At 43.3% G+C, this 144,179-nt stretch overlaps 2 protein-coding genes and 1 long non-coding RNA gene across 4 annotated transcripts in view; all 3 read right to left on the reverse strand.

Moving 5' to 3' along the window:
- Window positions 1-15,887: 15,887 nt before the first annotated feature.
- LOC125461700 (uncharacterized) lies at window positions 15,888-28,834 on the reverse strand. The gene is made up of 4 exons (XR_007249537.2): window positions 28,748-28,834; window positions 24,544-24,668; window positions 17,960-18,159; window positions 15,888-16,985 (listed from the first exon to the last, which is right to left on the reverse strand). It is a non-coding gene; the product is annotated as an uncharacterized LOC125461700 (long non-coding RNA).
- Window positions 28,835-39,341: 10,507 nt separating this feature from the next.
- Window positions 39,342-96,754, reverse strand: pdcd4b (programmed cell death 4b). Its single transcript, XM_048550888.2, has 11 exons — window positions 96,066-96,754; window positions 88,110-88,406; window positions 84,634-84,728; window positions 83,370-83,483; window positions 64,518-64,739; window positions 60,670-60,767; window positions 59,914-60,028; window positions 53,983-54,090; window positions 46,242-46,352; window positions 43,088-43,227; window positions 39,342-40,013 (listed from the first exon to the last, which is right to left on the reverse strand). The coding sequence occupies exons 1-11, from the start codon at window positions 96,106-96,108 to the stop codon at window positions 39,965-39,967; spliced, it is 1,392 nt and encodes a 463-aa protein (XP_048406845.1). The 5' UTR covers window positions 96,109-96,754; the 3' UTR covers window positions 39,342-39,964.
- Window positions 96,755-115,005: 18,251 nt separating this feature from the next.
- The window catches only part of rbm20 (RNA binding motif protein 20), a 242,159-nt gene continuing 212,985 nt past the window's right edge, over window positions 115,006-144,179 (reverse strand). Inside the window, exons 12-14 of one of the 2 annotated variants that reach the window (XM_059652899.1) lie at window positions 141,123-141,248; window positions 139,882-140,003; window positions 115,006-115,486 (exon numbers count right to left, since the gene is read on the reverse strand). In XM_059652899.1, coding sequence (XP_059508882.1) covers window positions 115,364-115,486; window positions 139,882-140,003; window positions 141,123-141,248 — 371 coding nt within the window. In that variant the 3' untranslated portion in view covers window positions 115,006-115,363. Of the gene's footprint in view, window positions 115,487-139,881; window positions 140,004-141,122; window positions 141,261-144,179 lie in introns of both variants that reach the window. The other variant, XM_059652898.1, reaches the window with a different exon arrangement.

Here is a 144,179-nt window from a genome sequence, read left to right on the forward strand (position 1 = left end):
GTGCTGGGCTCTTCTATCATTGAGGATGGGGATTTTTGTGGAGCCTCCTCCTACAGAGAGTTGTCTAATTGTCCACCACCATTCACAACTGGATTTGGCAGGACTGCAGAGCTTAGATCTGATCCGTTGGTTGTGGGATCACTTAGCTCTACATATCACTTAATGCTTTCGCTGTTTGGCATGCAAGTAGTCCTGTTGATATCTTCACCAGGTTGATACCCCATCTTCAGATATGCCTGGTGCTGCTCCTGGCATGCCTTCCTGCACTCCCCATTAAACCAGGGTTGATCCCCTGGCTTGACAATAATGGTTGAGTGGGGGATATGACAGACCATGAGGTTACAGATTGTACTGGAGTGTAAATCCACTGCTGTTGATGACCCACAGTGCCTCATGGATACCCTGCCCTGAGTTGCTAGATCTGTTTGAAGTCTGTCCCATTGAGCACAGTGGTAGTGCCACACAACACGATGGAGGTGGTTCTCAATGTGAAGGTGGGACTTCGTTTCCACAAGCACTGTGCGGTGGTCAGTCTTACTGATACTGTCATGGACAGATGCAACTGCAGCTGACAGATTGGTAAGGATGTGGTCAAGTATGTTTTTCCCTCTCATTGGTTCCCTCACCACCTGCTGTAGACCCAGTCTAGCAGCTATGTCCTTCAGAACCCGACCAGCTCGATCAGTCGTACTGCTGCCGAGTCACTCTTGGTGGTGGACATTGAAATCCCCCACCCAGAGTACATTTTGTGCCCCTGCCAGCCTCAGTGTTTCCTCCAAGCCATGAGGCTTCATAGGGTCTGGAGTCAATGCTGAGGACTCCCACAGCAACTCCCTCCTGACTGTATCCCACTGTGCCGTCCCCTTTGCTGGGTCTGTCCTGCTGGTGGGACAGGATATATCCAGGGATGGTGATGGTGGTGTCAGGGACATCGTCTGTAAGGTATGATTCTGTGAGCGTGACTATGTCAGGCCAGGCAGCATCAAAGCAGCAGGAAAGCTGACTTTTTGGGTCAGGACAGGTCAAGGTGGCGGGGATGAGTGGGGGTGTGAGTCTTGGGATGAGGTTGGGGGTGGGGAGATTTTGAAACATAAAGTCTACATTGAGACCATTGGGTTGTGTTTCTCCAGCTCAACACCTTGTTGTCTCAGACTCCAGCATCAGCAGTTCTTACTATCACTAATGTCAGGCTGTTGCTTGACTAGTCTGTGAGACAGCTCTTCCAATGTTGGCACTAGCCCCCAGATGTTAGTGAGGAGGACTTTGCAGGGCCAACGGGGCTGTTTTTGCCGTTGTCTTTTCCGGTGCCTAGGTCAATGCCAGGTGATCCATCCGGTTTCATTTCGTTGTGCAGACTTCATAGCGATTGGCAAAACTGAGTGGCTTGCTCAGCCATTTCTGAGGGCAATTGAGTGTCAACCACATTGCTGTGGGTCTGGAGTCACAGGTAGGCCAGACCAGGTGAGGGTGGCTGATATCCTTCCCTGAAGGACATTAGTGAACCAGATGGGTTTTTCCACCAATCGGCAATGATTTCATGGTGATCAGTAGATTGTTAATTCCACACATTTTTCTTGTTTATTGAACTCCGGTTCCACCATCTGCCGTGGTGGAGTTCAAACTCGGGTCCCCAGAACATTAGCTGGGTTTCTGCATTAATACTCTAGCAGTAATACCACGAGGTCATCATCTATTCCCAATGCATGAAAAAGTTGTACCCTTAGGTCCCATTTAAATCTTACCTCTTTCACTTTAAACCTATGGCCTCTATAGTTTTGGAGTTACTCACCACAGGGAAAAGACCTTGTCTATTTACCCTAACTATGTCCCTCATGATTGTATAAACCACTATAAGGTCACCCCTCAGCCTCTGACACTCCAGGGAAAATAGCCCAGCCTCTCAGCATCTTCAGTCTCTCCCTATAGTTCAAACCTCTCAACCCTGGCAACATCCTTGTAAATCTTTTCTGAACCCTTCCAAGTTTCACAACATTCTTCCTGTAGCAGGGACACCAGAACGGCATGCAGTATTCCTAAAGTGGCCGATCCAATGTCCTGTACAGCCACAACATGACCTCCCAACTCCTATACTCAATGCAGACCAATAAAGGCAAGCATACCAAACACCTTCCTCACTATCTTACCTACCTGCGGCTCCACTTTCAAAGTGCTATGAGCTTGCACTTAATTGCACACTCCCCAAATACAATAACAAGGAGGTAATGTTGAACTTGTATAAGACACTTATCAGACCTCAGCTGGAGTACTGTGAACACTTGTGAGTGCCACATTAAAGGAATGATGTGTACGCATTGGAGGGAGAGCAGAAGCGGTTTACAAGAATGATTTCAGTGATGAGGAAAGATTGATGAAGTCAAGGCCATTCTCCTTGGAGAGAAAGTGGCTGGGAGGAGATTTGACACAGCTTTTCAAAATCATGAGCAGGCTAATTGGATAGATAGGGAGAAGCTGTTCCCACTCATAAAAACAACAAGAGAGGTGTAGATTTAAAGTTATGAGAAAAAGAAGCAAGTGTGATGTGAGGAAAAAAAAACATTTTTCACACATAATCTAGTCAGAACATGGAATATACTGTGTGGAAATATGGTGAAGATTGGTTCAAGTGAAGCATTCAAGAGGGTACTGGTTAATAACTTGGATAGAAATATTGAGTGAGCAGATTGGCAGTAGCAAGTGATATTTGTTTGAATAGTCAGAGCAGTCACATTGGGCCAAATGATCTCCTTCTGCATTGAAACAATTCTGTGATTCTGTAACAGATTTTTACAGCTTTTTCCAAAATATCGTTGCTTTATATTTTTCTTTTTTACATTCATATTATAAGAAAATATTGTTCTGACATGGCCTCATGGTCATACAGAAATAAGGAAAGAACAGCTTTTCTCGCCAATCTTATTGCTAGCATCAGTAAATAGCCTATCAGTGAAATAATGGATGAATGAATAAAATTTTAAACAAAACACTGGTGATAAGAACAGCATTAATAACTTACAATCCTGCAATCCTGTAAATATCCAGTTTGTTTTACTATAAAATAGCAAGACAGTGAAATTCCTGGTGTCTTTCACAATCCTTGGGTTATTATTTGGCAGATTTTGTTGCTTTCCCTTCTCCTTATGCTTGGCAGGGTCCTGTATAGTTGACTTGCCCAGACACGCAGCGAACTGTGAGTACAGAGGAGGCAGGAATATTTACTTCTATGTGCTCAGAGACATCTGTTGTTAAGAATATAAAGAAACCTAGTGAAAGCAGTCAGTGGAGGCTTCACATTAAAAAGTCTGCTTAAAAAAATTGAACACTTCAGCAAATAATTCTGAACAGTCATGCTTTAATCATCAGTTCTAAAATTTTGTGCTTAAAAATGCGGCTTTTTATGAAAATACATTAATTCTGAATAATACAAACTGGAGAGATACCTTGGACTCATAAATACTAAACTAGACAGTGGGCAAAAGGTGCTCAACAGCCTTAAAACAATTTTTAAGGTTTTAGCAAAGATTTATAGCTTGGGTTGTGGGTGAGGTTGTTGACTTGGTCACTGAGCTGACTTGTTTTCATTCAGATGTTTCATCACCATGCTTGGTAACATTGTCAGTGAGGCCTCCGAAGAAGCAATGTTGTTCTACTCCACTTGGAATTTATACTGTCTGGTCTGTTATGGTGGGTAGAGTCATATCAGGTTTTATTCTGTATGAGTTATATGGGGTCCAATTCTATATGTTTGTTGATTGCATTATGGGTGGAGAACCATGCCTCTAGGAATTCCCATGCATGTCCATGTTTGGCTTGGGCTACTATAATTACATTATCCCAGTTAAACTGATGGCCTTCACTGTCTGAGGGTACCGATATTAAGGGAAGTTCATTGTGTCATTTTGCTGCTAGCTGATGTTTGTGTAAAAATGAGACTTCAGATAGACAGTGAGGAAACTAGCCATCAGAATATATGAACATCAGCTTGCAGCAAAACAACACAACAAACTTTCTTTAATATCAGTACACTCACTCAATGAAGGTCATCAGTTTAACTGAGAGAAGGTAACCTTAGTAGCCCAAGGCAAACACAGAAATGCACTGGAATCCCTACAGGCATCATTCTCAACCCATAATGCAATCAGCAAATATACAGAATTAGACCCCCATATACAACCCACACAGAACAAAACTTGAAATGACACTACTCACCATAACGGATGGGACGGTTTAAATTCCAAGCGGAGTAAAACAACATCGCTTCATTGGAGACCTCACTGACAATATTACCAAGCATTGTGACAAAATATCTGAATGTAAACAAACCAGCTTGGTGAGCAAGTCAGCAATCTCGCCTTAAAACAATGTCAAGGCTCAAAAAAATTGTAGCATAAGCTGCAGGCAGGACATGCTGGCATTTCTGTTCAAGAAAAAAAAACATAAGTGCACAAAAGGCTGAAGGATGAAGTCCAAATGTTGAAGACACGGAACTGGTGGCGTATTACTAGTAGGATCCTGAGATATCTCCAAAGATATCGAGTATTTTCAACATTAAAACATTTTCTCTAAATCTAAGCACCTTATTGCTCTTGTCATTTTGTTTTTAATCTTAGATACAAAGTGACATGAGAATTTTCAGCAAATCAATTAGACCATCAATGGTCACATTCTCATTCAACACTGCTCCATCTCCCCACCCTTTAATTCACAAATTCTTACCGTCCTGTGTCACAAAGGCACAGTGTTATCATTTCAAATGGATTTACCCTTCCCTCCTTTCGCTCTTCAATTCAACCCATATCACTGCAGCTGGCAATCTACCCAGTCCATCTCCCACCATTAAATCAAACCTCCACTCTGAGGTTCTTTGAACCAACATGCCCCAATTCAACAAGATGCCCCTTCCAGCACTACTCACTAGTAAACGCGCTCCACCCCCAACATTCAGCATTTACCCTTCCTTGTTATTTGAGACTCTCCTTATCCTGCTGCAAAAGCACCTCTCCAGCTCCGCTCTTCTTCCTCACGAAAGCACTCCTTTATCCTGCATTTTCTCTTATTTTTCCCCTTTTTTCTCACTTTCATACTCATTTAGTTCCTCCAGTTCTTTCTATTATTCTGATTCCCCACTTTGGTTCTCTCTTCATTTTCACTCATTCCACCTCATTACCATGAATTTTTCTGCCACCTGCTTCCCTCCAAGTTGGCTCTACCCCTACAAGTCCTGCTGCTGATTGATGTAGTCAACAGATATACAATAAAAGGGTAACAAAATGTGAAGCTGGATGAACACAGCAGGCCCAGCAGCATCTCTGCATCTGCAGTTCCCATTATTTCTGATACAATAAAAGGGAACTGCTGTGCATCAACTATTTGTGATTTGCTTCTTCCTGACCGCTCCTCAGCTAATACTGGCACTTCAAGATAAGTCACAATGAGAGAATGGGCATTGGTCCACATACATACACACTTCTGTTCGGAAATGGCAACAAATCAACCAAGCGTCAAAAATAATGATTGTCAACATAAAGTACAAATTGTTGGTATATACTTGGATTATACAAAATTATTTGATCTCAAGCCACAGTGTTGAAAGAAGTTTAACAATTGACCTTCGGCTGAGAAAAACAAAAAATTTCAGGCACAGCACAATGCAGACATTTGATAAGGAAAAGTGGAGGTGGTTACAAATAGGGAGTAGACAACAGCACTGTCCCACCAGAATGCCTCTCACATTATTTTATTTGAAGTTTTTGAAGGGAGTAATCAGTGTAAAGTACACCAATACAACATTATGAAATGCAAGATAATAAAATGTGAGGCTGGATGAACACAGCAGGCCAAGCAGCATCTCAGGAGCACAAAAGCTGACGTTTCGGGCCTAGACCCTTCATCAGGGTCTAGGCCCGAAACGTCAGCTTTTGTGCTCCTGAGATGCTGCTTGGCCTGCTGTGTTCATCCAGCCTCACATTTTATTATCTTGGAATTCTCCAGCATCTGCAGTTCCCATTATCTCTAACATTATGAAATGCATTTGGGTTGAAAAACATTCCACATACTTTTATTTACTATTGTGCAGAAAATACAAAAAAGTTTGATCAAGATGGAAAAATATATTACACTTGTAAAATTCCATGGAACATAAAAAAATCATAAAAGCTTCTCTAAATAAGTGAAGAGGAAAATATTAGTAAACACAAATATAGGCTCCTTAAAGTCAGATGCTGGAAAAATTATGAAGTAAATGGCAGAAGAATTGAACCGAAACATTGGTTCTATCTTTACAATAATACAAATAACTTCCCAGAAATTTCAGGGAACCAAGTTTATAATGAGAGGACAGAACTGAAAGAAATCAATACTAGTAAGAAGATGGTACGAGGGAAATTAATTGAGTTAAAGACTTGCAAATCGCCAAGCCCTATAATCTATATCCAGAGTTCTTTGAGAAGGTGACCAAACAGGTAGATGAGAGTAAACCGGTTGATGTGGTGTATATGGATTTCAGCAAGGCGTTTGATAAGGTTCCCCACAATAGGCTACTGTACAAAATGCGGAGGAATGGAATTGTGGGAGATATAGCAGTTTGGATCGGAAGTTGGCTTGCTGAAAGAAGACAGAGGGTTGTAGTTGATGGGAAATGTTCATCCTGGAGACCAGTTACTAGTGGTGTACCGCAACGGTCGGTGTTGGGTCCACTGCTGTTTGTCATTTTTAGAAATGACCTGGATGAGGGCGTAGAAGGATGGGTTAGTAAATTTGCAGACAACACTAAGGTTGGTGGAGTTGTGGATAGTGACGAAGGATGCTGTAGGTTGCAGAGAGACACAGATAAGCTGCAGAGCTGGGCTGAGAGGTGGCAAATGGAGTTTAATGCAGACAAGTGTGAGGTGATGCACTTTGGTAGGAGTAACCGGAAGGCAAAGTACTAGGCTAATGGCAAGATTCTTAGCAGTGTAGATGAGCAGAGAGATCTCGGTGTCCATGTACACAGATCCTTGAAAGTTGCCACCCAGGTTGACAGGGCTGTTAAGAAGGCATACAGTGTTTTAGCTTTTATTAATAGAGGGATCGAGTTCCGGAACCAAGAGGTTATGCTGCAGCTGTACAAAACTCTGGTGCGGCCGCACTTGGAATATTGCGTACAGTTCTGGTCACCGCATTATAAGAAGGATGTGGAAGCTTTGGAAAGGGTGCAGAGGAGATTTACTAGGATGTTGCCTGGTATGGAGGGAAGGTCTTATGAGGAAAGGCTGAGGGACTTGAGGCTGTTTTCATTAGAGAGAAGAAGGTTGAGAGGTGACTTAATTGAAACGCATAAAATAATCAGAGGGTTAGATAGGGTGGATAGGGAGAGCCTTTTACCTAGGATGGTGACAGCGATCATGAGGGGGCATAGCTTTAAATTGAGGGGTGAAAGATATAGGACAGATGTCAGAGGTAGTTTCTTTACTCAGAGAGTAGTAAGGGAATGGAACGCTTTGCCTGCAACGGTAGTAGATTCGCCAACTTTAGGTACGTTTAAGTCGTCATTGGATAAGCATATGGACGGACATGGAATAGTGTAGGTTAGATGGGCTTGAGATCGGTATGATAGGTTGGCACAATATTGAGGGCTGAAGGGCCTGTACTGTGCTGTAATGTTCTATGTTCTATGTTCTAAAGTGAATGGCTCCAGAAAAATTGGATGCATTGGTGGACATCTTCCAAAATTCTAAAGATGCAGGAGCAGTTCCTACAGATTAGAGGGTGGAAAATGTAACTTCACCATTTCAAAAAGGAAGGGAGAAAAAAAAGAGATTTGCAGTCCAGTTAGCCCAACATCAGTAATGGAGAAAATGCTGGACTCCATTATAAAACACATGACAACAGAACGTCTGGAAAACATTAAGAAATTGGTCAAAACCAGCATGAGTTTATGAAAGGAGCAAGCAATTAGACCATAAGACACAAGAGTGGAAGTAAGGCCATTTGGCCCATCAAGTCCACTCCGCCATTTAAATCATGGCTGATGGGCATTTCAACACAAACGTCCCTGCACTCTCCCTGTAGCCCTTGATATCTTGTGAGATCAAGGATTTGTCGATCTCTGCCTTGAAGGCATCCAATGTCCCGGCCTCCACTGCATTCCGTGGCAATGCATTCCACAAGCCCACCACTCTCTGGCTGAAGAAATGTCATCTCATTTCAGTTTTAAATTTACCCCCTCTAATTTTAAGGCTGTGCCCACGGGTCCTAGTCTCCTCGCCTAACGGAAACAACTTCCCAGCGTCCACCCCTTCTAAGCCATACATTATCTTGTAAGTTTCTATTAGATCTCCCCTCAACCTTCTAAACTCTAATGAGTACAATCCCAGGATCCTTATCCGTTCATCATACATTAAACCTACCATTCCAGGGATCATCCGTGTGAATCTCCGCTGGACATGCTCCAGGGCTAGTATGTTCTTCCCAAGATGTGGGGCCCAAAATTGCACACAGTATTCTAAATGGGGCCTAACTAGAGCCTTATAAAGTCTCAGAAGCACATTGCTGCTTTTATATTCCAACCCTCTTGAGATAAAATTGGCAGAATAGAAAAGGGAGAACCAGTAGATGTGGTATATTTGGATTTTCAAAAGGCTTTTGATAAAGTCTTCACTAAGGTTGGGCAAGAATCAAAGCAAATGGGATAGGGAGTGATCTATTAGCTTGACTGAGAATTGGATGATAGGGAGAGAACAGACAGTGGGGAATTAATGGGTCTTTTGCTGAATAGAAGGTAGTGATTTGTGGGATACTAGAAGGATCAGTGTTTGGACTTCAGCTGTTCACAATATATACAAATGACCTGGATGAGGGAATCAAGTCCAACATTTTCAAGTTTGCTGATGACAGAAAACTGGGAGGAAATGTGAGTTGTGAGAAGGATGTATGAAGTCTTCAAGGCAATTTAAACACGTTGAGCAAATGGGCAAACCCATGGCTACATTATTTTTTATTCTTTCACAGGATGTGGGCGTCACTGACTAGGCAGCATTTATTGCCCAGAGGGCGGTTAAGAGTCAACCACTTTGCCGAGGGTCTGGAGTCACAGGTAGGCTAGACCACGTTAAGATGATAGTTTCCTTCTCCTGAAGGACATGAATGAAGCAGATGGGTTTCTCCAACAATCGGCAATGGCTTCATGGTCATCATTAGATTTTTAATTCTGGATATTTATTGAATTCAAATTCTACTATCTGCTGTGGCAGGATTCAAACCTGGGTCCCCAGGACATTACCTGGTCTCCAGATTACCAGTCCAGCGATAATACCACTGGGCCAATGCCTCTCCAAATGTAAAGTTATTAACTTCAGTGTGAAAAATAGAAAGGAAGACTATAAAGTTAAATAGTGTTATAGAGGGAAATGTGGATGTACAAAGGAACCTGGGTGTCCTTATACACCAGTCCACGAAAGCAGACAGGCAGATGCGGCAAGCAATTAGGAAGACAAATGGTATATTGACCTTCATTACAGGAAGATTTGAATTCAGAAGTAGGGATATTTTACTACAGTTGTACAATTCCTTGGGGTGAGAGTGCCTGAAGTATTGTGTGCAGTTTTGCTGTCCATCCCTATGACAGGATGTCCTTGCCATTGAGGGAGTGCAGCGGCCGTTCACTAGGCTGGTAGTGGGAATGGCAAGGTTGTCCTACAAGGAGAGATTGGTTCAAATAAGTCTGTATTCATTAGAGTATTGAAGGAAGAAAAAGGGTCTGATGGAATGTATAAAATTCTAACAGGGCTGGACAGACTAGATGCAGGGAGGATGGTTCCCTGGTGGGGAAGGGATTCTAGAACCAGGGGACACAGTCTCAGGATACAAGACAGATCATTTAGGACTGAGATTAGGAAACATTTCTTCACTCAAACGGTATTGAACCTGTGGAATTATCTACCACAGAAGGATGTGGAGGGCAAGTTGCTGAATATATTCAAGAAAAATATAGATACATTTTTAGACTTTAAAGATGTCAAGTCGATGGGGAAAAGTAGGAATATGACATTGATTCAGAGGAATAACTATGATCGTACTGAATGGCAAAGTAGGCTCAAAGAACCAAATGGCCCACTCCTGCTCTTAGTTTCTACATTTTTAGTGTGAAAGATAAAGCATAAACAAAAACAAAAATTTCTGGAAAAGCTCTGTGAACAGAAATCAGAGCTAACATTTCGAGTCTGGTGGTCCTTTCTCAGAATTGACGGTGGCCAGGAAAATTTTGTTTTTTATGAAGAAGGTAGGGTAGGGGGAGGGGTAAGGAATAAATGACGGTTGGGAATAGAGTCCATAGAGAGAGAGGAACATTTGGACAGACAAAGGAGTGGATAATGATCTGGCTAGGAGGTTGAGTAGCTGTTAATGGAACAAAAACAAAGTTGCTAAAAAAACCAAGATAACAAAGCGTGGAGCTGGATGAACACAGCAGGCCAGGCAGCATCTTAGGAGCAGGAAAGCTAATGGTTTGGGCCTAGAAGGGTCGAGGCCCGAAACCTCAGCTTTCCTGCTCCTAAGATTTTTTTTAAGATTAGATTAGATTCCCTACAGTGTGGAAACAGGCCCTTCGGCCCAACAAGTCCACACCGCCCCTTGAAGCATCCCACCCAGACCCATCCCCCTATAACCCACACACCCCTGAATACTATGGGCAATTTAGCATAGCTGATCCACCTAGCCTGCACATCTTTGGACTGTCGGAGGAAACCGGAGCACCCGGAGGAAACCCATGCAGACACAGGGAGAATGTGCAAACTCCACACAGACAGTCGCCCGAGGCTGGAATCGAACCCGGGTCCCTGGCGCTGTGAGGCTGCAGTGCTAACCACTGAGCCACCATGCCCGCTTGGCCTGCGGTGTTCATCCAGATCCACACCTTGTTATCTTGGATTTTCCAGCATCTGCAGTTCTAGCATCTCTGCTGGGAAAACCCAGCAGGTCTGGCAGCATCTGTGAAGGAAAAAAACAGACTTAACATTTCGGGTCTGGATCATTTAAGGCTTTATTTACTGAAGTTTAGAAGAATGCAGTGGGATCTCATAGAAACATATAAAATGGGATACAAATAGTGGTACATTTCTAGTCAAATCTAATAAACGCTTGCCATGATCCAGTAGTAGATCAGTGTTTTTGTTATTATTTTCCTAGCTACCATCAGTTCTGAGGAAGGGTCACTGGACCTAGAATTTAACTCTGATTTCTCCTTACAAATGCTATCAGACCTGCTGAGCTTTTCCAGCAACTTCTGTTTTTGTTTCTGATTTACAACATCTGTAGTTCCTTCAATTTTTATGAAGGATACAGCATACCTGTATGAAAGGAGCAGGAACCTAAACAGGTTTGAACAGAGTCTGCATGAATTTATGAAGGGGAAATCATGCTGGCCAAATCTATTGGAATTTTTTGATGATGTGATTCAGGGCAACCCAGTGGATGTGGTTTACTTGGACTTGCGTTAGGTTTTTGATAAGATCCCACATCAGAGCTTAGAGTGTAAAATTAACGTGCATGGGATTGGGGTAGTGTACTGACATGGATGGAGAACTGGCTGGTACACAGGAAACCAACAGTAGGAATAAATACACCTCCTCCCACCCACCCTCCTGCAAAAATTCCATCCCCTATTCCCAATTCCTCCGCCTCCGCCGCATCTGCTCCCACGATAAGACATTCCACTCCCGCACATCCCAGATGTCCAAGTTCTTCAAGGACCGCAACTTTCCCCCCACAGTGGTCGAGAGCGCCCTTGACCGCGTCTCCCGCATTTCCAGTAACACATCCCTCACACCCCGCCCCCGCCACAACCGCCCTAAGAGGATCCCCCTCGTTCTCACACACCACCCTACCAACCTCCGGATACAACGCATCATCCTCCGACACTTCCGCCATCTACAATCCGACCCCACCACCCAAGACATTTTTCCATCCCCACCCTTGTCTGCTTTCCGGAGAGACCACTCTCTCCGTGACTCCCTTGTTCGCTCCACACTGCCCTCCAACCCCACCACACCCGGCACCTTCCCCTGCAACCGCAGGAAATGCTACACTTGTCCCCACACCTCCTCCCTCACCCCTATCCCAGGCCCCAAGATGACATTCCACATTAAGCAGAGGTTCACCTGCACATCTGCCAATGTGGTATACTGCATCCACTGTACCCGGTGCGGCTTCCTCTACATTGGGGAAACCCAGCGGAGGCTTGGGGACCGCTTTGTAGAACACCTCCACTCGGTTCGCAATAAACAACTGCACCTCCCAGTCGCAAACCATTTCCACTCCCCCTCCCATTCTTTAGATGACATGTCCATCATGGGCCTCCTGCACTGCCACAATGATGCCACCCGAAGGTTGCAGGAACAGCACCTCATATTCCGCTTGGGAACCCTGCAGCCCAATGGTATCAATGTGGACTTCACCATCTTCAAAATCTCTCCTTCCCCCACCGCATCCCAAAACCAGCCCAGTTCGTCCCCTCCCCCCACTGCACCACACAACCAGCCCAGCTCTTCCCCTCCACCCACTGCATCCCAAAACCAGTCCAACATATCTCTGCCTCCCTAACCTGTTCTTCCTCTCACCCATCCCTTCCTCCCACCCCAAGCCGCACCTCCATCTCCTACCTACTAACCTCATCCCGCCTCCTTGACCTGTCCGTCTTCCCTGGACTGACCTATCCCCTCCCTACCTCCCCACCTGTACTCTCCTCTCCACCTATCTTCTTTTCTCTCCATCTTCGGTCCACCTCCCCCTCTCTCCCTATTTATTCCAGAACCCTCACCCCATCCCCCTCTCTGATGAAGGGTCTAGGCCCGAAACATCAGCTTTTGTGCTCCTGAGATGCTGCTGGGCCTGCTGTGTTCATCCAGCCTCACATTTTATTAACTAGGAATAAACAGATCATTTTCTCAGTGGCAGCCAATGACTAGTGGAGTACCACAAGGAGCAGTGATTGGACCTCAGCAATTCACAATACTTATTAATTACTTAGATGAGGAACTAAATAGACCCAAGTTTGCAGATGACACAAAACTGAATGAAAGGGTGAATTGAGGGGATGCAGAGACACTGTATTTTAATTAGGACAAGTTGAGTGAGTAGGGAAACGTATAGCAGATGAGGCATAACACAGGAGCAAAAACAGGAAGGCAGATTATTATCTGACTGGCTACAGACTACGAAAAGAGGACACCTGCATGTCCTTGTACATCAGTAGCTGAAAGCAAGCATGTAGGTGCAGCAAGCAGTGAAGAAGGCAAATGGAATGCTGGTCTTCATTGTGAGAGGATTTGATTTGTTTGTTCACACACCACGGAACAACTGGCTCACCAAACTAACGAACAACTGTATCCATTACCAAAGCGATAAATTTTCGCTATGAGGGTTTGAGTACCGGTGTAGAAATGTCAGGCTGGAATTGTACAAGGTCTTAGTAAGACTGCACCTGGTGTTTTGCATGTAGTTTTGAACTCCTTATCCAAGGAAGGATGTTGTGGCTGTGCAAGGAGTGCAACAAATGTTTACCAGGCTGATTCCTGGGATAGCAGGACTTATGTTTGAAGATCAGCTCATTTAGGGCTATACTGACTGAAGTTTAGAAGAATGCAATGGGATCTCATAGAAACATATAAAATGGGATACAAGTAGTGGTACATTTTCAGTCAAATCTAATAAACGTTTGCCATGATCCAGAAGTAGATTGCAATCGTGAAAAATCCAGTCTGGCTGTCTTGATCAACAGAAAACAACAAATAAGCTACACTGACAAAGCACTGCAGAGGCACAATAGTAATGCTTCCTGCAGGCAAACAGTGAAGATAATTGTAAAGAAAGATGCAAACAAAATCAAGCAATGCAAATGATCCTTGTACTCAGTGATGCATGATACAGGCAGCAGGTACAAAATCCCTACAGCGTGGAAACAGGCCAGTTGACCCAACAAGTCCATATCGACTCTCCAAAGAGTATCCCCCGAGACTTACACTACCCACCTCTACCCTATCCCTGTAACCCTCCATTTCCCATGGCTAACCCATCTAATGTACACATCCATGGACACAATGGGAAATTTACCATGGCCAATCCATTTAACCTGCACATCTTTGGACTGTGGGAGGAAACTGGAGCCTCCGGAGGAAACCCACACAGACGCTGGGAGAATGTACAAACTCCACACAGATTTTTCACAGATAAACCCAATGCGAGAATTACTATTTATGACATAATTAAAGAAATTAAAAAGGTAACATGATTGCATCCATTGAATTACTAATTTTAATCATGTTTTTCATAGTTACTAACTCATAAAGGCTTGTTATATTTGTTTACTTTAGATGCAGTCATGCGTAATCACAGAATCAAAGGCAATATTTTAGCTATTACACATTCTTTGATTACTGATATATAGGTATTGCAATGATCATAATTCTTCATCTGCAATTTGTCAATTATCTCTCCTTCTTCACTCCCCACCTTGGCGATTAGTGTGAGACATGAAACTGAAGAAATGCCTTTCTGTATCTTTCAGTGTCTTGAAACTTTGACTAGACGTAATCCTACACCCTTGTTCCTCCAATGAGGTGACATAGAGTGACAGATCAACAACAACGTATCCTGGTCTACAGCAAGGGCCCATTAGGAGTCCATAAGAAGATCAAGGAGTGTACCAAAAACAGGATTTGAGCTGAGACGTCTCCTTGCCCTGCAAAAGTGCTTATCATTGATTGCCATCAAAACCGTTTGTGCACTTGGGTGGGAATTCAGTTAATCAAAACCAATGAAGATTGAAGACGAGGTGTAAAGATCCTGTCAGAAGTTAGAAGTATCTCAGCTTCCTACAATGCAGCCCAAGCACCAGCGAGTGCTGGCCTCAAAACTGTCATCAAATGTTTGTAGGGTTGCACCAAATGGCAGAATCTCTCTTTCTGATCAAGGTGGGTGAAGAGCTAGCACAGTCTCTTCACATTAGAGTCAAAAATACTGGTATAGATATGTGGGGTAAACCGCTGACCTAGATGCAAATTGAAATTGAAAGCAGTTTACAGGAACCAATACACAAACCAGACTGTGAAACAAGGTGAATATGTGAAAAGTGCCTCATCCAACTATACGAAATGAATAATACTGATGGGACAGGGAAAGCCCACCGTAAGGCTTACCTCAAAAATCAGACTATATGTGTCATTTCTGTATAATTTCAGCTTCTGTTGACATGAAAACTCGATTTCAATGTAATAAGTATTCAAATGGATATTGAATAACTCCTGTAATATTTAAGTGACAGTTGTGCAGGCTACAAAAACAGAAGTTGCTGAAAGCTCAGCAGGTCTGGCAGCATCTGTGAAGAAATTATCAGAGTTAACATTTCAGTTCCAGTGACCCTTCCTCCATTCTGAGGAAGGGTCAGCAGACCCGAAACATTAACTCCAAATTTTTCTTCACAGATGCTGCCAGACCTCCTGAGCTTCCAGCAACTTCTGTTTTTGTTCTTTATTTACAGCATACACAGTTCTTTCGGCTTTCATTTAGCTGTGTAGGCTAGGTGGACTAGGCTTGAGAAATGCAGGGTTACAGGGATAGGGTAAGGAGGTCGGTCTTGGTGGGATACTTTTCGGAAGGTCAATGTAGACTCAATGGGCTGAATGGCCTGATTCTACACTGTAGGAATTCTATAATTCTATTCTATGAACAAACAAAAAGGTTCAGTGTAGAGGTGCTGTAGATGGAAACAGCGCCAGCATTTTCAGCTAAACAAATAGGAGAAACGTAGACTGTCCTCTAGACTCTACGCTTCAACGTTATCAATTTAACTTCTGTAACCTAAACTTGTAATTTTTAAATGATTCCCATTTATTTTTACAAAGAAGGAAATCCCCTACTATACGATCAATGCACATTAAAAAGAACTCAAGAACTCCCTCTGCAGGATTGATAACTTGCTTCACAATGTGTCACCTAGAAGAATTTTAGCGCTGCAGAAGTTGAGTTTCAGTTCCTATGTTTTATTTTCTCCTAAAATTAGCAATGCAATTGTCTCTCAGCATACATAAAATAATTACCACAAAGAAAAATTTTACCTCTCAATGAAAGCAAACAATGCTTGATAACTCAACCATACATCATTTCAAAACTTGAGTATCTTCACAATGGCAATTAGCTTGTAGGCTAGGAAAGCTTTGAAAAAGCTATGAATCAGCACTAACCTCACCAATCACTTTCATGTTTATACAATCTATAACATCAGAAAATATATCAAGACAAAACTTGTAACTATAGTGCCCTTGAGGAATTTCAAGACACTTCACAGTCAATAAAATAGTCACTGTTGTGTAGGCAAAAATTTATAAATAGCAAGGTCCTAAGAGGCAATGAAGTAGCAGACCAGATGATCTGTCTTACGTTGGCGTCACAGGCAAACATTGAGCCAAACACTGGGAAAATTCTTTGCTCTTATTTGCGTATTTCAACATAATCTTATAATAAGCATCTCAGCAAGCAGCTTTTTAAATGTCTCATCCGTAGCCACGCACAGTTGACAATGTAGTACTCCCTTATTAATGCACTGAGATTTCAGCCTAAATTAAACATTCAAGACCTAGAAGTGTATGGCTTAGATGTTGAAAACTCTGTTACCACGTAGACAAGGAGATGTAATGAGTAAATGAGACACGGCTCTACATAAGAGCAAAATAATGCTGCAAAACCCAACAGAATCATGCAGCAGAGGGTTGGGAAGGAGATAGAAGCGGGTGGTGCAGGGTTGGGGATCACTGGGGTTGAAAGCTGTGGGAGGGAGGTCACCTGAGGTGATGAGGTTGTGAATGGTTTGAGAGATGATGTTTTGGTCCTCTGGGGTTGGGTCATGATCGAGGAGGCAGTAGGGGAACTCGAAACGTCAAATTTCCTTCTTGGATGTTGCCTGGCCTCCTGTGTTTTTTCAGCTCCACATTGTGTTATCTCAGCACCCTGCAGCATTTCTTGGAGAGAAACAAAGTTAACATTTCAGGTCAATGAGCTTTCATCAGAACTGAACGGAAATGGAGATTAAAGAGTTCTATAGTAAGTGCTGTGCGGGGCTGGGGTGGGTAAGGAAGAAGACAGAAGATATGTGGGACAGGGGAGATTAAATAACAAATGATATTAATGATGCAACAACCAAAATGAGTGGGAATGGGTATCATGAGGAAACAAAGGTTGTGTCCAAATGAGGTGAAAATTGTTACAGAAACCATCTAAGTGAAACAAGAGGAGTAAAGGAACACAAAGAAGATCAGCCCTGCAAAGCACAGAGGAAGAATGAAACCTGCATTAAGCAAGATGGAAAAGATGCTGCTTGGCCTGCTGTGTTCATCCAGCTTCACACTTTGTTCTCTTGGAAACAATGCTGATTGCAGTATATGGGTCTGAATATGTTAACACTTAACTGGCAAGCTCAACGCACTGCGATGATGTTGCAGATACTTGGTTAGGGTACAGAAGGAATTTGTATGAAAGAGACATAAATCTAAACTAAAACTGAACTGCGCATTCTGAAGATCTGAAAAAACCCAGAAATTTCTGGAAAAATTCACCAAGTCTGACATCATCTGTAGACAGAAAAACAGAGTTAATGTTTCAAGTCCAGCAGTCCTTCTTCAGGATGAATTCTGCGGAAGAGTCACCAGACGTGAAATGTTAACTGTGACTATTCTTCTCACATGTTGCCAGACCTGCTGAGCTTTTCCAGCAACATCCTTTTTTGATCCTTCTTCAGAACTCTTCTGAACTGAGCTCCACATAAGGTTCTGAAGAAGGGTCACTGGGTTTAAAACGTTAGCTCTGTTTTTCTCTCCCCACAGCCCATGCCAGACCTGCTAAGTTTCTTCAATTTGTTTCAGTTTCAGATTTCCAACATGTGCAGTTCTTTGTTCTATTTCTTACCCTGGTTGGACAAAAATAAATACACATTTACCTTTGGAAGAGTTCTCCATTTGAAGTTCCAGGCCAGCAGCTTCCAGGTTTAAGTAATCAAGTATCAGACAGAAATCCATACAACGGGCATGAGAGTGGATCAGTGTTGAAACCAGACCGCTTTTTATTGACACTAACTGCCACATTCCAAGATCTAAAAATCCTGAATCCACTTTATAGGCGCTGAGATAAAGCATGTGTCTAAAGGTAAGAGGGAGAGAGATTAGGTGAGAGATTTAGCACAAGTGGTTTGGTATACAGATGCCAGATGAGTGACAGGCTCATGTACCAAGTGAGTCCGGTTACAATGTCTGGTAAATGACAGCTCACAGATTTAGATAGGTAAATACTTGGTCCCACAAGGTGCAATGACAGTGGACAGTAAAGTGGAGATGAGGCAGAAGATCCTGATTGTGTTTAATGTTACAGCAGGCTAGTGGCCATATGGTCAATACCTGCTCTTATTTATCTTGCTCTTAAAACAAAATTAGATTTCTAGATTAGATTCCCTACAGTGCAGAAACAGGCCCTTCGGCCCAACAGGTCTGCACCGCCCCTTGAAGCATCCCACCCAGGCCCATCCCCCTATAAACCACACACCCTTGAACACTACAGGCAATTTAGCATGGCCAATCCACCTAACCTGCACATCTTTGGACTGTGGGAGGAAACCGGAGCACCTGGAGGAAACCCACGCAGTCATGGGGAGAATGTACAAACTCCACACAGACAGTTACCCGTGGCTGGATTCAAACCCGGGTCCCTGGCACTGTGAGGCTGCAGTGCTAACCACTGAGCCACCGTTGAAATCTATATGATTCGGTAGATTTTTCTATTTATGGACTAAAGATAAGGCTGTGATTTGTAATATTAAGAAAGCACAAACCTAAATCAGGCCATCAGAAGCTGAGAAGGTGACCTTATAGAGATTTATGAAATCACGAGGGGCATAAATAGGGTGAATAGCCGAGGTATTTTTCCTACGATGGAGGAGTTCAAAACTAGACGGCATAGGTTTAAGGTGAGAGGGGCAAGATTTAAAAAGGACCTGAGAGGTAACATTTTCCAGTGAGAAGGTGGTGTGTGTACAGAACAAGCTGCAGAGGAACTGGTGCAGGCTGGTACAATTACAATACTAAAAAGGCATCTGGCTGGGTATATGAATAAGAAGGGTTTAGAGGAATAGGGGCTAAATGCTGGCAAATTAAACTCAGTCAGATTGGAACGTCCCGTCAGCACAGACGAGTTGAACCAAAGGTAACAAAGTGTTGAGCTGGATGAACACAGCAGGCCAAGCAGCATCTTAGGAGCACAAAAGCTGACGTTTCGGGCCTAGACCCTTCATCAGAAAAGGGGGATGAGGAGAGGGTTCTGAAATAGATTGGGAGAGAGGGGGAGGCGGACCGAAGATGAATAGAGGAGAAGATAGGTGGAGAGGAGTGTATAGGTGGGGAGGTAGGGAGGGGATAGGCCAGCCCGGGGAGGACGGACAGGTCAAGGGGGCGGAATAAGGTTAGTAGGTAGGAAATGGAGGTGCAGCTTGAGGTGGGAATAGGTGAGAGGAAGAACAGATGAGAGGAAGACCAGGTAAGGGAGGAGGGACGAGCTGGGCTGGTTTAGGGATGCAGTGGGGGGAGGGGAGATTTTGAAGCGTGTGGAATCCACATTGATACCATTGGGCTGCAGGGTTCCCAAGTGGAACAATTTGAGCTCCTCTTGGCAGCACGAGGCGTTGCCGATACAGTCCTCAATGTAATGGAGGAAGAGGTGGGATTTAGGGCCAGTGCAGGTACGGAAGATGGACTGTTCCATAGCTTGGGCCCATGCGGGTACCCAAGGCCAACCCTTTGTCTGTAGGAAGTGGGAGGAATCAAAAGAGAAGTTGTTGAGGGTGAGGACGAGTTCGGCTAGGTGGATGAGGGTGTCGGTGGAGGGAGACTGGTTGGGCCTGCGGGACAGGAAGAAGCGGAGGGCCTTTAGGCCATCTGTATGGGGAATGCAGGTGTATAGGGACTGGGCATCCATGGTGAAAATGAGGTGTTGGGGACTGGGAAATTGGAAGTTCTGGAGGAGGTGGAGGGCGTGGGCGGTGTCATGGATGTAGGTGGGGAGTTCCTGGACCAAGGGGGAGAAAATGGAGTCCAGATAGGTGGAAATGAGATCGGTGGGGCAGGAGCAGGGGGAGACAATGGGTCGACCAGGGCAGGTGAGTTTGTGGATTTTGGGAAGGAGATAGAAGAGGGCCATGCGGGTTTGGGGAACAATAAGATTGGAGGCTGTAGGTGGGAGGTCACCTGAGGAGATGAGATTGTGAATGGTTTGGGAGATGATGGTTTGGTGCTCAGGGGTGGGGTCATGATCCAGGGGGTGGTAGGAGGAGGTGTCAGAGAGTTTGCGTCTGGCCTCGGCGATGTAGAGGTCAGTGCGCCATACTACCACTGCGCCACCCTTGTCTGCGGGTTTGATGGTGAGGTTGGGGTTGGAGCGGAGGGCTGCCTGTTCTGCGGGGGAGAGGTTGGAGTGGATGAGAGGGGGGGAGAGGTTGAGGCGGTTGATGTCTCGATGGCAGTTGGAGATGAAGAGGTCGAGGGAGGGTAGGAGGCCTGGGGGTGGTGTCCAGGAGGAGGACTTGTGTTGGAAGAGGGTGAAGGGGTCTGTGGAGGGAGGGTTAGGCTCCCGGTTGAAGAAGTAGGCGTGGAGGCGAAGGCGGCGGAAAAACTGCTCTATGTCCAATCGTGACTGGTATTGGTTGATGTGTGGTTGTAGGGGGACAAAGGTGAGCCCCTTACTAAGGACTGGCTGTTCGTCCTCAGTCAGTGGGAGGTCTGGGGGGATGGTGAACACGCGGCAGGGCTCAGTGTGGCTGTCTCCTCTGGGGTTGCTGGCTGTGGGCGGAGCGATGTCGGCAGTGGGTGTGGGCGGGGTGCCGTCAACGTTGGGTGTGGGCGGGGTGCCATCGACAGTGGGCACAGATCTGTCAGCATCGGCTGTGGGCAGAGTTGTGTTGGCGTCAGCGGTGGGCGATGCGGCATTGGCAGTGGACTGCGTGGGGTGGGCAGCAGCAGCAGCGGTGACGGTGATGTTTGTGGTGTTTGTTGAAGAAATGGAGGCGGTGGCTGCAGCAGCGGTCACGTTTGCGATCCCGGAAGTGGTGTACCCGGCAGTGACGGTGTGACATCATCGTCGGGTTCACCGCCTGTGGCCTCATGGCCAATGGCAACAGGTACATTGTGGGGCTAGGGATTTGGGAGGTGGAGGAATCCTGTTTAAGGTGGCAGGACTGCTATGCCTGCCTCTTTGTAGGTTATGTGGAACAGTCCCTCTTCCGCACCTACACTGGCCCCAAACCCCAGCTCTTCCTCTGGTACATTGATGACTGTATCGGCGCCAGCTCGTGTTCCCAAGAGGAGCTCGAACAGTTCATCCATTTCACCAACACCTTCCACCCCAACCTTCAGTTCACCTGGGCCATCTCCAGCACATCCCTCACCTTCCTGGACCTCTCAGTCTCCATCTCAGGCAACCACCTAGAATCCAATGTCCATTTCAAGCTCACCAACTCCCACAGCTACCTAGAGCACACCTCCTCCCATCCACCTTCCTGCATAAACACCATCCCCTATTCCCAATTCCATTGCATCCGCCACATCTGCTCCCACGATGAGGCATTCCACTCCCGCACATCCCAGATATACTTGTTCTTCAGGGACCACAACCTCTCCCCCACGGTGGTCGAGAACGCCCTTGGCCGGGTCTCCAGCATTTTCGCAACAAATCCCTCATACCCCGCCCTCGCAATAACCGCCAAAAGAGAATCCCCTGTCCTCACACACCACCCCACCAACCTCTGGATATAACATATCATCCTCCAACACTTCCACCATCTACAATCCGACCCCACCACCAAAGACATTTTTCCAACCCCATCCTTGTCTGCCTTCCGGAGAGACCACTCTCTCCACGACTCCCTTGTCCGCTCCACACTCACCTCCAACCCCACCTATGGCACTTTCCCCTACAACCGCAGGAAGTGCTACACCTGCCCCCACACCTCCTCCCTCACCCCCATCCCAGGCCCCAAGATGACTTTCCATATTAAGCAGTTGTTCACCTGCACATCTGCCAATGTAGTATACTGTGTCCACCGTACCCGGTGTGGCTTCCTCTACATTGGGGAGGCCAAGTGGAGGCTTGGCGACCGCTTTGTAGAACACCTACGCTTGGTTCGCAATAAACAACTGCACCTCCATTTTAACTCCCCCTCCCATTCCTTAGACGACATGTCCGTCCAAGGCCTCCTGCAGTGCCACAACGATGCCACCCGAAGGTTGCAGGAACAGCAACTCATATTCCACTTGGGAACCCTGCAGCCCAATGGTGCCAATGTGGATTTCACCAGTTTCAAAATCTCCCCTTCCCTCCATTGCATTACAAAACCAGCCCAGCTCGTCCATGCCTCCCTAACCTGTTCTTCCTCTCAGCTATTCCCCGCTCCCCCCCCACCTCAAGCCGCACCTCCATTTCCTACCTACTAACCTCATCCCACCCCTTGACCTGTCCGTCCTCCCCGGACTGACCTATCCACTCCCCATCTATTCTCTCCTCTCCACCTATGTTCTCCTCTATCCATCTTTGGTCCGCCTCCCCCTCTCTCCCTATTTATTTCAGAACCCTCTCCCTATTCCCCCTTTCCTGATGAAGGGTCTAGGCCCAAAACGTCAGCTTTTGTGCTCCAAAGACGCTGCTTGGCCTGCTGTGTTCATCCAGCTCCACACTTTGTTATCTCGGATTCTCCAGCATCTGCAGTTCCCATTATCTCAGAGTTGAACCAAAGGGTCTGTTTTCATGCTGTATGAGTCAATGACTCCATCAATTTCTATAAGCATTTAAATATTTAACACTGGAATTGCAAAGCAAGATCTTTTTTCTCTGTAAATCTAAACTGAAACATGCTGGCAACAATAACCATAGATTTAATGGCCTAAATTAATGCGAAAATCATCCAGCAATTTATGCATAGAAATGTTGCAGATTACCAGAAATTGATGGTTGTCTCAGAAAACACGTTTAAGCTTATGAATTTCAAGAAATGGCAGCATTTTTGAAATAATTGTGAATCAACTTCATAGAAGGTTTGGACTGCAACTTAAGGGTGTATTTACATTTTAATTATAAGATTTATATTCCTTTAATGCCGTTCAACATCTGAAGCTGAGAAAAGGAACGACTAAAACTGTTGAACCTTATTTCAGCAAATAGTAATCTCTTCAATTACTTTAAAATTTAAAACATGAAATCTATTTCAGTTTTTTTAAACTTTTCCTTCCTCTTTTCATTTACATTCCTAATCTAATTTTTCTTTCTCTCTTTATTTGTCTTTCTGTGCTGAATTTGACTGTATTTGACCGGATTTTCTTCTCCATTACTCTTTTATTTCTTTCTCAATCCTTAAAGTTCACATGTCAAGCAGATAGACTGTTCATTCTGCTGTTTATCAAGGTCCCACATGTCCTGCTGGCATCACTATTCTTTCAACTTACACTGTCAACAATGTGTTTGCTGTGCAAGCTGCTGACATATACTGCAGGTATGACACTGATGTCACATATACAGCAACACGTCTGCCCATTTTACTATTCATTGCTGGCAACCATGACAAACTGCTTGGCTTTGAGTCTGCGCTAGAGGCAAGGCAAGACAGAAGCACTGTAAGACTGTCAAATGTGAGTGAGGTGCCAATGCGCAAAAATATATGGCAAGGCAGAGATGCTGCAAGCATCCAAGTAGGCTTAAATGAGTGAGTGCTAAGAAAACAAACTAATTACCCAGAAGTGCACTTTGTTCCAATGCATGAGCTGAACACCAAATGGCCTGGCAACAGCGTTGCAATGAAAGGTGTCAGAGAGTTCCAAACTGGAGCGCTGAAATGGTGGGCTGTACTATGAGTGAGTCAAAAATGTGTTGTGATGATATGGTAAGGCTGGTGAATGTCCGATCTTAATCCTCTTGGACAAAGGTAGCAGGCAATGGAGTATAGTCATACAGCATGGAAAAACAAACTTCAATCCAACCTTCCACACCATCTAGGTTCCCAAACTAAACCAGTCCCACCTGCCTGCTCCTGGCCCATATCCCTCCAAACCCTTCCTATTCATGTTCTTATCCAAATGTCTTTTAAATATTGTAACTGTACCTGCATTCATCACTTCCTCTGGAAGTTCATTCCCCACATGAAAGAATTAAAATGAATCAAAATAAAAATCTTGCACGAGTGAAGTGTAACAAGAAATCTAAAAATAAGCTTGCAATCTCAGCAACAGCTGCAAGATCCACACTACACTCAGAACACCATTTTTTGTTGACCACATTCTGAGAGGTTGGAGAATACTTGCCAAGATGGAAACCCAAAGGCTTATGCTCTAAGCTGGAGCCACCAGGAACCTGCTGTGGCTGTGGCTGTTTAGTCGCTCTGCACTGATTGGTAAATTGGCAAAGTACACACAAATGAAGCATGAATGGGTAATAAAGTAATGTTAATGAATCTAAACCGGCTTTGGCTGCTTACCAGTGAGATTCTCAACTTACCGTTAATACCTTGTGTCGAAAATTAGACCTTTCTTTCTTGACATCAAGAATCACACTTTCTCGTTCTGAACATATTTTGACTTGGTATTTCTCATGTCTTTCAGGAGCTGAGAAGATTGCACCATCTATTTCAGAATCAATTAGGTCAACAGGCATTTCTTAATAGACAAAAGGACTTGTTCCATTATTATTTGATTAACTTTAATAGGACAAAATAACCTCTACCCTGTCATGTCAGTACAACCATGAAGATACTATAAATGTTAAATCTGTATTTTTAAAGTGGACGTAACATTTTATTTTAAATGGCTATAACACATCTTGTGAATTTGGCAACATCAACTCTGGACAGGACCTGAAACTCAATAAAGTGCCTCAGTAAACTTTGGATGATCACACCCACTTGTGGAATACATATCTCATTGCCTAAGGGTGACCAAAAATTACAGACAATGAGGTTTGAAGACAACTCACCTCCATGCTTCACAAAAGACAAAAGGAAGAGCCTTCATTTGAGGCAAGCTAAAGTGAGTGGTCACTATTACCATCTCAGGAAGGGTGACTCAATCTGAAACATTAACTGATTCATCTCAACAGATGCTGCCAGACCTGCTGAGCTAACCCAGCAATGTCTGATTGTGGACTTGCCTGTAACACAGGCATTAGGTCCACAAATCACATCAGATTATCTGGAGCTTCCAATATTGACCCGAATCTTCTGATCTCTGTGGGAATCCTTATTTCTGATCCTGATCAGACAAAACATTGCGCATTTCCCTTTCCAGGAGCTCTCCAGCTGAACTTCCAAAATGGGAGTCTTCATATCTAAAACAGTCCAACAAACCAGGTAGTCTGCAGCAAAGCAGAAGCTGTGTTCCTTTATATTGGCAGTAGGTGCTATTAAGGCCCCAAGGCCATTTGGCAGTTACCAAGAGAAGGTAACTGTGTTAGGTCAGTGAGCGGTAGAGTGAAAATTTAAGCATTGAGAAAGAAACAAAAGAGTGGCTAGAGGGAGAGATTTAAGGTAGTCGCTGGCTGGGAGTTGTAGGGTGGCAGATGAGTGAAGGAGTGGTCAAAAGCCAGGGTGAAAGTGTTGGGTGCCAGATGGGTTGGGGTAAAGGATGACAGGGTTGGCGAGCATTTAAGGATGGGGGGGGGCACTTGAGGGCATGATCTGATGTCCAGGGGTGGGAGCAGATGGATGTTGAATTTCCTTGGGGTGATATAGGGTGGCAAGGATCAGTTTATTTTTGGTGAATGTGTCTTGTATATCTGGATGGGATGTTGGTCAAGTGCTATAGGAGGTGTTAATATGCATGATTGTTGCGTTCCAGTGGTGAGTCAGGGTACGTCACTTTTAGATTTCAACTTCCCAGACAATTCCCATGTAGTCAATGAATTGGGATTTGGGACAAGTCCTTACGTACATCTTCAGGTTTACGTGCAGCATCCAACTAATCAAAGACCCGAATATCTGGATAATATGTTTATCTTGCTTAGAAATTCAATTACTAGTCCAAAATTCTACAGTTTTCGACAACATATTGTAGTTTCTAGCATTTCTCATTTTAACTCTCCTTTCGATCTCCATTGATTGGGCAACATTCAAAGGTCGTGCAAAGATTCAAAATTAATAGATTATATAATTTTTGGGAAAATGTGCATGACTGGCTACATTTTAAAAGTTTTGGCAAAGACTGTAGGTCATGTGGGTGAGGTTGTTGACTTGCTCGTCGAGCTGGTGTGGTTTCATTCAGGTGTTCTGTCACCAGGTTAGGGGACATCATCAGTGGAGCCTCCAAATGAAGCGATATTATTTTATTCTGCTTGGAATTTGCACTATCTGGTCTGTTATGGTGAGAATTTGAAAGTTATATGAAAACTGAGACCAATAGCTATGATCTGATGGAAGGTCAGCTCAGCCTGACTGGGTGGCATTGCTGTCTCACATTGCCAGGGAGACCATGTTCGATTACAGCTTTGAGTGACTGTCTGTGTGCAATTTGCAAATTCTTCAGTGTCTAAATGGATTGCCGCCAGGTGGTCTGGTTTACTCCCACAGTCCAAAGATATGCAGGTTAGGTGGATTGGCTATGCTAAATTATCCATAGAGTCCAGGGATATAAAAATGGAAAGAACTGTAGATGCTGTACATCAGGAACAAAAATAGAAGTTGCTGGAAAAGCTCATCAGGTCTGGCAGCATCTGTGAAGAAAAAAAATCAGAGTTAGCGTTTCGGGTCCAAACTGAAGAAGGGTCATGGGACCCGTAACGTTAACTTTGATTTTTTCTTCACAGATGCTGCCAGACCTGCCGAGCTCTTCCAGCCACTTCTGTGTTTGCGTCCAGGTATGTGTAGGTCTGGACGATTAGCCATGGTAAATGTGGGGTTATGGGGGTGGGTCTGGGTGGAATGCTCTTTGAAGGATCAGTCAGTTTCAATGTGTAAAATAGATCTCCAATTGACTTGGGTATTATTGTTAAAGAGAACCCTAAAATCTTACAGCAATAACACTTACTATGAATTTAAAATCAGCAGATATTGGAAGATTTTTGCTGGAGGAGGCAGTAAAAGGATGGAACAATGCATTAAATGAATTTAAGATACAAATCAGCTTTGAACTTACTGAATCACGCGAACATGTTCAAGGAGCTGAAAGGCACACTAATGTTTTCTGAAATGGCATCAGGAACACCCGTACAGGACACCATACAAGAGAGTTTACTACAGGGGACAAGGTTTGGTGTAGGAACCACAGAAGTGGCTCTGCTTGGGTGGGAGGCATGGTTGACACAAGATCAGGACCAGTAGTGTATTAAGTTCAGCTAAGAGCAATGGTCCTGAACAAGCACATGGACCAGGTGAAAGCCGCAAGCTCACAAATGGTGCAGGAGCAAAACACACCTGGCTCCTTGATAATTTTTCTGACTGTTCTGGAATCTGTGGACTCTCCAACTCCGTCAAATGTTGAAATGAGCTCTGAATCTGAAATGGAGACAGTGGATCTCGTCGCATCGACGCTTTTGCAGCCGGAAGAATGGATTTCTTCCAAGATGGTCCAGGCACAAGAGGAGAGCTCCTGTGTGTTACATGCTGCCCGTATCCAACACAGGGTCAGGGGAAACTGACCAGGTGCGAAAACGCCCCAGGAGATGCACAAGAAAGAGGACCGGCCTATGTCCTCGGATTTTCAGAGGTGGAGGTAGTGATTTTAACAAAGTCAGCCAAGTGAACCTCATAGAAGATGATTTCCCTGATTGAGGCTGTTATTCTAGCTGACAGATAAAAAACAGGAGTGTCAGACATTCTCTTCACTCAGAGAGCTGGATCAGTATCAAGGACTTCCCATGTGTAAATAAAGGGTAATTTGAAGACAGGCTACTGACCTCTGTGGAGTTAATTCATTTTCATCTTCACAAATTATCCAATATGACACAAACCTGTGACACTGTGCTGTCCCACACCAATTGGAAAGTGAATTAACTGATAGCAATCAAGAATATTTCAAACCAAGATAACAATGTGTGAAGCTGGATGAACACAGCAGGCCAAGCAGCATCTCAGGAGCACCATAACTGACGTTTCGGGCCTAGACCCTTCATCAGAGAGATGAAGGGTCTCTCTGATGAAGGGTCTAGGCCAGAAACATCAGCTTTCCTGTTCCTCTGATGCTGCTTAGCCTGCTGTGTCCATCCAGCTCTACACCTTGTTATCTCAGATTCTCCAGCATCTGCAGTTCCTACTAACTCTGAAATAATTCTGGGCGCATTAATTTTCTCCTGGCTATCTTTCAGCAGCGTGTTAGAAATTAATGTTCGATTTTTGGAGATTCGATCATGGAGAACCCTGGACAAGGTAGGAATATTGTTTTTTCATTATGCCTTCATGGGATGTGGGCTACACTGGTATTTGCAGCCCACCCCACATTGTCATTAGCTTCCTAGGCCATTTCAGAGGGTAGTTAAGAGTCAACCACATTGCTGTGGGACTGGAGGTGAAGACTCCACATTTCCTTCCCGGAAGGACATAGTGAGCCCGGAGGAATGTTTTATGGTAACTGAATGGTCACCATTACTGGCGCTAGCTTCGCATCATTGAATTTAAATTGGACCAGTTGCTGTGATGAGAATAGGGGCCAGGGAAGTGGATTGCACCCTGGTTAGTAGTCCATGTGGTCTGTGTTCGCACTTTACCACTGCTTACCCGTGCCATAAACCAGAGGGCGGGAGCTGCAGGCTCGGCTCAGTACTGCAAGGCCTGCTCGTATCCATGGAAACGGCACCAAGGGGCCGACAGCTGACGCACGGCGTGACGCCAGCAAGTGTCATTGGGTCACGTCTGACGCAATACGGCACGTACGTCGGTTGGGAGTGACGCTGCGGCGGTGTTGGAGGCGGCTCGGGTCAGTGTGCTCTCCCGGGGGGAGGCCGGCGGAGATGGGCTGGGGGCTGCGGGAAAACAGGAACCCATCGCCCAGTTCATTCCCTGCGCCTGCGTTGTCCTGGAACAGCTCGCTGTCGATCACTGCCCTGTGACCCCTCCAGGGGAAGCCCCATGGTGTTATAGCGGATTAGCTGAATGTCGGGGGAATGGCAGAGAGTGGGGGGAGAATGGCAGAGAGTGGGGGGGGGGGTGGGGGGGAATGGCAGAGAGTGGGGGGAGAATGGCAGAGAGTGGGGGGGAATGGCAGAGAGTGGGGGGGGGGGTGGGGGGGAATGGCAGAGAGTGGGGGGAGAATGGCAGAGAGTGGGGGGGAATGGCAGAGAGTGGGGGGGAATGGCAGAGAGTGGGGGGGGGGTGGGGGGGAATGGCAGAGAGTGGGGGGGGGTGGGGGGGAATGGCAGAGAGTGGGGGGGGGGTGGGGGGGAATGGCAGAGAGTGGGGGGGAATGGCAGAGAGTGGGGGGGAATGGCAGAGAGTGGGGGTGGGGGGGAATGGCAGAGAGTGGGGGGGGGTGGGGGGGAATGGCAGAGAGTGGGGGGGGGTGGGGGGGAATGGCAGAGAGTGGGGGGGGGAATGGCAGAGAGTGGGGGGGGAATGGCAGAGAGTGGGGGAGGAATGGCAGGGAGGGTGGGGTGGGGGGGGAATGGCAGAGAGGGGGGTGGGGAGGAATGGCAGAGAGTGGGGGTGGGGGAGGAATGGCAGAGAGTGGGGGGCGGGGAGGAATGGCAGAGAGTGGGGGGTGGGGGAGGAATGGCAGAGTGGGGGAGGGGAGAGAATGGCAGAGAGTGGGGGAGGGAAGAATGGCAGACAGTGTGGGGGGGGGAGAGAAGAGAATGGCAGACAGTGTGGGGGGGGGGAGAGAAGAGAATGGCAGACAGTGTGGGGGGGGGGGAGAGAAGAGAATGGCAGACAGTGTGGGGGGGGGGGGGGGGGGAGAGAAGAGAATGGCAGCCAGTGACTAGCAGAGTTCCACAGGGTCCCATGTTGGGGATTTACATCTTCCATTAATGATCAGGACAAAGAAATTGAGGGGGCATTGATGATAAGTTTACAGATAACACAAAGAGAGGTACTGTTGAGGCTGTTGGAGGACTTGGTTAGACTAGGAGAGTGGACAAAGAAGGGGCAGATGGAATACAACATCTGGGAGCTATTTTCTAAACAGGGAAAGGCTTCAGAAATCCAAAGCACAAAGGGACTTCATAGTCTTAAGAGTTCACGATTCTCAGCAGAATAAAATTAATGTTCAGATGGCAGTTAGGAAAACAAATGCAATGTTATCTTTCATTTCGAGAGATCCAGAAGTCAGAAGCAGAGATGTACTGCTGAAGCTGGATAAGCCTTTGGTCAGACTGCATTTGGAATGTTGCAAGCAGTTTTGGGCCCAATATCTAAAGGATCTAAACATGGTTCACAAGCGAGATCCGTGAATGAAGGATTGTAGAAAGACAAAGGGGAAATCTTATTGAAACTTACAGACCTGGAAAGATTGGATGTGAAGATATTTCCACTGATGGAGTTGACTAGAACTGAGAGCACAGCCTCAGAGTGAAGACTGTAATCAAAAAACCAGCCCTATGGTGCTGGAGGATGTTGTTGACTTTCCTGTAGGAGGGCTGTCCTCCCAGTGGAATATTTAATTCTGCTCTGAGGCTGCTGCAAATGATCCCACATATAATGGGAAAACGACCAGATAATCTACTTTGGTGATGTTGATTGAGAAATAAATAAATACAAGGAAAATGTGGAGCTCGCCTCTCTAAAAAATGCCAAGGGTTCTTTGCATCCACTTGAGAATGTAAACAAGGCCTTGAAATAAAGCCTCATTCGAAAGGTAGTCCTTCAAACAATGCAGCACTCCCATGCTTCAGAGATAGTAGGAACTGCAGATGCTGGAAAATCTGAGATAACAAGGTGTAGAGCTGGATGAACAGCAGGGCAAGCAGCATCAGAGGAGCAGGAAGGCTGACGGTTCAGGCCTAGACCCTTCTTCACAAAAACCTTGTTATCTCAGCACTCCCTTGCAGCTGTGTTTTGCGTATCTTCGAAAAGTATCCTCAAAATCTTTTTATGGCTAGTTACCGTTCACTTCGTGGTTACTGCTTTGATTTCTTTAAGCACCTGTTTTCATTGCAAAATTATAAACGTCACTGGTTATAATTCATTATAAATGATAAAATGTTGTAAAGTATTACCAGAGTTATTATTTTTGAGGAAGTTCAATAATGGACTTCCATACAACAGGTTCCTGATTTGCATTTTATATAGCAGTGTCAACATATTATTGGGTTTTTCAAAAGTCATCCACAGGAGTCACTTTGATCAGAAAACAATCATATTGCAGTTTTCCATTGTTTTAAAAAAAATTGACATCTTAAATCCAAAATAATACCAATTATTATTCGTTCTTCAGGTTATTTGAAGGTGATTCAAAATGCCAGAAGTAAAGTCCATGTTTCGAGAAGTCCTTCCTAAACAAGGTATGTCTTTGTATAACTTGATGCCATTTGCCACAATCTGAATATATTGAGCAGTGTTGACAACTCACGTCAGCTTTCAAAATCAAGGATTCTAGGTTGTTTTTCAGTGAATGAGATGAGCCTAATTTAATAGAAAAACTCGTCTCTCCCTCCCCTCCTTGTGTCTCTTTCTCTCTCGTTCTCCCTCCCCCTCGTCTGTGTCTCTCTCTCTCTCTCTGTCTCTCTCTCTCATGCACGCGTTCTCCCTCCCCCCCCTTGTCTGTATATCTCTCTCTCTCTCTCTCTGTCTGTCTCTGTCTCTGTCTCGCGTGCACACAAACACACTCCCTCTCTCTCCTACACGCACGCTCTCCCCCCATATCATGCATGCATTCACATGCGCAAACACACACACACACGAATCTACAACGTAAATGTTTATTTGCAGGTACATTCTATTTTGTTTGAAAGGCACACAATTTATACACAGTCAGGTCATTTTATAAATCCCTACTTTAGAAGTAAAACCAGTCTGATTCCAAATGAAACAAGCAGATTCTAAACAAGACCTCACACCTAACATGCATTGTCTGACCTGAAATGTCACCTCTCCTTCACACTGAAAGCCTTTAGTTCTTTCAGGGCAGTGACTTCAAAGGAATTCAGCGATTTACACACACATATTAATCAATTAAAACCTTCTAACTGATAAAAGATTTAACAGCATCTTTGGTTTGTTTAGTACATCCTCACCAGTGGTGTGACCGGTGGTCTTTTACTTATGAATTCTGTGCCTGTTACTACCTCTCTCACTAACATCTGAAGGAGTGAGACTCCGAAAGCTTGTGTTTTCAAATAAACCTGTTGGACCATAACCTGGCATAGTCTGATATCTGACCTTCCATCCCAGTCCAACACCAGCACCTCCACATCATCCTACTAAAACTGATAACTTCACAAATGCAGTATCCATATTATACTCCTCCTACCAGGCTATTGCTCACTCACTCAGTCTCCAGAATTTTACATCCTCCTCACAACTCCTATTCCACCAAGGTTTGTATCATTTGCAAACTTGGAAATGTTTCAAATGCTCCGCATAATCAAATTATTGATATAGGTGATAAAGCTGGGACCAAAACAGATTCTTTTGATACCCACAGGTCATAGCTTGCAAACCTTGGAATGACTCATTTATTCTTACTGTATGCTCCCTGTCTTTTAAACATTTCTCAATCCATGCTGGTACATTATCCACAAGTCAATGCACTTTCCTGTTGTTTACTAACCTCCTGTGTGGAACTTTGTCAAATGCCTTCCAAAAATCCACATGCACCACATCTACTTGCTCCTCCTTTTCAACTCTGCTAGTAACATCCTCACAAAACTCTCATCAGGGTTTTCAATGATTCCCTTTTCATCATTCACATTGCAACCGCTCAATCACACGTTCTTAAATCCAGTAATTGGATCCTTTATAACAGATTTTTGTATTTTCCCTCCTTCTGACATCAGACTAACACATTTCCTCTGTCCTACTCATTTTAAACAGTAGGATTATATTTCAGTCTTCCAATCTGCAGGCATCATTGTAGAACCACTAAAATAAAAAAAAACACACCCCAATGCATTCACTTCTTTCTATAGCCATCTCTTAACAACACTCTCGGGTGAAGGTTATTGTGTTCGAGATTTACTAACTTTCAGTTCCATTCATTTGTGCAATACCTTTAAAATTACTAATACTGATTTCTTACAGTTCCACACTATCACTAGACCCACCCAGCTGAATTATTTCAAGGAGAGACTTTTTGTTGTCTTCCTCTGTGAAAACAGAGTAGAAGACAAAGTATTTATCGAATTTTCCTGCCATGTCTGTATGTCTTGTTATAAACTTCCCTGACACTGCCTGTAATGGATCCACATTTCCTCTTCCTCTTTGTTCAGCAACTTTGAGCCTCCTCCCTCGATCTAATAAAATTTCTAACTTTCCTGGTTAGCCATGGCTGGGTCACTATTCTTGTTTTGTATGTTTGCCTCAGGAATGTACGTTCTTTGACTGTAGCACTCTTCCTGCTGCTTTCCACTAGTTTTTCTACTTCCTACAACCAGCTTTGTTTTTATGCTATCTGAATTCAAGTACTCAAGCAAGTTTGTATAAACCCTCCAAACAGAACTATCAAATCTCCTGACAAGGATATTCACCCATGTTTTAGTAAGGAGATGAAAGGATTTTCACATACTTGTTTCTGGATAATGTCCAAGAATTATTCAAACAAGCCAGGACCTCTAACAAATATACTTTTGTTGTGTGTTACTGTAACAATCTGTGATTTGAAAAATAGATACTGTATTCCTGATATTTATATGTTGATTTACTGGGTAGCACAAGCAATTAACACTGGGCTCTTTCAGGAAGCTTGGTATAAATATCTTTTGTTATCAATTGGCTCCAAAGGTCATGAATAAAATTGTGTTGACCTAGGTTTTAGTCAGCACAAAACAGCAGCAAAGGCTCTACAATTCAGCACAAAGTTACCAATGTCCATCAGAGGACATAATTGTGCACAAAATGGAGCAGTTCACACAGGTAGAAAATGTTCTGATGCAGAGCATGGCATGCGGTGTAAAGGAAGCTATAGCTGATCAAGGATTGTACAGTAACACAAGAATGATCTGACCTGTAAAAGCACTGTCAATTGTTATCCTATTTAGTAGCTATCTCTACATCAAGAACTTTGTCTGTTATCAACGTTGTTTCTTAATGAAACAAAACCTTTTTGGGCTTTTACTAAACGCTGTTGTTTTCCTCAGCGGGAAAGATAAAAGGAACACAATGGAATAAAGATACAGTATCAAACAATCTCCGAGTGCACGATTGCAGATTCAATGCTTTGCTGTCTGTGATGTGAACTTTGCATTTTTAGTTCCTCTATGCAAGATGGAGAAACAATACCTCACTTTCTGCCTAGGTACCTAAGCCTTCAGGACTCAACATTGAGCATAACCACTACAGAGCATGAACACCTCCCTCCATGTTTGTTACCCACCCCCCAAGTCCTGAATTGGTTGAAGTCAAAATTCTAATTCTGCTTTCTGTTCACAGATGCTGCCAGAGCTGCAGAGTTTCTCCAGCAATTTCTATTTTTTTGGTGTCCTATATGGGTTGCTCCCAGCACAACCAACCCTTTTGCAACTACTGTCAGTTCCAATAATCATGTATGCAGTGGTTGCAATCACCAGCAATAACTTTGCCTGCTTGCTGTTTTCTTTCTCAGTCTCTTTGGGAATTGCCTCTATCTATTCATTTCACTTTTCTATTTGTCTTCCTCCACACCCCTCCCATAATCAACAAAAATACAACCATTTCCTCACCATTTTCAGTTCTGATGAGTAGTCATTGGGCTGAAAACATTAACTGAGATTTTCTCCACTGATACTGCTAGACCTGCTGTGTTTCTCCAGCAGTTTCAATCTTTGTTTCACATTTCCAGCTTCAGTGATAATTTAAGATCAGGTTCTAGCATAGATATGCTATTGAGAATATTGCTTTTAAATTCAGAAACAACTTCCAGGAAACTACACAATACTGTAAAGATGGAGAGATGAACAATTGAAATTTGAATTGATTTAGTTTGAAAGATCCATTTTGATTTAGAGCTTTTTAAAAGAATGACGATATTTGTAAACTAGTAAGACTTTCTATTTTTGCAACTCAAACAAAGTCGAACTGAAACTGAAGAAAAGACAAACAAGTATCAGAAACCAGTGTGAACAAACACTAACATGAGAAGTTCAGCAACATTCACTGCAGATGATAGCTTTAAAATAGCCAGCAGTTAGGAGATTTGAATATTCTACAAATAGGAATCACATTCTCAATCCCATTTAAAAACTACTGCAGCTTCTGTAAGGACTTGTATTGATCATTACTACGAAGATGATAAAAAAAAGATACTTTTTTTTATATCAAAGCCTGGTAAAACAGTGTAGTTAATATCAAACTAATCAACTATAAAAATATTTTTCAACAATAGTCTGTTGTCTTCAATTTATCTTAAAGGCTCCACACAGTCAAATTAATGGTAACTTGTACTTTCTACAGTTCAGTATAAATCACACACTAACAGTGGATGGGGATCAAAGGTTACAGGAAGAAAGCAGGAGAAAGGGGTTGAGAAACTTATCCGCCATAATTGAATCACTGAGCAGATACGATGGGCCAAATGACCTAACATTGCTCCTATGTCTTATGTCTAGCAGTATGGTAAAACTAGCTGGGAAACATCATCATTGACCCAGTTTGAATTCCCCTCCCATTTTAGTTCTCTCCCTCCTTGTATATTTTCAGGCTTCAGCATTCATGATGAGTGTTTGAAACGCATAGGATATATGAACACAAGTCCTGAGATTCACAGGATCTTCACTGTTGGAACAAAAAATATTTTAACACCATGAGGTGACGGCCTGATATTGGCAATCTCAAATGAAGAGCCTGTACAGCTGTAAACAAAGGGACTGGGAAATGTGGCCATCCCTTGATAGATTAAAACCTTTACCAAGTTTCTCAATTATTCTCAACATATCAATTTTCTTGCCAATTACACATCTCCTTCCTGAACCAAATCATAATGTCTGGTTTGATGGCAGGTTTCAGGGGCTGTCCTTAGAACAGAAGGATTTTGGCCCTGAACTTCAGAAGGTATATGGAGTACTTGGTGTGCATACAGACTAGGGAAGTAACTAGTTTGTGGTGAGTTGAATCCCAGGCAGCTCAGAAATAGAGATGTTACACTGTCCTGGGCCTAGTAACACAAATCATACAGCTAATAAACATTAACAGTGAGCAATGATCTGTGACTATAATGTTGGGAAAGAAACCACACAACTTCCCCAGTATTTTACAGATTTCTTTTCATCTATTATTCCTTTACACTAGGTCAGCTCTCCTTTGAGGATGTTCCTACTATGGTGCTCTGCAAACCAAAGCTGCTGCCACTTAAATCAGTGACGTTGGAGAAGATGGAGAAAATGCAGAGGGAAGCACAGGAGGCCATTCGCCAACAGGAAGTGGCGCAAAAAGAACAGAAATAAGAAATTTTCCCAGTCTCACTGTATTAGTTATAGCCATAAAACGTGTGTGCATTTTGAGTTGCTGTGATATAGTTGGTGGTAGCACACCAGTTTTGTGAACTTCAAGGTGACATTTTGTAATGCTTACTTTGACTTTAAAAATACCACTGAACCCAAAGTTTAATCCAAAATGGTAAGTTGTGTCAAACAGGTCATTCATACAAATTTTAAAGAAAACAGCCCATGCAAGCTCAGAAACTACTTAGTAATTTGCTCACCTATGTATGCAGAATGGGTTCTGTGAACAGACTGCTGGGCCCCTGCACAAAGCTTTAGTGATACAGTCAATGTAATATGGAGGTGGGGGGCGGGGAGGGAGAGTGCGGGGAAAGAAGAAGCACAGGTGGATATGCACACAAGCTCTGTTGCTCAAATCCCACCTGATTTGATTGATCGTATATTCAAAGCAATCATACTGGGTAAATCTAACATTCACACACAGGAAGAATAATCTGTTCTTCTATGGTTATTCAGGCAGCATTACAATGCAAGTATTATGGTATTTGCTTGAGGCAATATCGAATAGTCGTGTTGAAAATTTTAGGTCAAAAATCACAACACCAGATTATAGTCCAACAGGTTTATTTGAAAACACAAGTTTTTGGAATGTTGCTCCTTTTTCAATAATAACAATTAGAAAAGGGCAAGGATTCATAGAATTGTACTATGCAGAAAAGGCCCTTCAGACCACTGGGTCTGCATCAACACCTGACCTCCAACCTAATTTCCTCTGCCAACACTTGGCCCATAACCGTAAATGTTGATGTGCCAAGTGCACATCCAAATACTTTTTAATATATGTGTAAGGCAACTCACCTCTACTATCCCCCAGGCAGTGTATTCTGGACTGTCATCACCCTCTAGGTTTAAAAAAAAGCTTTTCCTCATATCTCCCCACCCCCAACTTCCTGCCTTTCATCTTGAACCTGTGTCCCTTCCTGATTGATGCAGTTGCTCCTTATCCTGTCTGTGCCCCTCAATCTTGTACACTTTACTCAGATTACCCCTCAGTCTTCTCTGCTCCAAGAAAAACAATCTCAGCCTAGCCAATATTTCCACATAACTTAAAATTTTCCAGCCCAGCTAATATCCTGGTGCATCGCCTCGCCCCTTACTTCATTGTGCTCATTTACAAACATGGTCATCTCAAAAAACTTCACATTTGTGAGGCATGACCTCCTTCTGATGAAGCCATGCTAACTACCCTGATCAAGCCTTGCCTCTCCATGCGGAGATAGATGATCTTCTTCAGAATTTTCACCAACAGTTTCCCTACTACTGATGTGAGATTCAACGGGCTTTAGTTTTCAGGCTTATCTCTATAAACCATCTTAAATATTCAAACCATACTAGCTGTTCTCCAGTCATCTGGCATCTTACCCCCCACGACCAGAAAGTAATTAAAAATTTGGGTCAGTGCCCCTGCGATCTCTTTCCTTGCCTCCCACAGCCACCTGGTACACGATTCATCCAGACCTGGAGATTTGCCCACTTTTAAGTTTGCCAACACTTCAGAAGTGTTATTATTGACTAGTCTTGCTAGTAAAATTCTTAATAGTCAACAGTAACAAACACAACAACCAGTTCTGAATCATACCTTCAGATTTTGATCAACATTTTTCATTTATATCTCAAAACAAACTGACACAGGATTTGGTACAATGCTGGTCACCATCCTACAGCCTGGCTATGCAATTTCCCCCCCATTCCAACCATCCTTTACAGAAACCAATGACAATTAAATACATCATACACCATGTTTTCCTCTAAGTATCAATTTCAAATGAGGACACTTAATTCACTGAGAAATCTCAAGTATCTTTCCTGATTAAAGAATTCCAGTGTCTCTAACCTCTCTTCTTGGCTAAGATGTCTTCAACAATGTAACCATGATGTGGAGATGCCGGTGTTGGATTGGGGTGGACAAGGTTAAGAATCACAACACCAGGTTATACTCCTCTCTGATGAAGGGTTTAGGCCCGAAACGTCAGCCTTTGTGCTCCTGAGATACTGCTTGGCCTGCTGTGTTTGTCCAGCTCCACACTTTGTTAACCAGGTTATAGTCCAACAGGTTTTATTTGAAAACGCAAGCTTTCAAAGCTCAGCTCCTTTCTCAGGTGTAGAGAGAGAGGTAGAGGATATAAGAAAATTTATAAGCAGAAAGGTAACAATCCTAGAACTGGCTGCCCACTCATCCCAAGAATTCGTGTTGAATCTTTGATCGGTTAGGAAGGAGACTCCTGATTAAAACACAAAATCCAGCATCCTGGTTTTAAGGTTATTACCTCCCTGCTTATAAATTATGTCCTATAGCCTCTCTCTCACACTACACCTGAAGGAGCTCAGCTATGAAAGCTTGCGCCTTCAAATAAATCTGTTGGGATTATAACCTGGTGTTGTGATTTTTGACCTTCAGTGCGTGGTTAACCAGGCCAGTTTGCTCAGCTGGATGGATGGTTTGAAAAGCATGACCAACAGTGAGAGTTCAGGTCCCACACAAGCCAAGATCACAATGAAGGATGTGTTTCTCAACTTCTTTCCTCACCCAAAATGTGGTGACCCTCCAGTTAAACGACCACAGGTTATCTCTCTCAGACAGCAACCATGGGTTGGTAGGACTGTGGTAACTTGGCCTTTCACTAAGGTATTAGTTTTGGATCAAGGTATATGAAGTGCACACATTTTTCTGATCTGGTACTTATATCTTTAATTAGAAGAATTCACAAAATTATGCTGGTGGGATGCAAAGAAAAATCTAAACCTTTAAAAACCAACTTTTATTTTGATTTTCATTTTCTGCAAGGAAGAAAAGTACATCCATTGTCATATTCCATCTTAAATCAATTCAATGCCAGAAGTTATTTGTACCATAAAACAACTGGACAGTTTATACATTCTACTGGCAATTGTACACAGATAAAAAAGGTACAATCCAGCTTTTTATTTTGAACTGTCTGAAGCATTGCATTTTTAGCATTAGCAGCCAAGAGAGAGAGAGTCATTACACACAGCACGTGTGATCCATTCAGAGATTTCGGCATTTAAGCCAGGCCTTTTGAAGACCACAGTATTCAGAAATGCTTGGCAGTGAATTTTCTAAAGACTATGGAATGATCAGATTACACAGATCCTTAAGTAGCTTACTTTCATGGACCACAAATGTGATACTGCTGTTAATTCTTCATTTCCCCCGCCCTGGTTAAAAAAAAACACACAATCTATACCCCACATAGTTAAGTGCTTTTTGGTTCTATTTTCATAGCAAATGCACTTGAAAATATTTAATGAGGTTTAACCCATGCCCCAGGCTCACGTGTAATGCACAGAAACAAAAAGAAAAATCAAAAAAATTGCAGAAACTTGCGCTCGATCACCTTTAACATTCTCATTTGAAGCGTCCACCATCTCCTTCGCTCACAAAGCGTTTGCGTCCCCTTAAAGTTGAAGTCAAAAAGTTAAACAAAATAAATTAATACAAGGTAACTAATTAAAAATTACTACTTGCATTAAGTAAATCAATAGTAGTTGTGTATTCTACATTGTACCAACTTCTGCCACTGTTAGAATTCTCTCTGTAGCAACAAGCTCCAATTACTCTAGCTTGCTCAAACTGGTTAATGTTGCATTGTGTTCAACTCATGTACAAACCTGGGGAAATGAAGCTAAACTGTACAACTGAACATTTTTTCATAGTTCCTTTAAATACAAGCAACTTTATGCAATCAATTCTTGAGACATGAACCTCATGGGCCAGTTATCTATGAACCAATCCCATTTGTCAAGAACAGTGATGAGCATTCTTCCTGAACTGCAGCACTCCCAGAAAATGGTTACTTCCAGGATACTGACCCAGTCTCATTAAAGGAACTTTATTTGTCCAAATTAGGATGACACCTGTGTATTTGAAGTTTGAGAAGATTTGTGGATGAAGTTGTAAACATGCCCGACAAGCTGGTGGGTTTGGCTGCAAATGTTTCATCGCCCTGCTAGGTAGCATCGTCAGTGCACCTCTGGTGAAGTGTTGGTGTTCTGTCGGGGATCCAATACACCCCACTTCTACAGACTCCCCAAGGTACACAAACTAGGGATCCCCCTTAGACCCACTGTCTCACTAACAGGCACACCAACATATAGACTTGCCAGAGAGCTACAGCAGAAACGGAAACACTTAGTTGACAACACTACCCACTCCATCCACTCATCCCAAGAATTCCTCAACATCAAGGACTTTAGGATAGATGAGGACAAGATGATGATATCCTTCGAAGTAACGTCACTATTTACACCCACAAACACCAACCTAGCCAAAGAGACAATTGCCACACTGCTGGATGAATCAAGTTGGCAGAAACCCCAGGACACCACCAATGAAACTACTAGATCTGTGTCTCACAACCCGCTTCATGTTCAACGACAGCATATACAAACAAATCAGCAGAATACCAATGGGATCCCCAATATCAGGACTGATTGCAGAAGCAGTAATGCAAAGGTTAGAATGGACAATGCTCCCCACTATACAACCCAAACTTGCCATCCAAGATGTAGATGATACTTTCGTAATTATCAAAAGCGCAAAACTAGAAGAAACCCACCAACACAAACAACATCCTTACTGGGATGAAATTCACAAAAGAAGAGAACAATAACCGACTACCCTTCCTGGACTTATGAACCCAAAAACAACAGGGAACTCCAGAATAGTGTATAGAGAAAAACCACACAACGGACCAGATACTCAATTACACTAGCAACCACCCCAACACCCACAAACAGAGCTGCATCAGGACACTACTTAAATGACCCATAACACATTGCAGCAACCCGACATCACACAAAGCAGAACGGGAGCACTTATACAGAGTCTTTAAAAAGGAATGGACTCCAGAAAAGCACAATCAGCTGTTGCCTTCGAAACAGACCACAACAGGAAGACACAACATGACCAGGCTCACTAATCACCCTACTGTACATCAGGGACATATCAGAGATGACCAAAAGACTACTCAGACCCCTGGGTACCAGGGTGGCCCACAAACCAACAACAACCCTACGACAGCTGCTGACAATGGTAAAGGACCCCATACTCAAAACCAGCAAAACCAGTGTAACATACAAAACAACATGTAAGGATTGTGAGAAACATTAGATAGGCTAAACCTGAAGAAAACTGACAATACGGATACATGAACACCAACAAACCACCAAGAAACACGACCAATTCTCACTTGTCCCGCGTTGTCCTTGTGTAGTGAGACATGAATTTGACTGGGAGAATACATTAATAATTGTACCAACCAAACAGAGACACGCCACGGAATTCCTCGAAGCGTGGTATTCTAGCCAGAACTCCATCAACAAACGCTTTGAAATAGACCTGGTGTACAAACTATTGAGAAACAGAACCGGAAGTGGTAACAAACATCCCAAAAAACTGGCATATAAATAACAAGTGGGACAGACAACCAACGCTTCACTGGAGGCACACTGACTATGTTACCTAGCAGGGAGACAAAACATTTGCAAACAAACCCACTGGCTCGGCAAACACGCCTACAACCAAGGATCACACACGTCCTAAAGGGAAGAGTGCACTCCCACGCACTTCCTGTTCTGAAGATGGTAGATGCCACTGACTTGGCACGTGCTGATCAGGAGGATTCTCAGTTGTGTGGAGGAACAGAGGGATCTTGGGGTCCACGTCCATAGATCCCTCAAAGTTGCTACCCAAGCTGATAGGGTTGTAAAGAAGGCATATGGTGTGTTGGGTTTCATTGGCAAGGGAATTGAGTTTAAGAGCTGTGAGGTTTTGCTGCAGCTCTATAAAACTCTGGTTAGACCACACTTGGAATGTGCGTTCAGTTCTGGTCACCTCATAATAGGAAAGATGTCGAAGCTTTAGAGAGGGTGCACGGGAGATTTACCAGGATGCTGCGTGGACTCGAGGGCAGGTGTAACAAGGATGAGGGAGCTAGGGCTTTTATCATTCGATCAAAGAAGGATGACAGGTGACTTGATCGAGCTTTCCAAGAAGATGAGAAACGTAGATAGAGTGGATAGTCAAAAATGGCTTCAAGGATCCAAATCAAAATTTTACTGTGTTAAAAGCTCAGAGAGTGGAAATACCCTTTCAAAACAATCCTACAGTTAATTGCATCGGTTGTACCTATATCATTCAGCTCATTTCATACACTGACATAACTGGCATAAATAATTCTTGATAACGAAATGCGAGGTTGGATGAACACAGCAGGCCCAGCAGCATCCCAGGAGCACAAAAGCTGACGTTTCGGGCCTAGACCCTTCATCAGAGACTCTGATGAAGGGTCTAGGCCCGAAACGTCAGCTTTTGTGCTCGTGGGATGCTGCTGGGCCTACTGTGTTCACCCAGCCTCGCATTTCGTTATCTTGGATTCTCCAGCATCTGCAGTTCCCATTATCACTAAATAATTCTTGATTTGTGTTTAAAACAGCAAACCAGCTTGAATGACTGAGCAATGTTCCTCACCTGGAGGGACAAAGATCTCTCAGCTCTTTCACTATGATTCCCATTTGATGGCACTGTTCTACAAACTGTTCCATCGCTGTGTAAGCCTGTGGCACATCTAAATGAATATCAGGAATTTCCTTGTACACTCTCTCAAAACCCTGCAACAAAAAAAGAGAAATTTATTACTTCATTTTTATCTTTGGAAGACAAGTGTCAATTTTGCTAGGTCCTATACTGATTTTTTTTGAAAAATGTTTATTTTTCCAAACAGGTTTGGCCACTTCAGCGTGGAAAGCAGGGGATGCTTGATATATTGTAGAAAACAATCAGTTGATAATCCAAAAAACACAAAAATAGCTGATAATGTGATCAGTCATTTTCACTTCTCTTCACCAACAAGTCCTCTTTCTTTATTCACTCTGCTTCCCCACTCTCCCAAAGCATATTCAAACAGTAAAATTAACAAAGGTTAAAGACAAAGACATCATGGAGTGTGTCCACTACTAGATAGCTTTAAGTATACCTTCATGGAAGGACACAGCATTTTACTGGAGGTGCTTAGGGCAGCATAGTGGCTCAGTTGGTAGCACTGCTGTCTCACAGCACCAGGGTTCAATCCTAGCCTCAGGCGACTGCGTGTGCAGTTTGCATATTCTTCCCATGCCCGTGTGGGTTTCTTCTAGGTGCTCCACCTTCCTCTCAGTCCAAAGGTTAGGTGGACTGGCCATGCTAAATTGCCCAAAGTGTGCAGGGAGGTGTGGGTTAGGTGGATTAGCTATGAGAAATGCTGTGTTCAGGAACGTTTGGTGTGGGGGGGGGCGCGGGGGGGGGGGGGGGGTGGTGAAGAGGGGGTCCTGGGTACAATACTCTTCAAAAGGTCAGTGTGGACTTGGTATGCCGAATGGCCTGCTTCCACACTGTAGGGATTCTACGATTAAGAAATGTCAGACATTAATTGAAACTCCAGCACTGCACAGCATAGATCGGTACAGACACACACACACACAGACACACAGAGACACACACACACAGACACACACACACAGACACAGACACACAGACACAGACACACAGACACAGACACACACACACAGACACACACACACAGACACAGAGACACAGACACACACACAGGGTTGGTTTCTCTCACGTAGTCTTAGTTAATCTATTTAGTTTCAAAATGACATTTTGGTAAGGGCCCTATGACAGCATTAATACAAACATCAATTAAGAGCAGGAACAGGCCATTCAGCTTTCTCTGCCATTCAACAAGATCAGGGCTACTCTGATTAATCCACATTACCAACTACCCTAAATAACCTTTCACTCCTGTGCCTACCAAGAGTCTCCATAACCGTGACTGAAAAATATTCAAAGACTGTGTCCATTGCCTTCGGAAGAACAAAATTTAAAAAGACTTATAACCCTGGAAAAGGTTTGCTTGTTATCTCTGTCTTCAATGAGTAACCCATTATTCAGAAAGAGAGATGCCTATTTCTTGATTTATAAGTAGTAGCATCCTTTCCATATCCACCCTGTTAATATGCCACGGGATCTTAACGTTTCAATCATAACTCTCAAAACATTAGGATGAAGGTACTGCACATACAGCTGAGGGATGCAATAGTTTATCATGCCAGGAATTGAACATAAAAGATGTTAAGCTTCAGTAATACAGGACATTTGAGAGACCACATTTCAAATACTCTGTGCAGTTTTGGTATCTTCAGGCAGAAATAAATGCATTTTAAATAGTTTGCTGCATTGATACCTGGTACAGATGGATTGTCTTACATGAAATAATAGGACAGACCCAGCTGGTTTCCACTGAAGTTTACAGGAGTAAAGGTGACTTGAATGAAATGCAAGATCCCGAATGGTCTTGACAAGGAGGACATAGAAAGGATGTTTCCTCTTGTTGGTCAGCCCAGAATCAGGGGCACTGTTTCAAAATTAGGACAGAGATGAGAAATATTTTCCTCAGAGCATTGCGTAGCTATACAACACTGCCACAGAGCTGGCAGAGATGTGTGATTTAATATTAAGTCAGAGGGGGATACACTCTGGTTAGGCAGGGGAAATTCAGTACTAAACCGGGGGTGGGCGGGAATGCAGAATTCAAAACATAAACTGATCAGCCATGATCTTATTGAATGGTGGAGCAGGTTCTATCCCATGTGCATGTTCTAAACCCAGTGGATACAACCCTAATCTGTCCAACTTTTTCTCATAAGACAATCCCCCCCCATTGCAGTTATTAATCTAGTAAATCTTTTCTAAATAGCGTCCAACACATTTAAACCCTCTCAAAGGCTACACAGGGATGTAAGTTATGTGGGTGGATTAAAACGTGGGAAATGTGAAATTGTCCATTTTAATAGGAAAAATTTTAAAAAATCAAAGTATGAAAGATTGTGGAGCTCGGAGATCAGTATTCCAGATGTGGTTTCAAAATCCCATACAACTAAAACACAACTTCCTTACTTCTGTATTCAATTCCTCTCTCAATAAACCGTAACATTCTATTAGCTTTCCCAATTACATGACGGACCTAAATACAAACCTTTTGCAATTCATGCACTATGACACCAGATTTCTCTACATGTCAGAGCTCCACAATCTTTCATACTTTGATTGTTTTTTATTCTTCCTATTAAAATGGACAATTTCACATTTCCCACATTTTAGTCCACTCACATAACTTACATCCCTGTGTAGCCTTCTTATATTCTCATTACTTACTTTCCTATCCTTTTGTCATAAGCAAATTTAGCAATCATACCCTCTGTCCCTTCATTCTAAAAGGTATTCATCAAAATTGTAAAATGTTGGAGGTCACAGCATTAATCCCTATGGCACACCACTGATTACATCTTGCTAACCAGAGTAACTCATTTAAGCATACAATGTTAAACTACAATCCTAAATATTAGCGACCATGCAATAGAGAAGCATAATACCTTATCTTCTTTTAAAAAAGGACTCACTATAATCGACAAGTCTTCAAAAGCTTGTGATACAAATAAAAATAATAAACTGTATTGAAATACAAAACAGCCAATCCTCTCAAGGAGGCAGTGATGGGTGCAACTGTAATGCTTTAGAAATTATAAAATATCTACAAGTACTTTAAACACATGATGCACTGTTGTCCAGTAGATGGCATACTTACTCTGTTCATTTGGTCCACTGTAATGACAGATGATTCCCACAAGGATTTAAGTAGCTTCAGTATCATTTTAAAGGTAGTTTCTCCAGTTGATTCCAGAACCATCACTATAGCCTAAAAATTTTGAATGCAATAGTCATAACAACTTAAGTACTTAAACTTAACTGTATTAGTCTTAGAAATACTTCTAAACAATCTTTAAAATGAAGTTACTATAATGGAACACTGGATAACCTGTAAGTTAACTACTAGTTCAAAAACTTATTTCTCATGGTCAGAGGTTTTCTAGCAGCATCCATGTCACAGTGGACCACTTATAACAGTTACACTTCATTTGACAGGAAAACAAAAGACTTTCATTTCCATGGCGCCTTTCGTGATCAACAGATTTAAAAGCACTTTATGACAATTGAACTACTTCTAAAGCGTAGCCACTTTTGAAATGTAGGAAGTACCACAGCAAACTCCCATAAACAGCACTATGACAGAAGGCCAGACAATCTGTTTCTTAGTGTTGAGCAAGACAGAAATGTTGATGACACTTGGGAATAACTCCAATAATCTTTGTTTGTTCATTCTCAGAACATGGACGTCACTGGCTAGTCCACCATTTATTACCATCCTTTAGTGCCCTGGAGAAGGTGCTGGTAAGCTGTCTTCTTTACTTTTATTGTAGCCCATTATAGGCATACATTGGTCCACTTGTTATGAAAGGCTTGTTCAGCTCTTCACATTGGTTCCCTTTTTGTTTCAAGTCTATATCAGATTAGTGTGCTGACTGGAAAACTTCTGGGCAAAGCTGACCAAACTGAATTACTTTCCAAGAGACATACAACAAAATGGTACCAAACTATGAAGCAGGGAGCTTGCTTAATCAATTCACTCATTACACTCCTCTCTGCTTTTGCTCTTCCCTACAAGTGAAAATACTGTTTACTCTATCAAAATCCTTCATAAATGAGTCATCCTTCTCTTTTTAAAGATAGAATCAGGCTCATCATGCTTTACTGGCAGGAAGGTACATAGTATAATCCACGTTAAATAATTCTCGCTCCTATTCAGTACCTCCAGCTTTAAAAAGCAAGGCAATCATAACTGCACACAGTACTCGAAGCAAGGAGTATTAAAGGTTCACGACAAGTGTAGCATTACTTTTATTTTAAATTTCATCCCTCAAAAAATAAAAACTAGCATTTTTGTTGTGGCTTTATTGGACTATGTCACGACTTAGTGACTTGCATAACTGTACCCGCAATGCCTTTGCTCCATTACCCCGCAAGCAATATCTTTTCATAACCAACTTTACCTCCTCATTTTCCTTGCTGAACTATAATCCCCAACACTGCTCTACATTCAAAAACATGTGACACATGCCTACTGTGCCAGTTGATTGACTTGTTGCAGTCCTCAGTGTTAATTGTCCTACCCATCGTCTGCAAGTTTGTGAACAAAAATCCAGTGTCTAAATTATTAAGACAAATATGAACAATATCCGGTCTCACACTGATCCCTGCTGCCACTCTAGATCAGTAGCCCCTGCCTTACTCTCACCTTCCTGTTCTGCAATCAACTCGATATCTTTCTCCAGTACCAGCCTGTTGCAACCTTATTTACTATGCTAATGTGATATTGTCGAGAGTCTTTTTAAAATCCAAATGTCCGATGCAACAACCTTCACCCTCAAATACATTGACTTCTACAATAATTCAATGATTGACCAAATGAAACTTTCACTTCTGAAATCCATGTTGATTATTCATTATATTTTTGCTTTCTAGATGTTTTGTTTTTAATACAGATATCACTTTTCTCCTCTGCATGATATTAAAATAACTAGTCCAGATATTTTATTAATCAATCTGTTCAGAGATGTTTTTACACACCTCTGGAGCAGGTGGGACTTGAACCTGGGCTTCTAGGTCCACAGCTGGGAACACTAGCATTGCACTACAAGAGCTCTCAAATATTGTGCATGGCTGGTCTCAAACCACCAACCTTTTGGTTAAAGAACAAAGAACAAAGAAAATTACAGCACAGGAACAGGCCCTTCGGCCACCCAAGCCTGTGCTGATCAAGATCCTGTCTAACCTGTCATCTATTTTCTAACGGTCTGTGTCCATTTGCTCCCTGCCCATCCATGTACCTGACCAGATACATCTTAAAAGACGCTAACGTGTCTGCGTCTACCACCTCCGCTGGCAACATGTTCCAGGCATCCACCATCCTCTGTGTAAAGAACTTTCCATGCATATCTCCCACAAACGTTCCTCCTCTCACTTTGAACTCTTGACCCCTAGTAATTGAGGCCCCCACTCTGGGAAAAAGCTTCTTGCTATCCACCTGGTCGATACCCCTCATGATTTTGTAGACCTCAATCAGGTCCCCCCCTCAATCTCTGTCTTTCTAATGAAAATAATCCTAATCTACTCAACTTTTCTTCATAGCTAGCACCCTCCATACCAGGGAAGATCCTGGTGAACCTCCTCTGCAGCCTGTCCAAAGCATCCAAATCCTTTTGGTAATGTGGTGACCAGAACTGTACGCAGTACTCCAAATGTGGTTGAACCAAAGTCTTATAGAACTGTAACATGACCTGCCAACTCTTGTACTCAGCACCCCGTCCGATGAAGGAAAGCATGCCGTATGCCTTCTTGACCACTCTATTGACCTGTGTTGCCACCTTCAGGGAACAATGGACCTGAACACCTAGATTTCTCTGTACATCAACAGTCAAACATACTGACCAACTGCACCACAAGATGATTAGGCTATAATTTCCTGGGCATATTATATCTACATTTACAAAGGGAGACAGATCAAATGTTGCCAGTCCTCAGATACTATACCCCTTTCTCAAAAAATAAACGGCACCTCTGCTGTATCTTCTTAGATCAGGTGTTTTATCCAAAGTTTAATTAATTGGACTAATTTCTTTTTATTTTCAAGTTTAGCAGTGACTAGTCCATTTCTAATCTTGTATCCCAAAGTTATGTACACCTGATCAGTCTACCTGAGAAGTACTGAAACAAAACAATTCTAATACTTCTGCCATTTTAGTCTTGTTGTTTGAGACTTATCTTAACTGTTCCTTACTGGCCCTAATCACATCAGATGTGTTTATTTAAAATATGCCTGTGGAATATTCTATCATTTCATTTCATATTCCTTGATGCTTATTTGCATAAATCATCTTCTTTGATCCTTCTCTTAAGATTTGTATTCTCTCCAGATATGCAGTTTGTTGTTCACAAACTTTGTGTCTGTCATTTATTCCCGTTAAGTTATCCCTGTCCATATCTTTATTCATTTTCTTCCACGTTTCTATTTCACTACCACAAGCAACAGCTGGGGTCAAAACATTTTATGATGTTAGAGGAGTTGAATATAACACTTGGTAAAAGGGTTCAAAGACCTGGGGGAAAAAGACCCAAACAGGCTTTTGCATTGGATGATCAGCCATGATCACAACGAATGGCAGAGCAGTCTATACACCAGATATATCGACAACCCGGAAGAAGGCAGGATGGTTTGTCAATTGGCTGATGTGGGGAAGATTTACAACAGTGTAGGCACTGCTTCCAGAAGGTGGTTTGTAGAGGGGCTATTGTCAAGTGACAGTAACAGAATGTAAAAGGGGTGAGGGAGTTGCACTACTTGTTAAGGAGGTATCACAAGTGTACTGCATCTTTTGGCTGAGATCAAGTGTGTGTTATACCAAGTGTACCGCTTGGTGGCGCTCTTACGTGCTGAAGCTTAGTCTCAGTGACGGTGAAGTCTGGGATTGTTTTCAGCAGTCTCAGTGTGGAGGCAACACCACAGAAAAAGCATCACAACTGTACTGCAAAAAGACACCTTGGATGGCTCACACTGCGAGACAACATGGGTACAGCTCAGGAACAGGAAGGATGCAAACAATATTTGGGTTTTACTAAAGGCCTGCCAACAGGAGATAGAAGAACAGATATGTAAACAGATTTTGGCAAGATGTAAAAGTTGGGTTGTTGTCATGGGTGATTTTAACTTCCCAATATATTGACTGGGACTCATTTAGTGCTTGGGGTGCAGATGGGGCAGAGTTTGTAAGGAGCATCCAGGAGGGCTTCTTGAAACAGTACGTAGATAGGAAAGAGGCCATATTGGACCTAGAGTTGGGGAATGAGTTTGGCTAGGTAGTCAATGTCTCAGTAGGGGAGCAGCTCGGGAAGAGTGATCACAATTCAGTAAACTTTCAGGTACCAATGGATAAAGATAAGTATAGTTGTCAGGTGAAGGTGTTAAATTGGGGAAAGGTTAATTACAACAATATTAGGCAGGAACTGAAGAATGTAGACTGGATGCAGATGTTTGAGGGCAAATCAACATCTGGTATGTGGGAGGCTTTCAAGTGTAAGGTGCTGGAAACTCAGGACTGGCACATTTCTGTAAGGGTGAAGGATAAATATGGCAAGATCAGGGAACTTGGACAACAAGTTAGACTGTGAGCCTAGTCAAAAAGAAGGAGGAAGGCTAGGAGGCTGGGAACACATGAAGGGTGGAATACAAGGCAAGTTGAAAGAAATTTAAGGAGTCAGGACGGCTAAAAGGGGTAATGAAAAGTCATTGGCCAAGAGCGTTAAAGGAAAATCCCAAGGCTTTTTATAAAGAACAAGAAGGTAGCCAAGCAGAGGGTTGGCCCACTCAAGGACAGGGAACAGAATTTATGTGTGGAGCCAGAGGAAATGGGTGAGGTATTAAATGAGTACTTTGTGTCAGTATTCACCATAGCGAAGGACTTGGTGGGTGATGAGTCCGAGGAAGGGTGTGTAGATAGTTTGGGTCACATTGAGATCAAAAGGAAGGTGGTATTGGGGTTCTTGAAAAACATTAAGGTAGACAAGTCCCCGGGGCCTGAGGGAACATACCCCGGAATACTGAGAGGGGCAAGGGAGGAAATTGTTCAGGCCTTGAAATAAATCTTTGTATCCTCACTGGTTGCAGGGGAAGTCATAGGGGATTGGAGAATAGTCAATGTTATTCCTTGGTTTAAGAAGGGTGGCAGGGATAATCGAGCTAAGTACAGGCCGGTGAGCCTTATGTCAACAATAGGGAAATGACTGGAGAGGATTCTTCGACACAGGATTTACTCCCACTTGGAAATAAGTGGACGTATTAGATAGAGGAACATGGTTTTGTGAAGGGGAGGTCGTGTCTCACTAACTTGGTTGAGTTTTTGAGGAAGTGACAAAGATGACTGAAGACAGTAGGGCAGTGGATATTGTCTACTTGGACTTCAATAAGGCCTTTGACAAGGTCCCTCACCGCAGACAGGTACAGAGGTGACCTTGCAAGATGGTTTTAAAACAAAACTGGCTTGGTCATATAGGAGTCAGAGATATACAGAATGGAAACAGACCCTACAGTCCAACTTGTCCATACCGACCAGATGTCCTATATAAATCTAGTCCCATTTTCTAACATTTGGCCCGTGTTCCTCTAAACCCTTCCTATTCATCTACCCATACAGGTGCCTTTTAAATGTAATTGTACTAGCCTCCACCACTTCCTCTGGCAAGGCAGAAGGTAGCAGTGGAAGAGTGTGTTTCTGAATGGAGGGCTGTGAATAGTGGCGATCCTCAGGGATCAGTGTTGGGACCTTTGCTCTTTTTATGATTTGGAAGAAATGTAACTGGTCTGATTAATAAATGTGCAGATGATACAAAGGTTGGTGGAATTGCAGACAGTAATGAGGACCATCAAGAGGATACAGCAGGATATAGATTGGTCAGTGAGTTGGGCAGAGAAATGGCAGATGGAGTTTAATCCAGAAAAATATGAGGCAACGCATTTTAATCCAGATGGAAAATATACAGCAAATGCCAGAACCCTTTGGAGTACTGATAGGCAGAGGGATCTGAGTGTACAAGTACACAGGTGGTAAAGGTAGTCAACAAGGCACATGGCACGCTTGCCTTTATCGGCCAGAGTACTGTAAGAGTTGGCAGGTAATGTTGCAGCCTTATAGAACTTTAGTTAGACCTCATTTGGAATATCGTGTTCCATTCTGGTCACTACCTAAAGGATGTGGTGACTATGGAGAGGGTACAGAGAAGATTTACCAGGATGTTGCCTGTTTTGGAGGTCATTAGCTTGCCAGTTCTGATATGCCACTGAAAAACCACAACGACCTCCTCAGAAGACAGACACAGGACACGATTGAGAGAGTACCCTTTGTTGTCCAGTACTTCCCTAGAGCAGAAAGACTCCATGTTCTTCACAGCCTTCAACATGGCATTGATGATGAACATCTTGCCAAGATCTTTCCCGCGCCTCAACTTCTTACCTTCAAAACAACCAAACCTTAAACAGACCACGGTTTACAGGAAACTACTCAGTCTTTACTCAACATTGACCACAGCACCACACACCCTGCCAAGACAACTTCTACAAGACATGCCAGATCTTCGACATGGACACTACCATTGCACAGAGGAACGCAATGCACCCCATGCAAAGCATGTACACTCATTTGATTCAGCCAATATTATCTACCTCATATGCTGCAAGCAAGGATGCCCTCAACTATGATTTATTGGTGAGACCATGCAAATGTTACAACAGATGAATGCACACCAAGCAACACATCGCCAGACAGCAATATCTCCCACTCCAGAAAACTTTAGCAGTGAAGGACATTCAGCCTCCAATACTCGGATAAGCAACCTCCAAGGCGGCTTTCAAAATACCAACGCAGAATCACCAAGCAGAAACTAATAGCTAAGTTCCATACCCAAGAAACCAGCCTCAATCATGATCTTGGGCTCATGTCATGCTACATGTAAACCCACCACACTGCTCTGTATTTGTAAAATCTTCCCTACTGTCCTGTTTAGACACCATTACCTTGATAACTTGCTATGATCTCTCTACCTTAATTTGCACAGTTTTGGATTACTTGTTACTTTGGTTACAGCCTCACAATGCGACTCTTGTACCTATCATGTTACTCTAGCCATGTCATTTGTCTCCAGCACACCTTATTTTTGTTTTTTTGTAATTATCTGCCTCATTTAATTGGATTAAAGGTCATCCCTTTGCTTGCTATTCTGTTGACATTTTACTCACACCGTCTGACACTCTTAATCACATGTACAGACTTATTATTTAGCCCGTCGACAGTCCACTCACATCCTTTTGACAATCTTTTGATCTCTCTGCCAATAAATTATGGGCCTGTGTGCTTTGCTCCACTTCACCTGATGCTCCAAAAGCAAGTGATTTCAAATAAACCTGCTGAACTATGATCTGGTGTCATGCAACATCCGACCTTGCCCACACCAGTCCACCAGCACCTCCACCAGAACACGCTTGGGGAGCCTACTTCTGCCTCTATTTTCTATGCTCCAACATTTCATCATTAATATTATCTCCATTTATGTCTCTTTGTTAGAATATATTTTTAATGGGCTCTTGTTGCCCACAGTTTGAAAATATTTAAAACTGCTGTTCTCCATTGTTTTCCAATATCATTGTGTATTTAGTTGTTGTATTCCAAACCCTCAAAGACAGCTTTTGTCCAATCTATATCGTCATTTTTTTGTCCTTCTCAATTATTCTAAACTATTTAGTATGTTCTCTGCTGTTTAGATGTTCCCTACTTTTACTGCCATTACCTCAGATATTGCAGTTATTTCAGTATTTTGCGAAGGACTTATTGTTTAAAATATATGTACATATGACACTCATAAATAATCACTTGTGTTTTTACCTTGTACACCAGTTCATGGTGAAAATGGGGCACTTCGAGTTCCTGAAGGCAGTGTTCCACTTCTGCTACATCACCAGACACTTGGTATTCTTTCAGCAACATGTCAATCTACCAAGGCAATTGAGTGGAGGTGTTTTTTGGGAGAGTTGGGGAGAAGGTGGAAAGCATTAAAGAACATACATTCTGACACTATCAAATAGTATTTAATCATACACTATTCATCCAGCTCACTGATCACTACTATTAAGGTCACACTGATTGTTTGTCGCAGGGTTCCAGTCAAGGTAGGTAAAGCTTATACTAAACCGACCCAAACATTCCCAAGCACAAGCTATTCAAGTTATATTAAAAAAAGACACTTAGCAAATCCTGCATAGCAATTGCATATGAAATTGAATTGGAAATACTAGATACAGCCATGGTTTACTGTTGATGCCCAATTGCCTGTGCAGGTAGTGATGCTGCTTGAACTACTGCAGTCTGTGTGCTGTAGGTAGATCCCCAGTACTCTCGGATTTTGACCCAGTGACAGTTAAGGAACAGTGATATATTTCCAAGTCAGGATGGTGAGTGGCTTGGAGGGGAACTTGCAGTTCAGTGGACAGTCTTCCCATGTATCTGTTGCCCTTGTACTTCTAGATGGACAAGGTCACAGATTTGGATGATGTCTTCTAAGCGGCCGAAGGGAATTACTGCAGTGCATTTTATAGGTGGTACACATTACTGCCACTGGTATTGAAGAGTGTACCATTGCACAAAGAGACCGCTTTTTCCTGAATGATGTCAAGCCTCTTGAGAGCTGTTAGAGCTGGATTCATCCAAGCAAGTGGAGAATGTTCCATTGTGCCTGATAAAGGTGGTGGGCACATTTTGGCGGTCAAGAGGATACTTACTTGCCACGGAATTTCAGGGTCTGACCTAGTCTTGCAGCCACTGAATTTATGCAGCTGGTCAAATTCAATAACATAATTGCTATACAACAAAACTTCTCTTTGGTATATTATGGGGTGGACACATATACCTATAAACTGAAACCTAAAATCAGAAATAATACTGGGTATTAGTTTTGATGAGAGAAAGTCCAATCTTTCTCTTACCCTATTTCTTAATATCTCTGCAACAGATTCTCCTTCAAAAGGAGAGGTGTGGGGACGGTCAGTGACACAGAGCAGTACAGGCTGGTTGTTGGATTGGGGACTGGCGCCGATCAGTGTCTTGCGAGCCTGGCAGACCACGTGTGGAACCTCCCTGTGCTGATCTACTGAAAGATCTGTAATGCTGATCTTTTACACTTTGTTCTTGTTTTTCCAACCTGCACTATGAACAACTGTAAGTAATCTAATGTCTTTTTTTCCGCCTTTCTTTTTGCCTTTATTTCTGTACTTTGTACCCAAGATCTGTACTTTGGTACTTTGTATCTGAGGTGGTGCTATTTGCGACGATAGAGCAAACATTTCATTGTACTCCTGCACTTCTGTACTTGAATACACATGACAATAAAGGATATTCTATTTTAAATCAGTCCCCATCTGAAAACTCAGTGCATGAGAAAAAAAAATTAATGTCAACTTTGACAAAATGAAAAACCACCTTAAATCTGCGGTTCCATCTGTTAACTCCTCAGCCACAGGAAACAATTCCTCCCATTCACTGTATCCAAATTCTTCATTTTAAACACCTCAATCAAATCTCCTCTCTAAGATGCAGTCTACTCAGGAAACTGCGGCTTCTGATCTCTAAAATCACTAGTACATTTCTGAGATAACAAGATGTAGATCTGGATGAACACAACAGGCCAAGCAGCATTGGAGGAGCAGGAAAGCTGATGTTTCAGGTCTAGACCCTTCTTCATTTCTCTCTATTCCCTTTCCAAGGCTGCAACATTGTCAAGTAAAATGCCCTAAATTGGAAAACAGAACAGCAGCTGGGGCAAAACTGCAGTAGGGTCTTACATATGTTTAACATTACTTACTGGCTTTGGTACCCTATACTTGGACTTATAACGCACAGGATCCTACATGCTTTATTAACCAGTCAACAATTTGTGAACAAAAACATTTACATCACTGTTTATATACCAAATCCGTTTGTTAAATGAGCTTACTACATAATTTGGCATGAATAATAAATGAAAAATGTGAAAGAATGGTCATCCTTAAACAAAAGATGCAATAAATAATACCATTTGCAAAAATGTGGCTAACTAAACGGCCATGAAAATGGAGTCTGAAGTCAGCCGTAACAATAACAAGATGATTTCAGAGGGAAAATAATCTCATCAAGTTCAGAGATACTATCTACACAAAGGTAATTTTTGAAAGACGATAAGGCACACAGCCACAAACGCACAGGTAGCTGGACGTACAACATGAACAGTGGATCTGTCAGACTATTTTGGTGACCATACAGAGTTTTGTGAAGGGTTTAGACTGAACATCTACTATGACCACTCAATCAAAGTCAGGCTTTAAAGTGAAAAGATTAAACCACCCACAGTCATGATCTCAGAGATAGATCTCTGTTAGTGAAAGAATTGAAAAGGATTTCCTCTATTCATTCTAGAAACAACATTTGGCCCTTTTTAGAAATAGAGCTTCAAGGTGTCATATAGATAGAACACAGCACAGTACAGGCCCTTCGGCCCACTATGTTGTGCTGAACTTTTACCCTAATCCTAAGGTCTATCTAACTTCCACCCCCTACCTCATAACATCACCCAGTGCCTATCTAATAGCCACTTAAATGCCCCTAATGAGGCTGACTCCACTACCCTCTCCAGCAATGCATTCCATGCCCCAACCACTCCGAGAAAAGAACATACCTCTGACACCTCCCCTATATCTACCTCCACTCACTTTAAAACTATGGCCCCTCGTAATAGCTACCTCCACCCTAGGAAAAATTCTCTGGCTGTCCACTCTATCTATACCTCTGATCATTTTGTACACCTCTATCAAGTCACCTCTGATCCTTCATTGTTCTAAACAGAAAAGTCCTAGCTCTCTCAAACTTTCCTCGTTAAGACCATCCCTCCATTCCAGGCAACATTCTGCTAAATCTCTTCTGCACCTTTTCCAATGCTTCCACATCTTTCCCGTAACTTGCAGGTAGAGTCTGTAATTAAGAAAGCAAATGTAATGTTGTCGTTTATCTCAAGAGGGTTGGAATATAAAAGCAGTGATGTGCTTCTGAGGCTTTATAAGGCTCTAGTTAGGCCCCATTTAGAATACTGTGTCCAATTTTGGGCCCCACATCTCAGGAAGGACATACTAGCCCTGGAGCGTGTCCAGCGGAGATTCACACGGATGACCCTGGAATGGTAGGTTTAACGTATGATGAACGGATAAGGATCCTGGGATTGTACTCACTAGAGTTTAGAAGGTTGAGGGGAGATCTAATAGAAACTTACAAGATAATGTATGGTTTAGAAGGGGTGGACGCTTGGAAGTTGTTTCCGTTAGGCGGGGAGACTAGGACCCGTGGGCACAGCCTTAAAATTAGAGGGAGTAAATTTAAAACTGCAATGAGACAACATTTCTTCAGCCAGAGAGTGATGGGCTTGTGGAATTCATTGCCGCAGAGTGCAGTGGAGGCCGGGACGTTGGATGCCTTCAAGGCAGAGATCGACAAATTCTTGATCTCAAAAGGAATCAAGGGCTACGGGGGGAGTGCAGGGAAGTGGTGTTGAAATGCCCATCAGCCATGATTTAAATGGCGGAGTGGACTTGATGGGCCAAACGGCCTTACTTCCACTCCTATGTCTTATGGTCTTATGGTAACGAGGCAACCAGAACTGGACACAATACTCTAGATGTGGCTGAACCAGGCTTTTGTATAGCTGGACCATAACTTCACGGCTCTTGAACTCAATCCCTTTATTAATGAGAGCTAATACACTGTAGGTCTTCTTAACAACTCTCTCCACCTGGGTGGCAGCTTTCAGGGAATTGTGGACATGAGCCCCAAGATCCCTCTGCTCCTCCACACTGTCAAGAATCTTTCCGTTAACCCTGTATTCTGCTTTCAAGTTTGTCCTTCCAAAATGAATCACCTCATACTTTTCAGGGTTAAACTCCATCTGCCACTTCTCAGCCCAGCTCTGCCTCTTATCAGTGTCCCTTTGTAACCAAGAACAATCCTCTGCATTGTCCACAACGTGACTCACCTTCATATCGTGCATGAACTTACTAATCCACCCTTCCACTCCTACATTCAAATCATTTACAAAAATCACAAATAGAAGAGGACCCAGAACAGATCCTTGTGGTACATCACTCGTAACTCGCACCCATGTTGAAAATTTTCCATCCACTACCACCCTTTGTCTTCTAGGGTCAGCCAATTCTGAATCCAATCTGCCGCATTTCCCCCTATTCCATGCCTCCTTACCTTCTGCATGAGCCTACCATGGGGAATCTTGTCAAACGCCTTACTTAAATCCCTGTATACCACATCTACTGCTCTACCTTCATCCATGTGTTTGGTCACCTCTTCAAAGAATTCAATAAGGTTTGTGAGGCATGATCTACCCCTCACAAATCCATGCTGACTATCACGAATCAAACTGAGGATTTCTGATCACTCGCAAAGACAATCTCTCAGAGCCCTTTCCAATAATTGGCCTACCACTGACGTAAGACTAACTGGCTTCTCGCTTCCAGGATTATCCCTCTTCCCCTTTTTGAACAAGGGAATGATGTTTGCCTCTCTCCAATCTTCTGGCACTACACCCGTGGACAGTGAGGACAAAAAGATCATCGCCAAAGGCCCTGAGATCACTTCCCTCACTTCCCATAGAATCCTTGGATAAATGCCATCAGGCCCGGGGTGCTTACCTATCTTCAAGTTTCTCAAAATTCCTAGTACATCTTCCTTCCTAACATCCACCTCCTCCAGCCTACCTGCCTGTTTCAGACCGTCCTCTTCTATGACTTGGTCCCTCTCAGTTGTGAATACCGAAGAAAAGTATTCATTAAGGACCTCTCCTATCTCTTTAGGCTCCGTGCACAAATTCCCTTTTCAATCCTTGATCGGCCCTACCCTTTTCTCTGATCATTCTCTTATTCCTCATGTATGTGTAAAAAGCCTTGGAGCTTTCCTTGAACCTATCTGCCAAGATTTTCTCATGCCCCTTTATTGCTCTCCTAAAACCTTTCTTCAGCTCCTTCCTGGATAACTTGCATCCCTCTGGAGCCTTTTCCGTTCCTCTTTTCCTAAACCTTACATAAGCCTCCTTCCTCGTCTTAGCCAGTCGTTCGAACTCTCGAGAACCATGGCTCCCTCACTCGACCGCATCTTCCCTGCCTGCTACGGACAAGTATTGAGCACATGCAGTATGCATTCCTTAAACAATCTCCACATTTCAATAGCGCTCTTCCGGGACAGCATCTGCTCCCATTTTATGTTACCCAGCTCTTGCCTAACGAAATTGTAATTCCCCTTCCCCCAATTATAAACCTTACCCTGCTGTACGTACCTATTCTTTTCCATGACTAATGTAGAAGTAACAGAGTTATGGTCACTACCGTCAAAATGCTCTCCTACCAATAGGTCTAATACTTGGCCCGGTTCATTGCCAAGCTCCAAAATCAAAGTGGCCTCTCCTCACGTTCGTCTATCTACATACTGTGTCAGGAATCCTTCCTGAATGCACTGGACAAAATCCAATCCATCTAAACTATTACAACTAAAATGTTTCCAGATAATGGCTAAAACTGCATACATTTTCCATTATGTCCAATAAAATTTCTCAACTCCCAGGAAAGGCATACATTTCAATAATAAGTATTTCAAAAAATGTTTTAGAATTTTAGAGAGCGAAATAAAATGTTACAGGCTGAAAAATTCAATTCTACTTTTAGGTGCACGATGAAAAAGACAATTACATTTCCATCCAAGTTGCACAGTACAGAAATTATCAAAGTCATATACCTCTTGGACAAGTTGTTCAACTGGCCTTTGTCCTCCTCCTGTCCCCCACACATTGTCCAGGCGCAGACCACCTCTCTTCATACTAAGCAACACTGCTGCTCTACCCAAGGCAGCTCTAGGTAGGGTTTTTGGGGGACATGGGGTAGGGAGAAGAGGAAAAATAATTGTTCACTTCAACTTCTTCTGGTCAAAGTGGCTAATACTTGAGCTATTTCAAATCATTGGAGACTGGACCAGAATTACTAAAGTCAATTTGACAGTAAATAAGAAAGTACAAATATCAATGTTCAGGAACTTTTCAAATACATATCTTGGTATTCTGTGATAGTAGGAACTGCAGATGCTGGAGAATCTGAGATAACAAGGTGTAGAGTTGGATGAACACAACAGGCCGAGCAGCATCATAGGAGCAGGAAAGCTGATGTTTCGGGCCTAGACCCTTCTTCAGAAATTTCTGAAGAAGCATTTTCTGAAAAAGGGTCCAAGCCCGAAACGTCAGCTTTCCTGCTCCTATGATGCTGCTCGGCCTGCTGTGTTCATCCAGCTCTGCACCTTGTTGTCTTGGTATTCTGTGGCTGGATTTCAAACTGGTTTGTCTCATCAAAACACAAAACCCTGCATTTATCTAAATTAAAATCTATGTGCCCTTCCTCAGCCCACTGGCCCATCTGATCAAGATCCCGTTGTATTCTTAGATGACCAATAATCGTATACCATTTTCTAAAAAAAATGCAAGGTGAAATTTAAACCACTTACCTGGCATTCTCACAATCCACTTTCCCTTTGTAACTTTCAACATAACTTTTTGACAAGATTTCATCTGCCACAGCTCTCGCAATAAATTGGCCTACAAGCTGAAAAAAATAGTTCATTCTTTACTGAAACTGCAAAAAGGCATGCAAACTAATGAATTAATCAAAACAACAACTTTATTGCATTTCACCAGGAGAATAATACTAAAGAAGAGATAAAAGTTCCGAAAATACACTTTGGTTTAAATCCATGATTGACCTGAAAGAGAATAAAACTTTCTAATAAAGACTGACTTTTCTAAAGCTGGTAGGTGACTGGGTCAAAACTGAATTACAAAATTACTTCGGAACCATACAATTATCCCTTCTTCATCTATCAGAATGGTCATTTATTGAGTCAATCAATTGATCCCCATTGAAGCCAGACATTTGACCCATTAAATAGGGAGAACAGTCCAGCACACTGTCAAATCCTTGCCTTTGTTTCCACTTGTTTCACTCCTACTACAAAAGTGATGACAGGAGGGAACTGGGCAGCAGTCTTTGAGGCACATCAAGTATCCATAATAGAGGCTCATTTTATTAATGCTAACTTGTCTAAACTATCCATGGAGCACTCAATGATAGACTGTAGAAATGAGGAGATTAAAGAAAATCTAGAGCAAACTGTTGCAACAGGGAACTTTGGCAGTCATGTAGTTCACATGAATTTCCAAGAAAGTCAGTGTGCAAAACAGTTACAGCACACACAAGTAATTACAACATGGCATACTCATTTTAGAAGTTTCAATTAAAAAGCTAGACATCAGGAACATTTGTTTGTTATTCCCTCAAAGGCTGTAATCACAAGCAATGTGTTACAAAGGGACTGGATGAAAATCCACTTCTAGATCCCCATAAATTTGCTCACTACATTGTTCTGTTTTTAATCAGCTGCAATGGGTAGTCACAGAATTCAAGTGAGTTACTTTCTTGCAGAAAAAAAGTCCACTGTTGTTCATCATTTATATAAAACAATCTGGACTGGAATATTGGAGGTAGAGCTAGTAAGTTTGTGGATGACATCAAAACTCGTGGTGTAGCGGAAAGTGAAAGTGGTCATCTAAGAATACAATGGAATCTTGATCAAATAGGTCAGTGGGCTGAGGAAGGGCACATGGGAGTTTAATTTAGATAAATGCAGGGTGTTGTATTTTGATCAGACAAACCAGGACAAGATTTGCAGGGTTAATGTTAGGGACTCATGAGGAGTATTGTCAGAGAGAGACCTAGGGTTGCAGATATATAGTTCATTGAAAGTGGCGTCACAAGTAGACAGGGTGGTGAAGGTGGCATTTTGGCACTTGCCCTCATCAGTTCACAAGTTGAGATGTCATCTTATGGCTGTACAAGACAGTGGTAAGGCCACACATTTGGACTTGTGCATATAACTCTGGTTGCCCAGCCAAATGAAGGATGTTATTAAACTGGTAAGAGTACGAAAAGACTTACAAGGATGTTACAAAGACTGGAAGGCTTGAGTTATAAGGAGAGGCTGGATAACATGGGATCTCCTTCCCTGGAGCACAGGAGGCTGAAGGTCGCCTTACAGAGGTTTATAAAATCACGAGGGCCATAGAAAAGTGAACAGCCAAGGTCTTTTCCCCAGGAGAGTCCAAAACTAGAAGATTGCAGAAATAAGGACTGCAGATGCTGGAAGCTTGAGTCTATAGGCGAGGCTGGAAAAGTACAGGCCAGGTCGCATCTGAGGAGCGGGCACGTCAACATTTTGGCCAAAGCCCTTCGTCAGGACTGGGGAAGGGAAGTTCAGAAATAAATAGCATGGGGGTAAGGTTGGGGTAAGGGTAGAAGAGATGGTGATAGGTGAGTGCACATAGGGGGTTGTTGTGATTGGTGCATGGCAAGGGTAGAGGGGATAGGAAAGGTGGTGGTGGACAGGTCAAGTCTGATCAGGGAGGTGGGGACTGGACGCCGGACATGGGATAAGACTGGGGATGGAGGGATTTTAAAGCTGGTGAAATCATTGTTGAGACCATTGGGCCGTAAGCTCCCAAGGCAAAATATCCTCCAGTTTATGTTTGAGCTCACTCTGACAGTGGAGGAGGCCAATGATGGATATGTCATCAGGGATGTGGGGCAGGGTTGGTGCATGCACAGCGCAGATGCTCTGGCACAGGTTCTGCACTCTGCATGCACCAACTGTACCAACCTTCTGGTTGCCATCCATTTTAATCTCCCACATCCCTGACGACATGTCCATCCTTGGCCTCCTCCGCTGTCAAGGTGGGCCAAACATAAACTGGAGGAACACCACTTGATATTTTGCCTTGGGAACTTACAGCCTAATGGCCTGAATATTGACTTCACCAATTTCAAAATCTCTCCACATCCAGCCCTATCCCATGTCCAGCCCACCCCCTCCTCCTCACTTTCTGACCTGACCTGTCCACCTTCCTACTTGCCTATCCACTCTACCCTTCCCACAGTCTAATCTCAACAACCCATTGACTACATCCACTTATCCCTTATCCTTCCCTCCCAGCACTCTCCCCCACACCCCTATTATTAGTTCTGGGCTCCTCTCCCTCTATCCAGTCCTGAAGGAGGGCTTTGGCCCAAAACATTGACTTTCCCGCTCCTCTAAAGTTGTCTGACCTGCTATACTTTTCCAGCCTCACAACTAGAGACTAAAACTAGAGGGAATAGGTTTAATGTGTGAAGGGGAAGATTTAAAAAGGATCTGAGGGGCAACATTTTCACAAACAGGCTGTTGCATATATGGAACAAGTTGCAGAGGAAGTGGTAGAGGTGGTAAAATTACAACATTTAAGAGATTTGCACAGGGGAATAGATAGGAAAGGTTTAGAAGGAAATGGTCCAAACACAGGGAAATGGGACTAGTTCAAATAAGGACACCTGGTTGGCATGGACAACTTGGGCTGAAGGAACTGCACTGCATGACTATGACTATCACTGGTTTCATGCTTATTTTAACTGCTCTTTAATATGAAATAAGTTTTACAAAAAACTGAATTGCATTTTGCTTCTCCCCATTCCTAACATCTCCTTTAGCTAGAAAGCCAAATAAGGAAAGAATAGTTCTGAATCTCATTAAATTGTTCACATATCTAGTCAAATAGCCTATCAGAGGTCAAGCAGAGATCTGTTTATGTAAGCTGAATCTTGCCTTTTCAAATTGAGTATAATATCCCTGGCATCATTTATTTCCATAATTAATGTTGGCACACAAGTTGCAAGATGAAAGTAAGGAATGGAGCAGTTTTAAAGCTACAATCATCACGCTGTTTCACAATGTAATCTTCCCATACAGAGAAGGAACTTAAGTCAATTGACACGAACGTTTTAAAGATTTCAATACAATCAATACGCTGGGAAAACTTGAGAAAAAATTCCCAAACGAATAACCTATTGTACGTAACAAATCATACTTAATGCAAAGAACCAACATACCACAAGTAATACAATATTTTAAATTTTAAAAAAATAGAACTACCCTGGGGACATGTTTTTACATATTAGGATACTACCCTTTCAGTATGAGGATTGGAATTGGGATATGGACAATTATGTGCATCAGAATCCAATTCAATACTAATTGTGAATATCAAAAAGCTTAAGGATGACCAGTGCAGTAGGCAACGATATCAGGATCGGAGAGAAGACACCTTGCTGTCACAGCAAAGGGGGCTGTAATTCATAACCAGGTGAGATTGTTTGGTGCCGATATGAGGTGGCCACACATCATTTCTTTCCTCAGCACAAATATTCTTCACCTTGAAGGCAACAGAAAAGTACACACAAACTGCCTCATTTTGAATTTCTTGAACTCACCTGTGGTGCTCCAGGAGTATCCAAGGCTAATTCTGGCAAATCCTTCAGCAGCATATCAAAGGATTTTTCCACATCATTCGTAGTGAGTACTTTCCCACACAGATCAGACAGTAGTCTAGAGGTGAGCTCACGGTGGCTGGCTTTCCCCTCTAAAGCTAAAGATACTGCTAACACTGGCACAGTGCACTTCATTTCTCCAAGATTCAAGTTATTCAGCAGCTCCTGTGCAACAGTAAATAAAACAATGAAAACAGAACAGCCTAGAAAAATAATTTAAGATTGGGGATATTGGAACCTTCAACATTTCATAAGCAAGGAGGAGCTGTTCAAACAATTAATCTGAGGGAAGTGGGGAAATGAGCTGGTAACGGCAATACCTCATACAGATGTCCAAGTTCTCACAGAAAAAGGCATTAAAATAGTCCATTTTTGCAGAATAAGTGCACAACCAAATAGAAATTGAGGAACTACAGATCTACAGTTGGCACTCATGATTGGGAAGAAACAAGTTGTATATTGGTTGACCCTTCTCTCCAGAGTCCAAAAGCATTGTGGAAGAAAGGAATGTACAGAGAGAAAGGCAAGGTGGGGCGAGGGAGAAGTAAGCTAACTACAAAAAGTAAAATTCAAGTTTTAGTTTCTTTCAGTATTCCAGTTTTTGTAACGACAGGCTGGCTGTGAGTAAAACCACATGCTGAGCACAAGATCACAGAGATTTAATTCAAGTTACCTCGTTCACCTACATGAAGAACAGTACCTGCTGAAACAGGTCTAACAGCACATGGTCAAATGTGATTGTACAAACGTGTGAAGGGGAACGCTGCAGTCACTTTTCTGTGTCTCAAAAATGCGTCTTTTAGTTCAAACATTTTGGACCATATCCTAACTTCATGACTTTTCTTGTACTTTTCTCTGGTCACTTTAGACCTGCCCAAGCATCAGAAAACGGTGCTAAAGAATTTCTATCACAGTAGGATAATCTGACTTGATTGCAGCTTTGAGTAAAATATCCTTATTAATGGAATAAATTAGAATGTGCACAAGGGAACAAATATACAAGTACACTGCTGAATGTCAAGGTTCTAAAGAAATCCAACTGAATGTGGCTCAAAGTCTCAGATGACATATTTCAGAGATCACAACTGTAGCATTGGCAGTAATAAAACAGCAAAATCTTACTTCACAACTCAATGCTATTCCCAGGAAAGCAAAGATCTGTGTCCTCATTATCATTTAGCTCTCAAATCATCACATCTAAAACAAGTTAATCATTTATTTATTTCACTGTTGTCAACAGCATACTGATTCACTTGATGTGACTGCTACCCACGCTTTCATAACTCACTTGCTGTCAAACAGCACTAGGTCAGATTGGGACATCTGGTCAGTGCAGATGACTAGGGCCGAAGGGTCTGTTTTTGTACTATACAACTCTAAGACTCTAATTCAATGCTAACCCTATTGACCATGTGGCAGCTCATTTCATCTAGTTTGTTTGGTTGAAAAATAAATAATAAACAACAAAAAAGCCATCAAAAGTTTAATTTAACCACAATGTATTAAAATTATTCGAATGCATTAGATAGCAAAGTCCTAAGATGGCCTAGTCACTCATTTCCTACTGCAAGTTCTTACACATGTAGACACAAATGAGTTCAGGAATCACCTTTTCTTGCAGAGGGATTGCAACCCCGCCGAAAGGATTCAAAATTATGTCAGACATTCTAATTATTCAACCATTGAAAATACTTGAAGAGCAGATTTTTGTCAAATATAGAAAACAGGAACAAGAGTACTTCTTGCGGCCCTTTGAACCTGCTCTACCATTCAACACAATCATGCTGGTTGTCCAACTCAGTAACCTGTTCCTGCCTTTCCCCCCATACCCTTTGATTCCTTCAGCTCTAAAGAACTATATCTAAGTCCTCCTTGAAAACATTCAATGTTTTGGCCTTGACCACAGTGGCAGAGCATGCCACAGATTCACCACTCTCCTGATGAAAAAATTTCTCATTTCAATGCTAAATAGCCTCTATATTCTTAAACTGTGACCCCAGTTCTGGACTTCCCAGAACGTCCTTTGGAATGCTCCAGAACTTCCAATTCCCCAATCCCCAACACCTCATTTTCACCATGGACGTCCAGTCCCTATACGCCTGCATTCCCCATGCAAATGGCCTAAAGGCCCTCCGCTTCTTCCTGTCCCGCAGGCCCGACTAGTCCCCCCTCTACCAACACCCTCATCCGCCTAGCCGAACTCGTCCTCACCCTCAACAACTTCTCTTTCAATTCCTCCCACTTCCTTCAGACTAAGGCAGTGACCATGGGTACCCTTGTGGGCCCAAGCTATGCCTGCCTCTTTGTAGGTTACGTGGAACATTCCCTCTTTTGCACCTACCCTGGCCCTAAACCCCACCTCTTCCTTCTCTACATTGATGACTATATTGGTGCCGCCTCGTGCTCCCAACAGGAGGTCGAACAGTTCATCCATTCCACCAACACCTTCCATCCCAACCTTAAGTTCACCTGGACCATCTCTAGCACATTCCCTCACCTTCCTGGACCTCCTCTGTCTCCATCTCAGACAACCACCTAGAAACCGATGTCCATTTCAAGCCCACCAACTCCCACAGCTACCTAGAATACACTTCCTCCCACCCACCATCCTGCAAAAATTCCATTCCCTATTCCCAATTCCTTCGCCTTTGCTGCATCTGCTCCCAGGATGAGGCATTCCACTCCCTTACATCCCAGATGTCCTCGTTCTTAGAGGACTGCAGCTTCCCCCCATGGTGGTCGAGAACGCCCTTGACCGTGTCTCCCACATTTCCCGCAACTCATCCTTCACACCCCGCCCCTGCAATAAACACCAAAAGAGAATCCCCCTAGTCCTCACATACCACCCCACCAACCTCTGGATACAACGCATTATCCTCTGACCCCACCACCAAAGACATTTTTCCATCCCCTCCCTTGTCTGCCTTCCAGAGAGACCACTCTCTCTGCGACTCCCTTGTCCGCTCCACACTCCCCTCCAACCCCACCACAACCAGCACTTACCCCTGCAATCGCAGGAAGTGCTACACTTGCCCCCACACCACCTCCCTCACCCACATCCCAGGTCCAAGATGACTTTCCACATCAAGCTAAGGCTATTCGGGTGGGTTTAAACTAACTCAGCAGGGGGATGGGAACCAAAATTGTAGTTCAAACATAGAAAAGGTTGAGAGTAGGGAGGTCCGAAGTAAAGTTTCAGGGACGCAAGATGGCACCGGCAAGCAACAAGTTGGTTTGAAGTGTGTCTACTTCAACGCCAGGAGCAAAAGAAAAGTTACAAAATTTGTATCAGAAATTGGCTTGCTGAAAGAGGACAGAGGGCAGTGGTTGATGGGAAATGTTCATCCTGGAGACCAGTTACTAGTGGTGTACCACAAGGGTCGGTGTTGGGTCGACTGCTGTTCGTCATTTTTATAAATGACCTGGATGAGGGCGTAGAAGGATGGGTTAGTAAATTTGCAGACGACACTAAGGTCGGTGGAGTTGTGGATAGTGACGAAGGATGCTATAGGTTGGAGAGAGACATAGGTAAGCTGCAGAGCTGGGCTGAGAGGTGGCAAATGGAGTTTAATGCGGACAAGTGTGAGGTGATGCACTTTGGTAGGAGTAACCAGAAGGCAAAGTACTGGGCTAATGGTAAGATTCTTGTTAGTGTAGATGAGCAGCGAGATCTCGGTGTCCATGTACACAGATCCTTGAAAGTTGCCACCCAGGTTGACAGGGCTGTTGAGAAGGCATGCAGTGTTTTAGCTTTTATTAATAGAGGGATCAAGTTCCGGAACAAAGAGGTTACACTGCAGCGGTTACAAACTCTGGTGCGGCCGCACTTGGAGTATTGTATACAGTTCTGGTCACCGCATTATAAGGATGTGGAAGCTTTGGAAAGGGTGCAGAGGAGATTTACTAGGATGTTGCCTGGTATGGAGGGAAGGTCTTACGAGGAAAGGCTGAGGGACTTGAGGCTGTTTTCATTAGAGAGAAGAAGGTTGAGACGTGACTTAATTGAAACACACAAAATAATCAGAGGGTTAGATAGGGTGGATGGGGAGAGCCTTTTTCCTAGGATGGTGACGGCGAGCACGAGGGGGCATAGCTTTAAATTGAGGGGTGAAAGATATTGGACAGATGTCAGAGGTAGTTTCTTTACTCAGTAGCATGGGAATGGAATGCTTTGCCTGCAACGGTAGTAGATTTGCCAACTTTAAGCACATTTAAGTCGTCACTGGACAAGCATATGGACGTACATGGAATGGTGTAGGTTAGATGGGCTTCAGATTGGTATGACAGGTCGGCACAACATCACAGGCTGAAGGGCCTGTACTGTGCTGTAATGTTCTATGTTCACCTGCACCATCTGCATCCGCTGTACATGGTGTGGCTTCCTCTACATTGGGGAAACCTAGCAGAGGCTTGAGGACCACTTTGCAGAACACCTACGCTCAGTTTGCAATAAACAAATGCACCTCCCAGTCGCGAACCATTTCAAATGCCCCCCCATTCCTTAGACGACAGGTCTGTCCTAGGCCTCCTGCAGTGCCATATTGATGCCATCCGAAGGTTGCAGGAACAGCAACTCGTATTCTGCTTGGGAACCCTGCAGCCCAATGGTATCAATGTGGATTTCACCAGTTTCAAAATCACCCCTTCCCCCCACTGCATTCCACAACCAGCCCAGCTCGACCCCGCCTCTCTAACTTGATCTTCCTCTCACCTATCCCCTCATCCCACCTCAAGCCACACTTCCATTTCCTACCTACTAACCTCTTCCCCTTGACCTGTCAGTCCTCTCCTCTCCACCTATCTTCACCCCACCTTCCCCCTCTCGCCCCGCTTATTTAAGAATCCTCTCCCCATTTATTTAAGAACCCTCTCCCCATCCCCCTTTTCTGATGAAGTGTCTAGGCCCGAAGCGCCACCTTTTGTGCTCCTAAGATGCTTCTTGGCCTGCTGTGTCATCCAACTACACCTTGTTATCTCTGATTCTCCAGCATCTGCAGTTCCCATTATCTTTGGAACATCCTTCTTGTGTTTACAGTCTAGTCCTGTTAGAAATTTATAGATTTCTGAGATCCTCCCTCATTCTTCTGGGCTGCTGTGAGTATAATGCTAATCAAACCAGTCTCTTCATAAGTCAGTCCTGACATCCCAGAAATCAGTCTAATAAACCTTCATTGTACTCCCTCCACAGACAGAACATGTTTCCTCAGACAAGGAAACCATAGAACATAGAACATTACAACACAGTACAGGCCCTTCGGCCCTCGATGTTGTGCCGACCTGTCATACCGATCTCAAGCCCATCTAACCTACACTATTCCATGTACGTCCATATGCTTATCCAATGACCACTTAAATGTACCTAAAGTTGGCGAATCTACTACCATTGCAGGCAAAGCGTTCCATTCCCTTACTACTCTCTGAGTAAAGAAACTACCTCTGACATCTGTCCTATATCTTTCAACCCTCAATTTAAAGCTATGCCCCCTCGTGCTCGCCATCACCATCCTAGGAAAAAGGCTCGCCCCATCCAACGCTCTGATTATTTTATGTGTTTCAATTAAGTCACCTCTCAACCATTTTCTCTCTAATGAAAACAGCCTCAAGTCCCTCAGCCTTTCCTCATAAGACCTTCCCTCCATACCATGCAACATCCTAGTAAATCTCCTCTGCACCCTTTCCAAAGCTTCCATATCCTTCTCATAATGCGGTGACCAGAACTGTATACAATACTCCAAGTGCGGCCGCACCAGAGTTTTGTACAGCTTCACCATAACCTCTTGGCTCCGGAACTCAATCCCTCTATTAATAAAAGCTAAAACACCGTATGCCTTCTTAACAGCCCTGTCAACCTGGGTGGCAACTTTCAAGGATCTGCGTACATGGACACAGAGATCTCTCTGCTCATTTACAATACTAAGAATCTTACCATTAGCCCCGTACTTTGCCTTCTGGTTACTCCTACCGAAGTGCATCACCTCACACTTGTCTGCATTAAACTCCATTTGCCACCTCTCAGCCCAGCTCTGCGGCTTATCTATGTCTCTCTGCAACCTACAGCATCCTTCGTCACTATCCACAACTCCAATGACCTTAGTGTCATCTGCAAATTTACTGACCCATCCTTCTACGCACTCATCCAGGTCATTTATAAAAATAACAAACAGCAGTGGACCCAACACTGACCCTTGCGGTACACCACTAGGAACTGGTCTCCAGGATGAACATTTCCTATCAACTACCACCCTCTGTCTTCTTTCAGCAAGCCAATTTCCGATCCAAACTGCTATATCTCCCACAATTCCATTCCTCCACATTTTGTACAATAGCCTATTGTGGGGAACCTTATCGAACGCCTTGCTGAAATCCACATACACCACATCAACCGGTTTACTCTCATCTACCTGTTTGGTCACGTTCTCAAAAAACTCAATAAGGTTTGTGAGGCACGACCTTCCCTTCACAAAACCGTGCTGACTATCCCTAATCAATTTATTCTTTTCTAGATGATTATAAATCCTATCTCTTATAACCTTTTCCAACACTTTACCAACAACTGAGGTAAGGCTCACTGGTCTATAATTACCAGGGTTGTCTCTACTCCCCTTCTTGAACAGGGGAACCACATTTGCTATCCTCCAGTCATCTGGCACTATTCCTGTAGACAATGACGAGTTAAAGATCAATGCCAAAGGCTCGGCAATCTCCTCCCTGGCTTCCCAAAGGATCCGAGGATAAATCCCATCCAAATTTGCATACAATGGCAAGAAAGGTTTGATCATCAGATACCCTTCCTGCTTGGTTCAATAACCTAAGATTTTATTTTCTGAAGACCACAGAACCAGCAAAGACATCCAGAAAAGATAACGTTCTCAACAAGAGCCACATTAGGAGAGCTTTAATGTTAGCCCTATTCAGAAAGGTTTTAATTTCTTAAGGTATCCATGCCCTTTGGCTACCACATCTTTGCCCCATACCATACAAAATAACAGCAACTTCTCTACTTTTGACAGCTGGGTGCTTGCCATTAGCAACCATTTCAGGGGCCATGTCATGAACGTTCAGGGAGACAACATACTCAATTGATATTTCTTTCCTAAAATCTATAAATGTGTCGTGTCTTGGCCTTCAGTTTGAGAAAATTATCTTCATAAAAACATTGCACAAACGTCTTCACCAAGCTCCCATAGTTTACTTTGTTATGCTTCACAGACCGAGAAAGTACTATATTATCAGAATACATCCAGACCAATGCATCTTGATTCTGTTGAGTTATTGTGTAGAAGATGAAAAGCATGAAATGCAGAGGATAACAATTTCAAAATTAATTAATTGGCTGTGAATACTCAGGAATTTTCAGAGGCTGTGAATCGTGCTATAGCAGGTGAAGATTTGTTTAACTCCAGTTAACAAGAGCAATGTGCATTTGTAAATTGATTTCAATGTAATAAAACTTTCCTGGAACATCACATGAACATCCACAAAAGGTAACACTGAGCTCCATGAAGATCCATCAAGGGAGGTGGCCAAAAGCTTGTTAAAGTAGGCTTTCAGCAGCATCTTACAAGAGAGGTATACACGCAGAAGGTTTAGGGAGATAAATTCAGATTCTGGGGGCATTGGCAGCTATGTGGCAATGAAAAAGAGGGATGCACAGAAAAGGATTGAAGAATTACAGAATATAGAGATGGAACAGGGAACAGCAAAACTACACAGCGACATGAACACAAGGACAAAACTTAAATCTGAGTTGCTGCCAGACTAGACAACTACATAGATTAGCAAACAGAGGTGGCATTGAATGGGGCTAGATATAGGTAGTGTTTTGGATGAGCTGAAGTTTAGTGTGTGCAATGTGGCCAAACTTGCCATCTGTCACCAACATTAGACAAATTTAAACAGCACAGAGGACAATTACATGCAAAATATCAACTGATTCTTGGTAGTAGGAACATGTATCTTGACTTCATCCAGAGATAACTAACTTAGTATTAAATCCCATTACTCCAAATTCCAGTTGAAGGAGGGGAAAAAAGCATTTAAAGTTTAGAAAATAAATCACACTTATGACCATCTGTTCAGAACTGAACTTTTAAGTGAGGTTTCTTAATGCATTAGCAAATGTGCATTTTACATGGTTTATTCTTCAGAAGTCACAAATCGTTTACGAGGTCTACTCCTGCCAAAAAGGGTACATTAGCTCTTGCTTTGCCAAGAAAGGTAAGGAATTGACACTATTTAAACTTAGAAAATGGTGATCAACTTTTATTTTTAGAAATAAAGGAAGAAAAAAGCTGGTACAGTAGTAGCAGCACTAAACAGTACATATTCTAGCATTTCAACAATCACTAAATTTAATGATAGCTTTGGAAAAGTTAAATGCACGTTAATTTATCAATCTCCACAGTACTGGGACACACTGCAGGCATTTCTCAAGGTAAGATTCAAAGTCTCCATTAGTGACTATATGTCCAATAGGTCAGAACTGGAGACATTTGCTGATGATTGCACAAATCGCAAGTCTTCAAATACTGAAACAGCAAAACCCATATAACATCCAGGCTTGGGCGAATATGTGGCACATAACATTCATGCCACAAAAGTTCTAGGTAATAACCATCGATAACAGAATCTAATAAACTCATCTGCACGTTCATTGGTATTAGCATGTCTGAATCATCTACCAACATCCTGGAAGCTATTGCTGACCAGCAACATTCATAGTGTGGTTACTACAGCAGGTGAGTAGTGAAGGATTCCAGAATGAACAACTCACTTATTAACTCATCAATACTTGTTCACCACATAAGCAGCATAAATCTTGGACAGAGATAATGGGAACTGCAGATGCTGGAGAATCCAAGACAACAAAATGTGAGGCTGGATGAACACAGCAGGCCAAGCAGCATCTCAGGAGCACAAAAGCTGACGTTTCGGGCCTAGACCCTTCATCAGAGAGGGGGATGGGGTGAGGGTTCTGGAATAAATAGGGAGAGAGGGGGGGGGGCGGACCGAAGATGGGGAGAAAAGAAGATAGGTGGAGAGGAGAGTATAGGTGGGGAGGTAGGGAGGGGATAGGTCAGTCCAGGGAAGACGGACAGGTCAAGGAGGTGGGATGAGGTTAGTAGGTAGATGGGGGTGCGGCTTGGGGTGGGAGGAAGGAATGGCTGAGAGGAAGAACAGGTTAGGGAGGCGGAGACAGGTTGGACTGGTTTTGGGATGCAGTGGGTGGAGGGGAAGGGCTGGGCTGGTTGTGTGGTGCAGTGGGGGGAGGGGACAAACTGGGCTGGTTTAGGGATGCATTTGGGGAAGGGGAGATTTTGAAGCTGGTGAAGCCTACATTGATACCATTGGACTGCAGGGTTCCCAGGCGGAATATGAGTTGCTGTTCCTGCAACCTTCAGGTGGCATCATTGTGGCACTGCAGGAGGCCCATGATGGACATGTCATCTAAAGAATGGGAGGGGGAGTGGAAATGGTTTGCGACTGGGAGGTGCAGTAGTTTCAGTTCGCAACAAACTACTGCACCTCCCGGTCGCAAACCATTTCCACTCCCCCTCCCATTCTTTAGATGACATGTCCATCATGGGCCTCCCGCAGTGCCACAATGATGCCACCCGAAGGTTGCAGGAACAGCAACTCATATTCCGCCTGGGAACCCTGCAGCCTAATGGTATCAAAGTGGACTTCACCAGTTTCAAAATCTCCCCTTCCCCAAATGCATCCCTAAACCAGCCCAGTTCGTCCCCTCCCCCCACTGCACCACACAACCAGCCCAGCCCTTCCCCTCCACCCACTGCATCCCAAAACCAGTCCAACCTGTCTCCGCCTCCCTAACCTGTTCTTCCTCTCAGCCATCCCTTCCTCCCACCCCAAGCCGCACCCCCATCTACCTACTAACCTCATCCCACCTCCTTGACTGACCTATCCCCTCCCTACCTCCCTACCTCCCCACCTATACTCTCCTCTCCACCTATCTTCTTTTCTCCCCATCTTCGGTCCGCCTCCCCCTCTCTCCCTACTTATTCCAGAACCCTCACCCCATCCCCCTCTCTGATGAAGGGTCTAGGCCCGAAACGTCAGCTTTTGTGCTCCTGAGATGCTGCTTGGGCTGCTGTGTTCATCCAGCCTCACATTTTGTCGTCTTAAATCTTGGACAGGTTCAGCTCCAAAACACAACGTTTGACAGTATTCTGGCAAAAGCAGTTTGCTTGATTGGCACCCCATCTACGACCTTCCACATTCACTCCCTTCACCACAGTCAAACAGTGGGTGCAATGTGTACCACCTACCAGATCAACTCACTAAGGTTCCTTTAATAGCATGTTGCAATTCAATGACTCCTGCCACTCTGAAGGACATTAGCAGCAGATACGTGGGTACAGCACCACCTGCCAGTTCCGTTCCAAGTCACACATCATCCTGACTTGGAAATGTCCTGTTCTTCAGCATCACTAAATCAAAATGTAGAACACTCCTCTCTCTAGTACTGTGGATGCACCCATACACCAAGCTCACCACCACCTTCAAGGTAGTACTGAGCTTCCAACGTCTGATTTAGACCATAGAACAACACAGCGCAGAACAGGCCCTTTGGCCCTCAATGTCACGCCAACCTGTGAACTAATCTAAGCCCATCCCCCTAAACTATCCCATCATCCATATGCTTATCCAAGATGATCATCCAAGATTTACTTTTGTAATAATTGTGTATGGTTCGTCCGGTTAATTTTCTGGTCGACGGTCACCTCCAGGATATTGATCGTAGGAAATTCAGAACAGTAATGACCCAGAACATTAAGGGAAGATGATCAAATTCTGTTGGTGCAGACAGTCACTGTTTGGCACTTGGGATATGAATGGTTCTTACCACTTTCTAGTCCAAGTCTGGATATTGTGCAGGTCTTGTATACAGGCACAGAAAGATGTGGAATTACAAGAGTTGTGAATGATATGGAACACTGCACTTCAAGCACTTTAAGGTTTATATTGGAAGGAAGATCAATGATGATGCAGCTGAAGATAGTCAACCAGAACACTACACTGAAAAACTTCCACCAGCAATATCATGGGGCTGCGATGATCTACTGCACCGACCAAGAACAAATTTCTTTCACTTAAACAGGTGAAAGACTGTATATCATGGGACAAATCTGACCAATAAGTAATATGAGTCAAAGTAATTTTCAGCATTAGTGTAACTAAACTGTGTGCATGAATATTAAGTAATGGCTGAATTCTGTTGGCTTCCAGAAAGTGCTGTTTGCTTTTGTTTTCTATAGAATCTCAATTAGAGTCTCAACCAACCAGACAGAATGTGTTTTGGAAAACAAAAAGTTAGAACCAAACAAAAATGACTGGACCATCGTTAAAAACAGCATACTCTGCTGTAAAGAATTTAAGCTTTTAACATAATATTACTTATTTTTATGCAGCTTCAATTATTCAATAAATAAAACAGTTTATACACCACAAAAGGAGATCATGTGACCCAGCAGTCTACACTGGCCCTCCATGTGCTTGATACCATTCTGTCTTCTCCCCATGACACTGCACATTCTGACTATCTTTTGAATGTATGGCCTGCCACCAGGGTCTCAGGTGGTTCATTCCAGGCATTTACCATGTCTTGCATATGGAAAATTTCTTGTCATTTTACTTCTTTCACCAATTACTTTAAATCGGGGCTGTCTTGTTTAATTTCTTCACGAGCAAGGTTTCTCCTTTCTACTCTTCCGTGACCCTGCATGACTTTTGAATACCTCTACCTTCTCCAATATCATCTTCATTTCAATTCCTCATTCCTGCAACCATTCTTGTCATTCTCTTGACATGCTCACCAATGTTTTCACCTTGAAGTGCAGCAACCAGCAGCGAACACAAGGCTGATCCAGTATTTTGTACTGGTTCAACATAACCTCCTTGGTCTTGTACTCTATACACTTATCAAGTAATACCAAAGATCTATATACTTTATTTAGCTGCTGTCTGAAGATGGCAAGCCAGGTTCAACAACCCATACACATAGGTCCGTCTGGTCCAGCATCACCTTCAGAGTTGTGTTCTTTACTTTGTCTTCATGATCTTCCACCTAAATGAATCACTTTGCACTTTCACAATGAGCTTCAATTGCTTTTGTCCATACATTTTACCAGCTTGTCTACATTCTTTTGAAACACTGAACTATCCTCCTCATAGTAAACAATGCTTCCAAGTTTCATACTGCACACAAACTTGGAAATGGCACCCTGTACATCAAGGTCTAAGACATTAATTTATAGATCAGGAAAAGCAGAGTCCCAGAGAACTCCACTACACACTTTCCTCTTGTCTGAACAACATGCATTAAACATTTTTCTTTATTTTGTCACTCAATTTTGAATCCATGCTTTTACTATCCCAGAGGGCCCAGAGACCCTTTTGTTCTGTAACAATTAATTCTGCTTTCTCATCCCAGATGCTGCCAGACCTGCTGAGGTTTTTCCACCAACTCCTGTTTTTGTTTCCAATTTCCAGCACCTGTAGTTCTTTGTTTTTTGTTCAATGCAGACATTTCTGAAGGGTCCAGACCTGAAGCATCAGTTTTCTTGTTCCTCTGATGGTGCCTGGCCTGCTGTGTTCATCCAGCTCCACATGTTATTGTCTCAGGCTCGAACATCGGCAGCTCCTACTATGTTTGAGGGAAAAGAGCCAGCTGTGATTAAAGGGGTGCGATTTATCTGCTAATAACCGTTTAAGAGTTGGATGCTAGTCTGTTCTTTTTGAAGTAATTTAAAAGTAATGACATTTTTTCCTATTCATTCATGGATGTGGGCATCGCTGGCTGAGCCAGCATTTCTTGCCTGTCGCTAGTTGCCCTTGAGAAGGTGGTGGTGAGCTGCCTTCTTGAACCGCTGTAGTCCTCCTGCTGTGAATTGACCAACAATGTTATTAGGGAGGGAATTCAAAGATTTTTGACCCAGCGACAGTGAAATAACGGCAATATATTGCCAAGTCAGGACGGTGAGTGCCTTGGAGGGGAACTTTGAGTTGGTGGTGTTTCCATACATCTGATGCCCTTGTTCTTCTAGGGGCAAGTGGTCATGTGTTTGGAAGGTGCTGTCTGAGGATCTTCAGTGAATTTCTGCAGTGCATCTTATAGATAGTACACACTGCTGCTATTGACCGTCAGTGGTGGAAGGAGTGAATGCTTGTGGATGTGGTGCCAATCAAGCGAGCTGCCTGCCCTGGACGGTGTCAAGCTTCTTGAGGGTTGTTGGGGCTGCATCATCCAGGCAAGTGGGGAGTATCCCATCACACTCCTGACTTGTGCCTTGTAGATGGTGGACAGGCCTTGGGGAGTCAGGGCGTGAATTACTCGCCACAGGATTCCCAGCTTCTTCCTGGCCTGCTCTTGTAGCCACTTTCTTAATGTGGTGAGTCCAGTTGAGTTTCTGGTCAATGGTAACTTCCAGGATGTTGATCATGGGGGATTCAGCGATGGTAACTGGGAGACTCTGGCGGAACCCAAACTGGGCATCACTGAGCATTATTGTTGAGCGGGTGCTGCTTGATAGCACTGTTAATGACACCTTCCATCATTTTATTGATGATCGAGAGTAGCCTGATGGGCAGTAAGTAGCTGAGTTGGATTTGTCCTGCTTTTTATGTACAGGACATGCTTGGGCAATTTTCTACATTGCCAGGTAGATACCAGTGTTGTAGCTGTACTGGAACAGCTTGGCTCGGGGAGCAACAAGTTTTGATGCACAAGGTTTCGGTACTATTGCTGGAATGCTGTCAGGGCCCGTGGCGTTTGCAATGTCCAGTGTCTCCAACTGTTTCTTGATATCATGTGGAGTGAATCAAATTGGCTGAACACTAGTGACCATAATGCTGGGGCCCACTGAAGGAGGCCAAGATGGATCATCCACTCGGCACTTTTGGCTGAAGATTGCTGCAATTACTTCAGCCTTCGCTTTTGCACTGATGTGCTGGGCTCTTCCATCATTGAGGATGGGGATATTTGTGGAGCCTCCTCCTCCAGTGAGTTGTTTAATTGTCCACCACCATTCACAACTGGATGTGGTAGGACAGCAGAGCTTAGATCTGATCTATTGGTTGCGGGATCACTTAGCTCTACCTATCACTTACTGCCTTTGCTGTTTAGTGTGCAAGTAATCCTGTTTGGTAGCTTCACCAGTTTGATACCTCATCCTCAGGTATGCCCGGTGCTGCTCCTAGCATGCCCTCCTGCACTCTCCATTGAGCCAGCGTTGATCCCCTGGCTTGATAGTAATGGTTGAGTGGGGGATATGAGAGACCCTAGGGTTATAGATCATGCTGGAGTACAATTCCACTGCTGCTGAGGTTGGGTGGCTCACCGAGCTGGTTTGCTGTTCTGCAGACGTTTCGTTACCATGCTTGGTAATATCCTCAGTGCAGCCTCTGATGAAGCGATATGTTTTCCCGTCTGGTTTTTAAACTCTGGGGTCTGTTGTAATGGATTGCCTCACTTCTGGGTTTCCTCTGCAGTGGAATGTATACAGGGTTGAGTTCAATGTGTTTATTAATAGCCTGCTTCGTGGAGTGCCACGATTCCAGGAATTCTCATGCTTGTCTCTGCTTAGCTTGCCCCAGTCAAAGTTGTGGTTCTCCTTGTCCACGTGGATTGAGATGAGTGAGTATTGGTCGGGTCTTTTTGTAGCCAGTTGGTGTTCATGTGCCCTTGTTGTTAGTTTCCTTCCTGTTTGTCTGATGTAGTGTTTCTCAGTCTCTGCAGAGGATCTTGTAGATGACACTGGTCCTGCCAAGGTGGGGAATGGGTCTTTGGTTCGGGTGAGCACTTGTCGTAGGGTTGATGTGGGTTTGTTTGCCACTCTGATGTCCAGTGGTCGTAGAAGTCTTGTGGTGAGTTCTGATGTGTTCCTGATATAGGGTAGTGAGGAACGTGTTGGGGTGTGCAGAATCTTTCTGATGCTGATCCTGTAGGCATCTCCTGACCCAGTTCTTTGGATATCCATTATCCTTAAACACTTAGAAGAGGTATTCCTCCTTCTCCTGGCATAGTTCCATGTTGCTGCAGTGTCTTGTTGCCCTTTGAAATAGTGTTTGCAAACAGCTTCATTTGTGCGTGCGGGGATGGTTACTATTGAAGTTCAATACCTGATCTGTGTGTGTGGTTTTTTCCAGTGTACTTTCGTCTGGAGTTCCCCATTTGTCTTGCGCTCTACCATGATGTCCAGGAATGGGAGTTATTTGTTCTTCTCCTCCTCTCTGGTGAAGTTCATTCTGGTGAGGGTGTTGAACTCGAACCCATGTACATTCCACTGCAGAGGAAACCCAGAAGTGAGGCAATCCATCGCAACGGACCCCAGAGTTTAAAAACCAGGTGGGAAAACACAGCGACGCTTCAGAGGCTGCACTGAGGATGTTATCAAGCAAGGTAACAAAACGTCTGCGGAACAGCAAACCAGGTTGGTGAACCAACCAACCTCGACACCCACAACCCAAGCTACAAGTCTACGCCAAAACGTTAGAATTCTGCTGCTGTTGATGGCCCACAGCGCCTCATAGATGCCCAGTCTTGATTTGCTAGATCTGTGCGAAATCTGTCCCATTGAGCATGGGGATAGTGCCACACAACACAAGGGAGGCTGTTATCAATGTGAAGATGGGATGTCATCTCCACAAGGGCTGTGCAATGGTCAGTCTTACTGATACCGTCGTGGACAGATGCAACTGCAGCTGGCAGATTGGTAAGGATGAGCTCAAGTATGTTTTTCCCTCTTGTTGTTCCCTCACCACCTGCCACAGACCCAATCTAGCAGTTATGTCCTTTAGGATCCGGCCAGCTCGATCAGTGGTACTGCTGCTGAGCCATTCTTGATGGTGGACATTGAAACCCCTCACCCAGAGTACATTTTGTACCCTTGCCATCCTCAGTGCTACCTCCAAGTGTTCTTCAACATTGAGAAATGCTGATTCATGAGTTGAGAGAGGACAGTATGTCGTAATCAGAAAGAGGTTTCCTTGCCCACGTTTAAACTGAAGCCTTGAGACTTCATGGGGTCTGGAATCAACGTTGAGGACTCCTACTGCAACACTCCCGACGACTGTGTCCCACTGCGCCACACCCTCTGCTGGGTCTGTACTGCTGGTGGTACAGGACATATCCAGGGATGGTGATGGTGGTGTCTGGGACATTGTCTGTAAGGTATGATTCTGTGAGTACGACCACGTCAGGCTGCCACAGGACACAGGACAGTACAGGCCCTTCGGCCCACGATGTTGTGCTGTGGAATAATACTAATTCAAAATTAAAATAACCTAACTGTGCATGTCCAGCAGTCGCTTAAATGTCACAAATGACTCTGCTTCCACGACTACCACTGGCAAAATATTCCATGCGCTCACAACTCTCTGGGTGAAGAACCTCCCTCTGATGCCTCCTCTATACCTTCCTCCTAACGCCTTAAAACTATGAACCCTCGTGGCAGTCAATCCTGCCCTGGGGAAAAGTCTCTGGCTATCGACTCTATCCATGCCTTTCATTACCTTGTACACCTCGATCAGGTCGCTTCGCTTCCTCCTTCTCTACAGAGCTCAGTCAACCTCTCCTCGTAAGACAAGCCCTCCAGCCCAGGCAGCATCCTGGTAAACCTCCTCTGCACCCTCTCCAAAGCCTCCACATCTTTCCTATAATAGGGTGACCAGAACTAGACACAATATTCCAAGTGTGGTCTCACCAGGGTTTTGTAGAGCTGCAGCATAGCCTTGCAGCTCTTAAACTCAATCCCCCTGTTAATGAATGCCAAAACACCATATGCTTTCTTAACAACCTTATCCACTTGGGTGGCAACTTTGAGGGAGCTATGCACTTGAACACCAAGATCCCGCTGTTCCTCCACACTGCTGAGAATCCTGCCTTTAATCCTATATTCAGCATTTAAGTTCCACCTTCCAAAATGCATCACTTCGCATTTATCCAGGTTGAACTCCATCTGCCACTTCTCAGTCCAGCTCTGCATTCTGTCAATGTCTCGCTGAAGCCTGCAATAGCCCTTGATACTATCAACGGCACCTCCAACCTTTGTGTCATCAGCAAACATACTAACCCACCCCTCAACCTCCATATCCAAGTCATTTATAAAAACTACAAAGAGCAGAGGCCCGAGAACAGAGCCCTGCGGGACACCACTCAGCACTGACCTCCAGGCAGAATACTTACCATCTACAACCACTCTCTGCCTCCTGTCAGCCAACCAATTCTGAATCCAGACAGCCAAATCACCCTGTATCCCATACCTCCTGACTTTATGAATGAGAATGTTAGAGAGGAGGATTTTGCTGAGTTGACAGGGTGTTTCTGTCATTGTCTTTTCTGGTGCCTTGGTTGATGCCAGGTGATCCATCCAGTTTCCTTTCTTTGAGTCTTTGTAGTGATTGGTACAAGTGAATGGTTTGCTAGGCCATTTCAAAGGGCAGTTGAGAGTCAACCACGTTGTCATGGGTGTGGAGTCACATGTAGGCCAGACTTGGTCAGGGTAGCAGATTTCCTCCCCGATGGACATTAGTGAATTACATCGGCGTTTTCAGAGCTGTGACTTTAAAATCAGTACATGTCACAGACAGCAGGGGACAGCAAGGATCCCAGGACAGTTTATTGAAGTTTGTTTGTATTGTGGGGGTTACAACAGGAGAGAGAAAGTACAGCTATTAGCTTTGGCAGAATTTATGATGGAACAAGTTGTTTTTAAAAACATTGAAAAGCTTTTGGGTTCAGTTTAAAGTAGACCTGACCAAAGTCTGATGCATATAGACTCTCCTAGAAAAGGAGGTTGTTCAGAGCAGTTAAGGGGTCAGGGTATCGCAGAGTAAGGGCTGCAGTTTGTCAGCACTCCCAGACCAGGTATGTTTGGCTGTGGATTATTCAAAGATGAGAAGGTTTAAGCTCTCAGGTGTGAGCATTTTCAAGGAAAAGGACTCTACATTTCACAGGCCATAAACAGAGAGTCAGCAGTTAAGTCAAACCTTCAGATTGAACAGGAAGGAAAATTTCCCTGGATTCTGGTTAACTGTAAAGTGGTTGCCTTGGGTTGTACATGAGACTTTGTTTTGCCTCGTGTTTCAAACCCTTACACATGAACAGCTTAATTTGTTTCATTTTCTTTGTAATAAACGTGCTTACAGTTAAAACACAACCTGCAATTTGGTATACGTCTGTTTCAGAAAAAGGACTGCAGGTTAAATTTTCAAAAAAAAAAATCATTCCAGGATCTGATTTGTCCAGTAGTAAGATTCACTGGGTTCTCTTTTGGGGGTTAAATCTTATTCGTACCACAGAAATCAATGCCTTAAACATGTAATTATTCCTTCCAATTGGTAGGTCATGATATAATAATTATTTCTGGAATTTTGAAACACTCCATGAATGGAACATTTAATTTAATGGTTGCTTTCTGCACATGGCCAATCAATTACCAATCTCCTATAAATACTGAATAAATAAAGTAAATAACAACCATCAAGTTTCAAAAATTGTATAAATACAGAAGACACTTTAGCAGTTGACAAAAAGCAGCAGTGGTCAAGTGATTCTAATGAGCACACACAGTGAAACATCTTGTCTTAAGTAAATTAAATACAATCAAATTCTTCTACGTTTCCATCCAATAAACTCTACCATTATTTTTAAAAACGTTCAAACATCTATAGTTATAGACTATTGAACTTTAAAAATCACTACAAGTTAAAAACTTTAACAATTCCAAATAGTTGACCTCATTTTGGTATTAAAATCAAGTATAAAATACATACCAGAACTTCATTAGTGTCTCCATGTTCAAAGTATTCTTGCACAATTGGAGTCACAGTTTTCTGAAAAACCCCTTCATCTAAGGGTAGAACCACTGTCTCATACACGCAATTCTCCTGTTGAAATTTATAACAGAACTAAAATCTTGTTATCAAATGGTATTGCCAACGGAAACAAATTCAGAATAATTGGCACCATGCTGACACTAGATGGCCACTTGGTGATCTGCTAGTTAGAGAGAAATAGACATGGTACAAATTAATACAGAACACAGATTGCTTTAAATACGTGGCAGTTATATGGCTTTGTGGGATTTTATCCCCTCACCATCTCCTTATGGAGCATGTTGGTTAACTTTCAGATGTTTCACCTGCATGCGAATTTCTGTTACATGCATCTAGGGTTATTAATCATGTGTTTTAAAAACAAGACCAATCCTGTCCTTAGGGTGAGACAGAGTGTGTACTGGCCTTGGGATAGATAAAGATGTCACTACACTGAACAAGAAAGTAGAAAGCTCTCCTGTTTTCTGGTCAATACTTCCCTCATCAATATCTCCCAACAACAGAAAGTGGATCTCTCAGCATTTTATACGATCTTACTGCATACAAAATGATTCATTCACAGAAAATGTGATCTCTCTGTGAAGCAATTCACTGAAAACAGTTCAAGACATCATTAAAGATATACAGGCACCAGCAGTCCTTTTGTTCAACTTCTGGAAAATTCAATTAGTATCAGTACCTCAGTCAATCTTCAGTTCTGGAATATGGAGCTCTATTATGGTGCACCCACCACTGATGTACTAGATTAATTATTTCACTGCAGTCTAGGGAACTATATAGTTCAGTAACACATGGAGCACATTATTGAGTTTTATTGGAGACAGTTAGGTGGTGGGCTGGTGGAAGGATAGATTAAACAAAGTGATCACATCTGGTATGAAGAACCAAGTTCAATTCTAAGCTCTACCAGTTTCTGGAGAGTCATCATCATGATTACGTTCAAGAACTTCTACCATGGGAAGAACAAGTTAACACTTACCCTCTCCCAGAACAAGGAACATGAATAAACTTGGTGACCTCCATTTCCATCTTACAAACTACAGGAAATAATGTATTACCCTGCAAAATACTCTCAAATACTAAGGAAAGGAACAAAGTAAGTTTGAAAAAAAAAGGGGAAGAAATAGAACCAACCATAGGTTAAACCACGAACAACCAAAATTTTAAAAATTTAGGTATCTGATGTTTAATATGCACTCACCTGATCCTCTTCATAATTGGGATCTCTGACATCCACTTCCTCCAAATCATACACCTCACCAGGTGTCCCCCAAACACCTTTACCGCCTGCTCCACCTACCAACGGAATTTGAATGTTAAATAACGTAAGATGAAAAATATTAAAGGCCAAATATGTAATTAGATGCTTTTAAAAAAAATTAGTTTTCAGAAGCACAGTTTAAAAGAATTTGATGAGAAAACATTCTGATCCACGCACTAATTGAATTGCTGACTGAACTGACACAATGAAAAATTATAGTAACTGCTGTCCAAACTGACTATTCTAATTCCAACTGCATCCTATTAGTACAAGTAGCTCTAATTTTAAAGATGCTCTTACTGAAAAATAATTTGCATTTTGTGTTTCAAAAACAGTGAACTCTGACTTTTTCTTTTTAATTCATAAAGATAAGTTAGATTTATTTACAGGACAACTAAGCAAAAACTCAACAAGGTTTACAATGGAGAGTCCCTGTAATTGAGACTGCTTTATTCCCATTGCATGCTCAATGAGTAGTACATGGGCTGCACTAATGTGGCTCCTGAAAAAAATAATTACTCCAGTAAAAGAGATAAACTCTGACTCTGTAGAATTTAGACACTACAGGAATTATTTATATGGTTTTAAAACATATACAAATTCACAATGCAACACTCAAGTATTCCACAAGATTTGCTATGATCTCTCTTCACTGGCTAGTACAGCTTGATAATTCAACTTTTGAATTTCTATGATCTTCTTGAATGAAGAGTGAATTTTTCAGACAGTTGCAGTAACCAAACCGAAAAGAAATGTTTATTTTCCAGAAAATGCTCCAACTACTACATGTGCCTCCCAATAATTAAAGCCAAGACCTACAAGTTAGTGAATTAAAAATTGTAGAATGCATCCACTATTAATTCTCCTTTCAGGAGTACAACAAGCTGCACTAAAATATTCCCAAGAAGAATCTTGCTTCTATTCACTCTTCCACATATTATGAGCGCTCCATTTAGGCAATTATAGATACAGCAACACATTAAACATAGAGCAACTTAATAATCTCAACATATTTGTCCTTACCCTGCTAACCTCCTCCACATTCATCATACTCAGATAAGTACTATCTACAATCTGAGCAAAATATACAGCTGTTTCAGCAAAACTCCACATTGGCTTAAAATCCACAAAGTGATCTAAAAATCACAAAAAGTACACTAATGGCTGATGGGATGATCTGAAACGATTCAGAGGTCACTAAAGACTTCAACCAAGATTCCAGGTCAGGGCTCAAGCAAAAGATTGTTATTAGTCTGTATTTAACCCAAGTTGCACTTGATATAAATAAGAGGCAAAAAGTAAAAGATATTCCATTCTCCAGACCCGAAACGTCAGCCTTCCTGCTCCTCTGATGCTGCTTGGCCTGCTGTGTTCATACAGCTCTACACCATTTTAGCCCACCTTTTTGAATTGGTTTTTGACTCCAGACAATGAACACATTTCTCATGGGGCCAACCATTCCTTTGTTAAATGTTACCAAATGGAAAATTCACATCCAAAATATAAAAAGTGTGCCCACATTTATCAATATCAAATTGCAACGTAGCTAATAGCCCATTTAGATTCAGTTTGTTACGTTGCAGCTACTTTACAAGTTTAAATAAGATAGTGTAGATGTTTTACAAGGAGGGAATGGCACATATATCTCTTCTGAAAGCAAAGCTCTTCCTGGTTTGGGATTGTGTCACATCAACTCTCTCATGATCAGCAAATTGTCAATTCAACCCTGGCAGCTCTGTGGATTGACCATGGCCAGGCCTTCCCATAGAGGACCTCAGAGCCGCAAGTCCTGACTGTTGGAGATGTTTGCCAATCAGAGAACAACAGTGCATGCCAACAATGCTAGCAAAAGTGACAGTAGGTAAAAGCAATGGAATCACCAGAGGCCCAGGATCATTGTGGGAATCAAAACCAAACAGATCGAAAAGCAGAATTAGGATTGTAAGGTCAGATGTAAAGACAGGCAAGGAGAAAGCTTTCACCAGCTACTAATGAGTGCTCGATAACAAGGCAAAACTACTGTGCAACATAAAGAAAACAAATGTGTCGAAGATCACAAGTTGCTATGTTCACCAATTTGAGAACAAGAGGCACGTATTTAAAGGAGATCCAAAGATACAAGGAAGAACATTTTCATGACGTGGTTAAGACCCGAAACACAATGCTGTGTATAGTGGAGGCACATCCAATTGAGGCATTCTGTTGGAATTGAATCAGAATCTCAAAAAGGAAAAGTGTGCTGAATTATGGAGAGAATGTGGGGAGATAAAGTGAATGGCTCATTTGGAGAACTTGTGCAGACATGGCAGATGAAATGGGCTCTTCTGTGCTCAAATGATTCTGTGACATAATGGACATTGAACTTAATTAGATTTCCTTTGATATGAAAGTAAATCCAAATTAAAGCACAGCCCGCAACCTTAAACATTCTCTTCCTAAAACCCTGTATTTCATTAAGCCAGGATACAATCTTTCAACATTAAGCTTTATCTAAGTAATGAAAGAACTCTCATTCTGTTGGGAATTAATAATCTATGCTATTTACAAAAGAAAATTGCAGTTTCCTACCAACTGAATTAAAATACTGAATTGCACAATTTCCTGGAAATGCAATTCCTGCTAAGACCTGGCAATGGTATCAGCTCTGGTCAGCCATTTTGTGACTGGTAGAGTATGTATCCAATAAAAGGATCAACCAGAAGTTCATCGAAAACAAGCTGAATAAAAGAACCCAATGTATTCAATTCTACCATAAAACTTTGTCAGTAACCCATGACTGTCACTTCTTATAATGTTCCCCATACGCAGATCCCAAGATACATCTCTACAATCCACAACTGAATCAATCTCCATCAACATCCTCAACTCCAACACTGTTCTATCCTGTAATGCATCAATTTCCCTCTGCTTATTTAAAAATTCCCTTGATAGCTGTGCTTCTTCTTAAATTGTATTTGTGGTTATAGGGAGTACTAGGTCATGAGAGCAGGAGTGCACTACATGGGTGGACAGGTAGCAAGAGACAGACATTGAGATAGTGCTTTGAAAAAAAGTTATGTACTGAATAAAAAAAATTGAGGAGGATCTGATACCTACCAAACAAATGGTAATCTAGACAATTGCTCACCACAAAGATCTGAAATACTGCTGAATTACAAGTTAAAGAGCAAGAAAGCAAGTCATGCACAACAAGGACAACACAGCTTTGAATACTGTTACCAATGAAAGCTGACTGCAAGATACATCAGTATCAAAAGGGTGCCAGGGAACATAATGGCCAGACATTTTCCTGCTTAAAAATAAGTTGCAAGACTTTACTTCAGCACTCCGTCCACATCTTCCTCCTCAAAATGTTTTGCATAGAAAGTGCATCCTTGAATGCTAATTGCATCCAAAATAAAACCTCAAGTACTTGCCTTTCTTGGGCAGTCCTCTTCCTTTTCCCATCCGTGACTTCCTGTCCAACATTTTCCCTTTCGGACTAGAGGGAACAACATTCCGACTACTGTCCCCATTATCACTGAGGGAATCTCCTCGCCCAGAATCCCGAGAAGAGTTTTTCCTCAAACGTCTCTTGGCTTTAGCCTTGAGTCGAGCTTCGTGAATGGACGTCTCACATGATGTCCAATTCCCATTGATTTCATTTGGCAGCATAATGGCTTGAGTCTGATCTTCATCTCCAGACAACAAGTTACTAGTACTGTTGTCAAGTTCTGAAACAGCAAGTTGAGCCATTAAGTCAACAATGGTGTTCAACATTTAGAAAAAGTACAATATAAAGTGTACTTTTCAAAAGGTGGAGATTAGCACAACCAATTAACACCAGGAGTGGCTGACACATTCACCTGCATGGTATGCGACAATGACAGTCTCAACACAGCAAATGATATACCTGATTTCAATGGGCTTTAGCATGCATAGCTTCTGAGAGTTGCATCACATACAGGTATTGTCTCCAAAACTAGAATCCAAGCCAGAAGCAAATTACTGCAGATGCTGAAATCTGTACTGAAAACAAATGCTGGAGATCATCCATGAACAGAGAGCAAGGTAACATTGAGTCTAGATGACCCTTCATCAGAGTTGAAGTGTGGAGAAGACAGCAGTTATGCTGCAATTTGGGGGAGCAAATAGTGGCTGTAGAACAAAAGATGTTGATAGTTCAGATAAAAGCGACCAGAATGTGAGAATGGCAGAACAATGGTGTGGAAGAACAGAGTGTCCCTCTGGGATTTTGGTGGGGGGGGGGGGGGGGGGGGGGGAGAGGAGAGGAAGAAGAGACAGTGAGAGCGAGTGAGATAGTGATATGATAACAGAGTGTAACAAGCTAAAAGAAAAAAAAGGAAGAAATGGGAGTTGGTTCACAATTTGAAGGCATTTAATTCAATATTAAGTCCAGATGGTTCTATAGTACCTAGTCTGAAGAGCAGTTTGCACTGCGATTCACTGAAATGTTGCAGCATGCTTGTACAAACGCAGAGGAATGGGATTGTGGGAGATATAGCAGTTTGGATCGGAAATTGGCTTGCTGAAAGAAGACAGAGGGTGGTAGTTGATGGGAAATGTTCATCCTGGAGACCAGTTACTAGTGGTGTACCGCAACGGTCGGTGTTGGGCCCACTGCTGTTTGTCATTTTTACAAATGACCCGGATGAGGGCGTAGAAGGATGGGTTAGTAAATTTGCAGACGACACTAAGGTCGGTGGAGCTGTGGATAGCGACGAAGGATGTTGTAGGTTGCAGAGAGACATAGATAAGCCGCAGAGCTGGGCTGAGAGGTGGCAAATGGAGTTTAATGCGGACAAGTGTGAGATGATGCACTTTGGTAGGAGTAACCAGAAGGCAAAGTACAGGGCTAATGGCAAGATTCTTAGCAGTGTAGATGAGCAGAGAGATCTCGGTGTCCATGTACACAGATCCTTGAAAGTTGCCACCCAGGTTGACAGGGCTGTTAAGAAGGCGTACAGTGTTTTAGCTTTTATTAATAGAGGGATCGAGTTCCAGAACCAAGAGGTTATGGTGAAGCTGTACAAAACTCTGGTGCGGCCGCATTTGGAGTACTGCGTACAGTTCTGGTCACCGCATTATAAGAAGAATGTGGAAGCTTTGGAAAGGGTGCAGAGGAGATTTACTAGGATGTTGCCTGGTATGGAGGGAAGGTCTTACGAGGAAAGGCTGAGGGACTTGAGGCTGTTTTCATTAGAGAGAAGAAGGTTGAGAGGTGACTTAATTGAGACATATAAAATAATCAGAGGGTTAGATAGGGTGGATGGGGAGAGCCTTTTTCCTAGGATGGTGACGGCGATCACGAGGGGGCATAGCTTTAAATTGAGGGGTGAAAGATATAGGACAGATGTCAGAGGTGGTTTCTTTACTCAGAGAGTAGTAGAGAATGGAACGCTTTGCCTGCAACGGTAGTAGATTCGCCAACTTTAGGTACATTTAAGTCGTCATTGGATAAGCATATGGACGGACATGGAATAGTGTAGGTTAGATGCGCTTGAGATTGGTATGACAGGTCGGTACAACAGAGGGCTGAAGGGCCTGCACTATGCTGTAATGTTCTATGTTCTATGTTCTATTACCCATTACTCTTTCCTCCATTAAGATTTCAAACCTCAAGTGCTAAATTGACTCACTTACTTGGCATAAGCTTGCTCTATATAATCTTAGAATAATTCTAAACTCAAGTTTTAGCTTTTCACTTTCGTGTCCTAATTAAAAACGCACAACAGACAAACACGATGGAAATATGACATGTAACCACAGCACCCATGAATTGGTTCTGACTGACAAACTATGCACAAGTTTATCTGCTCAATTAAATCACAGGATGAGCATACCTCAATGATACAACCAGAGAGTCACCTCTACCGGACACTCTCAGCAACCCTGTTTCACAGTTGTAATAATTTTAATAACAGAGTGTGATTAAATTGCTGAACATTGTGCTATTTGTTTGATCGTTTTTCAGGCTGTCTCCTTATACTGAGGAAACATTGCACCACAATCACTAACACAGCAATCTTAATTACGGCAGTAAAGCTTTGGTACATTCTTAAACTGTTAAGGTCAGATCTCCTATAACTTGTACAAGCATTCTGTTAAAAAAACACATCCCAACAACTTATCACTCAACTAAAATGCTAGAATACCAGATTAATTATTTCAGTTTCATTAAATTGTAAATTCACACTTGAACATGAAGTTCACTCTCAGCTAGTTTCAAAATCCTGTATGTTTCAGGAGGAACAGCACAGCAATCAGGAATCCCTTTCATGGTTTGCATGGGAGCAGAAGGAGAAAAAACAGTAAAGGTGAAAAATATGCAAAAAGAAGGAAAATATCAAAATAGTTTGCACTGTCAGACACAAAGCATTTTCTCTGATACGGGGGTTAACTACATGCTGGTGAACTTAACTTCTCATTGAAAAGTACATTCCACCGAATTACTGTTAAGCATAATATCGGCACATCTGTGCACATCATGACTTCTCACATTTTAGGTGTATTAAAATTGATGACTGGAGACCTGAATTTTCACGTTTATGGAGAACTTGCTTACGAATTCATCAATGTTGCTAATCATGAACAGAACTATAAAGCTGTGAAGCGCTCCAGTGTGCATAAACTAAAGTTTGACAATCAAATTTGATCTGAAAAGATGTCAGAAGGGAAATTCCTTGTGCTCAGTAATGAAAGTTATGGAGAGAAATAGTTGGAACACATTAAGCCCAGAAACAAAAAAAAACACATTGATGTACAAAACATTTTGTGTCCATAAACAAAGAGGAAAACTTCCATTCACAAAATTCCATAGCGTGTTCGTGATTTCCGCCTTGTTTTCAAAAGGAATCTCAGTTACAAAATTACATGAGCAGGAATGAAGATAATTCACCCCAATGCTTTCAATCAGAGATGATGATAAAAGGCAATATACAGTAGTATATGTTGGACAAAGGTCTTTAATAGGGTAGGTGCTGCTTGGCCTGCTGTGTTCATCCAGCTCCACACTTTGTTATCTAGAATTAGGTTTGACTGTTTTGGCCACATTGAATAGTTTGTTGATGCTTCTTGCCTGGGTACATGAGGCCAATCAGACACAGAACTGTAGTTCCAACTCACCACCCTCAGGAGAGATGCCAAAAAGGAAGCTTAACTGTTTCAATGATGTTGAGACCTGTATCCAAAAAAGGCTGACTTTTGTAAACTCAAAACAATATTTGGAGGAACAGCATTAATTTAAATATTATTTTAAAAGCTGAAGCTTAAAAAAAGTTGACTAATTTCACAGTGGAGTGGAATATTACCCAGTTGAAAATCAAGCAGAATTTTATTTGGACAGGTCAGAATAGTGATTAAATATGTAGAACAGTTTAACAGCCAAACAAGACACGCAAGAACCGGATGAATCTGTATGCTAACAGCATTATTGCTACTAAAATCAACAAAAAAAATCTACTAACAGTTCCAAACCAAATAAGGGAAAAATCACCCACTTTTGGGGAATTCATCCAGCACAACCTAATGAGAATGGTTTTGAAGCTTATCTCACTGAACCCTTTATGCATACTAGATAGGCAGAAGCACGTACCCATTGCTGCAAAGCAGTCTGAAATGGGAATACATGACTCCAATTGCAATGCCAGAGACATAAGAAAACCATGCCAAATTAAACAGTGTATTGTTGGAATTAATTGGCATGGAAATCACTAAGCCCATCAATACGAGGAAACTGAAAAACATCAGGCTGGATTACTGCTGAAGTCAATAAACAAAACTGATCAAAATTATGATCAAAACTTTAATAGTAAATGGAAATGGTAAATGCAGGAAGGATGTTCCTGATGACCAGGGAGCCCAGAACCAGGGTCATATAGTTCAAAAATACAGGGTAGGCTATTTGAATGAGGAGAAATTTCCTCAACCAGAGAGACTGGTAAGCCTATGGAATTCCTGCCACAGAAAGTGGTTGAGGCCAAAATGTTAAATTATTTTCAGAAAGAATGAGATACCTTTCTTGGGGCTAAAGGGATAAAAGGTTATAGGGAAAAAGCAGGAACAGTGGACTGAGTTTAATGATCAGCTGTTGTACTAAACGACATTGCTGGTTTAAAGGGATAAGTGATCTATTCCTCCTCCTATCTTCCACGTATCTGTGAGATTTTCATTAATGTGGTTATTTTTTTCCCACCCCAGAGTAACTTGAGCACTCAAAGTGAAGCATATCACAAAGCAAACGCTTCAAAAATGGATATGAAGATACCTTTACCACAGAGATAAAGATCAAGACTTCTGAAAAAGTCATCTTATTTTTGGAGAAAGCAGAGACTTTATAAAGCTCTAGTTAGGCCCATTTAGAATACTGTGTCCAATTTTGGGACCCACACCTCAGGAAGGACATACTAGCCCTGGAGCACGTGCAGCAGAGATTCACACGGATGATCCCTGGAATGGTAGGTTTAACATATGGTGAACGGCTAAGGATCCTGGGATTGTACTCATTAGAGTTTAGAAGGTTGGGGGGAGATCTAATAGAAACTTACAAGTTAATGTATGGCTTAGAAGGGATAGACTCTGGGAAGTTGTTTCCGTTAGGCGAGGAGACTAGGACCCGTGGGCACAGCCTTAAAATTAGAGGGGGTAAATTTAAAATGGAAATGAGATGACATCTCTTCAGCCAGAGAGTGGTGGGCTTGTGGAATTCATTGCCACGGAGTGCAGTGGAGGCCGGGAAGTTAGGTGCCTTCAAGGCAGAGATCGACAAATTCTTGATCTCACAAGGAATCAAGGGCTACGGGGAGAGTGCAGGGAAGTGGAGTTGAAATGCCCACCAGCCCTGATTTAAATAGCGGAGTGGACTTAATGGGCCGAATGGCCTTACTTCCACTCCTGTGTTTAATGGTCTTATGGAGAAATTTCAAATTCCCATTAAATGAGGCAGCCTGCTTTTGTATAAACAGCTTTGACAAAATAACCTTAACACTACCTACTAACCTCATCCCGCCCCCTTGACCTGTCCATCCTCCCCAGACTGACTTATCCCCTCCCTACCTACACTCACCTCTACTGACTCCATCCCCGCCTCTAACTTCTGTCTCATCTCCACCTATCTTCTCCTCTATCCATCTTTTATCTGCCTCCCCCTCTCTCTCTCCCCCTTTTCTGAAGAAGAGTCTAGGCCCAAAACATCAGCATTTGTGTTCCTAAGATGCTGCTTGGCCTGCTGTGTTCATCCAGCTCCACACTCTTATCTCTTGACAAAATATGGTGTTGTGCAGAAGCCGGTTCAGACAGCAATTAACAAAAACCACCACAAAGATTCACTCCCACTACCTGTAACACAGTGGCAATAGTGTGGATCATCTACAGGACGCACTGAAACAACTCACCCAGGTTCCTGTGATAGCTCCTTCCAAATCTGCATCTTTCTAGGTAATAGAGGTCAAGGACAAAAAAATACATAGGAGCACCTTTGATCATCAGCTGCAGGTCCCCCTTTGAGCCTCAGGCCATTGAGAGTTGGAAATTCATCAGCATTCATTCGGGTAAAATCCTGGAATTTCCTTCTCTAACAGCACTGCGTGTACCGGAACATCATGTACTACAGCGACTTGACAATGCAGCTCATCACTACCACCAAGGGAAATCAGGGATGGGCAACAGATGCTGGCATAGCCAGTGAGGTTCACTTCCAATGAATGGATAAAAAGAGAAAAGTCAATATTAGGTGAGGAACAAAAAGCTTGGTCAAACCGATAAGATTTAAGGAGTGCACGAGAAGATGGCGAAGGCAGAAACAAAAAAGGCTTAGAAAGGAAAATCCAGAATTTAGGGTCTAAAAAGCCAAAGGCTCAGCCATGAAGGCACGTTCAAGAAGAATACAATGTTAGTGAAGGGCTGTAAAGATAGAATAAACAATAGAGGTAATGGGTACAGCATCACACAGGGAGTTAATCAGTGAGATTTTTTCAGAGGTCTTAGGACTACAGAACAATATATAAATGTTAGGAAATGAAACAAATGAATGGAACTTGGTGCAAAGCATTGGTACAATCAGGTGTGGAGGTACTAAAATACATGAAGTTGGGAAGCAGTGAAAATGGAAGATTACAGTCTTGAAATTTCCAGTGTTTAACTGGGCTCGATGCCAGGCAAGCAGACAGGGAGCACATGATGAAGTGCAAAAGACTGACAAGAGACATGACCCTCTGTCACAGAATACAAAACTAAATTAGCTTTAAGAGCCATGCCTGTCCTTCATTTTAAAATGGTTAGAAGATCAATCCCTCAACCCATCAGTCCTATTATTTGTCCAGCAGTGACAGACATGAGTTGCTACACCTGCTGGGAAACAAGAGCTATACATGTCATGAATACATCATACGATCTGTTTCACCCAATCACAACATTATCACAATATATTAAAATAAAATGTTATTAACATAAAAGAATCTCAATTACAACAAACAACTTGGTTCAGATAGTTGCAAATTCCAGTCTACATTCAGGAATTGGGCCAATATTACCACGCATTATTGAAGTAGCACTGTATGGTTAGAGGGGAGACCAATTTACCTCCTCCAGTTTACGATAAAAAGGTCGCGTGATATTATTCAAAGACAAAATACAATATTCTGGAGAACTAACGCCTTCAACCAAAAGCATAACAGCCATCACGGCAATTACTGCAACCTGTATTACATAACAGATACAGCAGACTTTTACTTTAAACTGCAAAGTTCTTCAATACAAGGTTGCTTTCCTCCCACAAATGCCACAAACAACTTTGATATATAATGCAAGATCCCCTGTGGTGCACAAAGTTCATTTTAATTCTTGAAAAAAAAGGCCAATTTTTGTTTTGTTTTGGAAGGGGGGAGGAGTGATGAGAGAAATTACCAACTCGTTAAATCTTAAAATCCTAGATTAACACTTAAGTAAACGTGTGCATCATCGCGGCGATTAAAGGGTTAAGAACATCAATACCTTCCGAAACAAAACAGTGACTGAAGAAATTCAATTCTCAAAACCACCAAATACACACTGACTAGGAAACACACTAAAGAACAGTAACACTCCATCACAGCACGTGGCCATGCAAGATGCTTCCCTGGAACTTTTAAAGTGGAAGTACTTCTGGAAGAAATATGGCAACACACGCGGCATTTGAAAACAAAACAAAAAACTTATTCGAAGAGGTGCAATGAGGGTTAAAGCACACGAAAATTAAGAATTTCAGTCCCAAAATAGATATTCGCCTTGCACATCGTGATCACAATACTACTTGTTATTAAAAAATCATTTTAAATAGAATCTCTGCGTTCAAAAAGCCATTGCAATGAACATCCAGACCTCCTGTGTCTCAGTACCTGCTGCAGAGTTTCTGAATTTGCTCTCTGCCTCTGTTGCCATGTTGCTGGAAGGTCTGAGCCCTAGATCTCAGGGAGTGGAGTGTGTGTTTTCACAGGGAGTGACAGCGAGGGCTCACAGGGTGGTGTGCTGAGGGGGAACTGGAGTCTCAGGAAGTGCGAGACAGCGAGTGTTGTCTCCGAGTGTGGGCGGAGGCACTGATTTCCAATGGGAGAGTGGGCGGAGAGCTGCCTCGGGGAGGGCGAAGGGAGCGATTTCTCGGGGGGGGGGGAGAGAAGGTGTGTGGGTTTGGTTCGGTTCAGGAAGTGAAAGGTGATCGCTGTATCTGGGAGGGGTGGTCTTCATACGGTGATGGGGGCTGTTCCCCTCGGGGTGGAGGGTTTTGTCTCTGTTTCTTGTCCCTGTGGGGGAAGGGAGTTTTATCCCTATGGGGGTGGGGGGGAAGGGATTGTCTCGGGGTGGTGGGGGGTGTCCCTGTTGGGGGAGGGTTTTGTCCCGATGGGGGAACAGACAAGTTGTCTCACAGGGTGGGGGTTTTGACTCAGGAAGTGGGTGGGGTGGGTGACTGTTGAGGGGATGTGGAAGGAATTGTCTCGGGTAGGGGGGGTTTGTTCCTGTAGGGGAGGGGAGTAGTTTTCTCACGGGGGGGGTTTGTCCCTGTGGGAAAGGGGTTTATGGGTTGCTTTGTGCCTGTGTGGGTGAAGGGGGTTGTCTCGGGGGGGGGGGGAGGGAGAAGAGGTGTTTTGACCCTGTGGGGGGGGGGGAAGGGATTGTCTGACGGGGTGTGGGGGTTGTTTTGATCCTGTGGGGGGGAAGAGAGGGATTGTCTGACGGGGTGTGGGGGTTGTTTTGACCCTATGTGGGGGGGGGGAGGGATTGTCTGACGGGGTGTGGGGGTTGTTTTGACCCTGTGGGGGGAGGGATTGTCTGACGGGGTGTGGGGGTTGTTTTGACCCTGTGGGGGGAGGGATTGTCTGACGGGGTGTGGGGGTTGTTTTGACCCTATGTGGGGGGGGGAGGGATTGTCTGACGGGGTGTGGGGGTTGTTTTGACCCTGTGGGGGGAGGGATTGTCTGACGGGGTGTGGGGGTTGTTTTGACCCTGTGTGGGGGGTGAAGGGTTGTCTAAGGGACGATGGTTCCCCCGGGGCCTGTATCTTTCCCCCTGAACCCACACCCGCCCCCTCAGCGCCTCCCACTTGAAGGAAAACAAATCGGTTGTTTAATTTGAACGGAGCCCCTGAGGGAGGAGAATGACCCAGTGACTGGAATCCTGCGGCAGTTCCTCTCTCCGACCTCCGGGAATCCTCAGGCGGCGGCGATCCTACCCCCGGGCTCGGGCACTCCTCTGGAGCGCAACCCCCCTTCCAGTCGCTTCGAATTGTTCCCCCCCCCCCTTGGGACACGTGGCTAGCAACAGCATTGTTCATTCGCCACCTTCGCCTCAGGTCCGACCAATGGCAGCCAGGTCCATTCGACGGCGGCCGGCCCAACGACCAATCAACGCCAAGTACTGTTCGGCTCCCCCTCAATCCGAGGCTAGTCTCAGTGCTGCCACCTGCCTTGGAGGTCCTGCCCGATGGTCTCCCAGCGAAAGGTAATGGGAGCTGCAGATGCTGGTGAATCCGAGATAACAAAGTGCTCCTGAGATGCTGCTTGGCCTGCTGTGTTCATCCAGCCTCACATTTTATTATCTTGGAATCTCCAGCATCTGCAGTTCCCATTATCTCTGATAACAAAGTGTAGAGCTGGATGAACACAGCAGGCCAAGCAGCATCTTAGGAGCACAAAAGCTGACGTTTCCTATTCCCTCCCTAACTCTCCACCTACACTCACCGTTACTGGCTCCATCCCCGCCTCTTTGTCTCCTCTCCACCTATCTTCTCCTCTATCCATCTTCGATCCGCCTCCCCCTCTCTCCCTATTTATTTCAGAACCCTCTCTCCCTTCCCCTTTTCTGATGAAGGTTCTTGGCCGGAAGCATCAGCTTTCCTGCTCCTAAGATGCTGCTTGACCTGCTGTGTTCATCCAGCTCTACACCTTGTTATCTTGGTCTCCCAGCTAGGATCCATGGCTGGGTGCACTCAGTGCTGGCTCCTGGTTTATAGGACATCCTCAGAGGACTCATGCTGCCACCCTTCTCAGATGTGATGTCAGGCGTGCAATGCCTTGCCTGTCAGACATTGGGAGATGTAATTATCATTTGGATCATCTGGTTCCTCAGGAAAGGAGAAGTAAACCAAACGGAATTCTTTAGTGAGGTGCCGGTTAATACTCCACTTGGTTTTAGGGAGGGTGTCACAGTGACTGGGTCTGCTGTGGTTGACATCTCATTCTCCAGCACCAGGCCTGTAATCCTTTAGTCTGTGTGTGTGTTATTCATCTCAAAATGTTTTTACACCCTCTCATTGCCTCAAAATACATGCTAATAGTTTTCTGCATGATTTGCAAATACTTTTGATTTTGTAACTATAGGAAGGCTGTGAGAAATGTCAAAATTCTGATGTTTTGCTTTTTCTCTGTAAAGACTGTACACAGCTGATTTAAAAACTTTGTATGTACCTACAGATGATTTTTAAAATGAATAAGGTACATTTGGGCAAAAAAATCTTGAGGGTTTCTGCATCAACCATCAGTCAGTTCCAGATTCCCACCACCGTAGATGAAAATATTTTCCTACTTAAATCTTCTCTAAACCACCTGCTCCTTTCCTTAAAAACTGTGCCCCCAGTTTCTGATCCCTGGACTAAGGGAAAACATTTCTCCTTACCGTCCCGTGTGTGCCCCTTAAAACTTTGTACACCTCAGTCAGATTCCCCTCAGCCCTCCCTGCTCTAAACCGGCTGCTTGTCTGTCCCAGTCTCTCTGGATCTCTCCATCCCAGGGAACCTCCTAGTGAATCTCCTCTGCACCCTGTCCAGTGCAATCACATCCTTCCTATAGAGCAGCAACCAGACCTGCACACAGTACTCCAGCAGTGGCCGAACATTACATACAGCTCCATCATTATCTCCTCACTCTTGTTTTTAGTGCCTTGACTCATTAAGGCAAGTGTCTTACATACCTTTTGTTGTGGCGCAGTGGTAGTGTCCCTGGCTCTGAGCCATGAGCCTGGGGTCCCAATTCTGCCTGCTCCAGAGGTATGCCATAACAAACCTGAACTGGATGATTAAAAACATTTCCCACATGCCATTCTAGTTGAGAGAATGAAGAGAAGATTTCAATTCTTACTAGAATGGCAGCAAATAGAAGGACTTCAATGGTGTGGGAAGACCAGAGAAGCTGGAATTTTTAAAAAAAACCACACAGACTGCTTCAAATGCTCAGGAAGTCAGACAGTACCTGGAGAAAAACAGTGAATGTTGCACGATGATAATCTGTACTGTCCCACTTGAGTTTGTACCCTGGTCCAAAAAAAATCAGAAAATCATAATTGTCACAATCCAGAAGGAAGTCATTGAGCCCATTGAGCTGAAACAAAACAAAACAGAAGTTGCTGGAGAAAGCTCATAGGACTCCAAACATTAACATGGTTTTCTCTCAGGATGCTGCCAGACCTGCTGAGTTTCTCCAGCAGTTTCTGTCACTGCTGGAGTGTTCACTTGCTAACGAATATGGCTTATGGGCTTCAAATGGGTATGACAGGTCAGCACAACATCGAGGGCCGATTATGATAATCATCAACTATTATTTGCTGTATCCAAATTATTACATTGCTCGCAACCAAAAGATGTGTGAACCAGCTTGCCACCACCATTTGCTTAAAGAAGTTTTACTTCTGTCTGCTATAAACTCTTACCTTAAATCAATGTGTGCTGTAATGTCCTATGTTCTATGAGCAGTGCTTGAAAACTTTGACAATAGGTCACACCCAAATAATATCCCTAACCAGGATTACAGGAGGCAGTCAGAATAAAACTCACAATATTTTATGGTATCCAGCATACCTCTTCTGATTACATGAAACAACTGCAGGTCATTACTGGTTCATACTTTTCCCCAAACTGCCTTAACTTTTCCACGTTATCCCTGCTTTTCCTTTGTTCCTATCTTGGCCCTATCTCTGTACATTCACTACAGGCTTGCAAACCCTTGATAGGCATCAGGATAATTCATTGGTACTGGCAAGTGAGCTGATTTATCAATTTATTTATTTATTTGAGCTGATGTCCAAGGGTGAATTTATTTCCGTTCTTGGATCCCTTTTTCAGGCATGTTACTGTTGAGCACTGCTGTGTTGATTGTGCAGCCTTTGGGATATCCAGTTGCTACATTGAGAGGCAATATGCCAATGCAGGCTGTTTCTTTCTTGTTTTAATTTCCTGTCAATGTCCACTGGTACCATTGAAGAGTATTCAGCAGACATTGAAAGCCAGATTTTATCTGCCAATGGGCAACCATGCCAGAGAGTTAATGTCCTGCTCTTCAAACAGAAAAATATCCAGTTGACTGTAATACCCAGGCCTGATTTATGTTCCAGCAAATTAATTAAAAATGGTTAAAATCTCATCTGAATTTTTTTATTGCAACAGCCTACTGTGAAGCCTCAATTGAAGAGCTGACCTATAGGATACCTATCAATTGTTCACAAATTACTTCATTGTCCACTGCCATTTCCCAAATAGATATTGTGCTCGAATCCTGTTGAATCTAAACAACTAGATTATTAGCAACACAAATTCTCCATAATTAACTCAGCATTTCACATTGGCTTTTTCATCACCCACTTTCCAAATTGCGCTTGAGCATTGTTTGGGAATTATAATTCCTCATGCTCAGACAGGTCTTGGCCTTGCTGCAGGCAGTTGAAAGCATCTAGTGTTTTCTCAGAGATAGAAAGAACTGCTGATCCTGGAGTCAGAGATAACACAGCGTGGAGCTGGAGGAACACAGCAGGCCAGGCAGCATCAGAGAAAAGTATGCAGGCACTGCTCACATCTTTCATGGCCAAGAACATCTGCTTTCCTGCTCCTCTGATGCTGCCTGGCCTGCTATGTTCCTCCAGCTCCACACTGTGTTATCTTGCGTTCACTCAGTGTTGCTTTGAACTAAATGTGCCATAAGTAGAAGAATCCAAACTAAGTAAACAAGCCCATATAGTCACGGAAATAATTAACTCAGAACCAAAGAAACCTACAGCACAGGAACAGGCCCTTTGGACCTCCAAGCCTACGCCGATCAAGATCCTCTGTCTAACCTGTCATCTATTTTCTAACGGTCTGTATCCCTTTCCTCCCTGCCCATCCATGTACCTGTCCAAATATATCTTAAAAGACACTATCGTGTCTGCGTCTACCACCTCCGCTGGCAACGCGTTCCAGGCGCCCACCACCCTCTGTGTAAAGAACTTTCCACGCATATCTCCCTTAAACTTTCCTCCTCTCACTTTGAACTCATGACCCCTAGTAATTGAGTCCCCCACTCTGGGAAAAAGCTTTTTGCTATCCACCCTGCCTATAGCCCTCATGATTTTGTAGACGTCAATCAGGTTCCCCCTCAATCTCCATCTTTCTAATGAAAATAATCCTAATCTATTCAACCTCTCTTCATAGCTAGCACCCTCCATAACAAGCAATATCCTGGTGAACCTCCTGTGCACCCTCTCCAAAGCATCCACATCCTTTTGGTAATGTGGCAACCAGAACTGTACACAGTATTCCAAATGTGGCCGAACCAAAGTCTTATACAACTGCAACATGACCTGCCAACTCTTGTACTCAATACCCCACCCACTGAAGGAAAGCATGCCTTTGCACGCGCCTGGAACGCATGTGATGCTTTCTTATTTATGGGCAATGGAGATGGTGGGTGTCCCTGAATTTGAGGGTGACATTTACTCAGGGTCACAAGCTTAGTACCATATACTTAGCATCAGAAGTAGGTGATTCAGCACATCGGGTCTGCACTGCCATTCATGACTGATCTGATGATCCTTACCTCCATTTTCCTGCCTTTCCCCATAACCCTTGATTCTCCTCCTGATTTAAAATCTATCTATTCCAGCCCTGAATGTACATTATGGCCCAGCCTCAATAGCCCTCTGCGATAAAGAATTTCTCAGATTTACTACTGTCTGAATTGCTACCTTGCTAGCAACATGTGTGGAAATTTGTGTGCAGTGCTCTAAGTCAATAGTATTTGTAAAATTGCACACATTTTTTTCTGGAAGCTTAGGTTCCCACTGGAAGCAAAAAGCCAAAACATTACCTCACACCATCTGACTTCATACAGCCACAGTGAGTGGGAGAACTTGACCACAAGGCAAAGAAAATCTTTATGAAGCCAAAAGGCTAAATTATGAAGAGAGGAATTGTTGACTCTGCCCAAATGTTTGGGTTGACTTTTAGAATGTTATATAGACAGATTCACAGCAGCTCCTTGTTCTACAGCTGGATGTTTCAGTTATATAGTTGGATGAATGTGCATATTCTTGGAGGTTCCTGATAACCGCTTGGTTTCTGAACAAATGTTAGTCCTGAGTGATAAGGCATGAAGAAATGTTTTCTGCGTGCTCACTCCGAATGTGTCTCAACGAGCCGCTGAATAATTGTTCTTGGCCATGAAAGATGTGACCAGTGCCTGCATACTGATCTAGTACTAAAGGTTAAAAAAAAATTATCAGTGATTTGAGTTATTTGATGTCTTGTAACCTGGTATATACTTCAACCTCCTGGTCAAATGAAAGGCCAGGCCTGAACTTCCTACTCCATCCTGTCTGAGATAAGGTGATGGTTCTCACTGGCCTATTTTGGAGATAGATCCATTAACATCTGCAGCAGCTAAAAGCAGGGCCACTGATGAAGAGGAATACTTCAAATCTGCATCCTATCATAACTAATAAGCTTCTAGACCGCTGAAATAAAATTGTGTGTGCATTGGTTGGCTCAGCGACTGTGTCAATATTGTTCCCAATGTTACCTTAGACTAATTGAGCTGACCCCCGCCCCACCCCCCCACCTACTACATCAGTAACCAAATATTCTGAGCTGTAAAAATTTGGTGTATATGGAAAGGACAACCAGAGCACAGGCAGTCACTGAGAAGGAACTGTGAGGCAAACTCATCAGAAGAAAAAATGCATTTTGTGATGGTATCATTAACAAACATCTGTAAAGCAACACTATTTTCACTGTATCTTCAGAACACTCTTGAATCAGAAGAGTCATAGCAGACTCAAAACATTTACTGTTTTTCTCTCCACAGATGCTGCCATATCTGCTGAGTTTCTTTAGCATTCTCTGTGTAGGTTTCCAGCATCAATGATACCATAAGACATGGAATCATAGAATCTTAAAATTTTCCAGTACAGAAGCTCCTGAAAGAGCTATGCAGCTAGTCCCATTTTCCAGGTCTATCTCCATAGGGCTGTAAATTCATCCCATTCAAATATGTATCCAGCTCTCTTTTGAAGCCTTGTATGGAATCTGCCTCCACTATTATCCCAGGCAGTGCATTCCAAATCCTAACAAGTATAAGATAAAAAGTTTCTCCTCATCTTACTCCTAGCTGTCCTGCTGACATTCCTAAAATTATGACCCTGAATTACTGACATACCAACCAGTGGAAACAGAATATCCTGTTTTACCTTCTCAAAATTGTTCATAATTTTGAATATCTCAACAAGGTAACCTTTCAATTTTCTCTACTCCAAGGAGAATATGCCCAAATTTTTCTGATCTTTCCTTGTATTTAAAATCCATCATTCCTGCTAACAATTAGGTAAATCTCCTTTGCACTCTCTCCAGGACTGTAACATCCTCTCTTGGAGACAGTGCCCAGAACCGAACACACTTCAAATTGCCTTGCCACCTTCAGAGTCTCATGCACATGAATCCCGAGGAGCTTCTGTTCCTGTACTCCCCTCAAAGGTGTGCCATTGATCCAGTATTGTCTCTTCATGTTTCTTCTATTAAAATGCATTACCTCACATTTCTTTGCATTGAAATGCATCTGCCAGGTGTCAGTCCAGTTGACCAACTCTCAATGTCCCTCTGAAGTCACTCAGCATCATCCTCACATTTCACTATTCTGCCTAGCTTAGTATCTTCTGCAAATTCAGACATCCATCTCCAAATCATTTATGTAATTCAGAAAAAGCAAAGGCCCCAACACTGGTCCCAAAACCACATTCATCTCATTTCCATTCTGAGAAACGCCCATCTGCACCTACCCACTGTTTCCTATATTTTAGCTAACTTATAATCCATGTTGTCAAGGACCCATCAATCCCAAACATTTCCAATTTGCTAACCAACCTGCCATATGGCACCATATCAAATGCTTTCTGACATGGGAGAAGAGTTGTATTTGCTGTATTTTGTTTTTATTTGAATCAACACCCTCTTTTCGTGATGTATAAACTTCCATTTTGTGCTGATGCAAGAAGAAAAGCATACTTCTGTATCTTTCCTTAGTCATGTTTAGGTTTTGCACTACGCAGCAATAATTGAGGCTTATAATCCATACACATTTCCTCTCACACCTCATCTAACCCACTCTTGCATATTGTTTCATCCTTTCTTCACCGTGCTTCTTTATCTACCCTTAAATGTACTTGTTATTTACCTCAACTGCTCCATGTGGCAACAAGTTCACATTCTATCCACGTTCTGGGAAAGTGGGTTCTCTGGAAATCTCTATTGGTAATTAGTTATTATTGCCTATTTATGTTCACTAATTTTAGCCTCTATGTCTACCCTATCAAGTCCCTAGTTTTAAACACCACTTGCTGTAAGAGGCCAACTCTGAATCTTTTTTTCTCGAAAAAATAAATCCACTCCTTTTAGGGAACTCATATGACTTCCCTTATAGAGTTTGCACGTTAAAGACTATTGTTCGAAAGCATGCATGCGTTACAGGTTTCTCCAGTGATTTAAAGGTCTGTACAGTTTATTCGTTCAAATTTGTGACCAAGCGTTGAAGGTTAATACAAGTCAGTACTCTTGTCTTTTAAATCATAGATAAACAGCAGGTTTATGACGTTGTATTTGGAACTTCAAGAAAGATAAATGCAATAGTGGAAAGTCCTTGAGGTTAGGGAGTGGCCGTTAGCTGTTAGGGCTATCGCCTGCCACGCAGTTCTGTATTGGCAGATCACTTGCCAGCCTTAGTCACTGTATTTAACTGCAGTTAGACACAAAAAGAAGCAAACAAAAGCCAGGAAAAGAAAACCAGCTGATCTATCATTCAAGTCCGAAACCACTCGACCAATCTCCACCAACAAATTTTATAATCTCCCAAAATAGGCAGACAAATAAGGAAGAATCCCAGCAACAGGCCACTTTTAGGGAACAAAGTAGCCTGAGAAATGCCAAAGGCTCTCGAATAATTTTCAGGAAACGTGGTGACCAGGAAACATCCATCAAGGGCCCATCTGTATGCTGTCTGAATGGTGAGCCACAGTAATGGATTTGTGCAGCTCCCTGAATGTTTAAATGTGCACACTTCATAAGCTAGCAAATATTCCACTGGTCAACTCATTTCGAGAAAAATTACTCATGATATACAGCCAAGCCCCGTGCTTTTATAAAGCATATTCCTGTCCTCTGGTCCTCCCTAATCGTCTAACTCAAAACCCACCCCTCTGGACAAAAATATAATCCTTTTAATCTTACAATGACCTCAGTCTGCTCTCCTTGATGTGTCTGTACTTTTCTGGGGTCAGTTAACTCAGTTGGCTGGTTGGCAGTACAAAGTGATGCCAACAGCATGGGTTCAATTCCCACACTGGCTGAAGTTACACTGAAGGACTTTGCTGCTCAGCCTCTTTCCTTGCCTGATGTGTGGTGGTCCTCAGGTTAAACCACCACCAGTCAGCTCTCTTTAATGAGAGAGTAGCGCTATGGTGCAACAGGAATGCGACAATTTCACCTTTACATTTTTATGAGGGAAAGTATTACCAGCTGTCTTAATCTATGGTAGTAATTAAGGATATTTTTAAGACAGAAGAACATCAGTGTAATTTCTCAGATTTAAGCTTCCTTTTTATTGGGCTTTGTAGGGCTTTAAATGCTGCTTCTGTTCTCCTGTGAGTTTTTCTTCTTCCTTGATTTACCATGCCACTTGGTTTACAACCCCAGCGGAGCAAACATATCAGGTCAGTGATAATGGGAACCGCAGATGCTGGAGAATTCCAAGATAATAAAATGTGAAGCTGGATGAACACAGCAGGCCAAGCAGCATCTCAGGAGCACAAAAGCTGACGTTTCGGGCCTAGACCCTTCATCAGAGAGGGGGATGGGGAGAGGGTTCTGGAATAAATAGGGAGAGAGGGGGAGGTGGATCGAAGATGGAGAGTAAAGAAGATAGGTGGAGAGGAGACAGACAAGTTAAAGGGTGGGGCAAGGGGGGCATGGAGCCTGTAGAGGTAAGTATAGGTGGGGAGGTAGGGAGGGGATAGGTCAGTCCAGGGAGGACGGACAGGTAAAGGGGGCAGCATGAGGTTAGTAGGTAGGAAATGGGGGTGTGGCTTGAGGTGAAAGGAGGGGATAGGTGAGAGGAAGAACAGGTTAGGCAGGCGGGGATGAACTGGGCTGGTTTTGGGTTGCAGTAGGGGGAGGGGAGATTTTGAAGCTTGTGAAGTCCACATTGATACCATTTGGCTGCAGGGTTCCTAAGCGGAATATGAGTTACTGTTTCTGCCACCTTCGGGTGGCATCGTTGTGGCACTGCAGGAGGCCCAGGATGGCTGTGTCGTCTAAGGAATGTGAGGGGGAGTTGAACGACTGGGAAGTGCAGTTGTTTATTGCGAACCGAGCGTAGGTGGTCTGCAAAGCGGTCCCCAAGCCTCCGCTTGGTTTCCCCAATGTAGAGGAAGTCACAACGAGTGCAGCAGATACAGTACACCACATTGGCAGAAGCCTCCGCTTGGTTTCCCCAATGTAGAGGAAGTCACAACGAGTGCAGCAGATACAGTATACCACATTGGCAGAAGCCTCCGCTTGGTTTCCCCAATGTAGAGGAAGTCACAACGAGTGCAGCAGATACAGTATACCACATTGGCAGATGTGCAGGTGAACCTAAGATGCTGCTTGGCCTGCTGTGCTCATCCACCTCCACACTTTGTTATCTTGGATTCTCTGGCGTCTGCAGTTCCCGTTATCTATGAAACAATTCGCATTAACAGTTTTGTGTCATGTGGTCATCTCTCAGTCAAACGAGACTGTTTTCACATTTGTCTTGTTTTTCACATACTTTTCCATTTCATATCAGACCACCTTCTTCTAAGTAGCCAATAGTTTTCATGATGTTGCAAGTTTTTCCATCCTTCTTGTCTCGCCTCAGCTTCTCTCCAAATCATAAGTGAGCCAAGAGATTGCTGCAGGGAACCAGAAGCAGCGATTCATATTAAGGCTTTCAAATCTTGCTGAGTTGGAAGCGCAATGATGTACCAACTCCAAAAAAAGTAAATAAAAGTTTCACAAAGAAAACAGTTCCTCATTTTGCAGATGGACAGACACACTTGTTGACATAAACTTCGGAGGGTCTTTTTTATAGACCTCCCTGGAGTTCACTTTAATAAGGACATAGAAATGGAAGTGGGCCAGTCAGCCTATTAAGTCTGTTCTGCCATTCAGTTAGATTACAACTAATTTCTACACCAGTCCATTTACCCATTTCTGTTCCTCATCTGCATCAGAACTACCTCGGTTCTGTAGCCATTATGATCTTGTCTACTAAAAAGCTATTAATCCCAATTTTAAAATTTTTCAAAAGCTCAACACTTTTCACGAGGGAGACTTCCAGATTTCCACCCGCCTGGATGGATGCAGCTCCAACAACACGCGAGAAGTTTGACACCATGTGGGACAAAACAGCCCATTTGATTAACATCCCATCCACCACCTTTATCACTCACTGCCTTGAACGCTATTGCCCGTTAGTAGGAGTGTGCTTGTCTATAAGATGACTGCAGCAACTGAACAAGGTTTCTTCAACAGCAATCTCTGAAACTATAACCTAGAAGGAAAGTTTGCAGCAGACACATAGGAACATCACCATCCGCAAGTTCTCCTCCAAGGCACACACTATTCTGAATAACATTCTTGAGGCTTCTTTAACCTGGCGGGCAACCATGCACCAGGTTGGCATGTTTGGGTATTGGGATTGAGGAGGTCCCACATCTGCAGTGTCACCAGATCCTTGCCCACACAGCAGAGTGCCAGTATCCCCCTGTCTGCCCTGACCAAGGAAAATGTCAGGAGCTAAGCAGGGCAGCTCCAGACTGAGTGTGTCAGCGTGTGTAACAAGTGTTTATAAACGGTGTGGATGCTGGTGATATCCAGGACATCTGCTGACTCACTAGTTATTCAAGGAACCACGCGTGGTAAGATGGGGCTGGAATCAGACATGAGGTGCTGGGGAGCATGTTAATGTGACGAGTTTGGGAAGAATTGATGAGAAACTCTCCAAAAAACTCAACGTAAGTTAGATTTAGCCAGTTAGATCCAGCTCCACGTGTGTGAACAAGTCCTTCCTGACATCAGTTCTTAATGTGTCGCTCTAATTTTAGAGTAATGTTCCCTCATTGTGGATTCTCCCAGCAGGGAAAGTCAATTTTCTCTATCTACTTAAACAAGAACCGACTAAAATTGACATTAAATAAACATCAGTAATGAGGGAATGAATGAAATCAGAGTGATAATTTCCTCGGGATCTAATGGTTTCCATTTGAAGATATTAAAGGAAGTAAGGGAGCACATTATAGACACCCTAACTACATTTTTCATAGTTCCCCAATCACAGAAGCCCCTCTGGATTGGAAAATTGCACACCATTCCACTTTTTTAAGGGGGAAAGAGGAAAACCAGGGAATTACAGATCAGTTAGTACAACATCTAAGGTGGAGAAATTTTTGAAGGCTGTAATCAAGATCGGGGCAACTGAACATGATGAAAAATTTCAGTTCAACAGGGAGGTGCACGACAGGGAGGTCATGCCTGACATAAGTCATTGAATTGTTTTGAAGAGCCAACTGCAGTAGTGGACAGGGGAATGTCTATGCCCATTGTTTATACAGACTTCCAAATGGCATGTGAGATGGAAGATATAAGAGACTTAACTAAGGTAGGAACCCACGTAACTAAGGGTAAATCATTCATGAAGCTGTGAAATTGTTTGAGTGTCAGGCCACAGAAAGTAGAGATAATGGGAAGGTAGTCAAAATTGCTAGGATGTGACTGGTAGTGTCCCACAAGGATCTGTGTTAGGGCCTCAGTTATTCACATTAATTATAGCAACTTGGGTATTGGCAAGGAAAATCATACATCAAAATTTGCTAATGACGCAGGAGACAGTGTAGATGATGATAGCATAAAATTACAAAGGGGTATCGCTAGACTAAGTGAATGAGCAAAATTGTGGTGAATAGAATTCAGTGTAAATTCAGTGAAAAACTATCCATTTTGGAAAATAAGGATAGATCAGGGCACTTTCTAGATGGTATGAAGTTAAATACAGTGGACATCCAGAGACATTTGGGGGTTCAGGTGAATGGATGTTTAAAATATCACAAACAAGTGCAGAAAATTATCTGAAATCTAATGGAATGCAGGCCTTTCTATCTAGAGAAGTAGAATCTAAGGATGCAGAGATTATGTTATACAAATCAGTGGTTAGACCATTTGGAGTATCATGAGCAGATCTGGGCACCACACTTTAGGGCGGATATATTTGCCTCAGAGGGAATGCAACATTGGTTTACAAGAATCATCAGAAATTGCTGGAAAACTCAACAGGTCTGGCAACATTGGTGGAGAAGGGTCTGAAGACATGTCAATGGACCTGTAATGTGAACTCTGTTTTCTTTCCACAGATGCTGCCAGACCTGCTGAGTTTTCTCAGCAATTTCTAATGTTTCTGATTTCCAGCATTTGCAGTTCTTTGGTTTTTTTGTTTACAAGAATGATTCCTGGAATTCAGTGGTTAAGGACTGAGGAATGATTTCACAAATTAGGGCTGTTTTTGCTATCATTTAGATGGTTCAGGAGTGATGTGAATGAAGTCTTCAAAGTGTGTCTGCAACAATAGATAAAGATAAACGATTTCCACTGGTTGGAGATTCTGGAACTAGAGGGTCTGAGAATTAGGGCCAGACTCTTCAGGAGAGATGTTAGGAAGCACTTCTACACGTGAAGGGTGTTAGAAGTTTGGAACTCGCTTCCAAAAACGGCAGTAGTTGCTGGATCAGATGTTAATTTTAAATCTGAGTTAAATACATTTTTGTTCAGTAAATTGTTAGGGAGATATGAGCTAAAGGCAAGTCTATGGAATTATGCCTCATGAAATAACTGCACAGAGGCTGGCATCGCATCACCAAGTCACCTCTTCTTTGTTTGTGCACAGTGCACTGGCTGTGGTCAGCCAGCTCTGAGTCAGTGCCTTGAATTGAGAAGATTCTAAATACCTGTTTTTTTTTGAGGAGATTCTAATCTCCTGGGATAAGGGGAACTGTAGATGCTGGAGAATCCAAGATAACAAAGTGTGGAGCTGGATGAACACATCAGACCAAGCAGCATCTCAGGAGCACAAAAGCTGACGTTTCGGGCCTAGACCCTTCATCAGAGAGGGGGATGATGAAGAGTCTAGGCCTGCTGAAAATGAATATTTGGCCTACTGTGCTCATCCAGCTCCACACTTTGTTATCTTCTAATCTCCTGGGGTTTTTTTGTTCTCTTATTTAAAGCCCCCACACTACTTCCATGCAGCAGTAGTGCTTACTTTCCCCAGTATGTGTGTTGTGTGTGTGTATCGGTGCGAGACATAGCGAGGGACACCAGGTGTGTAAATAACTATGTTAATATTCCACCACCAGGAAAAACACCTATGTGCCCAAGGAACCAGTGACAAGCAGAGTTCCGGTAGGAGAATTCCCTGTGTATATTGGTCAGCCGGGCCTTCCTGATTTGCCCAGGCCAACAACCCCAATCAAGGATCTTGTAGTGCACCTGGTTTCAATCACCACAGCCATGATTTCAGTTAAGGCGGAATAGGCTAGAGGGGCTGAATGGCCTACTCCTGTTCTGATGTAGGATATTGGACTTACACTGAGGAAAACCCTCATTCATGACCGTGGCTTTCACTGGGAAGTCGACAACATTGTTATGAAATATACAGCATATGACCTGGTTATAGGGCATGTCCTCACAGGAGCATAGCTAAGGAGAGACCTACTTGATATTTCATCACTTCTCGTTATTATCACAGACCGCAAAATACTGGTCATGTTTAATTCTAGCCATTTCCTTGTGAGAAAGCCAACCATTCGACAAATTAAAAAAACAGTAAAATACAAGTCTAAAATATCAAATGTTTGTGGTTTGACCTTTTATGCTTAATTCTGTTTCCTGTCTATGCTGCAGTACAACTATCAAGAACTTTTTAAAATCTTCACTGCTATGCTGTAGCTTTGGTTAGCATTATTAAAAAGGAATCAGTTACTGTGAGTTTAAAATTTGTGCCATGCAGCAATGCAGCTATATTTTATAAAGAAGATGATTCAAATAAGTTCAATCACCAAGGGCCACTGAGTGGGCTGAAAGTCTTTGGCAGTTTAGAAATGAAATACAATATGTACGAAAGTAAGATTAGGCCCAATCAAGGATAGTAGTGGTAAGTTGTGTGTGGAGTCAGGGGAAGCACTAAATGAATATTTTTCAACAGTATTCACTCTAGAAAACAACAATGTTGTCGAGGAGAATACTGAGATACAGGCTACTAGACTAGGTGGGATTGAGGTTCACAAGGAAGAGGGCTTAGAAATCCTACACAGGGTGAAGATAGATAAGTCCCCTGGGCCGGATGGGATTTATCCTCGGATCCTCTGGGAAGCCAGGGAGGAGATTGCTGAGCCTTTGGCATTGATCTTTAACTCGTCATTGTCTACAGGAGTAGAGCCAGATGACTGGAGGATAGCAAATGTGGTTCCCCTGTTCAAGAAGGGGAGTAGAGACAACCCTGGTAATTATAGACCAGTGAGCCTTACCTCAGTTGTTGGTAAAGTGTTGGAAAAGGTTATAAGGGATAGGATTTATAATCATCCAGAAAAGAATAAATTGATTAGGGATAGTCAGCACGGTTTTGTGAAGGGAAGGTCGTGCCTCACAAACCTTATTGAGTTCTTTGAGAAGGTGACCAAACAGGTAGATGAGAGTAAACCGGTTGATGTGGTGTATGTGGATTTCAGCAAGGCGTTCGATAAGGTTCCCCACAGTAGGCTATTGTACAAAATGCGGAGGAACAGAATTGTGGGAGATATAGCAGTTTGGATCGGAAATTGGCTTGCTGAAAGAAGACAGAGGGTGGTAGTTGATGGGAAATGTTCATCCTGGAGACCAGTTACTAGTGGTGTACTGCAAGGGTCAGTGTTGGGTCCACTGCTGTTTGTCATTTTTAGAAATGACCCGGATGAGAGCGTAGAAGGATGGGTTAGTAAATTTGCAGACGACACTAAGGTCGGTGGAGTTGTGGATAGTGACGAAGGATGCTGTAGGTTGCAGAGAGACATAGATAAGCTGCAGAGCTGGGCTGAGAGGTGGTAAATGGAGTTTAATGCAGACAAGTGTGAGGTGATGCACTTTGGTAGGAGTAACCAGAAGGCAAAGTACAGGGCTAATGGTAAGATTCTTAGCAGTGTAGATGAGCAGAGAGATCTCGGTGTCCATGTACACAGATCCTTGAAAGTTGCCACCCAGGTTGACAGGGCTGTTAAGAAGGCATACAGTGTTTTAGCTTTTATTGATAGAGGGATCGAGTTCCAGAACCAAGAGGTTATGGTGAAGCTGTACAAAACTCTGGTGCAGCCGCACTTGGAGTATTGTGTACAGTTCTGGTCACCGCATTATAAGAAGGATATGGAAGCTTTGGAAAGGGTGCAGAGGAGATTTACTAGGATGTTGCCAGGTCTGGAGGGAAGGTCTTACGAGGAAAGGCTGAGGGACTTGAGGCTGTTTTCATTAGAGAGAAGAAGGTTGAGAGGTGACCTAATTGGAACATATAAAATAATCAGAGGGTTAGATAGGGTGGATAGGGAGAGCCTTTTTCCTAGGATGGTGACGGCGAGCACGAGGGGGCATAGCTTTAAATTGAGGATTGAAAGATATAGGACAGATGTCAGAGGTAGTTTCTTTACTCAGAGAGTAGTAAGGGAATGGAACGCTTTGCCTGCAACGGTAGTAGATTCGCCAACTTTAGGTACATTTAAGTCATCATTGGACAAGCATATGGACGTGCATGGAATAGTGTAGGTTAGATGGGCTTCAGATCGGTGTGACAGGTTGGCACAACATCGAAGGCTGAAGGGCCTGTACTGTGCTGTAATGTTCTATGATCTATGCTTTCTATGTCAAAGCTGCTACTGTGTTATTGAGTATGATCTGATACATTTTTAACACAAACCCACAAAACTAATAACGTCTCAGCCTTAAATGCGACTAAATATTGATCTTCTTTCTTGTCAGTTGTCTATAGATTTCTTTGTCATAACCTTCCTCACAGCATTCTACTTTCCAGTTGATTTCTACACTTGAGTATTTAATTTATACATCTTTTGGAGTGCTGCTTGTGTTGCTTTAGATTGGACATCAAATGACGATCAGGATGGTCAGGAATATTACTGTTGTAGACGTATAGCTGCACAGCGGAGAGAGGACCTGCAGAAACAGAACCAACATGAAGGGGACCAGCACAGAGAGACAGGTTGAAAGGTGCAGCTTGTAGGTGGCATTAGACATGGTCTTACAGGCAGATAATTGGCTGCTTTGGTGTGCATTTCAGTGTCTCAGATGACTCTGAATATTACAAAGATTGATGTCAATAATCTGTAATCTCTGAGAAGATTTGCTGTCAAACATGACCAGTCACTGTCTGTCAGCATGGCCCTGAATATTTGTAGCTTTGCAGGCTTTCAGTATGCCACAGGCATACTGAGCACTTCCCAATTGACCGTTCACTAATGTATAAGACAGATGACAGACAAGTTGTTTGCCAGGGCCAGGAATTATGTCAACTTTGCAACTGCTGGTCAAAATTAATTTTGCGGCTCTGGCTGTCCTCCCAAAGGTGCAGGGTGCCATTAACAGCACATGCCAATTCAGAACAACCAGGAACATTCATCAATCAGATGAGCTTCTACTGTATTGATGTGTAGTCCAGTCCAACCCAATAAATAGATCTTCATACAGGTGTGAGCAGAATTCTCATGTAGATTTTGTGGTGCTTTTGCCCTGTGAGGAATGAATGTGTTTAATGTTTTCACACTTGGTAACAGACTTAACTGTTGTTGCTGGATACCCAGTGCAATATTCATTCATGACAAACTTCATAAACACTCATACTGAAGTAGCACTGCAATGCATGTCCTGTCACTACGAGAAGAATGTAAGGTCCTTGGAAAGTTGCAGGCTTAGTAGATATTCCAGAGCTAGGAGGTGCATGACTATGGGAGGATCAGAACATTAGTCTGAGAATTTCAAATTTGAAATGTTGTTGAACTAGGAGCTAATGTAAGTGAGTAAACATAGGGGTAATAGATGGATATGATGACAGCGAGTTGCGCTTTGTGTTTTGAATGATACAAATAGCCTTGATTGTGGAATCAAATATGGTCAAATAAACATGTGGAATGCATTTTTTAGCTGGCCTGTAAAAAATGGCCATTGGGCTAAGTGACAGAAGCCACCTGATATCAGAACATAGCTGTTTGGTGCGCTATACTGGCGTATAGGAGTGAAACTGAGAAATGCCTTTGGGTGCAGATGGCAAAATAAAACTGATGTGATAGGTCTCAGCAATAAAATAAGCAATTTCAATCTTTAAATAAGTTTTTTTAAATTAAATTCATATCTGTTTTTCTGATACAACTTTCTAAATAACTGTTTCCTATTTAGTGCTTCTAATAAATTATGTAATATTGGAAAAAAACACTAATTTTAATTATCTGCTGTTGAATCAAGCAACATGTTGTTTAGACATAAATTAGTTATCCATATGAAATGGTCCAAGTAAAATTCTTTCATCAACCCAATACATTTAGTCATGATCATGGTGAAAGTTAGAAACTGGAAATTCCCTGAATATGATTTGCCTGGTCAATGAAGAATATGGATGAAAATGTATTTCTAAAGTACCACAATAATTGAAAGGATTGTCTCTCTTTCTCACTTTCTCTTACTAGCAGCCCTTCCTTGGCCTGGTGTGGTACTTATGTATCACATCCTGGAACATGATTGTTAAGAACTAAGCTTTGGTTCCATTAGTTCCTTGATATTGGCGCCTCTCAGGCTTAATCCCAGCTGGCTGTTTCAGGATGGAGTCGATTTTTTATTTTCAAACTGTGGCATGATCCCAACTTCTTCCTCTGTTCCAGAACTACTGGCTTTTTCACCTTCCTTCAGGCTTTCTTCAGCTAACTGTGACAGGTATTTCTGTAACAAAAAGCAAAGTCTGTCGTAATTAAATAAGCATTTACAAAAGAAACAAGCTAAAACCTGAGCAAACATGATGCAACTTACAGTACTGATCATAATTGGTCACACAGATTTCTGATTGGTTCATTTAAAAATAATCCCCAAACTTTTTAAGTTCTGATTGGAAATAGGTTTGTTATCAGAAGATAATATTCCTAAAATGTTAAATACATTTACCTTAAATGTTCATGTGATATTTACATCCTCTAATATAACATGGGTGTCATCTCTACCTACTCTGAAGTTGTCAAATCATGCAGTGAAAGGTTATATGTTGAACAAAGTGTAGCATCCTAATTCTGGAAATTAAACTTAAAATATATTTTTACTGATTTTTATGAAGGAAGGACTTGTATTTTAAAAGCACCTTTGTGACCTCAAGATGCCCTAAAGTACTTTAAAGCCAAAGATTTGCTTTTGTAGTTGAGTCACTAAACCCCCTTAACAAACAACTTGTCCCTGCCCAGTGAGAATAATCTCACCTCAACATCCAGAATTTGGCTTGAAGGTGCAGTGTGTTAATCCTGACATTGAGATAGACCCCACTGGATTTCTCAGGTCATTCTGTCCCACATCTTACTATCCCCTATGTCATTCACACCCTTATAAGATCCCACCCAATAAATGTATTCAAAAACAAGTCTCTAAACACAATTTTATTAGCTTAGACTGGGTTTCCTGCAACACTGCATTGTACAAGAGGTTAGCGTATTGTGAGGAGTAGTGAGGAGGAAATTGCAAGTACCATGTACTACTCACAGATTAACTGAGTTGCTGAAATCTTTCAATCTGTGTGCACAAAGATTCAATAAATATTGACTACCCTGCACCCCTACCACCAGCGCTGTTTCAAACATATCATAGGTACACACCAGGTGCCTGTTCCTGACAACTTGTCAAAACTGTACTTTGATTGTATCATTCCCTGCAGTTTTATGCTGAATCTTCATGTTGCAAATATTGTATCCAGTTTCAGTTCTGCCAGGGAGATTGATGCCTGACATTTCCTGAAGCATTTTGTATGGGAACAATGCTTTAGTTTCACAGCATCTTTTGCTGTCTGGTTTTCTTATTAAATATCCTAAATTAATCTAGCGCCATTTGCCAGCATTTGTCCCATATCCATCAAAATTCTTGCTATCCATAAACACATTCAGATGTCATTTAAATGTTGCAATTGTACCAGCCTCCACCATTTTCTCTGGCAGCCCAATCTATACACCGCCATCCTCAGCACGAAAATGTTGCCCCTTAGGTGCTTTTTAAATCTTTCCCCTCTCATGTTGAACCTATGCTTCCTATGGCTTCCTCTACATTGGGGAAACCAAGCAGAGGCTTGCAGAACACCTCTGCTCGGTTCGCAATAAACAACTGCACCTCCCAGTCGCGAACCATTTCCACTCCCCCTCCCATTCTTTAGATGACATGTCCATCATGGTCCTCCTGCAGTGCCACAATGATGCCACCCGAAGGTTGCAGGAACAGCAAATCAGATTCCGCTTGGGAACCCTGCAGCCCAATGGTATCAATGTGGACTTCACCAGCTTCAAAATCTCCCCTTCCCCCACCGCATCCCAAAACCAGCCCAGTTCGTCCCCTCCCCCCACTGCACCACACAGCCAGCCCAGCTCTTCCCCTCCACCCACTGCATCCCAAAACCAGTCCAACCTGTCTCTGCTTCTCTAACCTGTTATTCCTCTCACCCATCCCTTCCTCCCACCCCAAGTCGTACCTCCATTTCCTACCTACTAACCTCATCCCACCTCCTTGACCTGTCTGTCTTCCCTGGACTGACCTATCCCCTCCCTACCTCCCCACCTATACTCTCCTCTTCACCTATCTTCTTTTCTCTCCATCTTCGGTCCGCCTCCCCCTCTCTCCCTATTTATTCCAGAACCCTCACCCCATCCCCCTCTCTGATGAAGGGTCTAGGCCCGAAACGTCAGCTTTTGTGCTCCTGAGATGCTGTTTGGCCTGCTGTGTTCATCCAGCTTCACACTTTATTATCTTGGATTCTCCAGCATCTGCAGTTCCCATTATCTCTTAAATCTATGCCCTCTAGTTTTGGACTCCCCCATCCCAGGGAAAAGACCCTGTCTATTCACCCTATCTTTTTCTCCACATGATTTTGTGAACCTCTAATAAGCTTATCCCTCAGCCTCCAAAACTCCGGAAAAATAGCCCCAGCCTATTAAATTTCTCACTTTAGGCAAATCCTCCAACCCTAGCAACATTCTTCTAAATCTTTTCTGAATCCTTTCAAGTTTAGCAGCATCATTCCAATAGTTGGGAGGGCAGAATTGCACACGATATTCCAAAAATAGCCTAACCAATGTCCTGTACAGCCTCAACATGACATCCTAATTCCTACATTCAATGCACTGAACAATGAAGGCAAGCGTACCAAATGCCTTCTTTGCTATCCTGTCTCTCTGTGACTCCACTTTCAAGGAACTATGAACCTATATCACAAATAAGGTGTAGAGCTCGAGGGACACAGCAGGCCAAGCAGCATCATAGGAGCAGGAAGGCTGATGTTTTGGGCTTAGGCCCTTCATCAGAATAGGAGGCGGGGAAGGGGGCTCTGAAAGAAATAGGGACAGAGGGGGAGGCAGATCGAAGATGGATAGAGGAGACGATAGTTGGAGAGGAGACAGACAAGTCAAAGAGGCAGGGATGGAGTCATAGAACATAACAGCACAGTACAGACCCTTCGGCCCTCGATGTTGTGCCGCCCTGTCATACCGATCTGAAGCCCATCTACCTACACTATTCCATGTACGTCCATATGCTTATCCAATGACGACTTAAATGTGTCTAAAGTTGGCGAATCTACTACTGTTGCAGGCAAAACGTTCCATTCCCTTACTACTTTCTGAGTAAAGAAACTACCTCTGACATCTGTCCTATATCTTCCACCCCTCAATTTAAAGCTATGCCCCCTCGTGTTCGCCGTCACCATCCTAGGAAAAAGGCTCTCCCTATCCACCCTATCTAACCCTCTGATTATTTTATGTTTCAATTAAGTCACCTCTCAACCTTCTTTTCTCTAATGAAAACAGCCTCAAGTCCCTCAGCCTTTCCTCATAAGACCTTCCCCCCATACCAGGCAACATCCTAGTAAATCTCCTCTGCACCCTTTCCAAAGCTTCCATATCCTTCTTATAATGCGGTGACCAGAACTGTACACAATACTCCAAGTGCGGCCGCACCAGAGTTTTGTACAGCTGCAGCATAACCTCTTGGTTCCGGAACTTGATCCCTATATTAATAAAAGTAAAACACTGTATGCCTTCTTAACAGCCCTGTCAACCTGGGTGGAAACTTTCAAGGATCTGTGTGCATGGACACCGAGTCAGTAAAGGTGAGTGTAGGTGGGGAGTTAGGGAGGAGATGGGTCAGTCCAGGGAGGACGGCGAGGTCAAGGGGGTGGGATGAGGTTAGTAGGTGGATGATGGGAGTGTGGCTTGAGGTGGGAGGAGGGGATAGGTGAGAGGAAGAACAGGTTAGGGAGGCACGGACTAGCTGGGCTGGTTTTGGGATGCAGTGGGGGGAGGGGAGATTTTGAAACTTGTGAAATCCACATTGATACCATTGGGCTGCAGGGTTCCCAATCGGAATATGAATGGCTGTTCCTGCAATATTCGAGTGGCATCATTGTGGCACTGCAGGAGGCCCATGATGGACATGTCATCTAAGGAATGGGAGGGGGAGTTGAAATGGTTCGCAACCGGGAGGCGCAGTTGTTTATTGCAAATCGAGTGGAGGTGTTCTGCAAAGCGGTCCCCAAGCCTCCGCTTGGTTTCCCCAATGTGGAGGAGGCCACAACGGGTACAGTGGATACAGTATACCACATTGGCGGATGTGCAGGTGAATGTCTGCTTGATGTGGAAAGTCATCTTGGGGCCTGGGATGGGGGTGAGGGAGGAGATGTGGGGGCAAGTGTAGCATTTCCTGCGGTTGCAGGGGAAGGTGCCGGGTGTGGTGGGGTTGGAGGGCAGTGTGGAGCGGACAAGGGAGTCACAGAGAGAGTGGTCTCTCCGGAAAGCAGACAAGGGTGGGGATGGAAAAATGTCTTTGGTGGTGGGGTCGGATTGTAGATGGCGGAAGTGTCAGAGGATGATGCGTTGGATCCGGAGGTTGGTGGGGTGGTACGTGAAGACAAGGGGGATTCTCTTTTGGTTGTTATTGTGGGGGTGGGGTATGAGGAATTAGTTGCGGGAAATACAGGAGACACAGTCAAGAGTGATCTCGGCCACTGTGGTGGGGGCAGGGCCGCGGATGTTGCGGTCCTTGAAAAACAAGGACATCTGATATGTTTGGGAGTCATATGCCTCATTCTGGGAGCAGACGAGTGGAGGTGAAGGAATTGGGAATAGGGGATGGCATTTCTGCAGGAAGGTGGATGGGAGGAGGTATATTCTAGGTAGCTGTGGTAGTCGGTGGGCTTGAAATGGATATCGGTTTCCAGGTGGTTGCCCAAGATGGAGACAGAGACGTCTAGGATCAATGTGGATTTCACAAGCTTCAAAATCTCCCCTCCCCCACTGCATCCCAAAACCAGCCCAGCTCGTCCCCGCCTCCCTAACCCGTTCTTCCTCTCAGCTATCCCTTCCTCCCACCTCAAGCTGCAACCGATTTCCTACCTACTAACCTCATGCTGCCCCCTTGACCTGTCCGTCCTTCCTATCTCCCCACCTAGACTCACCTTTACTGGCTGCATCCCCACCTCTTTGACCTGTCTGTCTCCCCTGCACCTATCTTCTCCTCTATCTATCTTCTATTTGCCTTCCCCTCTCTCCCTATTTATTTCAGATCCCCCTTCCCCTCCCCCATTTCTGATGAAGGATCTATTCCCCAAACATCAGCTTTCAGCAGTACAAGGGAATAGTGTGAGCAGAAAGCCAACTTAGCGCAAAATTCTCATCAGACTTTGTCAACTACCGAAAGGTATATAAATTAGCACAAAACCTCTTAAAATCTCTAGAAAGTAAAAGTTAATGTTCCAGATGCACAGGTAAAAATCACATAAACACGAAACAATGTCCAGTTTATAATGAGGTAACAAGGTGTGGGGCTGGATGAACAGGATTCTCAAATACATAGGGAGACGGGGGAGGCGGGTAGAAGTTGGATAAAGGAGAAGATAGGGTGAGAGGAGACAGGCAGGTCAAGGAGGCGGGGTTAGAGCCAGTGAAGGTGAATGTAGTTGGGAAGTTAGGGGGTGGTAGGTCAGTCCAGGGAGGACGGACAGGTCGGTGGAGGGGGGGAAGTGAGATGAGGTTCGTGGGTAGGGGATGAGGGTTGGGCTTGAGGTGGGAGGAATGGTTAGGGAGGCGGGGACTAGCTGGGCTGGTTTTGGCATGTTGTCGAGGGAGGGGAGATTTTGAAGCTTGTGAACTCCACATTGATACCCTTGGGCTGCAGGCCAATATGAGATACTGCTCCTGCATCTTTCAGATACCGTCCTTTATCCATCTTTTATCTCCCTCCCCGTCTCCCTATTTATTTCAGAATCCCCTTCCCCTCCCCCATTTCTGAAGCAGGGTCCCGAACCGAAGCGTCAAGCTTTCCTGCTCCTCTGATGCTGCTTGGCCTGCTGTGTTCATCCAGCTCCACACCATGTTATCTCAGATTCTCCAGCATCAGCGGTTCCTACTATCTCTGCTCCCATTTATAGTGTTCAGTGAAAACTTTCTTAGACACTGGGACATTTCCGGAGGCTACAGTAAAAGACAAACAGTTGGAACACAGGATTAATTATACTTACAGGAATGAAGAGTTTAGCATCTACAGCAACCATCTTTGGAAAAATACCCAGAATACCAGGACACATCTTCATTAAAATACGTATCATTACAAACTGAAGTCACCTTTGGAAGACACAAGTCAATCTTTCTAAGGTGCGATAGATGATTCAACTCAAGCAGACCTTACATGTTAATGGTCAACCAGCTAACTTCAAACTTGATGCTGGGGTGAGTGTTATTATTTTGTCTAAAAATATTCCTTGGTTGAGGAGAATGAATTGAACAATCTTTTGATAGAGAACTGCTTGATGCAGGCTGAATGCTGTTCATCATCAAAGGAATGCCAAGAGTCCTCTTAAAATACTTATATCATGTGGGACAAGTGTAAATTATTTGAAACCAAACCACTTCTCACTTCCAAGCAGAAACATGTGCCTCACATTTAAAATTCTACACCATCTGATAAAGAACATTAACCAACTTAGAAACCAAAAAGCAATAATCAAAGTAAGTTACTCAAAAAGAGGAAGACATCAGAGGTCTCTATAAGAGTGTTCGCAGAACTGAAGAGAAAAAAATACACCACTTGAGATTGTTTCAAAGATAGTAGGAACTGCAGATGCTGGAGAATCTGAGATAACAAGGTGCAGAGCTGGATGAACACAGCAGGCCAAGCAGCATCAGAGAAGCAGGAAAGCTGACGTTTCGGGCCTAGACCCTTCTTCAGAAACTTGTGTCTTAAAATTCTAAAATCAGGAGCATGTGTTTAGGATCTAGAGTGCATTGCCTGAGAATGTGGTTGAGATAAAGTTTAATTGCAGCTCTCAAAAAGGAATTTGATAATTATCTGAAGAGAAGCATTTCTGAAGAAGGACCTAGGCCCAAAACATCAGCCTTTCTGCTCCTCTGATGCTGCTTGGCCTGCTGTGTTCATCCAGCCTCACACCATGTTATCACTGAAGCAACATTAGCAGTTTTACTGTTTATGAATGAACCTGATAACATGAAAATATTATCCAAAGGAATACAATCAGGAATGGAAGGATCACATCTTTTGTGAGTACATCTCTTATAACATCAAAAGGAATAGTTCTTCTTTCAGAAACATGACTGTTTTCTCCAACAGGAAACAAATGTTCAACAGTGACATCGATGCCAAAGAACATTCTCTGTAAAGAGTCTCTAAGAAAATGAGGTTCCACCAAGGTTCCAGTGTGGCAATGAACTGTCCCTGAGTACTTCAACCTCAAGCTGTACACTTTGAACTCAAGAGATAACAAGGTGCAGAGCTGGATGAACACAACGGGCCAAGCAGCATCAGAGGAGCAGGAAGGCTGACGTTTCAGGCCTTGACCTAGGCCCAAAATTCAGCCTTCCTGCTCGGCCTGCTGTGTTCATCCAGCTCTACACCTTGTTATCTCAGATTCTCCAGCATCTGCAGTTCCTACTATCTTCACTTTGAACTCAACATGGTTGTCAGTTATCTCTAAAATCAGAGACTGTGGTGGGAGGTTTGAGAAACCTACATTCCTTTTTTAAACCAATTGTTTGAAGAACATAACAATCAGAAACAAAGCTTGGAGGGAAATGTCACAAGGCTACTAGTATCTGAAAGGGTTCATTTACATAACTAGATAAGGTCTGCCAGAGGATATAAATAATCGACCCTGGGAGAACTAATCAGTTCTCCAAGAGTTGCAGAGATTCCTTATTTGTTGCAAGTGGATCTTAACCAGTTAGTGAGTTGTTCTTAGTTTGAACAGCAAAAAGATAAAGTAGTACCATGTGTTTGCTCTTAAGTTGAGCCTGATGTCTCATAAGAGACAATGAAGTTTCACAGCAACAATATAAATAGCCACTAAGTGAGATGTAACAAACCTTTAGCAGCTGAAGACATCATGTGGTCTTCCCTCCCTACTTGGCACCAATAGGTTGACTAAGGCCAATAAGGATTGGTGGCTGTGAATTGGCCCTCAGTATGTTGGCGTAGCAGGCAGCCAATATTACAAGATTGAGAACACAGATTTAAGATAAGCAGTGAAAAACCAGGAGCATTGTGTTTAGGATCTGGCATGCATTGCCTGAGAATGTGGTTGAGATGAAGTTTAATTGTTGCTGTCAAAATGGAATTGGATAATTATCTGAAGAGAAGAAAAATGGCTCTGGAAAAAAGCATGGGAATAGGATTAGCCAAGTTGCTGTTGTATGGAGCTGACATGGCAATGTCGGACCAAATGGCCTCTTCGTGTTCCATAACCATTTCATGGGTCTGCGACAACATTTATTAGATCAGAGATGAACTGCAGTGTTTCGGTGTCTCTTGTGGCCTTCTGTTGTTTTCTGTTTGTTTATTTTCTTACCTTATTTGATTATTCAGCAAATATCTGTTCTTTCCCCATGAGGAGGAAGAGGTTTATTTCAATAAGGTACTACCTCCAGTTACATGCTGCTGTCTCATTAAACTGAACCAGGTGAAGGCAGTCAGCAGTGAGAGCCGCTACCTGTTGTTTTCTGATTCAGGGTCAAATGAGTCACATTCTAAACATGCAGTTTGCCTCATTAGAGCACTTTTAACAATCTATTTATATTTCTACATTTACCATATGGCCAACTGTATCTCAGTAGGTATACATGTAGAGGACATGATAAAGTCAGCAATTTACCACCGCCTAAAGTGTTGCAATTGTTCCCCTGTGAATATATACACAATTAAACTCAAGACCTTCATTTGACTCTTTGATACATTTAAAATAACACCTTCAAGGGCTAATATTCAATATTAGCATCCAACTGAGCTTGTGCTTAGTATATTGGACTGTCCCCAAGAAACTGTCATAAAGTTTCTCATCTCCATGAAATTTGGATTTGTGTTAACTTCTTTTCGTTCTGTAGAATTAGCACATTCCACTCTATATCTTGTCAATTAGTTTGGACAGCAGTGTTGTTTCATTTGAAGTCTGGAAGTGCTAATCTGCCAGGGATTTCCAATACTACTGAAGTGCCAGGGGCATTACAAAACCAGCTGAGTTTTCCTGGTCTTTTTAAAGAATGTCATGTGTCTCAGTCATGAATTGTAGCAATTGCATTTAACTCATTTTACATAAGAAACGCAAAGCTTGCACTATTCTACTGACTATCCATGAGCACTAAAAGGAAACAAGGTTCCTGAGCCAAGCACAAATGCATTTCTTAATATGGTGAACTGTGTTAGATAATTTATTTTAAATGGACCCTTTGCTACACTCATGAACTCATTGTCTTAGATAGAGTCAAACAGCATGGAAACAGATCCTTCGGTCCAATTCATCCATGCCGACCAGATATCCTAATTTAATCTAGTCCCATTTGCCAACATTTAGCAAAATATGTTCGGAACACGTAGGAAATTGATTGAGTCTAACACAGAAATATATTGCTGTTCATTTAGTGTCACTGAGTAAAAATCCTGGAAGTCCTTCCCTGAAAGTACCGTGTGCACGTGGACTGCAGTGGTTGAAGAAGGCAGCTCATCACCACCTTCTCAAGTGGCAATCAGGGATGGATAATAAATATTGACCCAGCCAGCGACACTTTCATCCTGCGAGCAAATAAATAAAAAGGATGTGCCAAACTCTCACTGGAAAATAACTGATATAATCTGTTTACTAAAGTCACCACAGTAACAACATACGCTTCAGTATAATTTTAATGTCTTTATCCAGCAATAAAGGTGATCTAACTTTGTAGTTTAAGTTATCCCAAGCGTATATACCATCACATTCTAATTCTAACTTCCAGTTTTCACACATAATCAGGGCCATTTTCAGGATCCAGTTAGTTTTTGGCTGCAGCAGACTTTTCAAAGCTGCTGTTTGGTTTTTGCTATGTTAATGTGCACACACCAATGATATGGGTAAACGGAACACCAATGGAATGGATAAACGGAACACCAATCGAATGGATAAACGGAACACCAATGGAATGGGTAAACGGAACACCAATGGAATGGATAAACGGAACACCAATGGAATGGGTAAACGGAACACAAATGGAATGGATAAACGGAACACCAATGGAATGGGTAAACGGAACACAAATGGAATGGATAAACGGAACACCAATGGAATGGATAAACGGAACACAAATGGAATGGATAAACGGAACACCAATGGAATGGGTAAACGGAACACAAATGGAATGGATAAACGGAACACCAATGGAATGGGTAAATGGAACACCAATGGGATGGATAAATGGAACACCAATGGAATGGGTAAATGGAACACAAATGGGATGGATAAATGGAACACCAATGGAATGGGTAAATGGAACACAAATGGGATGGATAAATGGAGCACCAATGGAATGGGTAAATGGAACACAAATGGTATGGATATATGGAACACCAATGGTATGGATAAACGGAACACTAATGGAATGGATAAATGGAACAGCAATGGAATGGGTAAACGGAACACAAATGGTATGGATAAATGGAACACAAATGAATCTGTTACCATAAGCTGAGTAGCGTTTTGGTGCATGAAGCAGTTGAAAAGTATCGAACTTTGTCAACATTACGGCATATTGATAGCATCGAGCATCAGCTTCAGTGGCCTTTTTAAAGCTTTTTGATTTATGCCTTTATTCTTAGCCTCATGCTTATCCCAGCATCCCAGTGACTGAAACCATATGCATTTATAAGTTTTAATTTTTCATCTCTCCTCTGATTGGCGTTGCTCATGTGCAACACATTGACACCTCAGGAGTCATGTATTCGGGTGTTCACTCACTTGGCTATACATTTTCTAGTTTCTTCAAATGTTACTTTAGTTTTTATTATCATTAATCTCCTGGTTTTTGAAGCTGTCTTCTATCTTATCCCTTGCACCCTAAAACTATGAAGAGCTGCTATTCTAGTTATTCTATAGCATTCTAATCTCATTTTTATAAAATAATTTCATTACACCACAGTATTGAATTCTAACTTCTCCATCACCTTCACTTCTCGCGTTTCTAAAATCTAACCTGAAGTAATCATGGCGACCCAGCTTTTATGCTGACTTCGTCCCTTTCAATTGGTCGATTTTCAACCTTGTCATATGATGCTTCCTACTTCCATGATGCTCCACACATTTAGCTCACTTGCACAATCCGTTTGGCTTCAAACTCCAAGCTTGTGAAAGAACGAAAGAAACATTTCTAACCGCATAAACCATTCTGCAAGAAATGAGAGCTTCTTAACTAAACTTTTATTTACAATTCATCATCACATGGGTCTTTTGGATCTGGAACCTAAAATTATCAGATCAAATTGTTCAGGCAAAGTAGAAAATGTTTACATTTAGAGTTTGTTTGCTTTGATATATGTCCTTATAAGTAGAGAGCTGGAATGTTCTAAAGACTCTGTATGGTAGCATATGTTCTTTGTTTAACTTAATTACTGAAGTTTTGATATAAAACTTCCCGTTAATCTGGTCTAGGATTCCTTTGATTATAGATTCCATCTTCATGTTGGCGTTATTCCAAGGGTAGGGAGAAGGGAATAAATTCCACAAGAATTCTTTTTTAACTACACTCTGCATATGTCAGTAACTTATATGATGATTCGGTAGGGGTCTCTACATTAAAAACACTTGCTAACCGGGATTTATAAGTTTGGGGGTTAAATTGTTTGCTCAAGACGAAGACATTGCCATGGATCACACTGCAGAGATCACATAGTGGCTTTAATCTTTTTTACTTTGATTCAAATCTCTGGGGAGCTTTGTAGGGGGCATGGTTGAGGATTTAAATCAATTCACCTAAAGGGCTAATTTTATAGTCCTTTCTGAGAATTAAAGTCTTTTTTAGTTGAATTTAATTCAGGGGATATTACCTTTGCCAGCCGGCCCACCATTTATTGTCTGTCCCAGTTTCTCATTGAGAAGGTGGTGGTGAGCTGCCTTCTTGAACCGCTGCAGACCATATGCTGTAGGTTCACCTTAATGTCCTTAGGGAAGGAATTCCAGGATTTTGACCCAGCAAAACTGAACGAATGGTTATATATTTTCAAGTCAGGGTGATGAGTGGCCTGGAGGGGAAGTAGCAGGTTGTGGTGATCCCATGTATTTGCTGCCCTTTTCCCAGACGAAAGTGGTCGTAGGTTTGGAAGGTGCTGTCTGAGGATCTTTGGTGAGTTTCTGCAGTGCTTCTTGTAGATAGTACACACTGCTGCTACTGAGCGTTGGTGGTGGAGGGAATGAATGCTTGTGGGTGTGGTGCCAATCAAGCGGGCTGCTTTGTCCTGGACGGTAAAAGTAAAGTAAATTTTTAAAAACATATAACTTAAACTATGGTTGTAAATGACTTAAAAACTTGCTTACAAGAGATGGAAAATAATGTCACAAACAGACAAAGGTGAGGTTCTCCAATTCGTTATGGTTCCAGATGGGATACCCCAAACTGTTAAGCTGTTGGGTGAAACTGTCTCTTCCTCTTTATTCAGCTATCTTCTCAGGTGATTGTTAACTTAAGAACAATCCCTTCACTTGCAGACAGCTTTCTCCCAGACCCAAATGAATTTGTGTTTGAATAGGAGTCGATTTCACTGGGGCTTTGTTGAATTAACAAAGAGTGAGTTTATTAATTACTAAATGCGCAAAGAATTAGTAACACGATGTACATGTCTACAGATTATAAACAATCATAGAATCATACAGTACAAAACAGACCCTTCAGCCCATCAGGTCTAAAGCAAAATAGGATGATGAAGACACCACGTGTCTGTCTCATAATTCCCAATCTATTCCAGAGCCTAAAGTTCCTGAAGACACTTCACTCTGACAGATGTTAAATGTGTAAGTAACTGACAGAGTAGGGTGGTGAGGTGGAGGTAGGGGCACAGGTGCCTGAACAGGTTGGTGTTTGGGGTGGTAAGGAAGTGAGGGGCTAAAGTGCCAGAGGAGTGAAGGGGTTTGGTATCAAATAAATGAGGGGATAGGATGGCAGGTGGGTCGGGTTATGGCGAGGGGTTGGGTGCCAGGGAAGTGTGTGGGTGTCAAGAGTGAGTTGGCTGAAGTTGGAGGGGATTTGGAAGGTGCTATTTTCTTGGTGTGGGGTGGGGTTTAACTCTTTGATGTGGGATTAGCTGTCAGGTCAGGGGAGGGGTTGGGGGGAGTTAGTAATTCTAGCACACAAGGATTGAGAAGATATGGACATAGAACCAGCAGGGGAAGGGGTAGTTTAGGTGCCCCGAGTGAGGTCAATGGGAGTAATCGAAACCTACCAACTCCCACTCAGAGTTGGGACTTCATCAGAGGAATTTAGGGCAACAGACCAATGGAAGTTTCACCTTCCTGTGGAGCTCAACAGAGTCATCAATGTCAGGTATTCACATGGTCCCAATACACAAATCCTGTCAAAGTGACTGCATCAACTCTCTTCCTATTGGAAGATCTGGTCCATAGCTATCTTCTAATGGTGTGGACATCTTGCTAGTTGGACACCTTTAACCACCTCCACGTCAGTAACTAAAGTTGCAGTTTTGTATTAGGACTAACACCAGGATGTGGTGAATGAGTCAGTGAAAATCTGTGCGGATTAGATTACCCAGGAACACCGTTTTGTAGTCTCATGCGTCTCCTGGCTCTTGCCCAGGTATTTTGTGTGGAGAATGTTTGAAAACTGGGTGCATTATAATCTCCTCGATATAATTATATATAAACTAATTATAGTTAGCCCTGAGCATTCTTTGTTTACATGATATTAGGTTTTTTTTCCCTATCCTGTCATGTAAATTCTCAGCCATCCACAAAACTAATATTTAGGTTTCCTTGGACCAGTTGGGCTTTACTATATTAAAGCGTTCAAGCAAAATTCAGTTGACATCCGTAACTTACTTTCCCACCAATCAATTATGACCCACTTGCAGACAACAGGTATTCCTGTTTACTCCACGGGGAGGTGATGGCCTGGTGGTATTATTGCTAACAGTTAATCCAGAGACCCAGATGAAGTCCTGGGGACCTGAGTTTGAATCCTGCCACAGCAGAGGGTGACATTTGAGGTCAATAAAAATATCTGGAATTAAGAATCTAACAATGACCATGAATCCATTGTCAATTGTTGGGGGAAAAACCCATTTGGTTCACTAATGCCTTTTTACAGAAGGAAACTGCCATCTTTACCTGGTCTAGCTTACATGTGGTTGACACTGGGCAATAAATGCTGCTTAGCCAGTGATGCCCTCATCCCATTAATGAAATTTTTAAAAATCTATTTTTTGACTGAAACTCATCATAAACCATCCTATGTCGTTGCAGGATCACTTTTTATGTGGGATAACAAAGTGTGAAGTTGGATGAACACAGCAGGCCAAGCAGCATCTTAGGAGCACAAAAGCTGACGTTTCGGGCCTCCCCATCCCCCTTTTCTGATGAAGGGTCTAGGCCCGAAATGTGCTCTTGTACTCCTGAGATGCTGCTTGGCCTGCTGTGTTCATCCAGCTTCACACTTTGTTATCTCGGACTCTCCAGCATCTGCAGTTCCCATTATCTCTGATCACTTTTTATGTGGATCACCTGCATCCATCTTATCGTCCTGCCCCTTCTCTCTGTGCAAAGCACTGCCTGTGACTGATACAATCAACAGTCCTCACTCATCATTCTTACTTTCTGCCTTGAGGTCAATTCTCCCCTTGGTGTCCTCCAGAAGCACACTTTGGCTCCTCAGGCATGTGTATTCAATGGGGTTTCTCTATGAAAATTAAATGATGCTACTTGTTCTGTACTACAAGATAATTGCTGAGGGCTGAGGAGTGACCTTATGGAAGAGGCACAGATAAGGTGAATGGCCAAGGTCTCTTCCCCAGTGTAGGGGAGGCCAAAACTAGAGGGAATAGGCTCGAAGAGAGGGGCAACTTTTTCATGCAGAGGGTGATACATGTATGGAACGAGCTACCAGAAGAAATGATAGACCTGGGTACAATTAGAACATTTAAATGACATTTGTACAGGTACGTGGATAGGAACGGTTTAGAGGGATATGGGTCAGACACAGCCAAATGGGACTAGTTCAGTTTCGGAAACCTATTCAGCATGGACAGGTTGGGCCAAAAGGGCCGGTATCCATGCTGGTGTGACTCTATGGTGCTGCTCTGATTATTATGATGACGGTGTACTGTCTTTTTTAACATTTCTATAATACATAACATTCTTGCGGGAGGTTTTGCTCGTGCTGTTGGCAGAATTTTAAACTAGTGCAGCACTAATACGATATGGTGAGAGCGCGGGTAAGTGGATCTGAGTCCGCGAAAAGATCAGCCATGATCTTATTGAATGGCGGAGCAGGCTGGAGGGGCCGAACGGCCTACTCCTGCTCCTAATTCTTATGTTCTTATGTTCTAATGGTGTGTTTGTTCAAGAGCATAACTTATAAAAAGAAGCAAGGCAGAGCGAGTTCAGCCACGTGGTGTCTACAGGGAGTAAGGTGAGGCTGAATGGCATCTACTTTTTTGTCAGGAGGTAAGACAGATGGATCCAGGGTGCGGACTGACACATGTAATTGCAATGTTGTTTCCATCACCAAGGTATGGTTGATATGACTGACAACTGAAGATTTTGGAATACAGGACCTTCAGGCAGCACAGGAGTGGGTGTCAAAGAGGAGATATTATCACTTCATTACAGAATCCAATTACTGCAGTAAGGAGGGATGATAACTTGGAAGGGTCATTAAATGAGGCTTTGTGGGTAGCACTTAGGGAAGAAATTGGGTGAGTATGGTGGTCACACTGTTACAAGTGTACAACAAGCGTCAGTGGGTTACTAAGGAGCAGATATGTGGCCAATGCACCATGGCATGCAAAACTAATAATCAGATAATTATATTAGAGGAATTTGACTTCCCAATATTAATTGGGATAGTGACAAGGGGTTTAAAGGAGCAGATTTTTTGAAATGTGTCCAAGAGGGCTTTTTATTATCAGTATGTAGATAACCCTGCAAGAGACAATGCAGTTCTCGACCTCATTGTAGGGGAATGAAGCTAGATGGGTTTTCGAATTGACAGTGAGGAAATATTTTAATGACAGTGACACAACACTGTATGTTCTAAAAACAAAACAGGAATTGCTGGAGAAACTCTCAGGTCTGGCAGCATCTATGGAGAGAAAACAGAGTGAATGTTTAGACCCCAGTGACTCTTCTTCAGAATGCCTGAGGTTCTTACTACTTTCTATTAGTCTTCCAACATCCACAGTTTTTTTTGAGTTTTACTGTATCTTTTAAGTTTGTTATGGAAAAGGAGAAAAATGGCCTGCAAAAAAAATTTTGGTTAGGGGAAAGCAAATTTTATTAAAATAACGCAGGACTTGGCCAAAGTAGACTGGGAATAGCTACTTGAGGATAAATCTACAACAGAACACTAGGAGATGTTCAAGATAATAAAATGTGAGGCTGGATGAACACAGCAGGCCCAGCAGCATCTCAGGAGCACAAAAGCTGACGTTTCAGGCCTAGACCCTTCATCAGGAGCACCTGAGCTCCTGAGATGCTGCTGGGCCTGCTGTGTTCATCCAGCCTCACGTTTTATTATCTTGGATTCTCCAGCATCTGCAGTTCCCATTATCATTAGGAGATGTTCAGAAGGGTACTGAGGGTCAGCAGGCCCAACATGTTCCCTTGAGGGTGAAATGTAGGAGCAACAAAACCAGAGATAGTGAAGATTAGATTCCCTACAGTGTGGAAACAGGCCCTTCGGCCCAGCAAGCGCATACCGCCCCTTGAAGCATCCCACCCAGACCCATCCCCTTATAACCCACACACCCCTGAACACTACGGGCAATTTAGCATGGCCAATCCACCTAACCTGCACAACTTTGGACTGTGGGAGGAAACCGGAGCACCCGGAGGAAACCCACGCAGACTCGGGGAGAATGTGCAAACTCCACACTGACAGTTACCCGAGGCTGGAATGGAACCCGGGTCCCTGGCGCTGTGAGGCTGCAGTGCTAACCACTGAGCCACCGTGCTGACATGGATGTCTAGGAATCTTCAGGACAGGATAGGAAGGAAAAACAGGGACAAAGGGTCCAAAACAATGGAGGCAGTAGAGGGATATTTAAAGTTTGAGAGGGAGGAGCTTGCGAGTTTTGAGAAGATTTGTAGCTCAGGTTGAGGTTCTGGATGTGAGTTTGCTCGCTGAGCTGGAAGGTTAGTTTTCAGACGTTTCGTCACCATTCTAGGTAACATCATCAGTGAGACTCCGACAAAGCGCTGGTGTTATGTCCCGCTTCCTATTTATCTGGTTAGGTTTCCTTGGGTTGGTGATGTCATTTCCTGTTCTTTTTCTCAGGGGATGGTAGATTGGCTCCAAGTCAATGTGTTTGTTGATGGAATTCCGGTTGGAATGCCATGCTTCTAGGAATTCTCGTGCATGTCTCTGTTTGGCTTGTCCTTAGGATGGATGTGTTGTCCCAATCAAAGTGGTGTCCTTCCTCATCTGTATGTAAGGATATGAGTGATAGTGGGTCATGTCGTTTTGTGGCTAGTTGATGTTCATGTATCCTGGTGGCTAGCTTTCTGCCAGTTTGTCCAATGTAGTGTTTGTCACAGTTCTTGCAAGGTATTTTGTAGATGACGTTCATTTTATTTGTTGTCTGTATAGGGTCTTTTAAGTTCATTAGCTGCTGTTTTAGTGTTGGTGGGTTTGTGGGCTACCCTGATGCCAAGAGGTCTGAGTAGTCTGACAGTCATTTCAGAAATGTCTTTGATGTAGGGGAGAGTGGCTATGGTTTCTGAGCCCCTTTTGTCTGTTTGTTTGGGTTTATTGCTGAGGAATCGGCGGACTGTGTTCATAGGGTACCCATTCTTTTTGAATACGCTGTATAGGTGATTTTCCTCTGCTCTGCGTAGTTCCTCTGTGCTGCAGGGTGTGGTGCAGGGAGGAGCTTGAATAAGCAATTAGGAGAACAAAGAGGGGGCATGCGAAAACACTGATGAGAGAATTCTAAGATATTCTACAATATATCAACTACTGATGTACGAAGTGAAGCGATGTTAGAGGCTTTGGTTTTGGACAGGCCCCCAGTCGGGACAAGTGGTATCCCAGGTTGCTATGGGAGACGAGGGCGGAAATAAAAAGGGCCCTGACTCAAATATTTGGATCACCTCTGTCCTGGGGAGGTGCCAGAGGACTGGAGGACAGCTAATGTGCTCCCCCTTTAGAAAGAGGTTGGCAAAGTTAGGGAACTATAGACCAGACGGCCTCACATCAGTGACAGGGAAACTATTGGATAGAATAGTGAAGGAGAAAATGAATCTCCATTTAGAGAGGCAGGTTTGATCAGAGGTAGTCAGCACAGCTTTGTCAGAGGAAGGCCGTGCCTAATAAATCTGGTGGAATGTTCGGAGGAGGTGACCCAGTGTTTGGATGAGGGTAGGGCAGTTGATGTAGTTTATATGGATTTCAGCAAGGCCCAAATACAGCCCCACTTGGGAACATGATAAAGAATGTAAATGTTCGTGGGATCCAAAATAACTTGGCAAGATGGAACTAAAATTAGCTCAGTGACAGGAAAGAGAGGATGGTGGGAAAATGCTGCGTGTGTGACCGGACCTGGTGTGCAGTGGTGTACAAAAACTAAAGTTGCTGGGAAAGCTCAGCAGGTCTGGCCTCATCTGTGAAGTAAAAATCAGAATTAATGTTTTGGGTCTGGTGACCCTTCCTCAGAACTCTCTGAAGAAAAGAATTAGAGGTGCAGTAGTGTACCACAGTGATCAGTGCTGGGTTTTTAACTGTTTGTGATATTCATAGATAATGTAGACGAGAATGCGAGGAGATGATAAGTATGTTTGTGAATGACACGAAGATTGCCTGTACTGTTGACAGTGGGAAGGAAGGTGTTAGTTTACTAGAGGATACAAATCGTTTGAGCAGATCAGTGACAGATGGAATTTAACCCTGATAAATGTGAGATGATGCACTTTGGAAGAAGTAACAAAACAAGAGAGTACTCATTGAATGAGAGGACACTGGAAGCTCAGAGGGATTTTGGGGTGCTTGTCCACAGATCCCCAAAGATGGCAGGACAGGTGGCTGAAAAGGTACAGGATGTTTGCCTTTATCAGTTATGGCATTGATTACAAGAACAGGGAAGTCATGTTGGAGCAACTTTGTGTCAGCTACAGCAGGAGCACTGCGTGGAGCTTTGGTCACTTCATTGTAGGAAGGAAGCAATTGTACTGGAGGGGGTGCAAAGGAGATTCACCAGGATGTAGCCTGGGATGGACCAGTTTAACAATGAAGAAAGGCTGGATAAGGTTGGATTGGTTTCTTCGGAGCAGAGAAAGGTGAACGGGGGTTTGATAGAGGTGCATTAGATTATGAGGGCCATGGACAGGGTGGGTAGAGAGCAGCTGTTCCCTTTAGTTGAAGGGTCAATAACAAGGGGGCACATTTTTAAGGGGAAAGGCAGGAGGTTTAGAGGGGATCTGAGGAAAACATTCCTCACCCAAAGAGTGGTGAGGGCCTGGGCTTCGTGGGTGTGTACTTGAGGTGTGAAACCTCACAACCTTTAAAAACACTCGAACACTTGAAGTGTCAGAACATTCATTGCAATGGGCCCAGTGCAGCAACATGGAGTTGGTACAGGTTATACTATGTTTCTGGTGGTGGTGGAATCTGGGCTGTGGGGAACAGTAGGTCTCCCTACAGGGAAATGCCTCATTTCTTTATCCATCAGGAAATCGGGTTTCCAATCCTGATCAGAAGATGCGGGCCAATATCAAAGGGATTATTGTTTGTGAACTTGTGTGTGAGAGGAATGACTTAGATCTAGGAGAGGGTTACATTCTGGGTTTGACAAATGGTAAAGTACAACAAAACATTTATAAAGTGCTTATTTTTAATGCAAGATTCTTTAAGAGGCAACTGGGCATGTGTCTCAGTCATTCAATTTCCAGCTCCCATTTGAGGTTCATTGCACCCAAATTCAAGTGTTCTCAAATGATTTTTTTAAAAAAGATCCTGTTTCATGTAACAACAATTTGTACTTAAATAGCACGATTAAAACAATGAAATGCCCCAAGATGCCATAAACCATGGTGATACCAAATCACCAAGGAGATATTAGATCAGATGACTAAAAGCTTGGTCAAAGACATTGATTTTCAGGAGTACCTTCGAGGATGAAATGAAGTACACAGGCAGAGATGCATAGATGAGGTTTCAGAACTTGAGGCCAAGGAACTTCTGAAGGTGTGACCAGCAATGGTGCAGAGATTCTGACTAGGGATGTACAATAGGCCAGGATTTGAGGCCCACAGAGCTCTCAGAGGGTTGTGGGGTCAGAGGGCATTACACAAGGATAAGAATATTAAAGTCAGGACGCTGCAGGAGAAGAGCTCAGATTTTGTCAAACATCTGATCCATGTGGGAGAATGGAGTTGGTTGAAGAATATCTGACTGTGGCTGAGAGAAAAGACTTTCTTTGAGTTGCATCCACTCAATCAATGGCACCAGCATGAGAACGGCCCTTCTCAGAATGTCCTTCAGTTCACATCTGATGATGCAAGTGCTCAGTTTGAATCTGCTTGGAGATAGACTCCACAAGACTCTGAATGAGAAGTCAATGGCTCATGGTGGTGTAACATGTTGCTTTAGAACATAGCGAATGTGACGCAACCTTTGTAACGAGTGTGCGAGAGTTGCACAGTGCAGACTGACACTCTCAAATCATTAGCAGTCTGCCACTCACAGCCGCCTCTGACTGAAGAAACCAATATCCCCTGCAGCTGGAACAGCAGCCTGGTCCCCATTCCATGTTCCCCATTCCCTATTCCCCGGTCCCCGTTCCCTGTAACCCATTCCCCGTTCCCCGATCCTCGTACCCCATTCCCTATTCCCCGGTCCCTGTCATCTGACCTCATTCCCCATTCCCCGGTCCCTGTTCCCTGACCCCATTCCCCATACCCCATTCCCCATTCCCCATTCCCCGGTCCCCGGTCCCCGTTCCCCGTACTCCATTCCCCATTCCCTGTTCCCCATTCCCCGGCCCCCGTTCCCTGTACCCCATTCCCCATTCCCCGGTCCCCTTTTCTCCATTCCCTGGTCCCTGTTCCCAGTTCTCCATTCCCCGTTCCCTGTTCTCCATTCCCCAGTCCCCATTCCCTATTCCCTGATCTCCATTCCCTGTTGCCCGTTCCCCGGTCCCCATTCCCTGTTGCCTGTTTTCTGTTCCCCTCTGATCCATGAGCACAAGCTCATGTACCACAAAGCCATAGCATGTGTGAAACATTGCTTTTAAATGTTGTACAGTTCTACTGCCTTATGCAATAAATACACAACACATCACACTTCCCACTGCAGTATTTGTTTATATTTAAACAGGAACGTTGCAGTGAGCAGTGATTTGTTTTGGAAGGTTTGTAAGGAAGTAATTTCATTATCAGGAGTTGGTGCAGCCATGTTGAAAGTCCATTGTTTTTCAACATCGACCACTTCCTCATTTTGTACAAAGGCTTGGGGTTGATCACCTTCCAGAAATGTGCCTCTTGTGGAGTTCTCTTTGCAGTACCGTCCTGCTGACACTCTGCATGGACCAAGCTAGAGAGCCTCATTCATGCCTGACTGTTCAGGTAGGTCTTTCAGCACGGCCAACCTCCGCTCAGTACAGTCTTTAGCTCTTTACTTTGTCTGGACGTATGTTTGTGAGTTTCAGTCCCATCCCAGGACCTCAGGCCATAGCACAGATGATTTGATACAAAAATGAGAAACTGCTCAGTTGTGAGAGGTGTCACATTCACAAGAAATGCTAAAAGTAAGGGCCTTTCTTTCAACCTATTTTGTCAATTCAGATTCACATCAAAGATTCCAGGGAAACACTGGATGAAGAGCAAAGGATTCTCCCAACATTAATTTACTAAAACCAGGATAACTCCTCAGTCAACTCATTGCTACGTGTAAAATCTTTTGGATAAAATAGCCTGTGTTTAGTGAATTATGCTTCAGATCAGTTCATTCCAGGTCATGAGTTAATGTCTGCTTTCTGAGAGATGTGAATGATACTTTATAAATGTAAATCTGTACCACCCCGTTTCTCTCTGCTGGAGAATGCAGGGGGTTATTTAAAGAAGTCATAAGCTGGGTAATAAGTGATGAACAAATCCACCAACAGGCCTTCAACAGCCTGAAGATATTGATGTGGTGGGAATTATAATCAATGGTGGGTTTGTAAAGCATTTGGATATTCTCATTGTGTTCCTTCCTGTTTAATGCTGATGGGAACAGTTACTGATGCTCTGGCCCGGAGATTGCCTGAAGATGTGACAGTTGCAGAGTTGCTCACGAAAGTGTCCAGACCATTCGAGGACAGAAAGGAAATGACAACATTAATTACAAATTTAAAGCTAAAAGGAGTGGCACCTTTAGTACCTGTCCAAAACAGACAGTAAGCATTCTGTGCATATAAACAGCAGATTAACATTCCTTTTAAACTCCTTTTGAAAAGTTGAGCTGCTTTGAATGTAGCTGGGGCTGGGCCAGTTTTGTTGAAGAAATAATGGTTGATTCACAGTTTCACCAGCAACTGTTTCATGGGCCCTGGAGGGCACCGAGAATATTGGTTTTGAACATTTGTGTGCCATGGTGGTACAGAAGATCACTATTGCTCCCACCTTGACCCTCCCTTATCAGTTACTCACTCCCTCTCCTGATTGGCCTGAATCTCTCTCCTCAGCAATATCCTTCTCTCTTTCAATCATTATTTCTCTCCCAAATCACTTACTCCTTCTCCCACTTTCCTCTATGCATTGTGAACATCTTCTCACTTGCTCTCATTTGCTGCTCTTTTCTGATCAACTCCTCCCAATACCCCTCCTTAACCCTTCCCCTGCCCCCTGCCCTTGCCCTTACCCCTGATCCTCCCACTGGCCTCTCCCTGCCACTGCCCGTCTCCCTACTCCTGCCCCTGTACCTGCCCTTGCCCCACCTGCTCCTGCTGCACTTCCCCCTGTCCATGCCCCCTTACCTGTCCCAGCCCTCTCCCTGTCCCTTCCCTCGTCCCTGCTCCTCCTGTTGCCCCTGCCCCGACCTCTAATTCTCCCCCTGCTCCTCTTCCTGTTTGTGCCCCAGTATCTGCCCCTGCCCCTCTCCCTGTCCCTCTTTCTGCCCATGAGCCCCCTCCCTGTCTGTGCCCCTGTCCCTCTCCCTGTCCCTCTCCCTGTCCCTCTCCCTGCCCCTCTCCCTGCCATGCCCCTCTCCCTGTCCATGCCCCGTACCTCTCCCTGTCCCTCTTTCTGCCCATGAGCCCTCTCCCTGTCCATGCCCCTGTACCTCTCCCTGTCCCTCTCCCTGCCCCTCTTCCTGCCATGCCCCTCTCCCTGTCCATGCCCCTGTCCCTCTCCCTGCCCCTCTTCCAGCCATGCCCCTGTCCCTCTCCCTGCCCATGCCCCTCTCCCTGTCCATGCCCCTGTCCCTCTCCCTGTCCATGCCCCTGTACCTCTCCCTGTCCCTCTCCCTGCCCCTCTTCCTGCCATGCCCCTCTCCCTGTCCATGCCCCTGTCCCTCTCCCTGCCCATGCCCCTCTCCCTGTCCCTCTCCCTGCCCCTCTCCCTGCCATGCCCCTCTCCCTGTCCATGCTCCTCTCCCTCTCCCTGCCCCTCTCCCTGTCCATGCCCCTCTCCCTCTCCCTGTCCATGCCCCTGTCCCTCTCCCTGCCCCTCTTCCAGCCATGCCCCTGTCCCTCTCCCTGCTCATGCCCCTCTCCCTGTCCATGCCCCTGTACCTCTCCCTGTCCCTCTCCCTGCCCATGCCCCTGTCCCTTTCCCAGTCCCTGTCCTTGCCCATGTACTATTGGTTGAGGGTGCTGCCATGGGGGAGCTTGTGTTCCAAGCAAAGCAGCTCAGAGATGGTTCATGTGTTCTGTCATTGAATGAAGAGTGTGGCTCCCTCACTGAAGCTAATCTTCAATGACAGTGAGCTGGCCAGGTTCTGTCACCATCTGTAGGTTTAATTACCAAATGCAACAACGAGAGATTACAGCCTCAGCTGTTCCCGCTGCTGCCCAACTTTTCCTTTAGCAGTCCGAGAATAACTGGCACACAATTGATGCTTTGTTCAATAGAAAGGTGAAAATGAGGCCATTCGGCCCCTCAAGTCTGTTCCATTAGATTCTGGCAGGATTAGCTCTTTATAAATCTGTGTAACGCTGAGCCATCCAAAGGTGAACTACGACAATAAAATGTGAGGCTGGATGAACACAGCAGGCCCAGCAGCATCTCAGGAGCACAACAGCTGATGTTTCGGGCCTAGACCCTTCATCAGAGAGGTGAACTACACTCCCTCCCCAGGGTTACTGCAAGGATATCCAACAGAATCTCAGCCCTGTTATCTTTACCATCAATTAAAAGAAAAGCATCAACATTGATGAAGTAAACTCCCATTCCCCTCTAAGTCATGCACTGCCATGACAAGAGATGTATACAATTGTGTTTCATCCTTACTGGATCAAAACCGTAAAATCTTAACCAACATCGCACACAGGAGCTCCAGAACCACTTGGCTGACCATCAGTTTCTCACTGTAATGAGGGATGAGCCCATATCCCATAAACAAATCAAACCAGGCCACTGTGTACCCACTTACCTGCAGGTTCTTATAATGTACAGTACTCCGGCAGTGGCTGCCTTTCGCTGCTTCCTCCGTGATGTAAAACAAGCCACAGAGCTTGCAGTAAAATCCTGTTCGAGCTTCCACAAACTCAACCCCTGAAAAACCAGAGTCACCAATTACAGAACATCTTTATGAAAAGACCATGGATTGACAGGAAATAGGGAACACACAAGCACAAATATAACAGCATTTCAATGTTTTACTCCCTGGAGTTCTACAAATTGAAGGCTTTTCTTAATTCATTCCCACTAGTGCACCGTTATTCCCAACAATTTGAAAAATACCTTGAGCCAAACTTTTACTGAAAGCTCTCTCAGTAAATGGACCCAACCAATTATTGAGAATATGAGTCATTCCTTTCTTAATGCAACAAAAATGATGTGAGCATAGACTCTTTGGTCTGAGCATCTTGTCTTTATGCTGCACATTGACAGAGTTTTAATCAGTGAAGGGAATCATGAGTGATTGGGAAAAGGCAGAAAAGTGGAGGTTGAGGATTATCAGATCAGCCACGATCTCACTGATGGTGGAACAGACTCAATGGGCTGAATGGCCTACTTCTGCTTCATTTTGAACTATTATAGTCTATATTCCAAGTAACTCAAATTAACAATAAATTGTTGAACATATTCACTGACCCCAAAGAAATAGGTAGTTTGGGAAAATGTTAAAATAGATGTTGATCCAGGTTGTTAATCATTAATCTACTCAGAAACACAAATCTGTAAGATCCCTCACTAGGCAACACATCACCACTTCTTCCGAAAGGACAGGTTCAGAAACAATGAGCTGGAAGACTTTTTTACAGGAAGAGGAATGCCATCATTTCAAATGTTGTCAGAATGCAAGAGGATGCTGCTGATGTACTGAGTGGGACAGGGTTTGAAATGTTGGAGCCATCAATGCCAGGGTTAGCTCCATCTTATACTCCTTTCATCTCCTTACTGAACCCATCCACACATTACAATGACGACAGGAACATCCCTGGGAAAACCTGGATTTTATGAGTTTCATTTTTCCCCTATCTCTTAAACACGGCCCTCTTCATAGCCCTCCCCTTTCAATATTGGGCTTGGACAATGGATCAGCAAAGACATGGGATCCATTGATTTTCCTGAAACTAAGGCTGACAGTGAGTGAAAGGTAATTGTTGAAGTGATCAGTTAATCAGAAAACAATCTACGATAAAGCAAAATATCTTGAGAGTGCAGTACCTAAAGGGATACTAAGATTGCCGAAGACATTGGCCTGTTCCCATGGTAACTGAGGTCGCTGTCGAGTTGTTAAATGCTGATGGCCGCCAGCTGACTCTGTGAGGGGCTGGCTCGAGTTTTCTGAATCTGAGAAAAAAACTGACAATCAGGACAGACAATACTCAATTTACCAGATCATCAAATAGGTGGGAAACAGCAACAACACTTTCTAAATTAATCAGATTATAAAAGATATGTTTATAATTAATGACCACGTGAATGACAAAACCATTACTGTTAATAAGCTCTGATAGAAATCATTTGTAAATAATTCTCATCAGATTCTTTGTATGTCACGATGGTGTATAATCCTGGACATATCATTCTGCTGTCATATTTGATTGACTGAATGTTTCATCCAAATGTTAATCTCACTCAGTTCAAGCATCCGCATTCCATGACCTTGGAATAACAAGGACCTGGCCAGCATGTTTCCAGAACCAGTAGAGCCATAGCCTGGCTGTTTTAGTACAGCTACATCACCGACATTTACGCAATAGCGTGGAGAATTCCTCAGGTTTGATAAGAACAAAAACATAAGAGCTAACAGTAGGAGTAGGCCATTCAACCCCTCAAACCCGTTCTACCATTTGATACAATCATAGCTGATCTCATCTCGGCCTCAACTCCACTTTTCCTGCCCACTCCCCATATCCCTTCATTCCATTTTACTAAATAAAAAATCTGTTTGTCTGCTCCTTAAATTTACTCAATGTCCCAGCATCCACTACACCCAGGGGTCGCAAGCTGCACACGTTCACATGAGGGAAGTATTTTCCCCTCTTTTCTATTTAAAATCTGTGGCCCGTTATCCTAAAACTATGATTTCTCACTCAAGGTTTCCCCACATGAGGAAATATCTTCTCTAAGTTTACTTTGTCAACCATCTTTAGCATCGTATATACCTTGAATAGATCTCCTCTCATTCTTCTAAACTCCAGAGAGTATTGGCTTAATCTCTTCATGAGACAAACCCCTCATCTCTAGAATCAATCCAGTGAACCTCCTCTGAACTGCTTCCAATACAACCACATCCCCCTCAGCTAAAAGAACCAAAACTACACACAATACTAGTCTCACTAATACCTTATCCAGTGGAACCGTGCTTCACTACTTTAATGGTCTACTCTTTCAGCAATAAATGCCAAAATTCCATTTTGACCCTTATTATCTAATACTATTTTTCTGCAATGCATGCACAATGGCAACCCTGAAGCTTCCCTTCATTTTGATAATAAATCACCTTTTTAGTCTCCTGGCCAAAATGCAAAACCTCACACTTTTCCACATTAAAGTCCAACTGCCAATTTTAGACTATTCACCACTCTATCCATATCCATTTATCCATTCCTTGTTTCATCAATGCACCAACTCACTTTCCCACCTATTTTAGCAATTTTGGCCATAGTACTGTTTATCCCAGCATCAATGCCATTAATACAGATCTGTCCAAACAGCCAGTTCCATCAATTACCAGCCCATCAGTCTACTCTCACCATGCAACAGTGATGGAGAGGACCAGAAACAAGGCAATCAATGAATAACTCAGGAGTAACTTGCTTCCGGCTGCTCAGTTTGGGATCCACTAGAACTGCTCAGCTTTCACACTTCATTGCAGTCCTTGTCCAGATATAGACAGAACAGGTGAATTCCAGAGGAGAAGTGAAAGTGACATTACAGTTAGGTGTGAACGTGAGGAGCTTCATGAACAAAGGAGCCACAAGGAACTGGGTGGGGCTTATTGCCTGTGCTTACACCTAGCACACTAAAAGATAGCTGTGGCAGCTTGAGACCAGTTGTCTCAAACATTGCTGTGGGAAAATGTCAGGATAGCGTCCTCGGCCCAACTGTCTTCAAACACTTCACCAATGGTCTTCCCTCCACCCTGAGGTCAGATGTGGGGGTAATCACTGCTATTTGCATTATTCACGGTTATTTTCAGAATTCCATAGCTAATGAAGTGATAAATAACACTCACTTCACACATGTGCTAAGCATTTGGTCTGACCTACACGTGACTACAGGCCAACAACAATATGGTTGACTTTTAACATCCTCCACACTGGCTTGGTAAGGCACTCAGTTTGACAATAACTAGGGACGTGTAGCAGGTGCTGGCTAGTGATGTACACATCCCAGACATGAAAACAAATCTCTAAAATATACCCAAGTACCTCAATGTAAAGCCCTTTGAATAAATAACATATTTTGGTCTAAAATTTTAATCTAGAATTAAATATATGAAATAACTGCACACCCTGTCACGAATTCTCTCTTCATTTACTTGTGCGTGGTACACTGCCTGTAGTCAGCCAACTCAGGGTCAGTCCTGCAACCGAGGAGATTCTCATCTCTTGGTCATGTTGGTCATCCAGGGCTTCCTGATTGCCCCAAGTTAACAACCCCAACAATGACCTTACAGTCTGTGAGGTCAGCCTCATTCCCATCACTACAGTGTACAATTATTGCTCACATCTTTACTGACCTAAAATTACAAGTTTCACGTTTATGGACCATCACCTTTCACTACCACGATTAAAATAATCTACACATTTTTAAAATAATTGTTTAAAAGTTTTAAAATACTATTTCACCTTGTACCTGAATCTCATGACTTTATCCAATACATTTATGAAACTTTCCATCATGTTTAATTGAGAGTGAATGGAGGTCAGAATCTTTTGCTTCCTGGTTTACTGACTGTGGGAATACTTCAACATGATTGGCTACTTACCCAGCTTGATTACATCACTATTGCTGAGCACTTGGAGATTCCCTGAGTTTAGAACCAAATTAAACCTGATGTCAGGTAAAGGAAAATCCATGCCACACAGATTGTCTGCAGTTTCCTTTGAAGCCAATGGTTGTGTGCCTTCTCTGTGCCTGTGACTCCAGTATTTGGATCTTTGTCCTTACAGATGTAAATCAGACTGTGATTTGGAGATTTAGCAAAAGCTCGATAATTTGGCATTATACTTCCTTTGCTGTACCCCATTAGCACTTACCATGTTTAAATAT

Source organism: Stegostoma tigrinum, chromosome 20, assembly GCF_030684315.1.
Source record: "Stegostoma tigrinum isolate sSteTig4 chromosome 20, sSteTig4.hap1, whole genome shotgun sequence".
Lineage (NCBI taxonomy): Eukaryota > Metazoa > Chordata > Chondrichthyes > Orectolobiformes > Stegostomatidae > Stegostoma > Stegostoma tigrinum.

Coding starts and splice junctions, on each gene's coding strand:
- pdcd4b (XM_048550888.2), bottom strand. CDS start 96,108: ATGGCAACAGAGGCAGAGAGCAAATTCAGAAACTCTGCAGCAG. Junction 88,407..96,065: donor ATTCAGAAACTCTGCAGCAG/GTACTGAGACAC, acceptor TTGCTGTTTCAG/AACTTGACAACAGTACTAGT. Junction 60,768..64,517: donor ATACTCCTGGAGCACCACAG/GTGAGTTCAAGA, acceptor TATTTTTTTCAG/CTTGTAGGCCAATTTATTGC.